This window comes from Callithrix jacchus, chromosome 4 (genome assembly GCF_049354715.1).
Source record: "Callithrix jacchus isolate 240 chromosome 4, calJac240_pri, whole genome shotgun sequence".
NCBI lineage: Eukaryota > Metazoa > Chordata > Mammalia > Primates > Cebidae > Callithrix > Callithrix jacchus.
In genome coordinates this window covers 110877613-111021791 of record NC_133505.1, presented here as the reverse complement: position 1 = coordinate 111021791, position 144179 = coordinate 110877613, and the positions used below count along the sequence as shown (strand labels likewise).

Sequence of the window (144179 nt, the reverse complement as noted above, 5' to 3'; positions counted from 1 at the left end):
AATTTTAGTTGTCAAATAAACCAATATGTAGATGGTGTGGCCATACCATTCCTTCAAGAAAAGGAGTATCATATCTTCTTTAGAAGGTTATTTCTATTTCCCTGAATTCAGTGATGTATCCTTACCCCAATATTTCCTTTGGGCCAAGCTACTTTAATCTTCCCCTAATCTTTTTCTCTGCAAGAGTTGGCAAACTATGCCCAGTGGACCAAATCTGGTTTGTGATCTGTTTTTAGACAGACCATAAACTGAGAATGCTTTTTTACATTTTAAAATAGTTGTTTAAAGGAATTTTAAAAGGATAATATGTGACAGACAAGACTATGTAGCCCACAAAGCCTGTTTAGTATCTGGCCTTTTACAGGAAAACTGCTGATCCCTATTCTAGGAATTAACTCAAAGCCCCTAATCATAGCATCTGCAGATGAAAAAATTTGTCTAGGCTTGACTCTTATTATTCCTTTAGAAGAAGTGTATTTTTCTGTATGTCACTAACCAGCAAATGATACTTTTGATCTAGGAAGATATTCTATAATGAACAAAACACAAATTTGAAGAACACATGGAGCATCAAAGAAGTTTGAGGACATCTGCATAGTCAGTTACATCATATCTAATCCATCGTAGAGGTAAATGAAGAGACCTATGCTAGTACCAGAAGATGTTTGCATCCACAATAATTATACCAGTTATGCAGCAAAATGAAGTGGGTATATGATCCTCCGCTACTTCGGCTTGCTTATTTGCCAGGCTCTTGTGCTTCTATTTACCATTTCTTCCCACTAGATTGGCAGCATTGTTAATTTCTGAGAAAGGATTCTCTAATGTTAAGAATCTTATCTACAGTATTCTTGGTTTGTTTCTACTAAGGAGACTGTCCTTTATCAAAAATATTTAGAAGGAGGGTGCAAAAGTTATCTTCTTGCCCTAAGTAATTTTATTCTTGAGTAGAAAAAACTTTCTCTATATATCATGCTTAGTTGTTCATTTCTCCCAACTGTGTTGGCACCCCTTTATCCATTTTGGATAAAAGTAAGACAAAAGTTTCTCTCAACGTATATGCACATGTACACACACACACACACACACACACACAAACAAACACAAACACACATTTGTAGTTTTCTCCCTAAAGCGGGTCCATATAAAGCCATTTTTTGGTCTTGAGAGTTTTTTTTAAATGTTAAGGGGAAATAACTAAGATCAGGGTAAGAATAATCATGTTAGTACTCATCAATTTTCTCTTTCCCAACTACCTCACTCTCATTCAGTTTTCTTTAGCATCTCTGGGTTAATGCAAAAGAATCGGTAGTGAATTAAGATATGTTTCCAAATGTCAAGATCATGAGGGCTCCAGAGGACGTAGGCCACAGGTGTAATCAATAGCATCTGTTCAATCCTGTTATGCCTGTGAGCACTGCAAATCTGTTAGCTCTTATCTGTCCACACCAGGATTACTGCTTAACATCATGATCTCCCTATTATTGACATGCAGTGAGTGCTTGTGGATTTGAATCAATTTAAATTGAATTAAATTCAGATCAAAGGGCAGGAAGACCTTACTCTGGATGCACTGTTGTGTGGACCTACTTGCCTACTTCTGCACTTGATAGTGCTGTTTCTAGTCCTTAAGTCTGAATGCCTTCCTTTTTCTGTTTTATTCAGCCTTAGCTTGTACCTAGTCCTTCCTTTTGTCCTCAGATTTGATTTCTCTTTTCCTTGAGTCTGATCCGGGATATCAGTTTTCGGATTTTATGAGCCTTATCATGCCTCTGCCTGAATTCTGTGGAGGCCAGATTGGCCTCTATAGTTGGCCTCTGAACCTTGTCTGTGCCTTGCTCAAGGTGTTACCAAAACACCAGGGGTTCAGTCTAGGTCCTGCTGCTCACCACACAGAAAATCAATGACTGAGACAGTAAGTATTGTCAGGGAAAAAGGCTTTAATGCAGTGCTGCAGCCAGGGAGATGGAAGGTCAGTCTCAAATCCATCTATCTGACCAATTAAAATTACGGGTTTATATAGCAGGGAAGAAATGTAACAATGTGCTGGAAAACAGGAAGTAGGAAGGGGTAAGGAAACAATGAGGAGTCTGGCATCTCATTGTCTAGTTGCTGTGATCTGGTCAGTTTCAGTTCTCCAGTACTTTTTGAGAGCTCTGGGGGTCCTGAGGAAGTAACTCAGATAAAACAAGTGTAACTTTCAAGCTTTAAGATTAGAAAGGTCAATTTCCATGTTTATTTAAAATAATTTTCAGTGGGTCTATTGGGTGGATTGCACAGACACTCCTGATGCACAGTAACAGATTGTATGAGCAAACTATGCACAGTGGAGTGGTGATAAGACAGGTGAGGGCACTTGCATCACTGTCCATGGTCCTGAATTTGCTGAACCACTGCAGTGGTGTTGTCTTCTGTGATCTGCCTACACTCCATTCATCTTGTTTTTTAGGCTGGTTCATATTCCTGGCCTCTGAGTTCTACTGTGCCACACGTTGGACAAGAGCACTATGTTAAGTTGCAAAGCACTTCAGGAAGATACTATGTGAAGACATTGAAATAGTGAACTAGGCCTGCATCTGCTACCTGAGTTATTTTGATTTGACCAAAATTTGCTTAGAATCAAGGACCAGGCCTGGCGCGGTGGCTCAAGCCTGTAATCCCAGCACTCTGGGAGGCCGAGGCGGGTAGATCACGAGGTCAACAGATCGAGACCATCCTGGTCAACATGGTGAAACCCCGTCTCTACTAAAAATTACAAAGTATTAGCTGGGCACCGTGGCACGTGCCTGTAATCCCAGCTACTCAGGAGGCTGCAGCAGGAGAATTGCCTGAACCCAGGCAATTCTCCTGCGGAGGTTGCGGTGGGCCGAGATCGCGCTATTGCACTCCAGCCTGGGTAACAAGAGCGAAACTCCGTCTCAAAAAAAAAAAAAAAAAAGAAAGAATCAAGGACCATAAATTGAAAGAAAATTTTAAGTGTGGACACAACTTTCAAGTCTTTTTTCCAAGTTTTATTGTCTGATCCTCTCTATTATTATTATTATTATCGAGATGGAGTCTTGCTCCATTGCCCAGGCTGGAGTGCAGTGGTGCGATCTCAGCTTACTGCAACCTCCGCCTTCTGGGTTCAAGCCATTCTCCTGCCTAAGACTCCCAACTAGCTGGGACTACAGGCGTGCACCACTATGCCTGGCTAACTTTTTGTAATTTAGTAGAGATGGGTTTTCAGCACGTTGGCCCGGATGGTCTTGAACTCCTGACCTCGTGATCCCCCCGCCTCGGCCTCCCAAAGTGCTGGGTTTACAGGTGTGAGACACCGCACCCGGCCTGATCCTCTCTATTTTATTCAACTCTTTATTTGTCAATGCACCCTGATAACTTTATCTATATGAGTATCATTGTAACTCTTTGCCCAGGAATTTTATATTTTTGAATTGTTACAGGGACAGAGAAAACCTTAGGAGACTTGGATTTTAAATAAGTTTGCCACAGATGATTGAAAAACCCTGACAAATAAGCCTGTTATTAATGGAAGCGGACTTTTCTTCTTTTCTCTCTCTCTCTCATATATATATAATTGCATTTTAGGTTCTGGGGTACATGTAAAGAACATACAGGATCGTTGCATAGGTACATACATGGCAATGTGGTTTGCTGACTCCATCCCCATCACCTATATCTGGCATTTCTCCCCATGTTGTCCCTCCCCTAGTCCCCCCACCACAGACCGCAGTGTGTGATGCTCCCCTCCCTGTGTCCATGTGTTCTCATCAACACCCGCCTATGAGTGAGAACATGCGGTACTTGATTCTCTGTTTCTGTGTCAGTTTACTGAGAATGATGGTTACCAGTTTCATCCATGTCCCTACAAAGGACACAAACTCATCATTTTTTATGGCTGCATAGTATTCCATGGTGTATATGTGCCACATTTTCCCTGTCCAGTCTATTGTCGATGGGCATTTGGGTTGGTTCCAAGTCTCTGTTATTGTAAACAGTGCTGCAATGAACATACGTGTGCATGTGTCCTTATAATAGAACAATTTATAATCCTTTGGGTATATACCCAGTAATGGGATTGCTGGGTCAAATGGAATTTCTGTTTCTAGGTCCTTGAGGAATCGCCACACTGTCTTCCATAATGGTTGAACTAATTTACACTCCCCCCAACAGTGTCAAAGTGTTCCTATTTCTCCACATCCTCTCCAGCATCTATTGTCTCCAGATTTTTTAATCATTGCCATTCTAACGGGCATGAGATGGTATCTCAATGTAGTTTGGTCCTGAATGGTTTTACCTAGGTTTTCTTCTAAGGTTTTTATGGTTAGGTCTTATGTTTAAGTCTTTAATCCATCTGGAGTTAATTTTAGTGTAAGGTGTCAGGAAGGGGTCCAGTTTCTGCTTTCTGCACACGGCTAGCCAGTTTTCCAAACACCGTTTATTAAACAGGAAATCTTTTCCCCATTGCTTGTTTCTGTGAGGTTTGTCAAAGATCAGATGGTTGTAGATGTGTGATGTTGCCTCTGAGGCCTCTGTTTTATTCCATTGGTCTATATCTCTGTTTTGGTACCAGTATCATGCTGTTTTTATTACTGTAGCCTTGTAGTATAGTTTGAAGTCAGGTAACGTGATGCCTCCAGCTTTGTTCTTTTTGCTTAGAATTGACTTGGCTATGGGGCTCTCTTTTGGTTCCATATGAAGTTTAAGGTGGTTTTTTCCAGTTCTGTGATGAAGATCATTGGTAGCTTGATGGGAATAGTGTTGAATCTGTAAATTGCTTTAGGCAGTATGGCCGTTTTCACGATATTGAATCTTCCTAACCATGAGCATGGAAGCTTTTTCATCTGTTTGTGTCCTCTCTTATTTCATGGAGCAGTGCTTTGTAGCACTCCTTGAAGAGGTCGTTTACGTCCTTTGTTAGTTGTATTCCTAGGTATTTTATTCTCTTTGTAGCAATTGTGAATGGCAGTTCATTCTTGATTTGGCTCTCTTTAAGTCTGTTATTGGTGTATAGGAATGCTTGTGATTTTTGCACATTGATTTTGTATCCCGAGACTTTGCTGAAGTTGCTTATCAGTTTAAGGAGATTTAGGGCTGAGATGATAGGGTCTTCTAAATATACAATCATGTTGTCTGCAAATAGAGACAATTTGACTTCCCTCTTTCCTAATTGAATACACTTTATTTCTTTTATTACCTGATTGCTCTGGCTAGAACTTCCAATACTATATTGAATAGGAGTGGTGAGAGAGGGCATACTTGTCTAGTGCCAGATTTCAAAGGGAATGCTTCCAGTTTTTGCCCATTCAGTATGATATTGGCTGTGGGTTTCTCGTAAATAGCTATTATTATTTTGAGATAAGTTCTGTTGATACCTAGTTTATTGAGAGGTTTTAGCATAAAGGGCTGTTGAATTTTGTCAAAGGCCTTCTTTGCATCTATAGAGATAATCATGTAGGTTTTGTTTTTGGTTCTGTTTATGTGGTGAATTACATTTATAGACTCACGTATGTTGAACCAGCCTTGCATCCCCAGGATGAAGCCTACTTGATCGTGATGGATAAGCTTTTTGATGTGCTGTTGCAATCTGTTTGCCAGTATTTTATTGAAGATTTTTGCATCTATGTTCATCATGGATATTGGCCTGAAGTTTTCTTTTTTTGTTGTTGAGTCTCTGCCAGGTTTTGGTATCAGGATGATGTTGGCCTCATAAAAAGATTTGGGGAAGATTCCCTCTTTTTGGATTGTTTGGAATAGTTTCAGAAGGAGTGGTACCAGCTCCTCTGTATGTCTGGTAGAATTCGGCTGTGAACCTATCTGGACCTGGGCTTTTTTTGGTTGGTAAGCTATTAATTGCTGCCTCAACTTCAGCCCTTGTTATTAGTGTATTTAGGGTTTTGACGTCTTCCTGGTTTAGGCTTGGGAGGGTGTGAGTGTCCAGAAATTTATCCATTTCTTCCAGGTTTACTGGTTTACATGCATAGAGTTATTTGTAGCAATCTCTGATGCATTTAAGGTTAATGCATCAGAGTATTTAAGGTTAATATTGTTATGTGTGAATTTGTAGCAATCTCTGTAGCAACCTCTGATGCATTTAACGTTAATGCATCAGAGCATTTAAGGTTAATATTATTATGTGTGAATTTGATCCTGCCATTTTGATGCTAGCTGGTTTTTTTGCCCATTAGTTGACTCAGTTTCTTCATTGTATTGATGGTCTTTACCATTTGGTATGTTTTTGGAGTGGCTGGTACTTGTTGTTCCTTTCTATGTTTAGTGCTTCTTTCATGAGCTCTTGTAAAGCAGGGCTGGTGGTGATGAAATCTCTGAGCAATTGCTTGTTCATAAAGGATTTTATTTCTCCTTCACTTTGAAGCTTAGTTTGGCTGGGTATGAAATTCTAGGTTGAAAGTTCTTTTCTTTAAGGATGTTGAGTATTGACCCCCACTCTCTTCTGGCTTGTAGGGTTTCTGCTGAAAGAATTGCTGAGTCTGATGGGCTTCCCTTTGTGAGTAACCCGACCTTTCTCTCTGGCTGCCCTTAGCATTTTTTCCTTCATTTCACCCCTGGTGAATCTGATGATTATGTGCCTTGGGGTTGCTCTTCTCGAGGAGTATCTTTGTGGTGTTCTCTGTATTTCCTGGACTTGAATGTTTGTCTGCCTTCCTAGGTTGGGGAAATTCTCCTGGATCATATCCTGAAGAGTGTTTTCCAGCTTGGATTTATTCTCTCCGTCACATTCAGGTACACTTACCAAATGTAGATTAGGTCTTTTCACATAATCCCATATTTCTTGGAGACTTTGTTCATTTCTTTTTACTCTTTTTTCTCTAATCTTGCCTTCTTGTTTTATTTCATTGTGTTGATCTTCGGTCTCTGATATCCTTTCTTCTGCTTGATTGATTTGGCTATTGAAATTTGGGTATGCTTTGTGAAGTTCTTGTGTTGTGTTTTTCAGTTCCATCATTTCATTTATATTCCTCTCTAAGCTGTTTATTCTTGTTAGCATTTTGTCAAACCTGTTTTTAAAGTTCTTAATTTCTTTGCATTGGGTTAGAACATGATCTTTTAGCTCAGAGAAGTTTGTTATTACCCACCTTCTGAAGCCTGTTTCTGTCAATTCATCAGACTAATTCTCTATCTAGCCTTGTTCCTTTGCTGGTGAGGAGTTGTGATCCCTTGGAGGAGGAGAGGCATTCTGGTTTTGGGTATTTTCATCCTTTTTGTGCTGGTTTCTACCCTTCTTTGTGGATTTATCTACCTTTGTGTTTGTTGACTTTCAGTTGGGGTCTCTGAGTGGATGTCCTTTTTGCTGCTGATGAAGTTTTTTCTTTCTGTTTCTTAGTTTTCCTCCTAACAATCAGGCTTCCCTGCTGTAGGACTACTGGAGGTACACTCCAGACCCTGCTTGCTGGGGGATCACCTGCAGTGGCTGCAGAACAGTAAGGGTTGCTGCCAGTTTCTTCTTCTGTTATCTTTGTCCCAGAAGGATACCCACCAGATGTCAGCCTGAGCTCTCCTTTAAGAGGTAACTCTTTGGATGTACGGGGGTCATGGAGCTACTTGAGCAGACAGTCTGTCCCTTATAGGAGTTCAAGTGCTGAGCTGTGAATTCCATTGTTCTGTTCAGAGCTGCCGGGCAGGTTTGTTTAAGTCTGCTGCAGTGGAACTCATAACCACCTTCTTTTCCCAGGTGCTCTGTCCTGGGAAGGTGGGGCTTTATTCATGAGCTCCTGTCATTCTGCTGCCTTTTTTCAGAGATGCCCTGCCCAGCGAAGAGGTAACCTAGTTACAGTCTGCCAGCAGAGGCGTTGCTGAGCTGCCATGGGCTCTTCCCAGCTGCTGTGTGAACTTCTTTGCTGTTTTGTTTATAGGGGTATAGTTAGAACTGCCTCGGTAATGGCGGATTGCCTCAATAATGGTGGACTGCCTCAGTAGTGGTGGACTGCCTCGGTAATGGCAGATGCCCTTCCTCCCACAGAGCTGGACCATCCGTGGTCCAGCTGTGCTTGCTGTGAAACTCTCAATCCAGAGCATTTCAGATTGTTTGTCTTTGTGGGGGTGGGACCAGCCAAGCCAGATCACTTGGCTCCCTGTTTCATCCCCCTTTTTTCCAGTTGAATGGGTGACTGTCAGGCGTTCCAGTGTCCAGTTGAAACGGCACCCTGATTTGTGTGAGTTTTTGTGTGGAGACCTGCTACACTGGCTGAAACAACCACACTGGAGACTCGTGGCACTTTTCCACCGGGAATCTCCTAGTCTGTGGGCAGTAAAAATTCGTTTGGAAATGCGGTGATCACTCACCCTCTGCGTTTTTGTTGGGAACTGCAATCCAGAGCTGTTCCTATTTGGCCATCTTGGATCCTCTCCCTCTCCGTCTCTCTTTTTAAGACAGAGTTTCTTGTGGCCCATGATGGAATGCAAAGGCAAGGTCTTGGCTCACTGCAACCCCCGCCTCCTGGTTCAAGTAATTCTCCTGCCTCAGCCTCCCAAGTAGCTGGGATTACAGGCACCCACCATCATGCCTGGCTAATTTTTTTGAACTTTAAGTAGAGATAAGGTTTTACCATGTTGGCCAGGGTGGTCTTGAATTCCTGACCTCAGGTGATTCACCCACCTTGTCCTCCCAGAGTGCTGAGATTACAGGTGTAAGTCAATCTCAGCTCATTGCAGCCTCTGCCTCTTGGGTTCAAGTGATTCTCCTGCCTCAGCCTCTCAAGTAGCTGGGACTACAAGGCTGCATTACCATGCCAGGCTAGTTTTGTATTTTTAGTAGAGATGAGGTTTCACTATTTTGGCCAGTCTAGTCTCAAACTCCTGGCCTCAAGTGATCCACCAACCTTGGCTTCCCAAAGTTCTGGGATTACAAGCATGAGCCACCATGCCCAGCTGGAAGGGGATTTTAAAGAGTAATTAGCATTTTTGAGAATGGTGAATGGATCAGAATCTAAAGATTCATAAAATATCTTCTTTATCATCAGAAAAAGCTGATTACAAAGAGTAAGAAGTACATGAATAGAGAAAGAGAAGTTTTTCTTTTGGACAAATAAGGTCGGCCATAAATTGATAACCATTGAAGCTGAGTTATGGATATTTGTGGCTTCTTCATATATATTTTCTCTATTTTTGTGTATGTTTGGAAAACTTCATAATAAAAAAATATAAGAAGTTGTTTTAAATAGTTAAAACAGGATGGGTGTGATAGCTCACGCCTATAATCCCAGCAATTTGAGAGGCCAAGGCTGGTGGATCATTTGAGGCCAGGAGTTGGAGACCATGGTGGCCAACACAGTGAAACCTCATCTCTACTAAAACTGCAAAACTTAGCAGGGTGTGGTGGCATGCACCTGTAATCCTAGCTACTTGGGAGGCTGAGGCACAAGAATCTCTTGAACCCAGGAGGTGAAGGTTACAGTGAACAGAGATAGCGTCATTGCACTCTATCCTGGGCAACACAGTGAGACTCTGTCTCAAAAAAAAAAAGAAAAAGAAAAAGAAAAGTTGGAAACAAAAGACTTACAAATAAAATTACACTGTATTAATATAATGAAATACCATATATACATTAAAGTTACTTCTAGGCCGTTGCGTGTAAACATGCTTGTTATATATGCTTGTGTCATAGTAAGATAGTTATTAAGGGCATAGAAATCCTTATCTAGTCTAAATCAAATTCTGCTTTTCTACCGCTCGAGACTGGTTTTTTGTTTTTGTTCTTTTTTGCATGTGTCTGTGTGTGTGCTCCAAATACATACACAATTTTTATTTAGAAATAAAGTTTTCCATCTTCATAAAGGGAAAAGAGGGGGACAGACCAAGAACATAAACTGTTGTCGACCCAACTGACCAGGTTGTTTGTTTTTCAATTGGCAAGAGTAATAATACAACTTGTGATTAAAACATATACAGAAACACAGAGATGGATTACACATAAAAATACACAGAAGAGTAAAGTATAAAGAGCTGTATGTGACCTTAACTTTTCTTCATTCACTATAATGTACTTCTTCAGAGATAACACCATGGCAGACTAAATATTTTCAGCTGAATGAAATTAAGAAAACTGTAGAAGCAAGAAGTTTACTCTGATTTTTTCCCACCTTTCTACTGTGAAGCAGATCACAAAATAAGTCTCTGAGCTACCTTCACTGAAAGTAGGTCACAACACCCTTATGGACTGGGAACCGTGGCTCACACCTGTAATCCCAACACTTTTAGAGGCCGAGGCTGGTGGATCACTTGAGTCAGGAATTCGAGACCAACCTGGGCAACATGGCAAAACCTCATCTCTACTAAAAGTATAAAACACCTAGCTGGGCATTGTGGCACGTGCCTCTAGTTCCAGCTAATGGAGAGTGGCTAAGGCAAGAGGATCACCTGAACCTTGAGAGGCTGCGGCTGCAGTGAGTGTGACTGTGCCACTGCACTGGGCAACAGAGTGAGACCCTGTCTCAAAAAAAAAAATAGACAGAAAAATAAAAATAACACCCTCCTTCCCGCAGGTCCTGCCCTATACCCAGAAGCCAATATGAACCAGAACAAATTGACCTTGCTAATTTCCCTCCAGTATATTACCATTAGATCATGCCCTTTTGTCCTCTAGTCATACTTCTGCCTGACCATAGAAATACAGTTTTCCTTGAGTCTCTGGGTCTTAATTTTAGAAGGTTCCCATATCACATTAGACTTAAATACATTTGTTCTACTTTTTTTTTGTTAGCCTGTCTTTTGTTATAGGGGTGTTTGCCATGAACCTTGCAATAAGTATGGAACAGATATTACTTTTCTTCCCTATAGTGGGTATTATCCTTATAGACTTTAAAAAAGATTAACATTGTTGTATAAATTTATAAATATATGGTTCCATGATCATATATATGCTGTCATATAATGTTTTTCTGCCAATTTCAACCTAATGTCTTTGGGAAATAGCAGTTGTTATTAAATAGGAATTTACTCCTCTATTTAAAATACCTATTTCATTTTAGGACTAAATCTGTTGTCTCATTATTCTAATGACAAGCATCTGAGTCTTCCTTGTGTAGAGAACAAAACAAAAAATGCAATTTTAAAGACAAAAGAAAATACATGTCTTGTTACCACAGTCTGTGTAGGTAAACAATTTGATTGCCTGAAGCTATAAAACTTTAGGAAGTAGTAATTTTGCAATACTTCTCTACTCTTTGCAGAGCCATGGTACAGAGCCTCTGGTCCTATAATTACAGCCTCACATGCAGAGTCAGGTAGCTTTGTTTTGGGTCATTCATATGCTCATGCCTGCCTATCAGTTAACTATTATTTTTATTGAGTAAAAAATTATTGCAATTATAGCAACATAAGCACTGGCAGGGACACAAACAGTCACCTGATTTGATCAAGAAGGATGATAGCACAAAACCACTCCATTGACATGTTAATGTCTTAAAACATTTCCTGCTTCCTTAAAACCTGTATTTTATGTAGGTACCATCATCTCAAACATCACTGGGACAGATCAGCTGACTGTATTATAAGACATTGATTTTTAAATACTTTATATTAGACAGAACTTCTGTGTGTATAAATTTTATAAAACCTGGGCAACTTTTCCTGAGGTGTTGAGTAGCCTTCTACCAATAAGAGTTGCTACTAAGGCAATATCTTGGAATATTTTGTACTTAAAATCATTTGTGTCTCAGCTATACATAGATCAAATTTCCAGAATCAAATCTGCAGTGAGAATTCCATAAGAGGCAATGTGCTATGTAAAGGGGCGGGTGGTTATAGTAGAGAGGAGAGCGTAGTGAGTTAGGTATTAAGAATTCTAGTTTTAGTCCTGCAATAATTACTTGTGTAATTTTGGATAGCTTTATCAATCTGCTTAGATCTAATTTTCATCTGTTTAATGGAATTATTTCCTGTTCTCTCTTCAATGATGTTTTTATTCCCTGTTGAAATATTTATTGAATATTCAATACAATGAGGATAAAGAGATAGCAAGACTCTACCTCAAAGAAATCACTTAGTGGTGGAGACAGAGTAAAATAACCTAATATATGGTGATTGAGCTGTAATCTATGTGTGCAGAATTGTTACAGGGTCCTTAGGGTGTTGTTTTGCCAGCTGGAAACTTCTGTGGCTGGTGGCACCTTTTCCCGAATATGAGCTTGTTACACCCACTTGACCTGGCAAGCTACACTCAGCTTGTTCTCCCGGCCTGGATTACACACCTGCAAAGGGTGAGCCAGGTACAGAAGAGCAAGGGGTGCATGAGCAAGCGAGCATGGAGTCTGGTTACTGCATACAGCCAGGCGTCCCAGCTGTGGCGGGGTGGGCAGCTTCAGGCACCAGCATAGGCACCAGCTCCCTGTGAGGCTGCAGCTGGACCAGGTGTACCACAAGTTGCTTCCACTGTGAGCACCGGGCAGTGCAGTGGTGCCCAGAAGCTTGCAGATGCCAGGAACCTCGGAACCCCAAAAAGAATGTCACAGCCCTTGCTGGGGGAGCCCCTAGGTCTGGAATCACCAAAGGGTCACAGCTCTTTTCTCCTTCTCTCTTCTCTCCTTCTCTTCCCACACAACGTAGTGAGTGGGGGTGGCGTGGGAGAGCATGTTTCAGCCCTGTTTGTGTTACAGCTCTTCAGTCCTGCCATTCAGCAGGTTTTGAGTTCTTGTCCCCTGTCCAGGAAGAATGAGGTACGTGGACAACTGGAGGGTGAGCAAGGTGAAGAGGTGTTATATTGAGCCACAGTACAGCTCTCAGGAGACCCCAAGTGGGTAGCTCCTTTTGGCAGGCAGGCAGATCATCCCAGTGTCTGTGCAGCCCTCAGTGGAGAGGAGACCTGGGGTTGGTAGCTCCTATCTGCAGGCAGGTTGTTCCATCATCTGCCTGAGTTTGGCTGAGTCCAGAGTTTTTATGGTCTTCAGAGAGGAGGAAGTGCATGCTGATTAGTCCCTGGGCAGCCATGGGCAGGCCTGGTAAAAGCACCATAAGTTCTCACTCTGGTCTGTGGAACTGGCAGCCTGGCCTCCAGGCTTCAGGCCATCCCTGGCTTGAAGGTGGGGTTTCACTGGGATTCACACCTGGCTCCTGCTGCCCTTCATGGTGCCCAGGCTGTTTGTGCTTAGGGGAACCTGCAGGCCTGTGCTGAGCTGCCCTCAGCCCTACCTTGGCCTCCCTCTTGTGCTTGTTGGTGCCCAAAATCTGAGGGGCTCTGAGGCAGCAGGGGCTGGTGTGTCAGTGCTGCCCCAAGTGCAGCTCACCCAGCCGGGTAGTGACAGCACCCGGGCTCAGCCATAACCTTGTTCCAAAATTGGAGCAGGCAGCAGGAGCAGGCACTTTGGAGCCTGCAGGGGCAGTAGGTTTCTCAGGGCCCCATGACACCTAGGTCCACAGCTGCAGTTGGGTGGCTGCAGCTGCGCCCAGGAGCATGGGGCTCTGGCTCCACCAACTCAGAAGAGGGAGGGTCTCCCATCTGTTTCCAGATCCTGCTGGCTCCATAAAGCATACAGCTCCATAAAGTGTGCAGCCCTGGCCGCGCTTTCCCCACTAGCGGTAGTCGGAATCTTTGCAGCAGCACTCCAAATGGGCCTCTGCTGACAGAATAGGCTATACCCCCAACTCATCCAGGGGTAGCATGAGTTGAGTCTTGAAGAAAGAGTAGTTGTGCACATATATGAGGGTACAGGGACATTCGAGGGAGAGGCAATAATAGCACATACATAGATGTGGTGTGTGAGAGAGCATTATAAATGTAGAGAACATGTATTTTTTCATTATGAGAATGACGGGTTCATATAGTAAAATATCGGAAGAAGATGAAGCTGAAAGAAGAGTGGATCAAAATCATGTTGCGTGCCATTCCAGTCATCTGAATTCTATTCTTAACGTGATGAAGGCCTTTACTGACAAAGTAGGAGAACAATAAGATGAAATATTAGAAAGACATCTGTGTGATAGCAGTGTGGAAGATTGATTGCAGAGGATGAGGCCTGGCTCAGGGGAGTGAAGTAGGATACAATAGCAATTAACCAGGGAGAAAATGATGAAGGCCCAATTATGATCATAGCAATGGGGATGGAGATTTAAAAAATAGATAAAATAAATGCTTAGGGAGGTCAATGGAAGCAAGAGAACTGTGAGACCTATTGTATGTAAGGGTGAACAATTCAATGATGATGCCATGATTTCTAGTTTACGCATTTGGATGGATGTAGATAAAGACTGAGATAAGAAATACAGATAGAGTAGCAAAAATAACAAAATGAACATTTGTTATTTTTGTGGCTATCTGGCATCTGAACTCCCTCCTCTTTTTGTTTTTGTTTGTTTTTGGCTTGCTCTCCATAATATAAGTCTTAGGTATGCTCAGAGTTCATTTCCCACTATAGAAACTAAAAAGACAGTCTCACTTTCCTGAAAAGCAGTGATATAAAGAATTGGTTCTCTAATCCCTTCTTGTGGGGGCAGTAGCAGTGGTAGCAGTTCTGCTATAGCAGCCAGGGTTGCTGTCAGCAGGTAATAGCTGTTAGCTGCCTTGTGGTTGGGGTAGCTGGCATTCATCATCAGGCCCATCAGACACTTGCTTTGGAGTAATCCTCATTGTAACCCTAGCCACTGTCCAAATTCCCTGGGACATGCCTGGTCATCCTGCCTGGCTCTCTAGGCTTCCTCATGACTCTTCTTCAGCTTAAGTCAGTTAGAGCGCATTTCCATTGCAGGCAATGAGGTCTTTAACAGATACTAGAAAACTTGGAGGGTAAAATGGTATGGGGCTGTGGAGAAAATATTTTTATGTTTCTGCACAATGAGGGAACAACAAATATCACTGAAACTTGGTTCTAACAAGCTTGGAAAGTAATTTATGTGTAATTAAATAGTGAGAGAATTCCATGGATGGCACAGTAGAAGGTCCTCACCAGATGCTGGTATCTTGATGTTGGACTTTCCAGCCTTCAGAACTATGAGAAGTACATTTCTTTTGTTTGTAAATCACCCAGTCTGTAGTATTCTGTTATAGCAACACAAAGTGGACTAAACTGAGATTAAGAATTTGGAGTGGTAATAAACTAGAAGAAATGGGATCAAAGTTGTGCTAAGAAAAAAGTTGTATTGTTTGAGGACTGATAGTTGGGGAGAAACAGGGGAAAAGAACTGGGAGTTCAACAGCAGGAGAATACACATCTTCAAGGACAGGTTCTAATCCAGGAACCAGAAAATTCGACTATGAACACTTTTCCCCTTAAACCTCATTTATACCAATTTGTGCTCTTGCACTTGCCAGTTACTATGTTACGTTTTGAAGACACAGCAGTGAACAAAAATAAACAAATGTCCTGCTCTCAAAGATCATATATTTGAGTGGGAGGTGACAGATATACAACTGTATGTGTCAAGTAGAGGTAAATATAATTGCAAAAAGTAAAACATGATGAGGAATCCAGAAAATGACATAATCTCAGCACTTTCAGAGGTGGAGGTGGGCAGATTACGAGGTCAGGGTATCAAAACCATCCTGACAAATGTGGAGAAACCCCATCTCTACTAAAAATACAAAAAAAAAATTAGCTGCCCTTGTTTGTGGCTCACAGACCAGCCAGAGATATAAGCGGAATTTAAACACAAATTGGGACTCTCCTGCATTGGCTCATCCTTTCCAGAATATCCCTACTAACTTTCTAGCAGCTGAGCGTGTCTATAATCTGTTTTCTGGTTCTTCAAGCTGGTAAGGAAGTGATTTTCCACTTCAGTTTTAGCTCTCTTATGCCAACTGAGATCTGCTTCAGTTCCTTCAAGAGCAGGAAACTCACTTTTTGATCTCCTCTTCCAAATGTTGACTCCCTTTCCATTTCTCATTTCTGCCTGGTTTATTCCCTTTCTAGTGCTTTTACGTAGCTTTTTTTGTCTTGTTTTGTTTTTTTGAGACAAAGTTTCTCTCTTGTTGCCCAGGCTGGAGTGCAATGGCACAATCCCGGCTCGGCTCACTGCAACCTCCACTTCCCTGGTTCAAATGATTCTCCTGCCTCAGCCTCCCGAGTAGGTGGGATTACTGGCACACACCACAACACCCAGCTAATTTTTGTATTTTTAGTAGAGACAGGGTTTCACCATGTTGGCCAGGATGGTCTTGAACTCCTGAGCTCATGATCCACCTGCCTTGGCCTCCCAAACTGCTGAGATTACAGGTGTGAGTCACTGCACCCAGCCTTTTATTTATTTGTTTATTTTTGAGATAGAGTTTTTCTCTGTTGCCAGTCTGGAGTGCACTTGTTCCATCTCAGCTCACTGCAATCTCCGCTTCCCGGGTTCAAGCGATTCTCCTGCCTCAGCCTCCCAAGTAGCTGGGACTACAGTAGCGTGCCACCACACCCAGCTAATTTTTGTATTTTTAGTAGAGATGGGGTTTCACCATGTAGGCTAGGATGGTCTCAATCTCCTGAATTTGTGATCCACTCGCCTGAGCCTCCCAAAATGCTATGATTACAGATGTGAGCCTCTGTACCCAGCCAGCTCTTTCTATATACATTTTCCAGAGTTTTTTGTAGGAATGTTGGTTTGGTGGGAGCTAGAGAGCCAAGTTCCTTACTCGGTTTTGGCTCCTCAGTTCATCACTATAGATACTCCCTTGCACCTATTTTGAACTTCTTTGCCTGTCTCTTCCCTCATAATTCTCACTAGCAATACCTGAGGCTTGATTAAATACAACTTTCCACTGCTCTGAAATTACACCCAAGCAGCTGAAATTTGGCTGAATAAAAATATAACCCTGACTGGTCTCACATTAAATGCATGTCCTAAGAGAACTAGTATACTTCCTGTTGATTCCTGCTCTTATTCTCCTAAGTAACTGTCTTCATACTGTCTTCTGTTTCTACTAATCCCCATATATGTTTACCATGCTCCACTTTCAGCTTGCTATTAATTTAATGATATAACAGAAGTAATAAGAAGAGAACATTTGCTTGTTCCCACTATCACATCTACTATCTGCTGTTTAGTGTGTTCCACTTTCAGCTTGCTATTTATTCAATGATAAAATAGAAGTAATAAGAAGAGGTTATTTGCATGTTCCAAAAATCACATCTACTAACCGTCTGCTCCTCTACTGATGAATTTTGCACCCCTCCCTCCTGTTACATGTGGTATCTGTTCATGTTCCTAACTGAGGATTCTCTTAAACACTGGGCTCCACCCTCACTTCCCTATTCACAAATAACTGTCCTCTCTTTCTGGTATTATCCATTTTCCCCTCCAAATTTATTATTTCTCTCAGTATACAAACATGTTACAATATTGTCCAACTTAAAAAAAAAACCTACCTGCCACCACCCCCTCCCCGCATTGAGCCTACCTGCTATCCTCATTTCTCTAGTCCCTTGTATAATAAAACTAATTGGGTTGGGCACAGCTGCTTTTGCCTATAATCCAGCACTTTGGGAGGCCACAGCAGGCAGATTGTTTGGGACCAGGAGCTTGAGAACAGCCTGCAACATGGTGAAACCCCGTGTCTACAAAAGATACAAAAATTACCTGGGCATGGTGGTACCTCCCTGTAGTCTCAGCTACTTGGGAGGCTGAGGTAGGAGGACCACATAAACAAGGGGAGGTTGTGTCTGCTGTGAGCTGAGATCATGCCACTGCACTCCAGCCTGGGCAACAGAGGAGACCCTGTCTCAAGTAAAATAAAATAAAACTAATTGTGAAATAATTATTTTTCTGTTTGTCACCACTTCACCTCTAACCCTCCCTATCTTTTTTTTTTAAGTCATTAGGCAATACATTTTTAAAAATTAATTAATTTATTCTTTTGAGATGAAGTTTCACTCTTGTTGCCCAGGCTAGAGTGCAATGGTATGATCTCAGCTCACTGCAAACTCCACTTCCTGGGTTCAAGCAATTCTCCTGCCTCAGCCTCCCAAGTAGCTGGGATTACAGGTGCCTGCCACCATATCCAGCTAATTTTTGTATTTTTAGTAGAGATGGGGTTTCACCATTTTGACCAGGCTGGTCTTGAACTCCTGACCTCAGGTGATCCACCTGCTTTGGCCTCCCAAAGTGCTGGGATTACAGGCATTAGCCATCGTGCCTGGCCCCAGCAATTCATTTATATAAGTTCACAATTCAGAAGCTAAAAGAGTGTACACAGTGTTTCTGTCTCTGAAGCAACTCGTATTTCAACACAGAGGCAACGGTCAGTCAGCAGCTGTGCAAACATATACAAGCAAATATGTAGTCTTATCCTCATTTTCTTTTTTCTTTTTCTTTTTTTTTGGGGGCCGGTGAGGGGAGATGGAGTCGTGCTCTGTCACCTAGGCTGAAGTGCAGTGGCATGATATCAGCTCACTGCAACCTCTGTCTCCCTGCTTCAAGTAATTCTCCTGACTCAGCCTCCCAACTAGCTGGGATTACAGGTGTGTGCCACCATCCCTGGCTAATTTTTTTATTTTAGTAGAGACGGGGTTTCACTGTGTTGCCCAGGCTGGTCTCGAACTCCTGAGCTCAGGCAATCCACTTGCCTTGGCCTCCCAAAGTGCTAAGATTACAGGTGTGAGCTACGATGCCCAGCCCTTATTCTCTTATAATATTAACATATTCTAAATTCTCTTCTGCACCTTGATTTTTTTCTCACTTAAAAATCCATCCTACTTACCCGGCAGGGGAGATATCATGATCATGAAGGTGGTTTTCCCAGGGCAAGACTTACACATTGCACTCCGGATGTGCTGACCCCTGGGATTTCCCCAAATGTGGGAAACTCGACCGCATAATTTGTGGTAGTGAGGGACTGTGTTTTGTGCTTTCCACTGATCTTTAAAAAAAAATCCATCTTGTAGATTATTTTGTATCAGTGGAGAGTTCTACGTCATACAACGAAGTAGCTTCCTCATTGTTTTTATGACACATGGAAGCATATTATGTATCACCATGTGACTAGTTATAGTACATTTGAGTAGCTAAAATTATGTTATTTATTTTTCTTTTTCTGTTTTCTCTGCTAGAATGTAAACCCATGAGGACAGAGATATTGTCTGTTTTTTTTTTTTTTTTTCTTTTTTGAAACAAGGCCTCAGTCTGTCACCTAGGCTGGAGTGCAGTGGCATGATCATGGCTCACTGCAGCTTATACCTCTTAGGCTCAAGTGATTCTTTTGCCTCAGCCTACCAACTAGCTGGGACAAGAAGTGTGTGCCACCATGCCTGGCTAATTTTTTAATATTTTTTTTGTAGAAATGGGGTTTTGCCATGTTTCCTAGGGTGGTCTGGAACTCCTGGGCTTAAGTGATTTGCCTGCCTCAGCCTCCCAAAGTGCTGGGATTATAGGCATTAGCCACCATGCCTGGCCATCTGTCTTGTTTAATGCTATATTCTCAATAACTAGAACAGTGCCTGGAATGAAATACGCAATAAGTATGTGTTCAGCAAATAAAAATGTACATGTCTTAACTGTTTTTGTGGTATCTTTTTGTCTCTTTCCCATCTGCACTGCCAACTCTGATTTGTTCTTTCCTGATACAAAGAGATTTGTATCAGAATCTCTTTCAGCCTGAAACAGAGGCTCTGCACCTGTTTCATCTGTTGACTACATGATGAAATAAAGATTTGGAGTAATAAAGAGGAGTCAAAAGGATGAAATCCCACTTCTTTTAGTCTCACAGTCTGATGATATCTTCCAAAAATATTTAAAGTTATAATCAATATGAGTATAAAAAGCTGTTCAGAAATAGAATAACCATGCAGTTGCCCTAAGCCCATGTGCCAGCCTAGTAGCACTTCTCTGAGCATCAGTGTAAGCAGTACATGGCTTTGTGGTCCCTCAGTGAGCCTTTCCCACCCTCAGTGTTCCTGAGCATATTTCCTTCCAGAAACAGGGTGGTCAGGGTCGTAGAATCCTCTAACAGAAAGCTCTTCCAAGCAGCAGTAGATCTGAGCATAGGATTGCAGTTGATTATGATTCCTGCTGTTTCACAGGCATTTGATCTAAAGCATTCACTTCTGCATTCGTCTGCCCTCCTGTCCCCATCCGCACCTAAACTCTCCCCACAATGATTCAGGAAGTGTAATGGGATCTATTGTGTTGAAATTCAGGGAGAGAAAAACTAAAGATTCTGTATAGATTATTTAGGAAGATGAGAGAAAAATCACTTCTCTTTAGTGCTCAACCAAGAAAGTACCATGAAGCATCAAAGCTTTGCAAATTTTACTTATAAATCTGTGTAATTGCATTCCCATGTATACTTGTTATATGTAGTTGCAGAGAAAAGAGATCCAACTATCTCTGTTGTCTTTCTACATGGATTTGCGTAAGAAGATGACCCCTGGCTTTGTAAATGCTATAGGCATGTTAAGTCATAGGTGAAACTTTAAAGAGTTTCACCTGTGAAAAGATGCACAATTCGAGACTGTGTTTGTCACCATGAAATACATGTCACCAAAATGTTGAAATGTCAGGGTTAAACTTGAAGTGTGGAAATAGGGAGCAGGCTGAGGAACAGAAGTCAATGATTAATTATGGTAGAGCTGAGATTAAATAAGGACTTTGGAATAGTGAGATGTATTTTGCTGAAATAAAGCTGCTAAGGAAATTTCTTTCTTTTTTTTTTTTTCCGTAACCTGAAATTCACCAACGTCAAAACTCAGAGTGAGGAGGCTCATCAGTCTTGACCTTGTCTGAAATGGCCAATTTGGGTCAAGACAGTTGTGTGGAAGCACAGCCTCCGATGGTGGCTATTGTGGAGGACGTAGGAAACAGCAGCTTCTGTTATATCCACTTATTTTTTCCTAAAAGCAACAATTGCTTTTAGGAATTGAGACTTCCTTGGAGTATGTTAGTCCTAAAATGAAGGATACAGGAGATAAATGCAAGGCTGGAAGGACAAATAAAAGAAGCAAAAAGTATTAGCAGATGATTTCAAAATGATAGATGTCAAGGCTGTGCCTGGACAATATGTCAAGGCTTGGTGCAATAGCTTATGCCTGTGATCCCAGCACTTTGGGGAGCCAAGGCGGGAGGATCACTTGAGGCCAGGAGTTTGAGACCAGCCTTCACAGCACAGTAAGACCCTCGTCTCTAAACAAGAAAAAAAAATGGAAAATTAGCTGGGTGTGAGAGCCAATGTCAGTAATCCTAGATGCTCGAGAGACTGAGGCAGGAGGATTGCTTGAGTCCAGCCTCAGTCTCTCGAGCAGCTAGGATACAGTGAGCTATGTGGTGCCACGACACTCCAGCCTGGGTGACAGAATGAGTCTTGTCTTAAAAAAAAAAAGGTTGTGCTAAATATGGATGTTATTTTCTAGACACAGACTTTTAGAGTTGGATAAATATATGCATATCCACTGCCCTAGCCAAATTATTTTACACGTCTAGGCTCTCACCTTTTGGGAAACTGCATCTCTCATGCATATGTTTCCTAAGAGAGGAGCTTATTTAAACAGTTTGATCTTGCACTATGGTTTAAGAATGGGTAATGAAGAAAAGATGCACAATTCGAGACTGTGTTTGTCACCATGAAATACAAAATGAAATAAGGGAAATAAGACAGATGCTGTTATTATTCCTATTTTTCAAATGACAAAAATGGAAGCTTCCAGGGGTTAAGGAAGTTTTTCCAAGGTACAAGGTTAGTAGGGGCAGAACCAGCAATTCTAATCAAAGCTGTTTTCCTCTGAAACCAAAAGGGCTCAATAAACTGGCAATTGTTATAAGACTGAAAAGGTTAATTGAAAACAGACAGTGCCAGACTTTGAATGGCATTCTTAGGAGCTTAGATTTTTTTTTTTTTTTTTTTGAGCGGGAATCATACTCTTTTGCCCAAGATGGAGTGCAGTGGCGTTATCTCAGCTCACTGCAACCTCCATCTCGAACTCCTTACCTCGTGATCACCTCCTTGGCCTCCCAAAGTGCTGGGATTATAGGCATGAGCCACTGAGCCCAGCCAGAAGCTTAGATTTTTAAATGATGGAGAAAGGGGACAGCTGCAGAGATTCTGAGGTGGGAAATGAAATGTTTTAAGTTGTTCTATAGGAAGATAACTCTGAAAGAGACCAGAGAGTTGTGATGGTATTCCCTGCTCTTGGCATTCATGAGCCATCTTACTATATTAATAAATTCCTTATTTAACATAAGCTAGCTGAAATTGCATTTGTCAGTTAAAGCTGAAAAAAAATCTTATTAATACATCTCATTTTGCAGAGGAGGAAATGTAAAACCAGAAAGTATAAATGAAACACGGTTTTTTAGGTGTCAAGGTCAGCACTGGACTGTCCATGTCCTCAAAAGTGAACAAATCAATTCTCCATTGGCAATTGAAAGTGAAGATTTTATGCAAAAATTTAATGCAAAAAAATTAATTCCATACTAATAGATGTGGAAAACCAGTACTCAGATAGATGACAGATGCATTTATTAAATGAATCTAGTATAGAACCATCCCAGGCTTCAGACCAGCTTGGACAAAGCTCCTCATAATTCTGCTACCTAATGATTTGGAGTTAGAAACAAACATAGCATGCTCACATAAACAGTGAAATACACAATAACACGTGTTCATCAATAAGTCTACTGCACCAAAGTGGAGGAAAAACAGAATCAAACTAATTTCAATGCCTATAACCTAGCTTTATGAGAAATGGGTGACTTGAAGAACAAGACTCTGTCTCAAAAAACAAACAAAAAGCAAAAACAAAACAAAACCAAAAAAAAAACTACCTTACTCCCGTCCCTAACTTTGGAGTCATCTTTAACTCTAACCCATTTATCCGACTGATCATCTAGATTCCAGATTCTGCAGCCTGCCAATCAACAGTATCCTCACATACATCTTTTGTTTTCACCCCCACCTTAATACAGTGTCTTGTATCCACTCGCTAATATAATTGCAGTAGCCTCTTAACTCATCCAGCTGTTGCCACTCTCTCCCACTACCACCTAATTATTTTGCTCCTCACTGCTTATAGAACTGGCTTCAAGCTGCTAAGCATGTCATTCAAGGCTAACTGAAATCTGACTAATACGTTAGCCTTAATTCCTCAATTACCCATAAGCCTTAGCTAAATCAGCTATTAATGCTCAACAAGTATCAGCTGTTATTATTTGTTGTTAATCAGATTGTCCTGCTTGTTTCTGTACCTCATGTGTAAATGTGACCTCTTTCAGGCATGAAATCTCCCTGATTCTACTCCCTCACCTGCACTGAAGTGATGATTCTTTTTCTCACTTCCTCAGGGGTTTTGATATAGCTTGAAGGGGTCTCCAGAGTTTGCAGTGTATTATTGTCATATTTGTACCTGTCTTAATTCTCTTCTTAGAAGTTGAACTCTTAGAGCATAAGAAAAAAGTCTTTATTCTGGGGGTGCATATGTGGGTTTTTATTCTTTAGTGTCCATCTACCTTGCATTTTGCACATAAACGTATGTGTTGAATTTGAAACTAAGTTACTGATGGAATGAACTCACTAACACCTTTTATCTAATCCAAACGGAATGTTCAAAGAAGGCAACATTTTACTGAAATGAAAAAAAACTCAACACAAATTAAAATAATTAATTTTAAATACACAAGTTAAATAATTTCTTTCTTTCTTTCTATCTTTCTTTCGTTTTCCTTCTTTCTTTTGGCTCAAGTGATTCTCCTGTGCTCAGCCTCCTGAGTTACTGAGATCACAGGTATGTGCCACTGTGCCTGAATAATTTTTGTATTTTTAGTAGAGACAGGGTTTTACCATGTTGGCCAGGCTGGTCTCAAACAATTGACTTCAAGTGATCTTCCTGCCTCAGCCTCCCAAAGTGTTGGGACTATAGGCGTGAGCCACCTTGCCTGGCTGATGCTGTTTTTCTTGACACTATATATATTTTTTCATAGGAAACATCTTTCATGCTACTCTCTGAAGTGATTACTAAAGTCACTGAACTTACTACAAAATTCAGAAAACACTTTCATAGGACTAATTACTGATTTCATTTCATTTATTATGAAAGTCACAGACTTCTACAAACGTTTTAACGGTTTAAAATGTTTAACTTCTCAGTATGAGTTGCATTTTGGATGTTGTCTATTGATATCCTAATGCCTCACTTTGGAAAACATAGCAATGCTTTTAATATTAGCATAAAACATGAAACTTGCAATAGGTATATGAAAATGTGAAACATCAAACTTATTTAGGCATGGTTAAAAGCTTCTACTTTATGCAATCACAATTTGCGAATTTTGATTCATAGAAATCCCCAAATTTACATTTCTCCTGGGAACAAATACTCTTTAAATCCTAACCTAAAAGGCATGTAGGCTTGCAATAATCAACTTCTGAGAAAGTTCTAGTGGCTTGCAATTTATATCCGTGAGGACCAGCTGCTGCCGTTAGTATGCACTTCTTCCCATTGATGATATACAGGGAAGAAGATTGACATCTATCATTCTTTAAATACATAGAGTTAGATATGGATTTTTAATTTACTTGTCCTCAGTATTTGTAGTGTGTTTTCTCAGGACTCAAGAAAACAGAAAGAATATTTTAGCGCAGTTAGATTTCTCCAGTATGAAATCCCTTCTACATTTTAAGCAATATGTGAATTCTGCAAAAGTGAAGATCTTTCATTCTATCTTTGTATTATTTCATCATAGTCTCAGAGAAGAAACCTTTGCATTGATAGAATATGCACTTGTTAACTTGGCGTGTCATGAGAGACATTCGGTTGTCTTGAGACTATATCATATTTACTAAGTACTATAGCATGAACATCTTCAATTGGTAGGTTGTTTTTGAGTGATAGGAATTCTTTGTATGCAAATTCCTTATGAGATAGGTGTTTTCTGAATATTTTCTTTCCTAGAGAATTTACCTATTCATTTTTATAACGGTATATTTTTCTAAGAAGAAGTTTTTAAGACCAATATAAAGTTTTTGCTTTTATGCTTTTTTACTTTGTCCTGTAGGAAGTCTTTGACTTCTCCCAGGTCATGAAAATACTATTGTATATTTTCTTCTAGAAGCTTTGTAGTTGGCTCTTATGTTCAGATTTATGATCCTTTTTGAATTAATTTGTGTGTGATGTGATGTAGGAATTGAGGTGTTTTCTTCTCCCATATGAATATACAATTACTACAGTATCATTTTCATTCACTAGGTCTTCCAGTACAATGTTGTAGAAGTAATGAAAACAGATATTCTTGCCTATTCCTGGTTTTATAAGGAAAGCAATCAATGTTTTACCATAAATATAACACAGAGAGAGAGACAGGAGAGAGAGGGAGGGAGGGAGGGAGAGAGAGAGACAGAGAGACAGAGACAGAGAGAGATACTGAGATTCTGGTTCTCGGAAGAGTAAGAAACTTTTTTGCAGAAAGTTCTCAGCAACTTCTCCCCATTTCTCATTGGTCTGAATTCTGAACTATTGACTGTCAGTAGTGGCCTGGGATGAGATTACATCTGAGCTCCTTGCCCCTAGAGTCTGGATTAGAAATCAACATATGGGCAGTGCAGAAGTGTAGACACATGAATGAAACTAGGACTTACAAATATGTGTAAAGAGGGTTAGGGAAGAGGAGAGTTATTTTACAGAATATAAGAGGTTTTGCAATCATAACAGCAAAATGTGATATGTGAGTGTTATTTGGATTCTGATTCAAATAAACCAGTTGTTAAAAATGTCTAAGACAATTGGGAAAATTTGAAAATTCTCTGGATATCTGACAATACATATCATTACATCTTTTAAAATATTTTATGTGTAAGGCTGGGCATGATGGCTCATGCCTGTAATCCCAGCACTTTGGGAGGCTGAGGTGGGAGGATCACCTGAGGTCAGGAGTTCGAGACAAGCCTGACCAACATGAAGAAACCCCCGTCTCTACTAAAAATACAAAATTAGCCAGGTGTGGCGGTGCATGCCTGTGATCCCAGCTACTCGGGAGGCTGAGGCAGTAGAACTGCTTGAACCCAGGAGGTGGAGGTTGCAGTGAGCCGAGAGAGTGCCATTGTACTCCAGGGCAACAAGAGGGAAACTCCATATCAAAAAATTACCATGCCTGGCAAATTTTTTAATTTTTTTGTAGAGACAGTGTCTCACCATGTTGCTCAGGATGGTATTAAACTCCTGGACTCAAGCGATTCTCCTGCCTCAGCCTCCCAACGTGCTGGGGTTGTAGATGTGAGCTACTGTGCCTCACCTTGAGAATATTTTTTTATCACCCTTTCTCCTTTGCCTAGATACCTTCTATTTATCTTTTAATTCTTAGGTTAGTGTCTGCTTTTTTTGGAAATCCTTTCTAGAAGTTCTCAGTATTTCACGGAGTGGTTTTTCCAGCCTTCCAGAACACTTATATTTATTTATAATTGTATGTCCATAGGTATAATTATTTGAAAAACGTTATTAAAGAAACATTTCTATTCCCATGCTACAGGCAGTATGCTTGTGTTTGTTTACAAAACACAAGGAATTTAATAATACTTCTGTATAAATAAATATTTATCTATACATCTTTGTCTTTATTTCAGATTGCTTCTTTGGACTATATGCACAGAGGTGAAATGAATGGATCAAAAGGTACACAACAATTCTAATGGCTTTCAGTACATAGACAGATATGTTAATAGGTGATGAAATATTCTCTCCCAAAGAGCCCATTAATGAATCAGAGATAATCTGGGAAAGTTTTAGATGGTAATTTCAGTGCGGGTCTTTTTTTCATTTTTGGCTTTCTTTTGTTTCAGCATCTTAATCTGTTACTTAAATCTCTATGTGGAGAGGGAGCTTGTCAAATCTGCCCATGATATACAGCAAAGAAGATACCAGACACATGATTAATAGATGCAGGTTCCAACAATATCTTTTCAGGTTATACTAATGACCTCAGGCCGGGCACGGTGGTTCATGCCTGTAATCCCAGCGCTTTGGGAGGCTGAGGCAGGTGGATCACCAGAGGCCAGGAGTTTGAGACCAGCCTGGCCATTATGGTAAAACCCCTGTCTCTACTAAAAATACAAAAATTAACTGGGCATGGTGGCTGCACACTTGTAGTCCCAGCTACTTGAAGGCTGAGGCAGGAGAATTGCTTGAACCCGGGAGGTGGAGGTTGCAGTGGGGGTTGCAGTGAGTGGAGATCACAGTACTGCACTCCAGCCTGGGCAAGAAGCAAGACCCTACCTCAAAAAAAAAAAAGAAAAAGAAAAAGAAAAGAAAAATCTAATCAAGATGAAATCCAGCAGGACAAATGTCGGATCCTTCACTTTGATTAAGAAATTCTATAGCACTGGTACTGGATGAAAGTGTAGTTTAGTGAGACCTGTGTCTGCCTCTCGTTGCTAACTCCGAAGTCCCTTCTACTTGTCTAATGTATCCCCTGGCTTTCCCTGTTGCTATTTCCAGACCCACAGTCTGCTTTGTTTTTCTTCAATAGCTTCCTCTGTACACTCCATTTCTTGGAATTTTCATCCTACCCTCCCCTGGCTTTGGCCATGGTCTTCCTAGTTGCCACCTCAATTGACACTATTCTCAAGAAGGGCACTTGGACGAGTTGTATTTTTGTAACTGCAATATATGCGCTTTGAAAGAATGTGTATTCCCTCTTCATTAGCAGTGAAGTGAATGTTCACATATGCCCTTGGATGAGACTTGTAGTCGAAGTTTTCGAATCTTCTGTATCCTTAACTATTTTTTCCTGCTAGCTTTATTCTTTTCAGAGAGAAAGGTGTGAAAAATCTAGCACCATGGTGTGGAACTTGTAATTCTGTCAAGTGTAGCTTTATTTTTAGCCTATGTTTTTACGTATAGGTTCAGGACTATTATAAACTTTCTGGTGACTCTCTTTGATCCTAATAATGTTTTTTCATTTAAAATTTATTTTGCTGATATTAATATTGTTCATGATAGTTAATTTTATGTGTCAACATGGAGGGTGTTTTTGAAAGAGATGAACTTTTAAATTGGTTAACTTTGGTTAAAGCAGATTGCTGTCCATAATATAGGTGGGCTTCATCCAATCAGTTGAAGGCCTGAATAGAATAAAAAGCAAGAGGGAATTTTTCAGCAGACTGCCTCCAGACTTTCTTTGCCTTATTGGCTGCATTGGCCTTTGACTAGAACTGCACCAACAGGTTTCTTGGGTATTGAGCCTGCTGGTCCAAACTGCAGATTTTGGATTTGCCAGTTTCCATAGTCAGGTGAGCCAATTCCTGAGAGTAAATCTCTTCTCTCTATATATACACACATTCTATTGAGTCTGTTTCTCTAGAGAACCCTAATAAATATATTGTTATGTCACATTTATTTGGCTATATTTTCTATGGTATCTCTTTTTTCCATTTACTCTTAGAGATGGTGGTCCTGTAGAAACAGCAAATAGCTGTTTTGTTTGATCTTTTCGTATGTAAGAAATAAATCATATCAAATACAAATTAGGATCCAGGAGATTTTGAATCAGTGGTAAGAAGCTCACCTTACTGCAGTTCCAGTACAGTTTATAAAGCATAAAGACAAAGTACTTTGACCTTTTTCTTGATTGGCTGTTATGCATTAATTTTTTTAGGGCAACTATTTAAGCTGAATTGCCTATAGCTGACTGGCTTAGTTTCACCGAGTTATGCTGACAAGGATATAAACCTTACGTTTTGTGTTTATTATTACAGATGGTGTTTTGGGGAAATGAGGATGAGTTTTGGTTTGTGGTTTTACAAAGTTGGACTTGGGTATATCTAAGCTGTGGCTTCCATTTTCATTTTTCTTTAACACACTAAGACCTCTGTTTTTTAGAGTAAACATTGAGTTTACTCTGTTTATATTTTCTGTGACCATGGATATATTCAGATTTATTTTTACTGTTATTTTATGTTCTGTTATTTTATGAGTATTTTTCTTTGCTTCCCACCCACTTCCTGCCTTTTGTTGAACAGATTGTTTTCCTCTTCTCTTTTCAAATGGAGAAACTTAAAGCTTGGGAATCTTCAATAAAACCAATTTACAGGAAGAAAGAAATACCAGTTATAGAAAAGTTAAGGCCACAGAAGAATCTGGCTTTTTTTTTTTTAATGGAACTTATGATACAAAGTAACCTTTTAAAACTTCCATTTGATGTTTCTGGCGTTGGTGACAGGTGAGAATGTCTTCTATTCTTTAGCTAATAATAATCTATAAGAAGCTATTTAGCTGTTTTGGTGTTCTCCTGGAAACCACAAGGCACATATAGCTATTTAACTTAGTTAATTACATTAATCATACTTTAATGCAAATTTAAAATTGAGTTGCACCAGCCACATTTCAAGCACCCAATAACTACATTTGGTTAGTGGATGCTATTTTGGACATTGCAGATTATGGAACACTTCTATCATTGTAGAAACTTCTATTGGACAGGAGGTGATAAGCTGATAGCGGTACTGTAGCTTTGTACTTTTGAAGCAGAGCTATTTGGGAGACTGCATCATATTGCAGAATGTAGAACTGACAATCTACATCAGTATTCCATGATGTTCTTACAGTATCTTCTGCTCCTGTGGTGAACAGTGACCAGCATGAGGTGCAATGCCCACCATAGAGGCTGCTGGGGCTCCTGCCTCTGTCCACAAACTCCAGGCTTGGTCCTCGCAGGACGTTGGAGGTAATTTATATAGAGCAACAGCCTAGAGAGCAATGGTGATAACAGCAGCTGAGAGGCCAACTTCTGTACAGTCGATATCCTGAATTTTTGAAAACTATAGAGAGGCCAAGCAAGACTGGAGCATTTTTAGTTGGAGCCAGGTTGCAAAGGGTTGGGCCTGGCCTAGACTGGTCCATAACATCTGGTATTCCTCCCTCCCTCCCTTCCTCCCTTCTTCTCTCTTTCTCTTTCTCTCTTTCTTTCCTTCTGTCTCTCTCTCTCTTTTTTTTTTTTTTTTTCTGGACAGGGTCTTGTTCTGTCACCCAGGCTGGAGTGCAATGGCAGGATCTTGACTCACTGCAGCCTCCACCTCTTGGGTTCAAGTGATTCTCCTAAGCCTCCTGAGTAGCTGGGATTATGGAGGCACACCACCATGCCTGGTTAATTTTTGAATTTCTTTTTTTTTTTTTTTTTTCAGTAGAGATGGGGTTTCACTATGTTGGACAGGCTGGTCTCGAACTCCTGACCTCAAGAGATTTGCCTACCTAGGGCTCACAAAGTGCTGAGATTAGAGGCATAAGCCACAGCACCCAGCCTCTGGTATTCTTTTGAAGCTTTGACCTCTACCACCTTGTTGCCAGACTGGTTTAGGTATTATCTGATTAGGTAAGATTACAGAGGTCTTTCCTAAGCCTGTGGCACCACTGGCACAAACGGTCACTAGACAGAACTTATTTAGGATGGCATTGGTAGGGAACACACATGCCAACCACCATCTGCCCCTTCATATCCTGAATGGGTAGGTGAGTCTCTCTTTCTCTTGGCCGGCCAACATACATCATCAAGGTACATATGCCCATTCATTACAGAAACAGCTTTGCCTCTTTGAGGGAAGAGAAGCTGAAAAAAAAAAACCCTTTTGCTTCTCTCTCACTCCAGCATCATCTTGGCACTGGTAATATATCTAAGATATTCATAGTCAGTGGTGTTAGCCAGACTCATATTTACCCCTTCGATTGGGTTTTTTCAAGTTTCAACTTCTGTTGTTTCAAGTGTTTAACTTCTGTGCAGAGCTTACGAATATGATTTTCGCCACTGAGTTCCTTTCATTTCTTCCACACTGTAGGTATCCAAGGTTTTTGTGACTTGGGAAGTCAAATCCTTTGGATTTCTCACTAGGCCCTGTCATCACATTGACACTTTAGAATTCTAGCAAATAAATGAAAAAAATTTTCAGGTTGTCATCATTCATATCTTCCCCAAAGTTTTAACTTTGTGCCAGGTGCCTTGTTAAGTACAGTGATACAATACAGTGCAACATTAAATGGTGTCCCTGACCTCAAAGTTGCCCAGCAGGAAAGACAACTAATTAAGCTATTGTTAAGTTATTTACGATGAAGACAAAAGCATATGGTGCCTTTGCGTCTGTTTGATTTTATTACTCTTTAAATTTGACATACGAAAATACCATTCTGAAAAAGTTCATGTTCCTGGAACAGATGCACTAAACAGTACTGTTAACGTCGTGACGGATTCAAGAACAATAGTGACAATTCCAATCTGCTTTATAGGGCAGTTACAGAATTGGAGGAAGCTGCTCCAGTACAACTTTGGAGGGGAGGAGGAGCAGGGCCTGAAAACATCTTTCCAAGGACTTAGGAGTACGTCCAGTCGCCGCGAGGCTTCCCGCGCACTCAGCCCCCCGCCGGAGTTGGCGTGGCGGGGCGCCCCTAGCGTGACTCCGCCCAGGGCGCTCGGTTCCACTAACTGGAAACTACAGTTCCCAGAAGGCCGCGCGAGCCCGGGCGGGACGCGGCGGAGGTGTAGGCAAGAAAGGCGCGAGTGGAGGCGGCGGTGGGTGTCCACTCGGTGGTCGGTCTGGCAGCAGCCAGGCCCCCGGACGCAGGACGTGGACCAGGCAGCCCTCGCAGCTCAGTGCTCTGGCCAGGGCAAGCCAGTGCCTCTGCCCGCTGGACAGGCCCAGGCGAAATGTAGGGCGCTGGGCGCGGAGGCCGCCGGTGCGGCGGGGGGATCGCAGAGGGCGCACCGAGGATGGAGAGAGCGATGGAACAACTCAACCGTCTCACGCGCTCGCTGCGCCGCGCGCGCACTGTGGAGTTGCCCGAGGGTGAGCTGCTTCGCGGGGCCGGGCTGGCCTCGGAGCGGGGAGGGGGCGGCCAGTGGGGCAGGAGCTCTGGTCGCGTCTAGGTCGGGTGGAAAAACTAACCTAAAGCTGAGAAAACGCCCACTTTTACTTTCCAGAGCTGAGGGGCGGCCCCGGGCCCCGGGCCCCGGACTCCCCTGGCCCCACCCCCACAGGTGGGAGTTTGAGGGAGGAAACTGGGTGGCGCAGGTTCCGCTGCTGGGAGGAGCGAGACAAAGATCTCTCTCGTCTGTCCATTAGGGAGGGTCTTGGCAAAGGAGCAGGAATACCAGCCCGAGGCCCGAGACCTGGAGTCAGAAAACATCACAGTTGCGGACCGTTTCACAGTCGCTGGGGATAGAGATGCCCTAAAGATAGTGTTTACTTTAAGCTGCATCAGGGGTCCAGGTGGGCTTTTATTTTAGTTATTTTTTAAAATATTGGGCACTGCCTTGTTTTGATAACAGGCAGACAAAGGGTTGTCACACATCAAACAGGTACTCTTAAAGTTCTGTGTGCGCAAACACAATACATTTTTCTTTGATATGCATGCCTGCCTTCATTCTTCATTTATTCGTCAGACTGGTATTGAGTAAGCTAGCTGGGAACTAGGACGCATCTGCAAAGAGGAATAAGGCATGGTCCCTGAGGTCCAGGACTTTTAGTTCAGCGTACCAGGGTTCCTTCAGGACAGGCAAAACTCTACTAATAACAGAGGAGAGAAAATAAGCACTTTTGTTTGCAGTGTCGTGAATTCGGACGTTTTATTGGTGATGGGAGTTGGCAGTGCTGCTTCTAAGAAGCTTTTGGCTCTTTATGCCCAAGTGAGAGAAGGGTTGGGAGGAGGTTATGGCTGGTGAATAGCTTTTTTCTTAATTGTAGGAGTTTATCTTGTTTTCTAAAAAATCCCTTTGAATTGCTGCTGGGTGGTTTGTAGGATAGGGAAGGAGACTTTGGCACACAGTCATGAAAGAAATGTGGGGTTGGGTATTTTGGCGATAATTTTCTTTCCTTTCTTTTATAGAGATGAGGTCTCACCATGTTCCCCAGGACGGTCTTGAACTCCTGGGCTCAAGCAATCTGCACCCTGCTCCCCACAAAGTGTTGGGATTACAGACATGAGCCACTGCCCCTGGCCTAGGGATAATCTTGAAAAAATGTTCTCTAGTCCCTATTTAGAATTCAGATTTTAGTAACTAGATTATAGCTTCAACTTTTTCTGTATTTTCTTTCCAACGTCTACCTTTGATTCCGTTTCTTAAGTGCTGCTCTTACTTTCTGGAGTCACATTATTGGTATATAGGTTGATGAAGACTGCGTGTATAATTTATATTGTCTAGTTTGAATCCCCACATTTTTTACATAAATGTGATTTAGAAGACTTTGATAATGTTACTTGGCTTTAAAAGTAATATATTTCACTGTAGAAAATTTGGAAAATAAAAATAGAAAAATCTGTCATTCCACCACCCAGTTATAAACAATGTTGTTATTGTTATTTCTTTCTCTTTCTCTCCCTAACAAGTTAAGATCATATTGCATATAGTCTTTTATTTTGTGTTTAGAAAACATCCCAAATGTTTTTTTAAGTGCTTCAACAGACTTAATGAGTGTAGGATTTCATAGGATGCATGTAAGAAATGTTGAATCTAAATACTGTTTTTAAACTGATTTTATGAGAAACAGCTTTGTATTTAAGACATTGTTTGCCCCTAAATACTTCCTCAGGGTTAATTCTTAGAAGAACAATATCTACAATGCATTGCTAAGGCTCTACATATCAGTTTCTCAACTTACACTTAGGAAAGTTCCACCAGCAGTCTAAGAGTGCCCAGAAACCAGAGTATTATAGGTAAAAGCAAAACTTTTCCACATACAGGCAAAGATGGCATCTTGTTTGCATTTGCTTTTCTTTGATTATAATGAATTTGCTCATTTTGTTTCTTGATTTTAATTTACCTTTGTAAGTTCTGATGAGTCTTTTTGAATTCTCTGAGCTTGGTTCTTTCGAGTATATCATATATATATATATAAATGAAAATACAGATTTCCTACTGTTACAAACACGTTTTGTGCTTACATTTTAAGGGCTGAATGGAAACTCTGAAATCTCTATAAGTTTAGAAAATAATCAGTTTTTTTTCTTTGCTTTGTTAGAATTCGATAATCAATAATCATCTAATTACAACAGACTACTAAGCTTGTAAACTTCTTTTTTTTTTTTTTATTGAGATGGAGTTTCGCTCTTGTTACCCAGGCTGGAGTGCAATGGCGGGATCCTTGTACTTTACAATTAACTTTGTTGCGAAGGTTGAAACCATAAATGTTTGATTAAACTGAGTTGGATACTATGTTTCCTGAGATAATGAAAACTTGAGTATTACCCTAAGTAATGGAGTGCAGGTAGTTGAGTCATCCTAGGCTGGCCTAACACAGGAATATTCTTGAGGAAAAAAAGAGGTGAAGAGTAAGAAATTACTTTAGGGATATGGATTATTACTAGAGTTTAAAAGGTTGAGGTTGGGTGCAGTGGCTCACGCCTGTAATCCCAGCACTTTGGGAGGCCGAGGTGGGTGGATCACGAGGTCAAGAGATCGAGACCATCCTGGTCAAATGGTGAAACCCCGTCTCTACTAAAAAAAATACAAAAAATTAGCTGGGCACGGTGGTGCATGCCTGTAATCCCAGCTACTCAGGAGGCTGAGGCAGGAGAATTGCCTGAACCCAGAAGGTGGAGGTTGCGGTGAGCCAAGATAGCACCATTGCACTCCGGCCTGGGTAACAAGAGCAAAACTCCGTCTCAAAAAAAAAAAAAAAAAAAGTTTAAACTACAATATGGTGAATGCAGTTTGTTTAATAAAATAATGAAATTTGAACCCATTTTAGCATATGTGATCAGAATAATTGTGTTTAAAAAAATTACTCCCATCTGATGGTTTGAAGAGAAATTGCATATAATTAAATACTCTGAGCACTTTTTCTTTTGGAATAGTTTGGTTTTGAAACTGTAGTGATGAAAATGGGCCAACATGTCTAATAAAGTGAGATATTAAACTTTTCTTGTCACCCTGGAGACTTTAATTATATACCTAATATTGAAGGTGTCTTCAAGAGTAAAGAAGGAAGTATCTGGTAACAAATATTATTCTGTCCTTTCTTAGCATAGTCTTTCTTGGATAGTCTTCTAGCACCACAGTTGGGGTTAGATTTATTTCTTCATACTTACCGGTTAATGTATGTGACCTACTTTTTTTTTTTTTTTTTTTTTTTTAGGTTAGATGTGACTTAAATAAGATGTAAATCTAAATTTTATCTGAAAAATAAAAATCTTACAAATAAAATCAACATGAAGCTTATTATGCTGTCTAATGCTCACTTAAAATTGTGCACTATCTTGATTTAAAGTTTATCTTGATTTAAGTGTAAACCCACAAGTAACTTTTTTATGACTTTATTATGGAATGACTTAATGGAAATTCTCATGGTTTAGAAGTTCAATATTTATTGGGACATAAATTTTATGCATGATAAAGAATGTTGTCATGTCAAGGGAGGCTTGGTGTAGTATTTTCGACTCCTGATGGTGACTCATTGGTAGTTTCTAGGAGCAATTAGAGGGTCGCAGTCAGCATTTAAAAAGAGAAAACAAGAGGATAAAAGAGAGTCTGTTTTACATATTAAGAATATTATTATATTGTGGACCTTATAGTTAGACGGTATATTCTGGGTACCCTGTAGGATATATTATTTGTGGAGGCTCTGGAATCAGCCACTTAATGCCACCATTACACAGCTTGTTACTTAACTAGTACTTCTGTTTCCTCATTTGTTAAATGAGGTTAGTAGTACTTCTTAAGTGATTTTGAGGAGAAAAGCAATGATATATGTACCATTTTTAGAAAAGTGCCTTTAAGATAATGGTTCTTGGCCGGGCGCCGTGGCTCACGCCTATAATCCTAGCACTTTGGGAGGCCGAGGTGGGTGGATCACAAGGTCAAGAGATCAAGACCATCCTGGTCAACAAGGTGAAACCCCGTCTCTACTAAAAATATAAAAATTAGCTGGGCATGGTGGTGTGCACCTGTAGTCCCAGCTACTCAGGAGGCTGAGTCAGGAGAATTCTTGAACCCAGAAGGCGGAGGTTGCGGTGAACCGAGATTTGCGCCATTGCACTCCAGTCTGGGTAACAAGAGCAAAACTCTGCCTCAAAAAAAAAAAAAAAAAAAATAGACTGAAGAACTATCATAGTTTGGGGGAGACTATAAGAAACATAACTAAAGGCAATATGGTATCCTGAATTGGATCCTAAAAAGGACATTAGTGGGAAAACTGGTAAAATTTAAACAAAGTCTGTAGTATAGTTAATAGTATATGCAAATATTAATTTCTTATTTTTGACACCTGTACAAAATGTACTGTACAAGATGCTAACGTTAGGAAAAGGTGGGTGAAGGGTACATGGGCGGAACTCTGTGCTATCCATGCAAGTTTTCTGTAAGTTTAAAATTACTTTTAAAAATATTTTTTTAAAACAAGGAGAACCTGTCATAGAATAAGAGTCTTAAGAGACAAATCAACCATATGTAATATGTAGCCCTTGTCTGGATAGTGATTAAAAAAAAAAAAACTGTAAAAGGAAATTTTTGAGATGAAGACGAAGTGTATATGGACTCAGTATTTTATTTCAGAATAATACAAAATTACTGTTAATTGTATTGGCTCTAGTAATGGTATTATAATTGTGTTTGAAAAACAATTCATGTGTTTAGAAATATAAACTGAGCTGTTTATAGGGCAATGGAGAAGAGTTATTACCAATCCTGCACGTATTTTACCATTAGTGAGTGTAGACATGAAAAGCAATTTAGTCCTTGTCAAAATTCAAGGATTATGGACATGTGCCACCACACCTGGCTGATTTTTGTATTTTTAGTAGAGATGGGGTTTCGGCATGTTGGTCAGGCTCGTCTCGAACTCCTGACCTCAGGTGATCCACCCACCTCTGCCTCCCAAAGCACTGGGATTATAGGCATAAGCCACTGTGCCTGCTGTTCTTCAGTCTTTCTTTGTGTTTAATGGCCCTGAGAACTTTTAAAGAGGATCTGTCAGGTGTTTTGTGGAATTCCCCTTAATTTGAGCTTCTCTGATATTTTCTCATGATTGGACTGTAAGTTATGCATTTTTGGCAAGAACAGTAGTCTAACCCTTATCTGCAGCTTTGCTTTCTATCAGTTGCTGGAGGCATAGCATAATATTTTGAGAGAGAGGGAGAGAGACCACAATACACATAACTTTTATTAGAGTGTATTGCCATAGTTGTCGTATTTTATTATTGGTTATTGTTGTTAATCTCTTACTGTGCCCAATTTATAAATTAAACTTTATCATATAGGGAAAAGAATAGTATACATAGGGTTTGGTACTCTCCACAGTTTTAGGCATTGATTCAGGGTCTTGGAATGTATCCTCTGCAGATAAGGGGGGACTGCTGTACTACAAAAGTGATGTGCCCTTCTCAGTGGATCATACCAGGAGCTATATGATATTGATGTATATTATTTCTGGTGATATTACCCTTTGTCAGTTGATTAAGATAGTGTCTGCTGGGTTCTTTAATATAAATTTTCTTTTTCCTTTGTAATTCATCAATATTTTTGAGAGGTACTTGATACTATGTAAATATCCTGTTTCTCCTCAAACTTTAGGTTAAACAGCATCAGCATTAACATGTAAAGGGCTAAGTGGGGGCTATCAGGGTTTTGTCTCTAAATAATTTATTAAAAAACAGAAACCTCCAAAATACATTGAATTGATAAATGACCCTTAGTAATATATAAAAATCAATTGAAAACACTAGCTGAAATGTACATAAGTATAATACGACATCATAGACATTGATTTTTAACCTTTTCTTTTGGGTCATGTTTTTGTGAATTTATCTCCCTTAGTCTGTTTTCTGCTGATACAGCAATACAACAGACTGGATAATTTGTAAAGAAAACACATTTATTTCTCACAGTTCTGGAGGCTGGGAAGTCCAAGAGCATGACACCAGCATCGAGTAAGGGTCATCTCATGGTGAAAGTCAGAAGGGTAAGAAAGGAAGACAGAGAGGAAGGGCTAAAGGAAAGGGGATTGAACTTCCATGATAACTAAGCCACACTTGCATTAACAGCATTAATCCATTAATGAAAGAGGAGCCCTCATGTCTCAATTACCTCCCCAAAGCCTCACTTCTTCACACCATCATAATAGCAACCAAATTTCCAACACATGAACTTTTGGTGACACATTCAAACCTTAGCAGATATGAATAAAAATGGTGGGAGTAAAGTGGTAAGTACAATGAAGACTTCGGTGCTCTTTCATAAAAGCTTCTAAACTAATTTATTTTGTAATAATATTGACAAGAAGCCAGTGTTATGTATATTTAAGGTTTTAAAATTATTTTAGCATATATATAATATCTATGTATATTTACAGTTCCCCCAAACTACATGTAAGTATGACAAAACATGATGCCTGTAAACACCTCTTTGGAAGTAAAAGAAATTTCAGTTGTTAAAGCTACAGGAATGTTTTTGGATGATGATGTGTGGGCTACCATACTATGCTTAGAGAATTGTTTTTTGATGGTTAATTGGACAAAACCTTCTGAAGAATCAGTCTATAACTTTCCTTTTACATGCAGAAGCTAAGCTCTTTTGTGATAATATAAAGGGATAAGCAGTAGAGGGGATGAAAGATTCTTCACTATCATAAATTTTGAATTACCTCTGGTATTCTGCATTATTCTTTCCTCTTCCTTCCTCTCCTTTTTGCTTTTTGTGTAGAGTTAGGAAAATTCTAAACTAATCTTAAATATCACCCCTTGGACAAAGTAGGGGATAAATGAACTCTTTTTTTTTTTTTTTTACTCAGATAATGAAACTGCTGTTTATACATTAATGCCAATGGTTATGGCTGATCAACACAGGTGAGTGCTTATTTCATAAATTTATGCTTTTTAAATGTGTACCTGCATGCATGCACGTGCACGTGTACGTGCGTGCACATGTGCGCGGGTGCAAACACACACACACACACACACACACACAGAGTTTTGACATAGATGTTGTTTTGTCCTGGGGCAAGTTATTTAATTTTTCTTTTGTAATTTTGTGTGTGTGAAATAGGGAATAAGATTTTCCAAGATCCATGTGAGCTGTAAAATTTTATGGTGAGAGATTTTCTTAATGAATATTCAGATATTTGGTTGGTCACTGACATAGAAAAACACATTGTGATGATTTCTTTCAGAGGTCACTGCTGATCTTATAGCAAAAGATGAGGGCTGATGGACAGCTTATTTCCCTGTTGTGCTATGTACTTTGATGTTTCTTTTATTGATGTAGTGTTGACACTCTTTTACAGGGTCTATAAGAAGTACAGTTATTTGGCTTTGTGATACACTTACAGCTCTGCTGTGGCTAGCCATTGGATAGTTTGATATAAGAAGAAGAATGTGAAAAGAAACTATTTTGAAACAAGTTAAATTTTTTTTTTCTTTTAAATTTCTTATCTGGTATAATTAAAAAATGTTTTTGTCTGATTTTATTTGGCCAAAATTAATATAGCTGGGCTCAGCTTTTGGCAAGGGGAACAGCCAGGCCTACACCCTCTGTTTCTCAATCTAAGGAGAGCTAAAGCCAACTTACTCTGTTGTGTATCCTGAGCAGGTAACATAGGATGATCCAGTGGCAGATGAGGAAACCTTCAGCACCCTTGTAGGCCAAGGGGTTTGGTTTTTGGATGATAATGTGCTAGCTAACATACTGAGAATAGTGCAGTATTTTGTGGTGGGTGTGGGACAAAATCTGAAGAATCAATAAGAGTACTTAAAGAGCTGTTAACTTGATTTATTATGTTTTTGAAAGCTTTTTTTACACAATGATTTCTTTTTTTATTTTGGCATAGGTCTGTTTCTGAACTACTATCAAATTCAAAATTTGATGTCAATTATGCATTTGGACGTGTGAAAAGAAGCTTGCTTCACATTGCAGCAAAGTAAGATGAAAGATATTTTGAGTTAAACTCTGGTCTAGAGCAAGGAACAGTAAGCTTTGAATCAGCGTTGTCACACAATATTTGTGGGGAGAGATGGGCACAGACAGCTGAGTAGTTCCTTATACTCTTTTAGGGTGTGGTGTGCTGTTTGTTCTCTAGATAAACTGCTAACTTTGGGATTGTATGTAAGTCTCATGTCCCTCTTGTCTTAGCGTGTTTTATACTGGATCAGAGTAGGTTAGGCATGGAGACTGTCTTTCCTGAATGTACTCAATGGTGCAGTTCACCAAGATTTTCTTTGTTTTTTTTTTTTTTTCTCTGTCGCCGAGGCTGGAGTGCAATGGCGTGATCTCAGCTTACTACACCCTCTGCCTCCTGGGTTCAAGCAACTCTCCTGCCTCAACCTCCCAAGTAGCTGGGTCTACAGGCATGTGCCACCATGCCCAGCTAGTATTTTGTGTTTTTAGTAGAGATGGAGTTTAGCATATTAGTCAGGCTGGTCTTAATCTCCTGACCTCGTGATCTGCCCGCCTCAGCCTCCCGAAGTGCTGGGATTACAGGTGTGAGCCACCACACCCGGCCCAAAATTTTCTTTTCATCCCACCAATATGAGATTTGTGTATGCTGTCTGCAGATGAAGTCACTGGCCTTATATTTTTTACATAGGTAGAATGATTTTATTTACAGTCTTCTAGTGTGTAATCAATCAGTTAACTAATTGGTATCTGTCTTCTTCAGAATTTAGGTAGGTGTGTAGAAATCAGTTGCCCATGAATAATTTGGCTTTGAAAGGCCAGAAAGTTGAAAGTACCGTATGGTTTTTTTGAAGTATTTGAGTTTCTCAAATACTTTTTAATTTTCATAGTAGAATGAACTCTACTTTTGAAAGTAGGGAATGTTTACCATTTGTGTCAGAAGTTAAATCAAATTATAGGTAAAAAAGTACCTTAAAAATAATGTATTTAAGGCCATGCACAGGGGTTCACATATGTAATTTCAACACTTTTGGGGGACAAAGTGGGCAAATAACTCAAGGTCAGAAGTTCGAGACCAGCCTGGCCAACATGATGAAACCACATCTCTACTAAAAATACAAAAGTTAGCCGAGTGTTGTGGCACGCACCTGTAATCGCAGTTATTTGGGAGGCTGAGGCAGGAGAATTGCTTGAACTCAGGAGGACAGAGCAAGACTCCATCTCAAAAAAAAAAAAAAAAGAAAGAAAAAGTTTTATAAGGCTAGGCATGGCAGCTGGCATGGCAGCTCACACCTGTAATCTCAGTACTTTGGGAGGCTGAGGTAGGCAGATCATTTGAGTTCAGGAGTTTGAGATCAGCCTGGGCAACACAATGAGGCCTCTTCCCTATAGAAAAAAGAAATTACCGAAGTGTGGTGGTTTATGCCTGTAGTCGCAGCTACTTGTGTGACTCTTATTTTTCTACATGACGGAACAGACTGAATTTAGCTAGGTAGGCACAGATGTTGGCTTTTGGGAAAGAGTTCAAAATCTTTGTAGCAATATTAATGTTAAAATATTAAGTCAAGTACAGTGGTACAAGTCCCAGCTTCCGAGGAGGCTAACTTAGCCTTAAAGGCAGGAGGATTGCTTGAGGCCAGGAGTTAGAGGCTGGAGTGTGTTATGATAATGCCTATGAATAACTACTACATTCCAGCCTGGGCAACATAGCAAGACTCCTTCTCTTAAAAACATGGCCAGGTACAATGGCTTATTCCTGTAATCCCAGCACTTTGGGAGGCTGAGGCAGGCAGATGACTTGAGGTCAGGAGATCGAGACTAGCCTGGCCAAAATGGCAAGACCTCGTCTACTAAAACTACAGAAATTGGCTGAGCATGGTGGCACACACCTGTAATTTCAGTTACTTGGGTGGGAGGATTGCTTGAGCCCAGTAGGTCAAGGCTGCAGTGAACCGTGATGGTGTCAGTGTACTCCAGAGTGGACAGCAGAGTGAGACCCTGTCTCAAAAACAACAACAAAAAAAATGTATTTAATAGAATATTTTGTTTTTTAATTAAACTATATCAAATATGGCTGTACATTGGATGTATCTTAACTGTCTTTTAATGTTGTTGTAGTTGTGGATCAGTGGAATGCTTGGTTTTGCTGTTAAAGAAAGGAGCAAATCCTAACTATCAAGATATTTCAGGCTGTACACCCCTTCATTTGGCAGCAAGAAATGGGTAACTATTTAGTTTTCTTAAGTGGCTGAAGTTGTATTATCAGTTATTCAATGCAGTTTGCCTTGGTTTGATGATTCCTCCTATACCCCCAATATTTACCTTGAGAAAAACTACAATAATGATGTGCATATTTTATTTTCTATAATTTTTTTTGTCTCTCAAAGATATTGATGAGATTGTTCTTCTTTATAGTGGATCTTGAGTCATTGTATTGAATTTTTAAAAAGCTATCATATTTAGTAATTCATTAGATTGCTCACTAATTTCTTCTTGAAAATTAGTATGTGGAAATTCATTATTACTTGTATTACAGTGACATTGTATTTTCTGAAAAGCATAATTTTCATCTCTTTTTTAGTGTGCTTTTTTTCCTGCTAATCTTTTGTCACTCCTAACTCCATGGCTCACTTTGCAAATTGCTTGTTTAGATAATTTTATTAATGGAATTATACACAGACTTAATACATTGTACACAGTTTATTTGTAATTATTTGTGGATGAACTGTACCAGAGTAATCTTCCTAGATAGTAGGGCAGCTTACTCCTTTTAGTGCTATCATTAGTTTTTATTTGGTCTGACAAATCAGACTAAAATGATTGGAATTATATTTAAAAGGAAAACAAGTAGTTTTTGATTCAGGACTTGAAGAACTGATGTTTTATAAACCCTTTCAAACAGATACTTCTCTATGGAGTACGGGCCTGTAATCCCAGCATTTTGGGTGGATTACAGGCGGGTGGATCACCCGAGGTCAGTAGTTTAAGACCAACCTGACCAAAATGGCAAACCCTGTCTCTACTAAACATACAAAAATTAGCCAGGCATCGTGGCGCATGCCTGTAAGCTTAGCTACTTGGGAGGCTGAGGTGTGAAAATTGCTTGAGCCTGGGAGGCTGAGGCATGAGAATTGCTTGAGTGCCTGGGAGACCGAGCTTGCAGTGAGTGGAGATTGTGCCATTGCATTCCAGCCTGGATGACAGAAGAAACTCTGTCTGAAAACGAAAACAACAAAAACCAAAAAAAACGTCTCTATGGATACGGTGTACAAGTGCACTGTGTCTTTTTTTCTATTACTCTTGAAGATATTTTTGTTTCCCATTCAGAACTATGCTTCTAGATACTTGTATTAGCTGCCTAATAAGATGGATATGGAGCTAAAATTGTCCATTACATCAATCTGAGGCCAAATTTTTGCATGTAAAGATTAAAATAGAACAACAACAACAAAAAAGGCAAATATAATAGTGCCTAGGTTGGAGAGGGGAAAGGCATATTTCTTTGACCTTATCTGATCTGCCCCATTTCCTGATTTAGCATGTGAGCCAGGTTAATTGTCCACTGTTCTCATAGGTAACAATGTGTTGAATAAACAGTTATTTTTATAATTAGCCATGTTAGGTATCTTGTAGTGTGTTACACCCGAGGTCATAGAGTAAATCATTCATTCCCTTGCTGAATTGATCTCAGGTCTAAGTACATTATCCCAAGTGTTGATAGGGTAGTGACAAAGGTCTTGAAAAGGTTACATGTAGGAAAATATCTTAGTACTCTGTTTCAACAACTGTTAATGAAAAGAGAGATTAGCGCAGAGCAGGGATTAAAAACTCTGCTGTCATTTCAGTAGGCAACTTAGTCATAAAACCAGTGTGAGACTTGAAAGACAGGATGTTCTTGATCTGCTAAAAAGAATTTTCATGTACTGTTTTTCAGAAATGAATAAAGTGGCACAGAGAAAGTAAATAGTTTTGATCACTATTTCTGTCAACAGTAATTGAAGACCATTATATTTTAAAGGTGAAGAAATATGGCAGATTCACATAGCCATTCAGCAAGAAGAAAAGGAATAAAAAGAATCCTTGAGCCTCTCTTTACTTTGCATGCTTTTCTATTTCTATAAAGATTACTCTTGACATTTAATACTTAAATATTTTGGTTTTTATTATTTATTTAGTGGAAGCCTTGTACAACTTAGAGGTGCTCAGTGTTTGCTAAGTGACTTGAGTACTTCCTGTAGTGGCTGATGTTTTCAGAAATAGCTTTTTACTATAATTTCTTTATGAGTTCACATTTATTCATACTGAAGTAGAAGTCATAGTAGAATCCTGCCCATTTTGCTGGTCTGTCTGTGTTTTGGGGCCAGCTTTTTGTTTTGTTCCCTCAGCTGTCATCAGATGGCTACTATATTTCTCTTGGCCTGCTTTAGCATTTTTCTCTTTGCCATTAGTGCTGTACTGGATTGTCCTCCTTTCTAAAAGAATCCCCCTTAAGCTTCAACAGAGCACTTAGGTGACTGGTCCCTGTGTCATTTGGGTTACCATAATTTCCCTATAATTGGTGCAATATCTGAGCAGAAATGTAGTTGCTTCCTTGTACAGGGTGATTCAGCATTGCTCATGCTTATGTGAGAATGTTAAAAAGAGAGGCTTTGAAATTGTTGTGTATTCTTAGTTGCATTTTGGTCAGATTTGAAAGAAGAATTTTTCTTTATTTTTTTAGGTGATTGTGAGCTCATAAAGGGTAGGGCCCATGTATTACATAATATTTTAGTTCCTGTTAGCAAAATAGCCGCTCATTTATTGGGTTGATTTGGCTTATTCAGATCTGGAAAGTAGTAATAATGGTTGTTCAATAAGAAAGATAGGATATATTTCTCTCTGATATTGCCCTGTGCCTTTTGAAATTCATTTTTGAAAGGGGAAGCATTATAGATTACTGCTTTTCTTCCACAACCCCTACCCTAAACACTTTTTTGGGTCTACTTCTCTGGCCCATTCCTAACTAACAATTTATTTTGGCATTATTGGCTTTAGGCCAGTGGTCCATGATAGGCATCTGAAAGGTTTTAGAAATCCACCCATGCTGGTATAGACACATGAACACACATTTAAACAGTGCATTTATTTTAATGGGACTATCTCATCTGTGGTCTTATGATTATTGAATATATATTTCTTAAGATTTTCCTAACAGTGTGTTAGACAAAGGAACTTTGTAAATGTTTGATTTTGAAAGTTTACCTGAGCTTTATTTTCCTCCATTTCTTTGATTATAATGCTAATTTTAAATGACATACAACTTCATTACAAGTACAAAAATCAAAGCAAGAAAAGTAACTTGCCAGTTCTTTTTTCTTAAAAGTTGTATTCAATCAATGAGAATTTTACCTATTGACTTATAATATTGAATATTAATAATCAAAAGTTTTATTGAGAGCTATGAGCATGGCTATGCTTAGTACTGAGTTGATTAAAGAAATATGATATAATCCATGGATGGCATGAAAATGTTTATGATCTAGTCGAATAAATAGTAATATGTATATATAAAATATACTCTATATATACCAATATATACCATATGCTGTGTATAGCATACGATTTAGATTAGTGCAAAAGTAATGGCGGTTTTTGCCATTGAAAGTAACGGCAAAAACTGCCATTACTTTTGCATCAACCTCTTATTATATTACTACTATATTTCTTACATCATATCATATGTATACAATACACATGTATTATATATACACTATATTGTATATATTACTATTTACTCACTGGTCTATTTGCCAGTGAACTGTACACTTAAAAATGGTTATGATGGCAAATTTTAGATGTATTTTACCACAATACAAATAATGGAAAAAATAATGAGTCTATGCATCACCCTTTTCACCCCCAGTAAGCAGAGGGATTCCTAGACATGCATTTTATTGAAATTCTGATTACGTTTTTGTAACATTTTTGTGTTATCTTTTAAATATTTTGCTGTCAAGAATGTAGGATATAATGTTGAGACATCATTTTTCTCTATCCATTTCCCTTCCATTAGTCTTATATTTTGTTATATTTCTAATGACTATTACTATTTCATAAACTTAGCCAATACTAGAAATTTTTCTGCAGTTCGAATGATGATTTGTCCCAGTGATATGAAAACCTGATTGTGACATTGTTTTATACTGTTATCTCTGAGTCACAGAAGCAGTTTTGTATTTTATATCAAATAGTGTTTGTTTAAATATTGCAGATATGGTGTGATATTACAGATAAAGATAGGTTTTGATGTCATCAGCTGTTATTGATTGTAGTTACCATTTCAGTAAATTAATTGTTGTTTGAATATTTTTTTAGTAACAGTGATCCATGACTGTCTTTTCTTTTCAGGCAGAAGAAATGTATGAGTAAATTATTAGAATATAGCGCTGATGTCAACATTTGTAATAACGAAGGCCTTACAGCAGTAAGTGCTATCAGTGTTATTTGATATTTTAAAAGTACATTTTAGAAAATGATATTGAATGGGACAGTAAGGCAAAATGTAGTACAAGCGTTTCTGCAAGTTACTTTTTTTTTGAGACAGAGTCTTGCTCTTTCACTCAGGCTGGAGTGTGGTGGTGTAATCTCAGCTCACTTCAGTCTCCGCCTTCTGGTTCAAGCAATTCTTATGCCTCCGCCATCCAAGTAGCTGGGATTACAGGTGTGTGCCACCATGCCCAGATAATTTTTATATTTTTAGTAGAGATGGGGTTTCATCATGTTGGCCAGGCTGGTTTCTAATTTCTGGCCTCGAGAGATCACCTGTCCCACCCTCCAAAAGTGCTGGGATTATATATGAGCCACCACTCTTGGCCTGCAAGTTTAGTGGTTAAGAAGGTACAGAATGATTTGAGATAAAGTTTTAAGCTATATTAAAAAAACAGGTGTTAGCTAAATTAAGGCAAGTTATGGCTCACCATATTTCTCTTTTCTCCTTTTTAAGTTTATGACTTTCATTTATTTTGAAACTTATTTTCCTAGCCTTTGTCACTGACTTACAGGGACTTCTTAGGAGCATCTCTGCTGAGGTGTGTTATGTGTTCATTATTGGAGAGCTGTTTTTCATTACGTTCTTTTAAGTACTTTTAATATGTTTATTGTAGAATTAGATGGTTAGTCAGAAAGGAAGAAAAAGATAACAAAGGGAATGAACACTCCCTGTATGCCTTGCACTCTGTGAGATAATCACAGTTTTTAAAAAAAACTTTGTACTTTTAGTAGAGACAGGGTTTCACCATGTTGGCCAGGCTGGTCTTGAACTCCTGACCTCAGGTGATCCACTTGCCAGCCTCCCCAGAGTGCTGGGATTACAGGCATGAGCCACCGCGCCTGGCCTAAAAAAACCTTTTTTTAGAGACAGGGTCCCACAATCACTGAGGCTGCAGTGTAGTGGTATGTTCATAGCTCACTGCAACCTCAAACTCTTGGGCACAAGAAATTATTTGGCATCGTCTTTCCAAGTAGCTGGGACTATAGGCGTGTATCACTACACCTGGTTAGTATATTTTATGATTTTTTGTAGCAGTGGGGTCTTGCTTTGATGCCCAGGCTACTCTTGAACTCCTGGCCTCAAGCAATTCTTTTGCTTCTGCCTTCCAAAGATATAATCATTGTTAACATTTTATCCTGTTATTAGACTTACATTTGATATAAAGTAGTGTTTGCCATTTTGCCATATCACTTTCTTTGCAAAAATAGGTTTATATATTTTTTATTCACGTGGAGGTGGTATGCGATACTGCTGAAGAGATTGTTGAAATCCTAGAGTTTTAACCAAATTGTCATTATTTAATAGAGCATTATTAATTTTAGAAGTAGAGATAACATAGAATTATGTGACTATTGAGCAGTTGTTTTGAAATCATGGCAGAAGATGTTAAGTTTTATTTATTAAATTATACATTCCTTTGAATACTATTTATATTTTAAATCTTTTAATTTGTGAATAAAGAATAATATTGAGTATTTACTTACCATGCTGGTTTTCAAGGCCTTTATGATAAAAAATTTGGGGGTGAGGCATAGAAAAACAACTTTCCTAAGATTTTGAATGGCTTATTATAGAATAAACTCAATCATGATGATTATATGGCATCTTACAATTCCTGTAAAAATTCAGATTTTGTTATATATTAGTAATATAATACCATCTATTCTGTAAGGAAAGTCTGTATTCTGAATATCGATAGGATGCGTAGTGACATGGTAGGTGCAACAGAGGCTTATGAAACCCTAGAAATGACATAGATCTTTCCTTAGGACACTAACCAGTTTAGGCATGATAAGGTGTTCAGTGTTAATATAATCTCCTTTAATTGCATATGTTTTTAATCTGTTAATTTCTTCCCTTCCCTCCTGTACTTAAGGGAGGTGGAATAGAAAATTTGTAAAAATAAAATTTTTATTTAACAAAATTATTCATGTATGTATTTAAAGAATCAAATATTCTACATGGCTTGTAGAAAACAGTCTCTTGGCCTTCCTCCCCAACCTCCCAACTTCCCACTCCCTAAACAACTTCTCTCAGCTATTTTAATGGATTTAAAAATGTTATCGCTGTATATCTAAATAGCATGCTAAATGTTACTTCTTGGTTTTTTTGGTTGTAGGCATCATCTATTGACTTTCTGGAAGATGAGATTATTGTTCTCTTTTTCAACTCCTCCTCCCATCCTGTTGTGTATAAGCACATTTCCCTTGAATCCTTTAAATAAAATCACTGTAATTTTAGTTAGGTCATTTTTGGTGTGTGTTTTTATTTTTTTGACTACGTGAAAACTATTTATAGTTAAGCCAAATAGTTGGCTATAGTTGCTTTCTTTTCTTGTATAACATTTTATTTTCCCTGTAGTTAATGATTGACTTTTTAAAAAAATTTGAGATAATTGTAAATTCACATGCAGTTCTAAGAAATAATACAGAGAGATCCCCTGCACTTTTTGCCTAGTTTCCTCTGTAAAATTTTGCAGAACTGTATTATAATATTACAATAAGGACATGGACATTGGTACAATCCATCTTACTGAGATTTCCTCAGTTTTATTTTATTTTTTTGAGACAGAGTCTCGCTCTGTTGCCCAGGCTGGAGTGCAATGGCACTGTCTCGGCTCACTGCAACCTCCACCTCCTGGGTTCAAGTGATTCTCCTGCCTCAGCCTCCTGAGTAGCTGGGACCACAGGCGTGCACCACCATGCTTGGCTGATTTTTGTATTTTTAGAGGTGGGGTTTCACCGTGTTGGCCAGGCTGGTCTCGAGCTCCTGACCTTGGGTGATCCGCCTGCCTTGGCCTCCCAAAATGCTGGGATTACAGGTGTGAGCCACTGCATCTGGCCTTCCTCAGTTTTAATTGTATGTGTATGTATGTTTATGTATATTAAGTTCTATTCAGTTGTATTACCTGTGTAGGTTACCTATCTAGTTTTATTACCTGTGTACATGGTAGGTTTTTGCCACCATAGTCAATATTCTGAACATTTCTAACACCAAAAGATAGGTGTCGTTGCCCTTTTGCAACCATACCTTTCCCTTTGTCCTTCACATCCCATGGCTAACTCATGACAGCCATTAATTTGTTCTCCATTAGTCATTTCAAGAACGATACAGAGATGGAATTATATTGTATGGAACCTTTGGGTATTGGCTTTTTTTGTTCGTCATATTCCCTGAAGACTTATCTAGGTTATACTTATCAATAGTTTGCTCCTTTATAATGCTGAGTAGTATTCCATCCAGTAGTGGATGTACCACCATTTGTTTAACTATTCACCTATTGAAAGACATCTGGATCACTTCTGGTTTGGGGCTATTATGAGTAAAGCTGTTAGAAACGTTAGGGTACACATTTTTTTGTGTGAACATAAGTTTTTGTTTTTTCTGGGATACATGTCCAAGAATGCAGTTGTTTTCCATAGTGGCTATACTAATTCATGTTCTCACCAACAGTGTATGAGGGTTCCTGTTTCTTGACATCCTTGCCAGCATTTGTTATTGCCTGTCTTTTGGATATAAACCATTTTAACAGGGGTGAGATGATACCTCATTGTAGTTTCGATTTGCATTTCTTCGATGATCACGGATGTTGAGCCCCTTTTTATATACCTGTTTTCCATTTGTATATATTCTTTTTTTTATTTGAATGCAAATAACTCTGGGCATGGATATATCTTCTTTTGAGAAGTTTCTAAGATCTTTTGTTCATTTTTTAATTGAATGATTTTTTTTCTTTTTTCTTTTTTTTACTATACAGTTGTTTGAGCTCCTTATATATTCTAGTTATTAATCCCTTGTCAGATGGATAGTTTGCAAGTATCTTCCACCATTCTGTAGGTTCTTTACTTTGTTGATTGTTTCCTTTCCTGTGCAGAAGTTTTTTAACTTGAAGTGATCCTGTTTTTGTTTTTGCTTTGGTTACTTTTGCTTTTAGTCAAAAGCAAATTCACTCAAGGGATATTACTCAAGAAAGCTTTGCTCAGACCAATTCCTGGAGAGTTTCCCCAGGATTTATTTTAGTGTCTTATTTTACTAGTTTCATGTCTTCGATTTACATTTTTAATTCATTTTTATTTGATTTTTATATATGGCAAGAGATATAGGGGTCTAGTTTCATTCTTTTGTGTATGGATATCCAGTTTTCCCAGCACCATTTATTGAAGATACTGTCCCTACCCTCAGTGTGTATTCTTGGCACCTGTGTAGAAAATGAGTTCATTGTAGATGTGTGGATTTATTTCTGGATTCTGTGTTCTGTTCCAGTGGTCTGTATGTCTGTTTTTATACCAGTATCATGTTGTTTTAGTTACTGTAGCTCTGCAGTGTACTTTGAAGTCAGGTAATGATATTCTTCCAGTTTTCATCTTTTTGCTCAAGATGACTTTTGCTATTCTAGATCTTTTGTGATTCCATATAAACTTTAGAATTATCTTTTCTATTTCTGTGAAGAATATCATTGGTATTTTGATAGAGATTACATTGAATCTATAGATTGCTTTGAGTAGTATGGATGGTTTGACAATATTGATTTTTTCAAACCTTAAACATGGAATGTCTTTTCATTTTGTGTGTGTGTACTTCTTCCGTTTTTTGCATCAGTGTTTTATAGTTTTCTTTGTAGAGATCTTTCACTTCTTTGGTTAAGTTGGTTCCTAGGAATTTAATTTGTAGCTGTCATACATGGGATTACTTTCTTCTTTTTCAGGTAGTTTGCTGCTGCCATAGGAATGCCACTGATTTTTGTATGTTGATTTCATATCTTGCGACCTATCTATTTACCAGTTCTAATAGTTTCTTGGTGGAGTGTAGGTTTTTCCAAATACAAGATCTTATCATCTACAGATAAGAATAATTTGACATCTTTCTAGTTTGAATGTCCTTTTTTTCTTTCTTTTGTCTGATTACTCTAGGACTTCCAGTATTTAATAATGGTGTTAACAGGGTCTTTTGAAGAGCAAAATTTAATTTTGAAGCCAAATTGATCAGTTTTTTGCATTATGGATCATGCTTTTGGTATCAGGAACTCTTTATCTAGTCCTTGATTCTGTAGATTTTCTCCTTTTTTTTAAAAAAGTTTCATAGTTTTGTGTTTTACATTTAAGTCTATGATCTCTTTTGAGTTAATATTTGCATAAGATATGAGGCTTAGGTCAAGGTTTTTTTTTTTTGCCTGTGAATGTCCAGTACTAGCCCTGCTTATTGAAAAGGTTGTCCTACCTGCATGAATTTGGTTTTGCATATGTCTCAAAAATCAGTTGGGCATATTTGTGTGGACCCACTTCTGGACTTTATATTCATTCCACTGATCTATGTGTCTCTGCTAATCTCTCTGCTAATACCACACTGTCTCTATTACTGTAGCTGTAAGTTTTAATACCAAGTAGAATAAATAATTCCTCTCACTTTATTTTTCTTTGTCAAGATTGTGTTAGCTATTCTGGTTCCTTTGCCTTTCCATATAAATTTTAGAATAAACTTGTCCATGTCTACAAAAGAACCTTGCTGGGATTTTGATTGGAGTTGCTTTAAACTGGTAGATCAATTTGGGCAGACTTGTTTTTACTGTGTTGATTGAGTCTTCCTATCCATAAACACAGTATTATCTCCACACTTACTTAGGTCTTTGATTTCTTTGATTAGAATTTTATACAGCACAGTGTGGGGCTTTTGTGCATGTTTTGGTAAGCATATAACTATTTCATTTCTTTGGCATAATTGTAAATGACGTATTTTTAATTTGAGTTTATGCATGTTTGGATAGAAACGCAATTGGTTTTTGTATGTCAATTATGTATCTTGCAATCTTGCTGAACTCACTTATTAGTTCTAGGGGATTTTGGGGAAATTGCTTGGGATTTTCTTCATAGACAGTCAGGTTTTCTGCACGTAGAGACAGTTTTATTTATTTATTTATTATTTTGACACAGAGTCTCACTCTGTTACCCAGGCTGGAGTGCAGTGGTGCCATCTAGGCTAACTGCAACTTGCGTCTCCTGGGTTCAAGTGATTCTCCTGCTTCAGCCACCTGAGTACCTGGGATTATAGGTGTATGCCACCATGCCCAGCTGATTTTTGTATTTTTAATAGAGATGGCATTACACCATGTTGGCCAGGCTGGTCCTGTACTCCCGACCTCAGGTCATCCACCCGCATTGGCTTCCCAAAGTGCTGGGATTATAGGCATGAGCCACCGTGCCAGGCTTTTATTTTTTTTCCAGTTTGTATGTCTTTTATATCTGTTTCTTGCCTTACTGCATCTTTATTAATGTTTTCTTGTAACTTACTAATTTATTACCAAAGTCTCTTTCAGCTTTGTAAATATCCTCTTAATATGTAGTCAGTACCTTTCATGTCCTTGATTATGTCTTGGAGGAGTCTCTTAAGGAGACTTTTGTGCTCTCTTGGCTGGATTGGTTGGACCTAGGTCTGGCCACACAGTTGTTTGGAACGTCTCCTCATCATCATCCTGGGCATTCCTTTGCTTTTTTTCTTGTTTTGGGTTCTTTGTTATGTGGGTCTCATATCTGTCTTTTCTGATAACTGTTCTACCACTTTGATGGAGCTCAACTCGGACAGTTTCCTGAGAAAAAGGGTGCATAGGATATGTGTTGCCACCTTGCATCTTTGAATATGACTTGAGTCTTTGAGTCTGTCTGATTATGCAATTGACAGGTTAGCTGACAATCTAGATGAGACATCATTTTTCCTTAGAATTTTGAAAGCATTGCTTTGTTGTCTTCTAGCTTTGTTTTGAAGTTTAGTACTATTTTGATTGTCGATTCTTTATATGAAACCTGTTTTGATTTTTCTCTCTAGAAACTTATAGAATCTACTTTGTCCTTAGTGTTCTGAAATCCTATGATTATTATGTCTTGTTTTGGATTTATTTTGTCCATTTGTCTGTATAATAGTATTGAGACCCTATCAACCTGGAATTTCATGTAATAGGAACTTATGAGAAATATTCATAATTATTACTTTCGTGATTTCCTTTTCTGACTTTCTCTGTTTTATTTTTTCCCCTAACCTCTATTATTTGAATATTAGACCTATTCACACCAACCCTTTACTTTTCCTACTTTTTCTCATTTCTTCATTTATCTTTGTACTTTGGGGGAGACTTCCTCAAAGGAAGTCTCTAAATCTTCTTATGAGTTTGCATCTCTCTGTCATAGTATTAATTTCCAAGAGTTTTTTTTTCCCTTGTCTCTTTCAAAAAATAGTATTCTGATCTCATTTCAGGGATGCAATCAGTATGTTCTCTCTCTGACAGTATTAAATATAGTTTTTTCTTGAATATTCATGGTTCTTTTTTCCCCCTACCTTTTGCTTTAAAAAAATTGTATTTTTCAAATTTGATGGATTTATCAAATGTTTGATGGGAATGGAAAAAGCTATTTGAAGGCTGTCAGCAGGAGTGAGGTTTGTTCATTAGGAGCTTCAGTGTAGGGTGACCTCCTTGGGCATTTGCCTCTTGGACTTTTTCAGTATTGATTTCTTTAGGCATTTACTCTTGAGTTGGTCAGATGTCTCAGAGAAGACTCTTCCAACTGCCTGGAAGATGTTAACAGCCTGGGTGCTGGTTAGAGAAGACTGCTTTGTAAAATCAATATTCAGTGTTTAAACTTGCACTAATCTCCCCTTTTTAGTGTGGTATTCTTGGTTCAGTGTGCCTGGTGTCTCTTACCTAGAGACTGTTTTCAAGCCTCTTGCATTCTATCTGATTGAGGAGGGGCTGTTAGTGGTCTTGCACAGTTGGGGAGGGATAGAGATATGAGGCTCTAAATCTTATTAAATAAACTTTCAACCTCTTTTCAAGGGGTGCATGGTACTTACTATTGATTCTTGATCCTTTTGGGAGTCTTATGATCTGAATCACATTTTTGAGGGGTTTGTCTAATACTGGGGTAGCATTCTGACAAGTCAACAAATGTAATCTGACAAGATAAAAACATCATATATTTTCTTTGCTTCCGAAACTTGCTGTTCTCTTCTTTGTATCTTTATGGATCTTTATGGATTCTTGAAGGAAGTACTCTTTCCTGTTATTTCAGTGAGGTTTAGGGAAGAAGAGGCTGATGCATATATTAAACTTGCCATTTTAAAACAAGGATTTCATGATTTTCTTTTTAAAGAAAAAAAAAATCTTGTGAAAAATTCGTAGATAGCATAGTCCAAAGTTTTAACATTGATTATCTTTGAGTGGTAGACTTATAGGTGTTTTATGCATATTTTTATCCTCCTTTTTTTTATTGATGTAAGATACATGTGTTACTTGTAAAATACAGGAAGTAAGGAATATAGCATTGCTATGTCAACCACTTTTTCACTTATGTTTGATTCTGAGAAAGGAAAAATATCTAACACCTTTTCTCCAGAGATAAGCTATGCATAGAGTCCAGGATTATCTAAGAAGCAGAGTATTTGATGACTGTGAGCTGGGCATACTTATTATTTTGAACCATTGTGAGTTATTTTAAAACAATTTTTCTTTTTTTTGAGGCAGGGTCTCACTCTGTCACCCAGGTAGGAGTGCAGTGGCATAATCGTAGCTCATTACAGCCTCAAACTTGTGGGTTCAAGGGATCCTCCCACCATAGCCTCCCAAGAAGCTAGGACCATAGGTGTATGCTACAATGCCCAGCTAATTTAAAAAAATTTTTTGTAGAGACAGGTCTCGCCACATTGACCAGGCTGATCTTGAACTCTTTGCTTCAAGCAATTCTCCTGCCTCAACTTCCTGAAGTGCTGGGATTACAAACATTAGTCACCACTTCCAGCCCCACTGAGTTCTTGATTTTGAAATATGTAGTAGTGTAATCTGCATCTTGATACAGAAATTTTCCTCATGTAAAACCTAGTTTCAGCTACTTGAGCGACTGAGGCAGGAGGATCACTGGAGCCCAGGAATTTGAGGCCAACCTAAACAATATAGCAAGACCCCAACTCTAGAAAAACCCAAACCCATAAATTTAAAGAAATTTTAAAAAGGGAAAAATTACATGGACTTAAATTACCTTTAGATTTGCATGAGAAAATCATGCTCAGCTGAGAAATAACATTATTTATCTGCTGTTTTTGTATAAAACACTCTTACACAAATGTTAAGTAATGAAATGGCTTCACAGATACACTGGCTGGCTGTGAATGGGCGGACAGAACTACTCCATGACCTTGTGCAGCATGTCAGTGATGTTGATGTTGAGGATGCCATGGGGCAGACAGCACTACATGTTGCCTGCCAGAACGGTCACAAGACGGTAAGTTCAGCCATGAGGACTTTAAGCTGCATGTGTTAGTTTTTAAAATTGAATTCGTGAAAAGCTTTTTACTGTGCATATTTGGGAACATGAAACATTATAGCAAAATCTTATTTTCTGCATTATATGGACTTTTTATTTTTTGAGACAGTGTCTCACTTTATTGCCCTGGAGCACAGCAGTGGGATCCTAGCTCACTGCAGCCTTAAACTCCTGGGCTCAAGTAGTCCTTACACCTCAGCCTCCCGAGGTGTAAGGACTGGGAGGTTGCTTACACCCAGTGGTTCACGCTGGGATTACATGCGTGAACCACTGCACCTGGCCTGTATGGACGTCTGATTAATATATTCTATTATTAATATATACTTCTGATAATGGGTAGAGGAAATAGAAAATAGTGCTTTTGGGCTGGGAGCAGTGGCTCACACCTGTAATCCCAGCACTTTGGGAGGCTGAGGCGTGTGAATTGCTTGAGCTCAGGAGTTCAGCTTGGGCAACATGGCAAAATCCCATCTACTAAAAATACAAAAAATTTAGGTGGATATGGTAGCATGTGCCAGTAGTCCCAGCTATTCCAGAGGCTGAAGTGGGAGAATTGCTTGAGCTCAGGAGTCAGTGGTTGCAGTGAGCTGAGATTGTGCCAATATACTCCAGTCTGGGTGACAGAGTAAGATCCTGTCTCAAAAAAAAAAAATCCTTCAAAATATTTATAATTTGCATTTTGATTTTATTTTTGATTCATATGTTTTAATAGCTGAATATACTAAAATTTTAAGTGTATATTCACATTTAATTTTAATATTTATAATGTTTATTACTGTTCTCAGTTTTGGCAAATAAAACTTCATATTTTATTTTATCTTTTGCCCTTAAGCCTCAATTTTGGGGTTTAGATAGTGAGGAAAGTGAGCAGTGACACTGGTTGAATAGTATGAGTCAGATTATCCTATTTTTCTACTTTGACTGTATATGGTACAAGTAGCAGTTCTTTCCTTTCCTTTTCTGTGTTTTTCTTTGCTTTTCTTTCTTTTTTTTTTTTTTGAGATGGAACATTGCTCTGTCACCCAGGCTAGAGTGCAGTGGCACGATCTCAGCTTACCACAACCTCTGCCTCCTGGGTTCAAGTGATTCTTGTGCCCCAGCCTCCTAAGTAGCTGGGATTACAGGTGTGTGCCACCACACCCAGCTAATTTTTGTATTTTTAGTAGAGATGGGATTTTGCCATGTTGGCCAGGCTGGTCTTGAACTCCTAGCTTCAAGCAACTGCCTGCCTCGGTCTCCCAAAATGCTGGGATTACAGGTGTGAGCTACCATGCTTGGCTATTTTCTTTCTTACTCTAGGTTTCTAAAATCATGCATTTGTTTTATGAGAATGCTTTCCTTTTATTCCTGTGTCCAGACATTTGGCTTTTAAAATTGCTATTTCTCTCTTAGTAGGAGACTTTACTGCCTTATATAAAGATTGAGAGTTTAAGATTTTAGATTGAATTTCTGCTTTGCTATAATTTTCTACCCTGTTTATATTTTTCAGGTTTTTTTTTTTTTGACATTTAACATTATTGGTAATAGAATGTACAGGTGTGTGCCAGTAGTCTCAGCTACTTGGGAGGCTGAGGTGGAGAGGATCCCTTTAGCCCAGAAGTTGCAGGTTGTAGTATGCTGTGCTGGTTGGATGTCCATACTAAGTTTGGCATTGTTGTATCCAAGCGAGTTAGAAGGAAAGCGCCACGCTCTGAGTTCCAAATTAAGAGTCCTTTATTAATTAGCTGGTGACTGAGAGATGAGAGTTGGCTAACGCTCAGAATTCTCTCAGCCGGAGGAAGGGGCTTGATTTCCTTTATACCTTGATTTAGGTAGGGGAGGGAGAGCTTAGCTGAAGCAGAATTTTACAGAAGGGAACAAGCAAGTTAGATAAGGAAGCTGGTAACGAGGGGGCAGGAGATTCCCAGGATTGTTGGTTGCCAAGGGTATTTCCATACAATCATCAAGGGGGGGTAGCAGAGGGAACTTTTCCTTGATTTTTACAATCAATCACCAAGGAGGGTGTTCACAATGGCAGATAGACTTGCCAAGCAGAATGTGGTTACAGGTACTGTGAACAGTGTGAACCACTCCTTTTTTTTTTTTTTTTTTGGAGATGGAGGTTCGCTGTTGTTACCCAGACTGGAGTGCAATGGCAGGATCTCGGCTCACCACAACCTCCGCCTTCTGGGTACAAGCAATTCTCCTGCCTCAGCCTCCCAAGTAGCTGGGACTACAGGCGCATGCCACCATGCCCAGCTAATTTTTGTACTTTTTAGTAGAGACGGGGTTTCCCCATGTTGACCAAGATGGTCTCGATCTCTTGACCTCGTGATCCACCTGCCTCAGCCTCCCAAAGTGCTGGGATTATAGGCGTGAGCCACCTCGCCCGGCCAGTGTGAACCACTCTTAATGGTTCAAAGCTTGGAGTGCAGCTTGACCCAGTAATATACCTGAGGGGGCCAAGGCAGGGAGGGAGAAGCCAAGCGGGAGCCTACCGCCAAGATGGAGTCAGTTAGGCTAACACAGCCTAGGTTATTACATTCCCCACTTGTGTTTTTGGAGAGTCAAAGCATTGACTCTTCCATTACAACAAGGGGATTATAGTGGCTTTTGAGATACCTAAGTTTGACAGAATTTATGCACTGCCTTATGAAAGCAAGGAGCCGGTTTAGTATACAGGGCCCAAAGATTAAGCCTCATAGGAGGAGAAGACGAACTGGAGCCCATTAAGTTTAATAAAGCTTAATAACTTTAATAGCCCAGTTATTAAAGTAGTTAGCCATGAGCTCCAGTTAAACATCTTTTGGTATCATGGGGTGTTCTTCTCCCACTCCTGTTGGCATTTATCTAAATTTTCTTGAACTCTTTTAAGAATGTCTTTTATGAGTCCAGATTGGTTAGCATAAAAACAACAGCTTTTTCCCAAAGCAGCACATAAACCTCCTTGAGAGAGGAACAGTAAATCTAAGCCTCGTCAGAGCAAATTCAGCTAGGGATTTGACCTTGGTATGTAACATATTTATGGCTGACTGGAGATTTCTTAAATCAGCATCTACTTAATGAGATAGGGACATTAGTCCAGTTTTTCCTGGACAAGAGCAGCAGTGTCGATAGCTGCTGACCCAGCTATGCTAAGGCCAGCCAGAAGGGCACAAGGGGTGGGACAGCTTGGCGGATCCTGGAATGCAGTTCAGGGGGAGTGATGAGGAGTTGTCCTTCTGGTCCGCTGTACACGTAGACCTGGGGAAGCACGTGGACAAACACACACAGGACAGGTCCAGGTTCAGTCCCACTGATGCAGTAGGTGAGGCCTGAGGTGCAGGTCAGCCAAGTACTGTTCGGTGCATGGTAGGAGACTGAGGGGTTTAGGGAAGTAAGTAGAGACTCTTTACATGTAGCCTGAAAAGGAGAAGCAGACAGTTTATACCCCTTGCTAATTATGCAGGTGGTGTTTCCTGCCACATCCCCTAGTGTAAGGGAATGGGGGGAGTGTCCTTTCCAAGCAGGATTGAGTCCTTCTTTGGGGAACTTTTGACATACACCAGGTCACTGGGATGAAAAATGTGGCAGGGCCTGCTTTGGTCAGGAACTGGATTAGGGTGTGCTCCCTGGCTGAGTGACTGGATGATATCTTGAACCTGTTGGAGAGACTGTAGGTACTGTAACGAGTTGGCTTGGTCTGTTTCTGCTAGATGGATATTTTTAGCTTAGGCAAGATAGGGGGAGCCCTCCCATACATGATTTCAAAAGGAGAGAACCCCGCCTTGTAAGGGGTGTATCTGACTCTAAGAATGGCTAAAGGAAGGAGGTTTGTCCAACCCTCACTGATCTCCAAGATAAATTTTGTAAGAGTACTTTTAAAGGTTCTATTCATGTGAATATGGTGACCTCTCAGGAGAAGGCACTGCTAGGTTCCCTGAGTAGAGGTGAACCAGACCAGGTCAGAAACAGAGCACGTCAAGAACCTCATGCTGGTCCGTTTGTGGGATTATACCAGTGAATTGCCACTGTACCTCATCTCTTAAAAAAAAAAAAAGAGAATGTAATTTATTTTCTTGCTGACCATAATAATAACAAAACCAACAGAAAACAAAGTCAGTACCATTAACTACAAGGATACAAAGTTTGTTTATTTATTTTTTGTTATAGACTTTCTGAGTCTTATCTCTTGTTAGGAGAATTTCTAGTGGAATCTGGATTTTTATCTCTTCAAACACTTTTTCCTTAATCTTGTTTCAGAATGTATAATCACAGTTCACAGAATATTGGACTTCTTCAAGACAGGTTGACATTGTCTTATGTTTAATAGGTTGTTGGAAAAATGGAGGGATATATGATCCTTTTTCTGTTTCGTGGAATTTTTTCTGAATACCAGTGTTCATGTGCACTTTTTGTCTTTTATCATCTGAAAACTAATGCAGTATTTTCAACTATATTCTTTTAATTGGTTTTTGCTACTTAGAGTCAACATTATTAAATTTAAAAAATATTCTATGTGGGAAATAAAAGATCTGAAATGTCCTAATCTTGAGTGCTTCAGGTTTTTAAGGCACTATTGCATTTTAGAGAATGAGTCTAGCTGATAGCTCTGAGGTCTGAAAAGCACCTACTTTAACATAAACACCCTCTGCTATAACAGATGAGCAGAGTGTCATTTTGTAAGACTTGCACACCCTATCTGGTGCCCAGGAACTTGGATAGGAAAAATACTGGGATTCAGATAGAAAAAGATCTATAAAAGCTAATTTTAGCTGCTTTGAACTAGTATAGAAGCAAGAATTACTAAGAAAACCTTGTTCAAAACATGTGCATTACAGGCTGCATTAAAACTTTAGAATTGCCTTCTGAAGTTATTGAAAATTAGGTGGTATAATATACTCCATATGGTTTACATCTTAAAGCAAGTGTGGTAAAGGAATGGAGAATTCCTCATAGTCAGATGCCTTTGAACAATTGTATTCTCAGAAGATTTATAGGGAGCCTGACTTCATTGTGGTGATGAGTTTCACAGAATGAGGTTTTGCAGGCAGAGTACAGGAGAAAGGGTACAAAAAGTCATGTTGATTTGTGGTTGATTATAATTGCCAATGGGATTCATTCTGTCATAGTTGGTCAGTTATAGTTATCTGCAATGATCATATGCAGGTAAAGGGAACGCTTAGCACTGATTATTTTTTGAATCCGTGTTATCTATAATGATCATATAAAGGTAAAGGGAATGCTTAGCACTGATTATTTTCTGAATCATTGTTATCTACAATGATCATATAAAGGTAAAGGGAATGCTTAGCACTAATTATTTTCTGAATCATTGTATGTATTTACTCCTTTTTCAATTAGTACAAGAGGGAATCTTGAAAACTTAGTCTATTTCTTTGCCTTCTTGGCTGCATTATAGTTCTAAAAATCTGTGTTCATAGTTGTGCTAATACTGCCTGTTTCAGAATTGCTCATACATTTCTAGGACACATTCACATCTCAGTGTATAAGCATATTGTTTTATCTTGAGTTGCATGTGATTTACTGGGCTATGAAATATGATGTTATTATAGGATAGGGATTACTGATTTTTTAGAAACCCTTGTATATCTTTCCATAAGTTGAACACTTAGCGTGTTATGCTTTGTCAGGTATCCTAATGACTCAGTGGCAAGTCAGAATGGCCTTTCTGTTGTCTCAGAGTAGCAACTTCTTGCATAAATTCATCAAAAAGGCTTCAGAACTCATGTCCATGTAGATATATACCAATGCATGTAGGATTCAAGATTTTATTTTTAAGCTTAGGAGTTGACATAATTCTAATTATATATATTTTATAGAATACGATAGAAAACTTTAAATGGGAAAGAAACTCCATTAAAAAATAAACCACATCAGCTCTTTTCAAAGAGGCATGGATGATAAATCCTTTGAAATTTGCCTTCTAATCTCATTTTAGAGTAAATCTGAGGAGTGCATGAAAACATTTTGAGCAACTAGCTAAGTGCCCTGAAGCTTTGTAGAATATGTAATGAAATGCTATATTCTTGCTTCAATGACAAGAAGTGCTTTTTCAAATTTATATTACATTTTTTAAGGATAAAAGATTCGGAAGAAAGATTCATTTTTTGTCATAACTAAGAAATTGAGTAATCTTAATTATTATTTCACATAGATATGAAATATCTATATGCATTAGAGGTAAAGATAATAAAGGTCTCATTTTCCTCTTGTTGGAAGGAAGTGGTTTGGGCAGTTGAAGAGTGAACTCTGTTTTTTGTCATTGTAGCATAGTAGCACCATTATTTTAAACTACTTCTATTCCTATTTAATAATGATGAGATGAAGGAAATCACAACTTCTTAATAATTTTATTTTTATATAACTTTTCTTAGATCAACTGTTTAACTCCATTCTTAGCTGTATAATATCAGAATACTGGTGTGTCTTCGGATACTAATTTCAAAAAATCATTTCAGAGTTTGGTTATTCAACTGGAGATGATATAATTTTACTGGTGATATTATTAAGAAAATGTGAATCCTTTGGAAGGCATTTAACAACAGTAATAACTACTGGCTGCTATTATGATTGTTATTAATATGCATGATGTGATTCTTTAAAGGTACACAGATTACTATCTGGACCTTTTATTCATTTATGCTCATACAAGAAGCTGGGCCCAATGTGTTGTTTGAGTTTTAATTTCAGTTTTAGAAAGTTGAGTAAAACCTAACACTGTTTTCTGTAGGTATAACTTATTAACACTTTTTGGATCATAAATTAAACCTAGTTTTTGGTAACTTTTTCTATAAGATTTATGAATGTGTTGAATTGCCAGAAATGATCGATTACAGTCTTCTTGTAATAACATGGATTTAGGAACTCTAGAGAACTGTCAAATGGTTCAGTCTAAATTTCTGTAAGTTAGATTACATGGCAGGATTAGTTAGGGACTAATCTGTAATTTATTTACAAATAAATTTCATTTTTATCAGAATAAACCTTATTTTCTTAAGTTTATGTAACTAAATACAAAGCTTCACAAACAATATAAAATGATAGTTGAACTCTTAGTATTAGACTATCTTAGAACTGACTGCATTTTTTTGCTAAAATCATAGACTTATTAAGGCACAGTGCTCAGCTACATTCAGTCAGCTCTCTTGGTATGTTTAGCCAGCTTCCAAGTTTTTCATCCAGTTACTGAACAGCCATGCAAACTTAATTGAAAACGTTTTCCAGACATTAATTAGATTCAGCCTTGAGCCACAAAGGTAGGTAGACTAACATTTCAGAGTATATTTCTAGGTTTGGAGTAATTTTATTTATTCTAATGCTAGAATTCTCCTTTAATCACTTCTAAGAAGTTGAAGAATATAGTAGAAAGTTCTCTTACCACTGTTACTTTTATAACACAACTAGACAATAATGATTTTTGATAGATACTATGTAATAGTTCAAAGTTCTCTGTAGGTGAAGGTGGACAGGTTTCTAGAGACCTGTGTAAATCAGTCACTGATTAATGAGTTGGGAGTTTTTGTTAGTGTATAAGTTATGTGTGCATTGCCATAACTCATGTCATCAGAATTATTTTTAATGAAAAAATTAAGGACACTTTTTTTGTTGTTTGTTCTCCTTTTAGCTAGTGATAATACCACAACTTTGATTTTTACTTAGAGTTTTATTATTGAATATCTATTCCTTTTTACTTTGATCAGTGTTTTGAGAGTTGACATTGATAAAGTAGGGCTGCCTTGGATTTCTTGCTTTGTAATTTATCAGTGTATTGGGTACAGGTGGTCTTGGTTAGTCACTGCTTTCAATTAAATGACTTGAGATTGACCTACACATTAGGTTTGTATGTTCATTTTCCACTCAGGATATTGTTTTATCACTTGAAAGGTTATGAAGTCTGTTGAAATATGTTGTTTCTTCTTGAGGATGTCTTGAGGGCCATATGAAAATACCCTATGTTTTTCTTTTTCGGTTCCTGTGCAACAGTTTCTTATTTTGTAAGGTGGAGGGAGAAACCCCATTCTAGATAATCAGTGACTAGGAGAACAGTTTTTTTTTTGGTAGGGAGTGGAGGGGCAGAGTTGGGCAGGGAATTTGCAATTTTAAATTTTTTTAAAAGTGTCTTTTGTCAATCCAGTTTTAGACATATAAAATGATTTCAGTTCAGTGTAGCTCTTAAAATTATATTAACTCAAAAAATACATAGGTAATCAGCTGTCAGTCACATATTTATATTGGCATGCTTTACAGGTTTACATTTAGTAAAGTGTAAACTAACTGTGCTAAATTTTAGCAAGTAAATGAGAAGCCATAACATTTTTAAAGTAGAAGTTATGACCATCATTTTAAATCACAATTGTTGTGCTTTTTATGGACTTCATGGCTTACAGATCAGTGCACCGTTTTCACAAAATTATTTGTGTGGGGATTTTTAGGGGCAAGAAATTTGCTAAAATAAATTGAATCCAAATCCTAGAAAATTCTGGTTTATTTTTCTGGATAGCACTGATCACCATCTAGTACATTACACATTTTGTTTATTTACATCTTGTCACTTTATCTTCCTTTTCCACTATAAATTTCATAAAGGCAGGGATTTGTGTCTGTTTTGTTCATTGTTGTAACTCAAGTATCTAGAGTAGTTTATAGCACATAATTTAGAGCAGTGGTCCCTAATGTTTTTGGCACTGGGGACTAGTTTCGTGGAAGACAATTTTTTCATAGTGGGAAGTTGTGGGGATAGTTTCAGGATGAAACTCTTCCACCCCAGATCATCAGGCATTAGTTAGATTCTCACAAGGAACTTGCAGCCTAGATCCCTTTCACGTGCAGCTCACAATAGAGTTCGTGTTCCTCTGAGAATCAAATGTTGCTGCTTATCCAACAGGAGGCAGAGCGCAGACAATGATGCTCATTTTCCTGCCACTCACCTCCCTCTGTGTGACCCAGTTCCTAACAGCCCTTGGGTTGGGGACCCCTGATTTAAGGTAGTGCATAACACATTATCTAGAGGTGGGCATAGCACATATTAGATATAGATTTTTGTTGAAAGGTGGAAGAAACTGGTGGAGGGTGTCCAGATTCTTGGCATTTTGAACAAAGAATTGGGCAAAACACATAAAGAAAGATCAAAGCAACAAAAGCAGAGATTTATTGAAAATAAAAGTACATTCCACAGCGTGGGAGTGGGCCTGAGCAAGCTGCTCAAGGGTCTGGATACAGAATCTTCTGGGGTCCAAATACCCCCTACAGGTTTCTGTTTGGCCACTAGGTGTTCATCTCAGCCACTAGTTGTTCACCTCGGCCACTAGGTGTTCACCTCATGTAAATGAAGTTGTGGCCCTGCAATCAATCAGATGCTGAATGAAAGTTACAAAGATTGCACCCCTGTGCAAACATCTGATTGGTTATGGGAAGCAACCAATCAGAGGCTAAAGTGAAGTTACAAAGTTGTACTTCTGTGCAATCTAAGACTTGGCCCTCAGCCAATCTGTATTCTGTATTGTTGATATTTGCAACCAATCAGGGGCTGAAATGAAATTACAAGATTACACTTCTATTGTAAACATCTGATTGTAAATTCCAGTTGTTAAGACCAGGCAGTAAATACCTATCGGTTGCCTTTTGCAACCAATCAGTGGTACTTTCCATTTCCCCTCTGCCTCGAAAATGAGGTGGGGGTTTGAAAAGGGAGTAGTCTCTGGTCCTTTTGTTACTTAGGTGTGGAAAGTTAGGATTTTCCTTTCAATTTTTTTCTAGGAAGTCCGCACGAAATGGCCTTCAGTTTCCTGCCTCCAGACCCTGTTCTCCTGCCTCAAAACCACTCAAATGCAGTATCATTTTGATCAATATTTTCTGCCATTTTCTTTGCATTTCTGAATTTTTTGTTTGCCACTTTTTTCCTTTTATATCTTTAAGTATATTGATAGTGCTGATTCTTGCAAAAGGTTGTATCTGATTTCTTTGTATCTATTGATGAAAATCTCTCCTTTTGAGAATCCTTATGATTTTAAAAGTTTAATCCAGAATTTATTCTCTTGAATTATGTTGTGCCTTATGTTTTGATACAGTTTAAAACTCTCAGGTAGTGTTGTTTATTCAAGTGCTTTTATGTATTTATTTTAACTTAATAAATGCTCAGGGTACATTTTCTTCTACCTAAGTTTTAACCTTTGGACACACATGAGCAGTTTTTACATAGTGGAAAACATTTATTATTTTGTAGCACTTCAGAAGAGTATACGTGGAGTCTTGAAACTCTGTTGTTAAATTCCAGTTGTTAAGACCAGGCAGTAAATACCTTATTCCAAAGTTCTATATAGCTATTTATCATTCACAATATATCAATATTATACATGTCTATTGTCAGCGAGAATATGATTTGTTATTGTGGTTATACCTTTTGCTTTACCATTGAAATATTGTTACTGTGGATTATCTGAGAACAAGAGTCCATTTTGCACACTAGTTTATGTCCAATTAGACAGTAATAAGGAACTCAGGAGGGCTCACCTTCTGAACATGGCTCAGTAGAAACAGCCAGAATAGTAATAGGGTAGGTTGGATAAGCGTTACAGCTTCTTTCCCCCAGCCTAACACCAAGCAGATCTTTCTTATTCTTTTTACTACGAACCACTGTGCAGTCCGCTAATTGTTGAGGTGAGTACATCTTAGGTTCCTTCTGTACTTGAATTATCTTTACTTGCTGTCCTCAGAGAAATGACTGGAGAGTTTTTTTTAAACCGTAATTAAGGTTGTCTGTGACTTTCTAGCAGCTTTTCTTATTATGTCATTTAATCAATATTGACTGAATTCTGCATTGTCCTTTCCCTTCTTGTTTTAGAGCTTTTACAAAAAGAAAACAGCAAGCAAACATCTTTTTTTTAAGTCACAAAGATAAATGACTGCACTCATATCAGTGCTGCAAGGCAATTTTTTATTCTTTCAAATTCCTTTATACATTTTTATCCTTATTCTAAGGGAAGTAGGTTTTTTTCTGTTTTTTGGTTTTTGTTTTTTATTAGGGTGATGGGAGGAACATTTAATCTACAAGCGCATTATTGAAAACTTGAAAAAATACATTTGTTTTAATAGGTACATATTTTGAGGATCTTAATTGGGCTAATTCTGTTAAAATAGAACAGTAGAAAGATTTATGAATGGAAAATAAAATGCTGGAACAAGTAATTTCCAGTTTTTTTTTTTTGGAGACACAGTCTCACTCCGTTGCCCGGGCTGGAGTGCAGTGGTGCAATCTTGGCTCACTGCAACCTCTGCCTCCCAAATTCAAGCAATTCTCCTACTGCAGCCTCGCAAGTAGCTGAGATTACAGGCGCCCACCACGGCCAGCTAATTTTTGTATTTTTAGTAGAGACAAAGTTTCACCATGTTGGCCAAGCTGGTCTGGAACTCTTGACCTCAGGTGATCCACCCACCTTGGCCTCTCAAAGTGCTGGGATTACAGGTGTGAGCTACCACATCTGGTCTCCGATTTTTTAATCAAGTGTTTTCTCTCTTAAAAAAATTAATTTCTTTGTAGGATATATTAAAAGTGGTGGCAAAAACCACAATTACTTTTTCACAATTCAGGCTATGACAGTTTATATTGTAAATAATGCTTTTTTTCTATGATTTCTTTGAAGTTTGTCTCATCATTTTGTTGAGAATAGTAGAGGAATATGTTAGTCTAATGGCTAAATTGTTTTTATATTGTAAGCTCTACAGTATAAATAGAAATACAGAAACACTATAAAAAGTATATGGTTAAAAAATACCATTACTTTTTTTTGGAGACAGAGTCTTACTGTGTCTCCCAGGCTGGAGTACAGTGGTGCAATTGCAGCTCACTACAACCTGTGCCTCTGGGGTTCAAGTGATTCTCCCGCCTCAGCCTCCTGAGTAGCGGGGATTATAGACGTGCACCACCACGCCTGGCTAATTTTTGTATTTGTAGTAGAGACGTGGTTTTACCATGTTGGCCAGGCTGGTGTTGAACTTCTGATCTCAAGTTATCTGCCCACCTTGGCCTCCCAAAGTGCTGTGATTACAGGTGTGAGTCACTGCACTTGGCCCACTTTTTTTTATTGTTTATTTTTTTTTGGAGACAGAGTTTCACTCTGTTCACCAGGCAAGGGTGTAATGGTGCGATCATAGCTCACTGTAACCTTGAACTCCTTGGCTCAAGTGATTTTTCTGCCTCAGCCTCCCAAGTAGCTAGGACTACAAGCACACACCACCATGTGTAGCTAATTTTTAACAAATTTCTAACTTTCTTTTGTAGAGATAGTAGCCTTACTATGTTGCCCAGACTGATCTTAAACTCCTGGCCTCCAGCAGTCCTCCTACTTTGGCCTCCCAAAGCCCTGGGATTACAGGCATAAAAATAGCATTGTTTTAAAACTATACACAAATAGCCATCTAGGCACTTAAGCTTGACTCTGTAATAGTTATTTAGTAGGGAGTTACTAGATTACCTGTGATTAATGTAGTTTATGAAGATATGCCAGATTATCTGTAATACTATAGTAATTTGAATTCACAAGAATTATAATGCCTATTTTTTGATAAATGGAATAGTGATTCTAAACATGGACTTAGGCTTTTTTTTTTATTGAGACAGAGTCTCACTCTGTTGCCCAGACTAGAGTGCAGTGGCATGATCTCAGCTCACTACAACCTGCACCTCCTCAGTTCAAGTGATTCTCCTGCCTCAGCCTCCCAAGTAGCTGGGATTACAGGCACGTTCTAACATGCCCAGCTAATTTTTGTAATTTTAGTAGCAGCGGGGTTTCACCATGTTGGCGAGGATGGTCTCGATCTCTTGACCTTGTGATCCACCTGCCTTGGCCTCTCAAAGTTCTGGGAATACAGGCATGAGCCACTGTGCCTGGCTGGCCTTAGGCTTTAATCCCTGCTTCACTGTTTATTTATATGTTGGGGTACAAATTGCATGATCTCTTTGACACTCAGTTTCCTGCTTATAAAAGTGAAGAGAATATCACCTTCCTCACAAGGTGCATTAAATGAAATGGTAAATGCTTATTAGCACACTGTTTGGGTGTATATTAGTGTTATTTATGTTATTGTATCATTGCATAGTTTTAACAGTATAATTTAGTCACAGACAGCCTTAATCACAGTTTTAAAAAAACTCTCCAGTCATTTCTCTGAGGACAGCAAGTAAAGATAATTCAAATGCAGAAGGAACCTAAGATGTGCTCACCTCAACAACTAGCAGACTGCAAAGTGGTGAGTAATAAAAAGTGTCTGTTAATGTCCTTTGCCCACTTTTAATGGGCTTATTGTTTTTTGTAAATTTAAGTTTCTTGTACATGATGGATATTAGACTTTTGTTAGATGCATAGTTTGTAAAAATTTTCTCTTGTTCAGTAGGTTTCCTGTTTATTCTGATGATAGTTTTTTTTTGCTTTTGTTGCAATTGCTTTTGGTGTCTTTGTCAGGAAATCTTTGCCCATGCCTAAGTCCTGAATGGTATTGCCTACATTGTTTCTTTGAGATGGATTCTCCCTCTGTTGCCAGGCTGGAGTGCAGTGGCGCGATCTCGGCTCATTGAAACCTCTGACTACCTGGTTCAAACAATTCTCCAGCTTCAGCCTCCTGAATAGCTGGGATTACAGGCATGCACCACCACACCCAGCAAATTTTATTTTTAGTAGAGACGGGGTTTCACCATGTTGGCCAGGATGGTCTTCATCTCCTGACCTCATGATCCACTCGCCTTGCCTCCGAAAGTGTTCTGATTACAGGTGTGAGCCACCGCACCCCGCCTACATTTAAGTCTTTAATCCATCTTGAGTTAATTTTTGTGTATGGTGTAAGGAAGGGGTTCAGTTTCAGTTGTTTGCCTACAGCTAGCCAGTTATTCCAAGAATAGGGAATCCTTTCCCCATTGATTTTTTTCGTCAGGTTTGTGGAAGATCAGATAATTTTCAGGGTCTGATCTTATTTGTGGGTTTTCTATTCTGTTTCATTGGTCTATGTGTCTGTTTTTGTATCAGTACCATGCTGTTTGCTCACTATATCTCTGTAGTATAGTTTTAAGTTGGGTAGCATGATGCCTCCAGCTTTTCTTTCTGCTTAGGATTGCCTTGTCCATTTCGGCTCTTTTTTTGGTTCTATATGAGTTTTAAAATAGTTTTTTCTCGTTCTGTGAAGAATGTCAATTGTAGATTAATAGGAATAGCGTTGAATCTATATAAATTGCTTTGGGCAGTATAGCCATTTTATTGATATTTATTCTTCCTGTCCATGAGCATGGGATGTTTTTCCATTTGTCTGTGTGATCTCTGATATTTTTGATCAGTGGTTTTGTAGTACTCCTTGTAGAGACCTTTTACCTCCCTAGTTAGTTGTATACCTAGGTATTTTATTCCTTTTGTGGCAGTTGTGAATGGGAGTTCATTCCTGACTTGTCTCTTGGCTTGACTTTTGGTGTATAGGAATGCTAATGATTTTGGCATGTTAATTTTGTATCCTGAGACTTTATTGATTTTTTTTATTGGCTTAAGAAGCTTTTGGGCTGAGACTGGGGATTTTCTAAATATAGTGTTATGTCATCTGCAAACAGGGTTAGTTTGATTTCTTTTCTTCCTATTTGTTTATCCTTTTGTTTCTTTCTCTTGCCTGATTGCCTTAGTCAGAACATCCAATACTACATTGAATATGAGTGGTGAGAGAAAGCATCCTTGTCTTATGCTGGTTTTCAAGGGTAATGCTTCCAGCTTTTGCTCATTCAGTATGATATTGGCTGTGGGTTTGTTATCGATAGTTCTTATTATTTTGAAATATGTTCCTTCAATACCTAGTTTATTGAGAGGTTTTTTTTTTTTAAACACAAATGGATGTTGAATTTTTATCAAAAGTCTTTTCTGCATTTATTGAGTTAGTTGTGGCTTTTGTCTTTAGTTCTGCTTATGTGCTGAATCACATTTATTGGTTTGTGTATGTTGAACCGACCTTGCATCCTGGGGTTGAAGCCTACTTGATTGTGGTATATAAGCTTTTTGATGTGCGGCTGGATTCTGCTTGCCAGTATTTTGTTAGGGATTTTTGCATCAATTTCATCAAGGATATTGGTTTGACATTTTCTTTTTTTGCTGTATTTGTGACAGGGTTTGGTATCAGGATAATGTTGGCCTCATGGAATGAGTTAGGGGATAGTTTCTCCTTCTCAATTTTTTAGAATACTTCATATGGGAATGGTAGCAGCTTTTCATTGTACATCTGGTGGAATTCAGCTGTGAATTCATCTGGTCCTCGACTTTTTTTGGTTGGTAGACTTATTTTCTATAATTTCTATAACAGTAGTGAACACTGTTGCTACTCTCCATCTCATTTCTATTTTGGGACCTTACAGACACAGCTTTTAGGTCAGTAATCAGAGGAAAGCCATGATTAGAAGGCCCACATAGACCCTCTCTTATAAAATAGTGACCTAAATACTTGTTTTTCTTATATTCAAAAGCTGTACTTGACTACTTGTTTTCAGTTTAAAGGAATTACATAGCTAATAATATAGTTTTATATAACACTGCTGTTATTACATAGATTATAGAATTCATATTGGGATGGAAGTAAATTTAGGAATGTGAATACTATTTTTAAAAAGTATTTTATTCGTGTTAAAATCTTCTAATAAGATTACTAGTCCCTTAAACCAACCATCCTCTTTGTCAAATCATGATCAGCAGAGGCAACTTTCAACTTTTTAAACTTTTCCTTTGGTACATATTTCCAAATAATAAGCTTCCATGGCTCTTTCTCAGTTTATGACTTGTAAATGTTAATCATTTCTTATTATCGTAAATGATGATTTATAAGTTTTGATTAGATAACATTGGTTATATATATAGTTAAGAAAGTATTATTTACTGCTCAGTCAAGTAGTGAACTGTAATATTCTTCTTCAAGGATGACTATTTTTCTTGAAGTTAATAATTGACTTTGCTCAGTTTTCTTTGTACGAATCAGCAATTCTTCATCTATATGCTCCTATATCCTCTTCTTTTACAAAGACAGATTTATTAGTTTCTTAGTTCCAGGTTTTTTCTCCTCTGTATTAATTTGTTTTCATGCTACTATGAAAGAACTACCTGAATCTGGATAACTTAAGAAGAAAAGAGTTTTAACTGACTCACAGTTGTGCAGGCTTAACAGGAAGCAAGACCGGAGGCCTCAGAAAACTTAAAATCATGGTGAAAGTTGAAGGGGGTGCAAGCAGCTTCTTCACATGTCAGCAGGAGAGAGAGAGAGTGTGTGGGAGGGGGAAGTGCCACACACTTTTAAACCATCAGTTCTCATGAGAGCAGCAAGGGGGAAATCTGCCCCCTTGATCCAGTCACCTACCACCAGGTCCCTCCTCCAGTTCAACAGGATATTTGGGCAGGGACACAAATCCAAAACATATCACCCTCTAAATCTGGAAATAATCTTACTGTCTCTCCCATGTTTGAATCTCCATATTCTAGATTCCATGTCTTCTATTTTGGTTTATTCTCTTGCTTTGTAGGAGGATATACTTCAGTAGCTTCTTGAGAAAAGGTGCATTGAAGGTAATTTTTAACATCTTATAAAATAGTTAAGCATGTTTTTTATTTATAACCATATATTTGAATAATAGAATTCTGGCTATAGAATTCTGCATATAGAGTAATTTATCTTACAATTTTGAAGGCTTTTCACATTTTAGATTTCTGTGTTGCTGTTGAAAAGTTTAGTGCCCACCTAATTTCTGTTTATCTCTGGAATCTTTTATCCCTGATGTTATAAAATTTCACTTTGACTTACCTTGTTGAAGATTTTTTAATTTAATAGACTGTATACTTGTTGAGCCTTTTAAACCTGGCACCTCATGTCCTTCAGTTCTGGGAACTTTTTTGGTATTATTTCTTGGTTATTCCCCTTTGGTCCCTCACTCCCTTCCTTTTCTTTATTCTCAATTTCTGCAGTATATCTCCCTTGATTAACAAATTTTCTCATCTTTCTTATTTTCTACTTTTTGTAATTGTATTCTACTTTGTAGAATTCCTGAACATTTTCTTTTTAAACTTCTGTTGAATTTTTATTTATTCCATTGTATTTTTTATTTTCCATTCTTTGAATATTTTCTACCCAACATCTTTTTCTCATTCCATAGTATAATTTCTTTTCTGTTTGAGATTATCAGTTACTTTTCTAATTTTTGTTGTTTTCTTTAGTTCCCTTGATTGTCTTTGTTATTCTGAGTTTCATTTTTCTGTTTGTTGTAATTTTTGTTTTTCAGGTTAGAGGCCTGCTTCAGTTGTATTTTAAATATTGTCTGTTCATTCTTGTGTAATGGTGAGGCACTCAAATGCTGACTGGAAACCTTATGTACATGGGTTGAGTTGTTTGTTGACTACTTGGTTTGATTGTACACCAAGGTTTCTCAGTCTCAACACGGTTGATATTTAGGATCTGATAATTCTTTGTTGCGGGGGCTGTCAGCTGCATTTTAGGATGTTTAGCTGCATCTCTGACCTCTACCCACTAGCTGCCAATAGCATTCTCCCTTCCCCAGTCATAAAAATAATGTTGCCTCATGTCCCCAGGGGGAAAATTTAGCCTTTGTTGGGGACTACTACCCTAGACCCATTGTCCTGAATTGGGCTATTTCTTTATTTTTTATTTTTATTTCTTTTTAGAGATAGGGTTTTGCTTTACAGATAGGGTCTTGCATGCACCACCATGCCTGGCTAATTTTAAGCTTTTGTTGTAGAAATGGAATTTCTTTAAATTGCGCAGGCTGGTCTTGAACTCCTGGCCTCAAATGATCTTTCCACCTTGGTTTTCCAAAGTCTTAGAATTATAGGCATGAGCCACCATGCCTGGCCGAAGTGAGCTGTTTCACTGGGGACTTTCTAATGTCAGTATCTTTAAGATTCTTTTCTTATGCTAGAGGAAGCTTCTAATTCCTTCTACTTGAGATTTTTAGCCTACCTGCTGGATTTCCGGGAACCTGGTAGAAAATGGAGGCTGAAGGTTTTCACTTAATTAGTTGTTTTTACCATGGCTTCTCATCTTTTGCTCTACCTGTGTTTCTTGTCTACCAGTCTAGAGCCTCCCTGTTTACTTTGTGCAGAGAATAAACTTCCCATCTTCCAAGAGAGTATAAAGAGCGATAGTAACTAACTGGATGGGATGGGAAGAAAGGTCCTAGAGGAGGGTCTGTTTCTTTTATTTGGCTTTCAACTATTCCTTCTGTTTTTAGCTCTACATAACTATCTATTTTCCAAGATACCTGGTACTTCCAATTCCTCTGTTCCTTTTTTTCCCCTTAATGTGTGTGTTTCGTAGTAAGAATTTAGTTGCTTATTCCATTTAGTTGGAATTCCATTTGTGGCCATTAGACTTCAGCTTTCTTTGATCTGCTAAGTCAGTTACTATTTCTCCATTTGCTTGCTGTCTTTCCAAAACTTACTGACTTATCTAGTATGCTGTTGTTTTCTTTCTTGTTCTTCTTCTTTGGGTATTTCGTCTTATTATTTTACAGATATTGTACTTTGTTTAAAAGCAGCAATAAAGATGAAGAGATGTGTTCGATCCAGAAGTAACTAACAGTCTAATTTCAAACTATTTTATTTTATTTTTAGACATGGGGTCTTGCTCTGTTGCCCAGGCTGGGGTGCAGTGGTGTAATATAGTTCATAGTAGCCTTAAACTCCTGGGCTCAAATGATCCTCCTGCCTTAGCCTCCTGAGCAGCTAGGCCTACTACCGTGATGTGCTACCATGACTAGTTAATTTTTTAAAAATTTTTGTAGAAATGGGGTTTCACTATATAGACTAAACTGGTCTCAAACTACTGGTCTCAAGCCACCTATTGCCTTCTCAGGTTTTATGTTTTTACATTTTCTTCCTTTTAGCAGAAAATACTCAATGAGGATTTTAGGAATAAAACCATAAAAGTGTTTTTAAAAGGTTTTCAACTGATCCTTAGTCATCGGATGTGTATTTTTAAGATTTTATGTTAGTGTACTCTCTCTTAGTATGAGTTAAATGATTGGAAGAGTAGAGCTTAGGGGAGTAAGTATTTATTAATGTCAATCAGTGAAATTGAACCTGTATATCCTACTGTTAATAGCAGGAGGGCATTTTAGCTTTTTAAAATGTTGTACTTTAATAATTATGCTCTTGACTTTGGGAAAGTTATTACTCTGGTGCTTATTTTTTGTTTTAGAGGTGAAAAATTTGGTATTTAAAGCAATTTAAATTCATATCTCTAAAGCAATAGGGTCTAATTCACTAGACACATGTGGCTGTTTAGATTCAAATTAGCTGTAATTAAATACAATTAAAATTTTAGTTCCTTAGCTGTACTTAGCCACATTTCAAGTACTTGGTAGCCACATGTGACTACTGACTACTTATGATACAGTGCTGCTCTAAAGACTTCCAGATTAACACAGTTTCTGTTACATTGATAATTCCACATATATTGTGTTGTGCCTGAGAAACTTAGAGAGCTTACAGAAAGTTGAGTTTGCCCAGCTGTAATAATTGTCACGTGCCCACTCAGTTCCTATGTAGAGCTTCAAGTTGTGGGAAGAACTTTCCTTATAAGGATTAAAATTGTGGTAATTGTATCTTTTGTTTGACTCTTCTGGCTTTACTTTTAATTATTTTTTTCCCCTCAGACAGTGCAATGCTTGCTAGACAGTGGTGCTGATATTAACAGGCCAAATGTATCAGGAGCCACTCCATTGTACTTTGCTTGCAGGTATGATATTTTATATTTCCAGATGCTCCTATTAAAGAATGTTGTATATATACTCTATTTCCAGACACATACATTTCTTTGTATTTTCTAAAACTCACTTGTTGTCCCACAAATACTGTGCTGTCTTTTAAGATGAAGTATACTCTTTCTTTTAAAATAAAGTATTATGGTTCTATTACTTAACTATATGAGGAAAAGTATTTTCTGTTATATTTAATTGCCATTGCTTTCATGTTATATGTGAGAGCTTTTGGTTTGCTTGATTACTTCAATTTTAGACTAACTACTTATTAACAAAAGGCAAATCAGTAATCTGGTAATTCCCATAGTTTACTGTGTTGTGTAACCAGGTCATTTCCAGTGGGATAAGCTGTTGGAATGTATCTTCTTCCAGAGCCATGTCTTTTCTTTCTCTGTATCTATAACCAAAAAAAAAAAAAAAATCTTGAGTCATTCTTGTTAGTATTGTTATGCATGATGTTATTTTTGTATTTCCATATTGGTTCAGTTTCTTGACGTGTACATTTTGTTCGCTTATTCATTCATGTAATCAGCAGATGTTTAATTAGCACTAACTGTGTCATGAATTGTTGTAGGTGTTATAATACAGTAATAAACTCTAGTCCCTAAGGAGCTAACAGTATAATTATACACATACAGTCACACACCAACACCCACACACATACATAAAAATAGGTACACACATATATATTATATATTATGTAAATGTAGTTTGCAATTAGGAGCAGTTCACAGAACAGTGTAGTGATTCCTCTTTTTGATTTAAATTATATGAATTGTAATATTTATTTAGGCTTTTATATTCAGATATAGAGCTCTCCAGAAAACTCCTGTCTTCTTTTTTCCTGTTTTTTATTATTTTATTGGAGGTTGGTTTTAGGTTGAAAGATCTGCTTTTTTCTTGTTTAGTTTCTTGTTGGGGTCTCTGATGTTCCTTTGATGAGACTGATTCAGATCATCTATTTAACAACCTTGTATTAGAATTCAGGGGCTTTTGGATTTCTAGACTTCCAGATCTTATCCAATACCAGCCATTTTCTTACATTGTATTTATGATTTGGTCGCTTGGCTAGATAACCTGTTCTTTCCATAGTGTCCTGAATTTATGAATAATATCGTCACTTGATTCCCTGAAATCATATTCTATCTTGAAGGGTTATCTTTAGATCAGACCTTTCTTTGAAGCTCCAGATTTGAATGTCCATCTGTCTGATTTACATCATCACTTAGAAATACCACAGAATCTCAGATATAAACATGTCAAAATAGAGCTTCAGATTTTCCTCATCAAACCTTTCCTCCAGTTTTTTCTCATCTTAATCAGTAGAACCCTTATCTTCTCAGTTGTTTAAATTAAAAATGATTAGATTATTATTTTTTAATTTTTCTGTCAACTTGGAATTTATTAGTAAAGTTCTGTAAATTACGCCTTCAAAATATGTTTGGAATCTCAACTTCTAACTCAACCGAAACCACCTTAAAGTTGTTACCTTTTGCCTGGAGTACTGCAGTAGTCTCTTCACTGGACTCCCTGATTCCTATGTTGTTTTCATCTAAAATCTTTCCTCAGCAGTCAAAGTGATCTTAAAAGAAAAAAAAAAAAAGAATCAGCTCTTGTCGCTTTGTATTTAAGCCCTGTATGTAAACTTTTCAGTGCCTCTTTGTTGCATTTCAAATATATTCAGGTTCTACCTTGGCCTATGAGACTTCCATGATTTCACTCTTGTTTAGCTCACTGTATTTTAAGCACATTGATTCTCTTTGAGTTCCTTAAGTGCAACCAACTTAGCAGGCTTTTCTACTTGGTCTTTGTTTTGCCTGAAATCTTCTTCCCTAGGCTTTTTATAGGGCTGACTGCTTCTTATTCATGTTATTGCTTAATTAAGTTACTTTTTAGTGAACAATCTAGGAACGCCTTTCCCCAAGTTTTTGATTGCAGTGTCACAGTCATTTCCTTCATAGCACTTCCTGTTTTGTAGTTGTTTATTTACTTGTTTATAGTCTGTCTTCCCTACAAGCCTGAAAACTCGATGAAAGCAGGAACTGTATTTATTTTGTTTACCACTTTATGTCAAAGTGTGGTACAGTGTTTTGCAATTATATGCTTAGTAGATGTTTTTGAATGAATGAATCACTCTGAAAAATATCTTATAAAAAATGCCATTTATAATAGTTGAAAGAATAGAGGTATATTAGTGTTGTGCAGAACTGGGATATTCCTATAATAGTTAGTCTGAGCTTAGGGATATGGCAAAAGGATTTTTAAGAAATATTCTCTCCTAACATTCCCATCACTTAGCTTCAGTTTAGCAAATATTAGATCTTTTTGAATAAAAATGCTTAAGCAAGTCTGTGATGAAATGTGAAACCAAAAAACAAATTCATTGTTGTAGAATAATAATAGATATGGAACGTGGTTCTTCTGCAGGAACACTTTTAATTTTACCTGTGATATCTTGATATAGGTATAAATTAAATATAAACTATTCCCAATGTGTTGTTTCTGATAAACTAAAGGAAAAGGAATATATAAAATAGAACAAGTTAACCCCCAAGACAAATTATAGGGCTCTAAGATAAAGGTTAAATGGAATATATGGTTTTTATTTGTTGAGAAGTATTATTAGATATAATCTATTATGTCATATTTAAGTGTCAACTACTGAAACTGTTTTCTTTGTATTTGAATTTTGCAATTAAATTTAGAATGGTATTAAGATACAAGGGAAAGAACCTAGGTTGTGGAGGCAGATTCAAATCCCTGCCTCCAAAGCTACACAACATTAGTCAAAATTCTTTGACTCCTGAAGCTTTGTGAAATGGAAGTTGATATCTGCCTTGTGAGATTATTGTGATGATTAAATGCGATGGCTTCTGTAAAGCATGCTGCAGGATATTCAACTTAGTAGTTGATAGGTGCTCACTAAGCTCTGACACACTTCTTTCACTCATAAAATCATATTGTCTTCATGTAATTTAGTTGCTCTACAGGGTTTTCTTTCTAAGAAATGATTCTTCTTCTGGCTCAATTTCAGCTCATTGCAACCTCTGCTTCCGAGGTTCAAGCAATTCTTCTGCCTCAAGCCTCCTGAGTAGCTGGGAGTACAGGTGTCCACTGCCACACCCAGCTAATTTTTGTATTTTAGTAGAGACAGGGTTTCGCCATGTTGGCCAGGCTGGTCTCGAACTCCTGACCTCAGGTGATCTGCCTGCCTTGGCCTCCCAAGGTGCTGGGATTACAGGCATGGGCCACCGCACCTGGCCCTGAGCACTGTCTTATAATGTAGTGCTCCTGTGAGTCATTTTCAGATGGATTTTGACCTAAAGTTATGATAGAAAGGGTTTTCCAGCCACTTTTCTTGTCTGAATACTCCGGGCAGGACATTATAACTCATTTAAACTATATACCTCATGCTTTCTGTTGTAAAAAATATAGGCACACATTGATTTATTTTCCCTCTGCCATCTTTACACACCTTTGTTTTCAGGTCTTTTATATAATTGCTACCAATATTTCAAATCCTGAAATTACTAGATTGGCTTTATATTCAATCCTGATGTTCCCAATTCCCTCAACTGGGTTCTTCAAATGAAGGTTGGGATGTATAATGGTTTTCAGGTATTTTCTGTACCTGTAGATAACTTTTGTTCTATTAGGAAAAGTAAGATTAGTTGGAATTGTATAGATACAGAAAATTAGTGAGACATTAGTGGAGCTTTAGAGGTCTCTAGTAGAGTCAGAAAGGGCTAAGATTCAGAATGTGGATTTGTAACTACTGTGAAGCAATTCCTTTCAATTAGAATATTCCAAATCAAAGTAGCCACGTAAAAGAGTTCTTAGACTTAAAATTGTAAACTTTTCACATAGGAAGGGACCTTTAGAAAATATGATCTCTTTGTTTTGTAAGGCATTCCCAATAATAAATATTTGAACTGCCTGTACTATTTATATTTTGGCCAAATTCTCAAATTTATAATGATGAAAGAGTCTAAAGTTAGGAGGCTGAAAGTTTTTGAGAAACTAGTTCTAAGTGCTTTAGAAGTCACCACAGGTTTCTTATTAAATTTTTGTCAACTTTTTAGTTTTCATAAAATACATAGGCATTTTCTTGAGGAGAGTATTATCTCAATTAATATTAAAAAATTGAGACTGTCTCAAAAATATTAACTCCATTTATAAAGAATGATTATCTGTTGAGTAATTTTTACAGTTATTTAAACTGAAAAATCTTTTATGCAACACTCTGAGCAGTTGGAAAGAGGATTGCTAATTGAATTACAGATGAGACACTTGAGTCCCTGTGTTGTTTCTAACAATATTATTAGCTGTTGTTTATTGTTTTAAAATCTATTTTAAAACTTATTCTTATGTTTAAATTATTACTTTTTAGAGACAGGGTCTTGTTCTGCCACCCAGGCTGGAGTGCAGTGGCATGTTCATAACTCACTGCAACCTCCAACTCTGGGGGTCAAGCAATTCTCTCATCTCAGCCTCCCAAGTAGCTGGGAGTATAGATATGCACCACCACACTCAGCTAATTAAAAAATTTTTATGTTTAATAAAGTCAAGGTATGTTGTCCAAGTGGCTTTTCAACTCCTGGCCTCAAGTGATCCTCCTGCCTCAGCCTCCCAAAGTGCTGGGATTACAGATATGAGCCGTGGCACCTGGCTCTTAATCCGTTTTTTGAAATGAAATGTCAACTGATCATAAATGAGATTTCTGTGTAGTTTTAGAAATTACTCTGGCTTTCTAAAAATGTTATGTTAGTATTTCTTTTTCTTCATGCTGATTATCCTTTTTTGCTATGTATGGTACTGAGTTATTTTGAGGCTTTTTTATTTACCTTGTGTATTTAACATTGTCCTGTCCTGCTTATACATGGTGATCTTGTCTGTTCATCCTGTCTGATCCCCATTGCATTGTTCTCATAGCACATATTCTCCTGTGTCTGATACCATAGTTTTTTGAGTACCAGATTATTTGCTTTTAGAGGGCATAAAACATAGAGGGCAATCTCTATGTTTATTTATCTTGCTAGAGCAGCATGATATGGACGAAGGATTTTGGAGTCAGACTGGTGCTGTGAGATATAGCACAATTTCTCTTCAAAGAGCCTGCTTAACCTTTTATTCTTTAATTTCCAGTACCCCCACTTTTTCTTCTCCTTTTCTTCATTCTGACTTTACTACATGCCCATACATGCCACAACACTGGTGGTGTTATCAACGCCAGCTCACATTCCTTTTCTTATTTTTTAAAAAAAATTAGCTCTCTAGTTCACCACAGACGACCCCTTCCTTCTCCCCTCTCCCCCATCACATGTCCTTATCTAAAAAAGTTTAAATGTTTAGCCAATCAACTCTAGTTTAAATTATACAGTCCAACCCTAGCCAGTATGAAAAAGACACAGAGACAAAAGTCATGTTAAAAATAAAAACTTCTACTCTCCTTTGTTCAAAGTACTATCATGACAACCAGCCAATACAAGAGACACCCTTCTATACAAAAGTAAATTTACTTTGCTAAAAAATCCTTTGTCTGAGTGCTCATTTTTCCTTATGACTCCAAGCATTATTTCTAATAGGTGCAGATTTAAATTCTGCTCTGCCGTGTAACTGTTCATCTTGAGCAACTTCGTTAAACTCTTGAGCCATGGTTTTCTCAATTGAAAAATTGAGTGAATACTCTTAAAGGAAAAACCTTAGAAAAGTTAAATTTAAAGTTTATTTAAATGATAAACCGTGAATCATTCAGAATCAGAAGGAGTTGAAAGAGCTCTTTCCAGCAGTGTGTAAGTAATGAGCTTTTATAAGCTGAATATGGAAGCAAAGTAGAGAAATCACCTGAATAGCTACCCTTATGTATGTATTTGCCTTATTTGGGCATGATGTGATGAGGCATTTGCCTGATTTGGTTGTGGTGTGACACATTGCCTGTCTGATTGGCTGAAACCTACTCTTTGTGGCCAAATATATACTTCCAAGTTAGATTGCAGTTTGTAACAGAGGAACTCAAAAGCATAGTGACAATCTCAGGCTAATGGCCTCCTGTTTGCTTAATTTAATGATGCTTATTAACAATGTCAGTATTAAGTCAGACTTTGGACAGAGCATAATGCTTGTTACCTAGTATTTCCTAAATAAACTGTGTTTCAGGTCTCTTGTTATTTTCTATAGTGCAGTGTTGTCTTTAATACTTATTTGTCAAGTGAATAGTGTAAGTTAAAGCCTGTAATATAATTCATTGAATGTATTGAGTACATGTTATAAGACAACTGCAATGCTTGGTGCTATGGAACAAATCTGCTGTCAAGAAATTTACAATTTAATTGGAAAAAATTGGACACATGGTTATTAAAGAACTGTAAAAGAGATATCGTTAAAATTGAACACAGCAGTTTTATAAAATGGATTCCTCAGAACCTTGGCTACTAGCAGAAGTATCACTATATCCCTGAATAAATTAAGCTCAAGTTAGTTGCTTTTCACTTGGCTTCTATTTTTAGGCATGTTAAAGAATGGAACAGTGTAAATTATAAAATAATAACCATTAGCTATGGTTTATAACACCTTGACCAACACTTTCAGCTTAATGACAAGTGATGCTTGATGAGGACTTCTTGCTTGATACTAGTAAAGCTGATTATTGTTGCTTTCAGAGGGATTGCTGATTTACTTACTTTTTTGATTTTTCTAAAATAAATTAGATATTATTCTTAAGTTCTGTCTTATTGGTATTAAGGAAGATAATCAGCATAATAATAAAGTATCAAGAGAGTGATATACGTATAATAACTGTTGTAGGGTTTCCTGGCACTAGATTCATAGTAGGATACTAATTAAGTTTCTTTTTTAAAAAACTTTAATTCCAGTTGGCTATAAATTATTCTTCATATAGTGCCATTTTGTGAAAGAGAATGGATGGTGTTTTGTTTTTTCTCAGGCATGGTAAATGTCTGAGAAATATGTGTAGTCTTTTTCTTTGTGAAGTGACATGACTCTTTAGGTAGTGTCATTGTGGAAAGTGTATTGATCTAGAAGCCCAGGTGCCTGAGTTGTAGTTTCACCTGTGCTTTGATTACTTGCTTTTCTCACCTACAAAGTACTTTTTGGATTCATGCTCTTTCAAACTGTACAACTTATTTAGGCCTGGCTTTTGTTTTCTTTTCTTTCCTTTTCTTGCTTTTCTTCTTCCTCCCTCCCTCCCTTTCTTTCTTCTTTCTTTTCTCTTTTCTTTTTCTTTCTTTTCTCCTTTCCTTCCCCTTCCTCTTCCCTTCCCTTTTTCCTTTTCTTTTCTTTCTTGGGGTTTCGCTCTTGTTACCCAGGCTGGAATGCAGTGGTGCCATCTTGGCTCACTGCAACCTCCGCCTCCAAGGTTCAAGTGATTCTCCTGCCTTAGCCTTGAAGGTATCTGGGATTACAGGTGCCTGGCACCATGCCCAGCTAATTTTTGTATTTTTAATAAAAACTCCTGACTTCAGGTGATCCACCCACCTCGGCCTCCCAAAGTGCTGGGATTATGGGCATGAGCCATGGCGCCCGATGCTGGGCATTTCCTAAGAATCAGCCTTTAGTATTAATCTCCCTGGATTCTAAGCTTATTTTTTATTGCCTTTATCTAGGATCAGATGAGCTCATTGAATAAGAGACTGGTAGAAATCAGTGGCTACTACCCCCTAAGTATCTTGGTCTTATCTCAGAGTGATAGTTACCAATTCTGTTTCTACAAGAAAGAGAGCAATCAGGGAATGAGGCATGTGGATAGGAGAGTTCATTCTAGGACAGAGTGAATACCTATCTGCAGAAGCCAGACTGAGTGCGTTGATAAAATGAAGGTGGAGAGTTAGATAGTATTTTTGAGTAGTAACCCTGCCTCATATTCCCCTTTCCCCCAAATCTTTAAAGTTTTACTTTTCTCCTTCCTTCCTTTTAATTTTTTTTTTTACATATACCATAAAATGTACTTGTTTTGACTCTTGAGGTTCTTTTGGATTTAGAAGCCTAGAGACTTGGATGCTTGTGGTAGGAAGAAGGTCAGCCTAGAGTTGCAAATGGTCAAGCTAAGGTGGAGAAAGGGATTAGGAAGTGAGTGTAAGAAAAACATAAAGCAGAAGCCTGAGTAGTAGTTACTTATCCCCGAAATATTATGACTTATTTTAGGAAATGTGACACAAATTCAGTTCTAAAATGTAATAGGTCACTTTTTGGTCTACATAGTGAAAGCATGGCGCTTAACACTGAGAAAAGTATTTTTCTGTGTTTCACATCCTCCTGTCTTAATTTTTAAAATTGTTACTCTTCCATTGACTCATATTATCTATCCTCAATTTATAAAGACTTTAAAAAGATTGTATTTTTAACTTTTTATTTCTACACAGTCATGGTCAGAGAGATACAGCACAGATTCTGTTGTTACGAGGAGCCAAATATCTGCCAGATAAAAATGGAGTAACTCCTCTGGATTTATGTGTACAGGTATGCTTTTAATTTATATTCTGAGCTCCTTATCTCTTTAATAGAAACTGAGAGTGGTAAAATTACTATTTTTCAATGAAGGGGTAGGTGCAAAGTTTTTTATTGTGTGAAAAGTATGACCTTTAAAAGGGATTGTTTTTAAACCTGACTAACTTTAAGTCTTGTTTTTAGGGTGGATATGGAGAGACTTGTGAAGTATTAATTCAATATCACCCTAGGCTTTTTCAGACTATTATTCAAATGACACAAAATGAAGACCTCCGAGAAAACATGGTAATGTGTTTGTGTTGGTAGCTTGTAGATGCTAAGCTTTATTCATGCTTAGCATATATGACGTTTTACAATCGTGCCTAGCTTAGTAATTTTCCTTATTGTCATAAATATTTTAGTGATTAGATTATCTGCATTATAGGATAAGGGTATATTAGATAATAATTAATATGTTTTTTGCTAATATTTGGTCATATAAATCTTCTGCTCTCTGGGTCTTTGGTCTCTCCTTAAGATAACTAGAATAGGCTGGGCGTGGTATCTCAGGCCTATAATTCCAGCACTTTGGGAGGCCAAGGTGGGTGGATCTCTTGAGCCCAGGAGTTTGAGACCAGCATGGGCAACAAAGACCCATTTGCTACAGAAAAAAAATAAAAATTAGCTAAGTGTGGTGGTACATGTCTGTAGTCCGAGCTACTTGGGAGGGTGAGCTGGGAGGAGGGATTGAGCCCAGAGGCTGAGCCTGCAGTGAGCCAAGATCATGCTACTGCCCTCTACACTCCAGCCTGGGTGACACAATGATGTTCTCTGTCTTTTAAAAAAAGAATATTCCATGGCAAGAGGAAAATAATTTATGGAGGAATATCGTTATGATTGGTAGTCACTAGTTTACTGAGCTATGTATTTGTGATAGTTTTAGTCTTAGAAAAATTGCAGAGTTTAAACTTCTCTTTTATTTTAGAAGTTTAGAATGAAATTTCCAAAACTATACTTGATGATTTTTAAATTTTATCTGTATTTATTATTGTTTTGTAACTGGGTGATTTTCAACAAAGATTTTATTATATATTATTATATCTCTATATTAGCTTTTAATTTATGCAAGGCAAAATAACTAAAGGACTTGATTTTGACTAATTGGCTTTAAGATACTTACTGAATTAATAGGTTCTTAATTGTTTGATAAGATTTAATGGATTACTATGCAATCACAGTTTTTTATTTGTAAAAAAACTTAGTTACGGCAAGTTCTGGAGCATTTGTCTCAGCAAAGTGAAAGCCAGTACCTAAAGATTCTAACAAGCCTTGCTGAAGTTGCTACAACAAATGGTCATAAACTGCTTAGGTAAGTGTTTCTGAATAGGAGGAAATCAATAGGTAGCACCTCCTGTTGGCTTCACCTCCTGAGTAGTTTATTCTGCGGGATGCCTTTTGTCAGTGATACCATGTTATCAAAATTTGCTGACTTCTGGTTTGTTTTGTTTGAAAGGACCAGGGTAATCAACTATTGCTAAAGAGATTTTAGTGTCTCTAAAGAGACGAAAAATAGAGCATACTTCAGTGAATTTGAGCCTATGTGTCTAGAATGATTACTTAACTATACATGTAAGTAAATGTACATGAAGAAGAATCAAGAAAGTTCAGAAATCTTGACTGCTGATTAATAAAATAAAAATAAAATTAGGTATAAACTACTGTTTAACCTTTCATTATACCCTCATGACTCCTTATAAAATTTTTTCTCTGAACTGACCCCCTCATTTAAGTTCTTTCTTCTTTCTGAAAGATCCTGTGGTTTTAATGGCTCATCACTAAGTTCATAGAGTTAATGCCTTATATTACTTGACTTTATATATGAAGTGTTTTCTTACAGATACACTTCTGTCTATGTGGCTGGCTACTCCAATTAGGAATAAGTAGCCATTGAGAAATGATTATTGTCTTATTATATCTTAGCCTACAAATTTGACCTTTGGATGCTTTCCCCTTTGTATTATTCATTTTACTAATTACTTCCACTCTTAATGGATTGACATGTCCTGATCTTATCCCACCTCTGTAGTTGCAACTGAAATTTCTTCCTCCCAACACCATGCTACTTCTTTAAATCAGCTATATTATTAAATTTATTATTTTAGCCATTTGTTTCCATCTTCTTTGGGACGTTTCATGTATGTCAAATTGGAATCACGTTTTGTACTATTTACTTAAAAGAACCTTTGCTAGGTTCCTTATACTTCATGATTCCAAGATCACCTTCTTCTGTTCTTTTAACCATTTAGTCTTTTTCAGCAATTCTACTCAATATACCATTTGTTCAGTTAAAAAATTATTCTATTTCTACCTTTGAGACTACTTATAGACTTTGTCTATAACAGTCATTGAATTCCAGCTTTCCATAATGCTCCCACTTAGTTATTCCCAGTAATTTATATATTTCATGGAACCCTTGTATGATTCAGATATGCTCATTAAAAGTATGGGCTTTGGAGTCAGCCAGACTCAGGCTTAAATCCAGATATTGTCATTTACTGTATGACTTTATCAACTAACTTTCTGGAGTTTCCCTTCAACATCCACGCATCCATCTAATACTTTTTTTTTTAGAGATGGAGTCTCACTCTGTTGGCCAGGCTGGAGTGCAGTGATGCAAACTTGGCTCACTGCAACCTCCACCTCCCAGGTGCAAGTGATTCTCCTGCCTCAGCCTTCCAAGTAGCTGGGATTACAGGTATACACCACCATGCCTTGCTAATTTTTTAAATTTGTAATAGAAATGGTGTTTCACCATGTTACCCAGGCTGGTCTCGAACTCCTAAACTCAGGCAATCCACCCGCCTCAGCCTCCTAAAGTGTTAGGATTACAGGCGTGAGCCACTGCGCCCAACCAAATGCACATTTTTGCGGGCCTACCATCCATTAGACCATCTGTGGGGCCTACCATCCATTTAGACCATCTGTGAGTTGATCATGAATAAAACAGACAAGATCTCTGTGTTGAAATTACATTCTAGTCAGGATTTTATTCCATTTTGTTGGAAACTGGTAATAAAAATCTTAATGAGTTGTGAGAATGAAATAAGATAATGCTGTAAAATGCAAAGCAGACGGTCCAGTATATAGTAGAGGTGACAATGGTTATTATTTTAAGTTCCCCTGTAATACCATCTAGCCTGCTTTCCTACATTAGAAAACTTGTTTTTTCTTCTTAAATATTTGTCATGTTGTTTATACTTCGGCAGTAATCAGAAAGCATTTATGTTTTTATGTATCTAGGAAAGTTTACTTTCATCACTTATTAAGCAGGTACTAAGCTAAGGAACATTCAAATATATTATTTCATTTAAACCTTACAGTAACTTTATAATGTAGATGTGATCTCCATTTTATGTATAACAAAATTGAAGTTAAATGATTTGCCAAGCTAATAATAAACCTGGATTTGTATCATCAGTAGTAAATAGCAGATTCTAGGTTCTAAGATAGCTTCTAAAAATGATGGGGACTGTGGGGTGGTTAGTGGGACAGGAGAAACAGGGTAGGAAAAAGGAATCTGTGGTCAAAACAGTAGTAGTTTTTTTTTTTTTGTTTGTTTGTTTTTGAGTCAGAGTCTCGCACTGTTGCCTAGGATGTAGTGCATTGGCGTGATCTTGGCTCATTGTGATCTCTGCCTCCTGGGTTCTAGCAATTTCCTGCCTCAGCCTTCTGAGTAGCTGGGACTACAGGCCTGTGCCACCATGCCCAGCTGATTTTTTTGTAGTTTTATTTGAGATGGGGTTTCACCATGTTGGCATCTTGATCCCCTGACTTTGTGATCCACCCACCTCAGTCTCCCAAAGTGTTGGGATTATAGGCGTGAGCCACTGTGCCTGGCCAACAATAGTAGTTTTTAAAAAATTGCTGGCCAGGTGTGGTGGCTCATGCCTGTAATCCCAGCACTTTGGGAGGCTGAGGAGGGAGGATCACGAGGTCAGGAGATCGAGACCATCCTGACCAACATGGTGAAACCCCATCTCTACTAACAGTATAAAAATTAGCTGGTTGTGATGGCACATGCCTGTAATCCCAGCTACTCGAGAGGCTGAGGCAGGAGAATTACTTGAACCAGGGAGTTGGAGGTTGCAGTGAGCCGAGATTGGGCCACTGCAAAATGAGACTCCATCTCAAAAAACAAACAAACAAAAAATTACTCTGCTTAACTGTATTGTCTCACCACTTACAATGCTATGTTCTAAATGCTTTATAGAATCTGTTTGTTTAGAATCAATTTGTTTGACCATTTTTAGCCTGTAAGTATCTCATTGTTGGGATTGTAGTGAGTATTGGTTATTAGTTAGAATTTATTGTACTGTTAAAAAGGTTATGTCTTAAGATGATTTCAAATACAGATTGTTTCCCCTTGCTGATTTATGTTTAATGATATTTTGTAGAGTATCTCACTTTTGTTCATTTATTTGTGAATCATTTTATGTTTATTAACCCACTATGTGAAGTAATTTTGACCTTTGTTTTAACAGAAGTTTTCATTAAGAAAGTAACTGATTCAAATATATGTTAATTAGTGACAATTAAGGTATTATCCAGCATACTTCTTGAAAAATTGGTAGCCTATTATCTAACTGATTTCAGGGATATTTGCTAAAGATGATAAACATTACTGAGACTTTTGCATGTAATGTTATATTTATGTTGAAATGAAAGATTTATCTTTCTGTATATTTATGATTGAAAGTAAATGTAGTTAATGATATGGAAATGAACACAAAAGTCATAGCAATATGCTAAGTAAGACACTAAGGAGATACCCATATAAACCAAAGGTGAGGATTTTACAGTGATAGGGGTTTGAGTTAGGAAATTAATTTTTCAACTTTTCTGTTAAAACATGTTAACTTTGGAACAAATGATCATTTTATGATCAACTGGAGAAGGGTATATGGGGTTTAGATTTTATAGTCTTTTTATATAATACAAAAGAGACACTTCACTGGTTGAAAAGTGAGGAAATGATCTCTTTTACAGCAGTGATTCAGCTTGGAAGAAGTTTTAATTGAGTAAAGTAATATAAAATTGTTAGGACTATATTTATAATTAATAATATCAGATTCTATGGTTTAAGAAAATACTTTTAACCTTAAAGTAAGATTAACTCCTGATATATTTCCTAGATCAGATATTTAAAACGAATGTTTGTATATGTGGTAATTTTGCAGAAGAAAATCAAATTCACACCTCTCTTAGAGAATTTGAGAGTCATTGTAGTTAACATTTCCAAAAGCTGAAACACTGTAAAAGAAGGAGATGGTTACAACCAAACTACATTTTTATTTTGTTAGTTCCATATGATATACAATTAGAATCACTATTTCATGCAGACAGATATGTAAAAATCAGTGCAAGCTAAATTAATCACTCTATACACATTTGATTCAAAATTACTGAAGCAAAAAAGGCATTGCTAATGTGTTATAGCTATATGGACAGCAATAGCTATTGATAATTTGTGAACACTGGTAGCTGACAGCTAATTTTTATTGACTTTTAAAACAACTTCATGAGTCTTATAATGATAAAATAGTATGAATATTAAAGTGAAAATTTGATTCATGTCACCAGGATTGAAAATGCCCTCTAAGTTGACATTTATCAAACAAATACTTTAAAGTAGACATTTGCCGTTAGCATCTTACTATTTTTTTAATATTAATACCTATAAATATAATAAAGGAAGATTTCAATGAACTGGGTAAAATATATGAGAAGAGACAGTAAGCTTTTGATAATTAAATTTTAAAAAAGGGCAGAAGCTTCTGCCATTCTGCCCAGAAGTTTATGCAACTCTTTACTTTGCTCCAACATTTGTTATATAAGATAACTGATGTTAGAGATATCAAAATAAAACCACCATCAACCAACAGAAAAAAAATTCAATATAAATTTAGCCTAACTCCTACAGTTTTTCTGTGGAAAGGTAATGATTGGTATTCATGATGATGACCAATCCCAAGTTGCTGTGGGATTCTTAGGGCTTTCTGATTAGTAAAAATGAGTTTATGTTACATTTAATATGATTTAGTGTTAATTAATTTTAGTCTTTTCTTTTTTCATGGTACCGGTATATTTCCTATCTATGTGTAGAGTCTTACTTAAGACAGCCCATTATATAGAGAACAAACCTAATATAGACAGCAACTTTAAAATTATTTAATTTGTGAATGTTCTATATGTGAACAATTGGTTACTATTCTGGGGTAGGAAGGGGATATGGGATTAGGGATACAGTGGCAGACAGTTCAGTTTAGCCTGTTTGTTAAAACAGTTGTGGGTTGGCCTAAGAATATGATGGTTTATACCATTGCTTCTCTGTGAAATATAATCAGAGTTCTAAAGAATAAATTTAATTTACAAATATACTTTTGAAAGTAAAAGTTTAGGGGTTGCCTTGAAGTTGTTGCCACAAGAAACCAACTATTCTAAAGGAGTGATTTTCTTCATATTTTAAGTTTTAATCATTGGTTATATTTTGGGTGCTTAAAAAATAGTAATTCATTTATATACAATTCAAATAATGTAACTTCTTGTTAAACCATTCTATCTCCTATCATGATAGGAAAAGAATTTTACTCCAGTTATATTATAATATGAAACAGATGGTCAGTGGGATGAAAATGTTTTAAAATAAGCATTTTAAGATGTAATTTGTTTTACTTCATCTAATCTCATATTTTAATTTTTATTTTCAGCCTATCTAGCAATTATGATGCTCAAATGAAGAGCCTTTTAAGAATTGTGAGAATATTTTGTCACGTCTTTCGAATTGGTCCATCCTCCCCCAGTAATGGAATTGATATGGGCTACAATGGGAATAAAACTCCAAGAAGCCAGGTGTTCAAGGTGAGAAAAGTAGATGACATTATTAGGAAGACATACGTAAAAGAGACGAATTTGACAAAGCATGCATTCATTAATCAGGAACCTCATGAACAGGATGTAAGTTTGGTTTATAGCCATATCACTTTTAAAATTAGGCATACCTTTCTCTTCTCTTTCTAATAACAGCAAGTTGGTGAGCTTTCTGTACTTTTCTTACAAGTAAATTTTTTTATTTCATTAGTGTTTTATTCTAAGGGTAGAGATATTTAATGTTTAAACTTAATTTTATTTAGTTATAGGTTTTTAATATAATATGCAGCTGGCATGCTTTTGAAAGAAATGTATTTCTTATCAGGAAGGAAATAAATGCAGTTTTAATTTAGATTTTAATATGATATGTGTGTTAGGTATGTGTCTGTGTATGTGTTTTTAAAGTAAAGTTACTTTCATTTACTGGGTTTACTAACAGTTAATTTCTGAGATCACTGCGAGGAAGAATTGTTGAGACATTTAAAAAATATATTTTGTATTGCTTCAGCTGCCTTTCTATATAAGCACATATGGATTAAATCCTTGGAAGAATGAATTCATGTAAAACCAAGGGAGTGTTGCTACTCATGTTAAATTATAATTTTATCAAGTAAGCAAAATGAATATGACTATAATTGCTTTTGTTACTGTTTCTGGGTGACATTTTAAAATAACAGATTTTAGAAAAATGTGTAATTTAATAACTTCATGTTTTTTATTAATTCATGTGTTTATTTTTGAAACGGAGCCTTACTCTGTTGCTTAGGCTGGAGTGCAGTGGCACAATCATGGTTCACTGCAGCCTCAACCTCCCTGGGCTCAGGCGATGCTCCCACCTCAACCTCCTGAGTAGCTGGGACTATAGGTGCATGCCACCATATCTGGCTAATTTTGATATTTTTTGGTAGAGATGGGGTTTTGCCATGTTTCTCAGGCTGGTCTCGAACTCCTGGGCTCAAGCAGTCTGCCTGCCTCTGCCTCCCAAAGTGCTGGGATTACAGGTGTGAGCTACTGCACCCAACCAACTTATATTTCTTTAAACAATGATTTGAGTATAAAATACAGGTTATTTATCAAAAAAATTATATAAATGTTTTTATGTGCCACTTCCTTGAAAACTAGTTAGGATTGACAGCTTTGCTGTCTGTAAAATTCAAAGCTAGATTAATGTTCTATACTAAATTATTCATTTCTTATGTGGAGAATTTTTGCAGAAAGGTAAAAATAAGCAGTTTGCAAGAACTTTGACCCTATAGATTAATACTTTACGGTAGTCTTTTAGAAAAGTATGTATAAATGTCTATCCATCTGTTTTATTATCTTTAAAAAAATTAGTCTAGGCAGGAAAGTTTTTAGCCATATCTGTATGCCTGTGTGTGTACATGTGTGTGCATTTTTTGTTTTCTTTTTTGTTTTTCTTATTGTGCCACCTCCTGGAAGAATGAAGTTATGCATTCTTGCAATTCTTGTGGCTTTTCACATACCACTTCCTTGAACTTAGGAGTGACAACTTACTGTCTGTAAAATTTTGATCTACATTATTGACCTACTTTTTTTGTCAGTACTGTTTTAAGCGAGTTTTACTGCTCAAACATTCATATCACACAAAGTTGTTTTTAATATGTTCTGGCATGGCTCACTCTGATAGTGATGGAATCTACCCGCGATTTGACTTTGACTCATCCTTTCTACTGACCTGTAATGATGAATATAAAATTGAATCAGGCATAGAAGTGGTCACCATTATTCAAATTGAGTTAGATTATATTCAATTTTGTCTGATGTTTTTGGTTAAAATTTGAATCTGCTATTAGCTAATATCAGACAGTATATATTAAGTAGCCTCTCTATAGGTGTTTAATCCTTGGTTTGAATGTAGTTTTCTACCTACACAGTCAATACAGACATGACAGAGTAGAAGAGGTTATCTCTGTTTTTCCTTTTTAGCTTATGTTTAAAAAATAGAACCCAGACTTTATGTTTTGTCATATATCTATGATATGTAATATGTAAATACTTTTAGTATCTTTGTTTCATTTTTTTAAGGTAGTACTTTCTACAGCATTCACAACTACAATTTCTTCTCATCACTTATTTTCTCTTAAATTTTGAACTTTCATTTTGGTAAAACACTTTAATTGCAAAGCTCAGCTAGTTTTTGAACACATTAATAAGTTTTAACTCAAAGAATTTACTAGTCTCTTTTCATCCAGTTTTATGAATTAAACACGGAATATTTGGGGATTGGCAAAATGATCTGCCCTTCCATTTACAAGGATAAAAATAGAAACTATACATTGTCATCCATGTGAATCAGGTCTCCTGTTCATTGTGGGGTGACTCAAGTTGTAAAAATCTTTACTATTTACTGAGTTGCTGTGATGTTAGACTGGAAATACCATTTTAATTCTTACCAGATTTTGTGTGAGGTAGCAATTGATCCCTAATTTCCATTTCATTAACAAGGTACTCTAATGCTACTTTATTGTTCAAATTAACTAATGGGTTTTCCATTAAGAATGAGTGGGTTTATAGGCCATATGTTTTTAGTAGGTGAAATTGTTTAACATCCTGTTACTAGTTTTCTGATTTATTTTAGAAGTTCTTTAAGTTAGTTTTAACACATAGCCATTCTTTGAGCATTAAGAGATTTTTATCTAGTGCCTTGGGAACTTTGGAGCATTTGAAGAAGGTCATTTTTATTTTCGAAACACAGTGAACATGGGGAAGACAATTTAGGCTTCCTGAGTTCTTGCTGTGTTCTTTTTTTGTGAATAGTAGGCTGTGACTATTAATGGTTACATAGACTTACAATTTGGAAAATTTGGTAACCAAGAAAGATTGTGAAACTTTTAACTGTAAGATCTTATCTTGTGGGTTGTGGCATTTGACATTATCACAAGTTAAGAATAGTCAGACTAACAGGTTATCAAGGTACTCTTAATGAACATAAGTTAGTAATACGATTCTGCCAGATTTATTCCTCATTTCAGCACCTTGAAATTTTAAAAATATTTCAGTAAGTTTGAGATTGTATATTATTGTTTCAAAATATGACTTAGAATGCTTATAAATCATTTATGATTGTCATATCATTGTACAATATAATTCTTTGGTAATGATCACTCAATAATAATGAATGGAGCAGTATTTTCTCAGTACCAAGAAACCCACTAATATTTTCAGTAGTAATTGACTCATTGTTCAGTAACAATTGGTATGTATGGTATTTCTTATTTAATGTATTTTATTATTTATGAATATAGAAAGCATTATAGATATAGTATGGCAATGGTTTATTTTTAATTTTAAAACGTATTTGAATCCTTTTTGTTGGTGGCTGCTACCACAGTTAGAAATTAAAGCTGTTTTCCTAGTATTCTTTTTTGTGATTGAAGAATGAATTTTCTGAATAGATCTTCAAATAGAAAACCCTAGGTAAACTCACCTCAAGGTTGGGATTTAGTTTTAGTGCATATATGATTAAAGAAATAAAAGTTGAGAAAAGAGAGAAAATTAAAGAAAGGCCCAATGTGGCTTACTACTTATTTTTTTTTTCTCATTCTTCTAATTGTTTGTTGTGTTCCTTTATTTAAAACTCTGGCTTTTTGAAACCTTTATTGTCATTTTTACATGTACCATGTTTTTTTTCCTTGGTGTTATTTCTGCACCACTCAAAATTTGCCTTTCATTTTTTACACATTGTCAGTATTTGAAAATAGGATTGCTGTTGGTTGAGACTCTGCTCATCTGCATGATCAGCTGTGTCATTTCTTGCCTTAGGCCTCACCTCCTTTCAGTGTGTTGATTTTCTGGGTTTTATCTTTTCTCATTTAGAGGCCAATTATTCTTTTTTCTTTTTGTTTCAAGCAGTTTTATATCACCACCTGTTCTTTCCATTTCAGAAATTCATTTTCTGATATAAGTTTTGCTGACATAAGTTCTTTTCATCTTCTACAGCAGGTTCAGTGTTTTGCTCATAAAGAGAAACTATAGTTTCATGGATCGTGATTAGAATTTGCAGTGAAGGTATCTGTCAGTATTTATGGCAGCTGGTACTTCTTCCCCTCCTTTAAGCAGTTCAGGGACCCCAAATCTGTCAGCCCTTGTGAGTTTGGAAGAACCTGTATTGTGGCTGAGAGGGATGCTTACTTCAACTTCAAAGGAGGGTATAATTTCTTTTAAAAAAGGAAACATTGTACTTACCTGCCTGCCTAGTGCATATTACTGATTGAGTGAGTGAACTATGTTTTTGTTGATTATAGTAGTGGTGGTTTTGTTTGTTTTGTTGTGTTTTTTGCCTTTTGGTTTAATGTGTAAATGAAGGCCTGGGTGATTTAATTATTTGCAAATTTAGTAAGTAAAATATTTTCAAAAAGGGAATGTTACAGAAATCTGAAGAAAGGCTAAAAATGACAGGGAAGGTATTTGTTAGATAATGGTTATTCAAACATTTTCTAAGGTTCCAAATATGGTTTTATAATCTCCTTCCGTAGTGGTCTTTAAAAGAAAGATTATTTCTTTCCTTGAAATATTTTAAAGGTGAGTCTTTCTGTAGCACATGGTCTAGTTTGTAGCATTCTGTAATCATAAGATTCAAAAAATGAGATTAACTTTTATATTTATTTGCAGAAAGATATCTCATCATCTCAATAAGAATATTTAAAATAGTGTAGGATAATGGGATTGTTTAACCACAATATCACTTGTAAACTATTAATCTTTATTTGGTATTAAAAATATCCTAGCAGGTCTTTTATTTTGGCGGGGGTCAGGGGGCGGTGTAGACAGTGTCACACTCTTTGGCCCAGGCTGAAGTGTAGTGGCACGATCACGATCACGGCTCACTGTAGCTTTGACGCCTGAGACTCAAGCAGTCCTCCCACTTCAACCTCCCAAGTAACTGGGACTACAAGTGTGTGCCACTGTACCCAGCTAGAATAATAATAATAGGAAATAGCTTATTCTATCTCTTTTTCTTTTAAAGCTGTTAATCTTTACTTGGAATTAAGAATTTGCTACTCAGTATTTTTTTTTTTTGGAGATGGAGTCTCACCCTGTCACCCAGGCTGGAGTGCAGTGGTGTGATCTTGGCTCACTGCAGCCTCCGCCTCCCTGGCTCGAGTAATTCTCCTGCCTTAGCCTCCCAAATAGCTGGAATTATAGGTGTATGCCACCACACCTGGCTAACTTTTTGTATTTTAGTAGAAATGGGATTTCACCATGTTGGCCAGCCTGGTCTCGAACTCCTGACCTCAAGTGATCTACCCACCTCAGCCTCCCAACTGCTGGGATTACAGGCATGAACCACCACCCGCAATCTGCTAGTCAGTATTTTAATAGAAGTTTGGTAATTGTATTTCTTGTTTTAAAAAAAACCCTAGTTATTAGAGATGGATTGTGTGTGTATATACACAAATTTGCCACATTTTGTAATTTCTTGTCAAACATTGTCAAAATTCTAGGAATTAAATGTAAAGAAAGGAGTACAGTAAACTAACATGTTCATTAGTTTCTTTAGGGATTCTCTTTCTTTTTTTTTTTCTTTGAGACAGAGTCTCACGGTGTCTCCAGGCTAGAGTGCAGTGGCTCAGCTCACTGTAACCTTCGTCTCCCGGGTTCAAGCGATTCCCCTGCCTTAGACTTTTCAGTAGCTGGGACTGTGGCTACTCCTGAGTAGCCACACCACCATGCCTGGCTAATTTATTTTTTATTTATTTTTTTATTTTAGTGGAGACAGGGTTTCACCATGTTGGCCACGATGGTCTTAATCTTCTAACATCATGATCTGCCTGGTTCAGCCTCCCAAAGTGCTGGGTTTACAGGCCTGAACCACTGCGCCTGGCCAGGATTCTCATTTTTTAACTGAAAAAAGACATTTGTTTTATTGAAAGTTGTTGACACTGATTATATTAATACAGAAAATATTAAGAGTGATTATATATATATTTAGGATTCTCAGTTTTTAATTGAAAAAAGTCTTATTTGTTTAATTGAAAGTTGTTGACATTGATCATATTAATACAGTAAATGTTAAGAATGATTATGTATAATGGTAATGTGTGCTTTTAAAACTAAACGTTTGAAAATTAAAAGAAGAAAGATTGCTTGTGAATTTTTTGTTAGATTTAGTTTTTTCTTATTATTCCAAGGAACACATACATACAAACTAAATTATTGCCATAAATGAAGAAATTGTCATTTATATAGCATTCATGTAATTTTGTTACTTACCTTTAGGTATTACCATCACGTTAACTTGGGAAGATAGAAATAACTAGAGTAAATTTTCTCTTTTATAATATTTGTCTAGGTAGGAGGGTGTGTGTGTGTGTGTGCGCGTGTTTTATCCTGTAGTTTAAGGATGATGTTTAAAACACACTTTTGTTTCAGCCGCTGGAATTGCTTTGGCACTCATTAGATGAATGGCTAGTTTTAATAGCTACAGAATTGATGAAAAACAAAAGAGACTCAACAGAGATCACTTCTATTTTACTGAAACAAAAAGGCCAAGATCAAGATGCTGCTTCTATTCCTCCATTTGAACCTCCAGGACCTGGGAGCTATGAAAATCTGTCCACTGGCACAAGGGAATCTAAACCAGATGCTCTTGCAGGGAAACAGGAAGCCAGTGCAGATTGTCAGGATGTTATTTCTATGACAGCTAACCGGCTAAGTGCTGTCATTCAAGCTTTTTACATGTGCTGTTCTTGTCAGATGCCTCCAGGGTAAGAAAGTTTGGCTTATTTTTTTTTTTGTCTCTGATAGATAATGAAAAGCAGTGAGATTTTTGTAATTTCAGAAACAAATAATAATTTGTTGACTTAAAGTTCTATTTTCTTCTCCTTTTTAGATATACTAATCTAGATCTAGTAGGGAATATTTAAATTTTAAATAAGTGATATATATTATTGATTTATATCACAAGAATTATGAATGTCATCTTGTATAGAATCTCTTATCTATGTATTCAAAATGTGTGGAGCAGAAATGCACCAAATTTCAAGATTTTAAAAATCACTTTTTGATATAGTCTACTGATGAGAAGTTAGAATCATTTTACAAATTGGCTAGGCATGCTTCAGTTTTCTAAACTTAGAAAGAAGATCCAAACCCAGATTCTTTTTGGTTTAGAAGCCAGTCCAATTCAATATATATTTAGCAAATTTACTATATTATGTCACAAACTTTAGCCTGTGTATTCTGATGGATTTTTACCCCCGACAGAATGACTTCACCTCGTTTCATTGAATTTGTCTGCAAACATGATGAAGTTTTAAAATGCTTTGTTAATAGGTAAGCTTTCTGGGGTTTGTGGACTACCCTGGTAGCCTTTTCTCTTTTTACCTACAGTTTCTTCTAAACAGAAAAAAATGTTATTTCTCTTACTATTCAAAATATAGTCCATTACAAATGAAACTTTAATAAATGTGGATTATTATGTTTTTCTTTTGTTTCAATATTAGTGTATCTGAATTTGCATTTCACTTAATGTTACTTATTCTTCCTGTCCATTTAAACAAAATACATTTTTCTTTTAGAAATCCCAAAATTATATTTGACCACTTTCACTTTCTCCTTGAATGTCCTGAGTTGATGTCAAGATTCATGCATATCATAAAAGCACAGGTAGAAATTTTTCTTCATCTTTTTTTTCTATCTAATGAAATTAATTTATAAAATTCTAATATTTAGTGGAATAATTATTACACTTCAGAAATTCTGTTGTAAGAGGAATGATTGCATGTTACTTTACTATGAGGAGTAAGTTTTTTCAAGAAATATGTATTGAATGCCTACTATGTGCAGAGGTCTGTACAAAAACAGCAGAACACATTGCCACATTTCCTGAAAGGAGTTTAATGAAACTCCTTAGTCTTATAAGGCTGATTGTTTTCTTGAAAAATGATTTTAACCCCAAATACACTTGGGAAATTACATAACATATGCCCTTTGGAAATCTGTAAATCACATTGGCAGCATGTTAAAAGGCTTTGAGAAGCCCTTTAGTAAAAATAGTAATTTAGCTTTGTTAATCCTCCAAAATTATTTGACCTGACCACCTTTCTCCTTCTAGATTTGTACCTGTTCATTCCATATATCTCATGTTATGTAAAGGTAGCTGGAGGGGAAAACTTGGTTTGCTCCTTACCAGCGATGTGAACTTTGGGCATATTTCCTAACATCCTTGAAGCCTTGTTTGCTTCATCTACAAAATAGAGATAATGACAGCAGCCTCATAAAACTATTGTCAAGAATGACTGTGATATATGCTCAATAAATGGTAGTTGTTTTGGAGATAGAAAACTTACTCCTTTTCTCCAAGAGGGTTCTAATTCAGTCTAGCTGTAGATATAATAAACATATCTATAAAATAGTAGCTACAATATTACCTGGTTCTTTAGGAGTTTAAGGGAGGAAGAACTGGCTCTAGCATCTGTAGTTGGGAAATTTCAGAGAAGGCAGATTTTTAATTACCTTGAGAAAGCTTGAAAAAATATGCAACATTTTGATGGGAATAAACAAGGAGGGAGAACATTCTAGCCAACATGTGGGCTGGGGCATGTAAACAGAAAGTATATAAAACTGCAGTAGTTGCAGCAGAAATTTTGTGTAGATAGGAGCAATATAGAGTTCTGGAAAGGTAGATCGGGGTCATTTACCTGATGGTGAGCCTTGATTTCCAGATTGAAGAATTTTCTTTGTTTACTCAATTGTTAGGAGCCACTGATACACGTGCTTTAGAAGAATGGCATAATTCTGACAAAATTTTAGAAAATAATTTGCCAGATATGTAGGATAGACTATAGGCAATGGTTTGGTTAGTAGTCATAATAAATACCATACATGGTTTTTAATGTCTTTAGGGACATTTATCTTTTCAAAAGTTAAGCTGTGAACTAATTTTTATAAAATTATGCACAACTGTATAGAGGGATCTTTTGACATCTTTAATAAAGATAATGTACAAGAGAAGGCAGTAGTAATAACTTTCACTGAATGCTAATTTTAGGTCAGGTACTATATATTTGCTTCCATGAATTATTTTCTTAACTGTCATGTAAGATGGCTATTCTTTTTATCTAAGCTGAAGTGGGTTAAGTAACTTAAGTCATTCAGCTACTAAATAGGAGAACCAGAATTTAAAAGTCTGTCTGGTTCTCAAGTTCAATTTCTTTCTCTCTCTCTCTTTTTTTTGAGATGGGGTCTTGCTCTGTTGCCCAGGCTGGAATGCAGTGGTACTATCTTGGCTCACTGCAACCTCCATCTTCAAGGTTCAGGTGATTCTCCTGCCTCAGCCTCCTGAGCAGCTGGGACTGCAGGCGTGCACCAACACACCGAGCTAATTTTTGTATTTTTAGTAGAGACAGTGTTTCACCATGTTAGCCAGTCTGGTCTTGAACTCCTTGGCCTCCCAAAGTAGTGGGATTACAGGTGTGAGCCACTGCGCCTGGCCTTTTTTTTTTGAGACAGGGTCTCACCTGTCACTCAGGCTGGAGTGCAGTGGTATGATCTCAACTAACTGTAACCTCTGCCTCCTGACTGAAGCAGTCGTCCCAGATCAGCCTTTAAAGTAGCTGGGACTACAGGTGCACATCACCACACCTGGCTAATTTTTGTATTTTTTTGTAGAGACGGTATTTTGCCATGTTGCCCAGTCTGGCCTTGAACTCCTGAGCTCAAGTGATCCACCCGCCTTAGCCTTCCAAAGTGTTAGAATTATGGGCATAAGCCAAATTCACACCTGGCCAAATTCAATTTGTTAACCTACAGTATATGATACTGTTCTGGGCAAATGAGAGAACAGGTGAAAGATTTTAGTTTTTGAGAGATAATCTACTGTTTTAGGTTAGTGTAAAAGTAATTGTGGTTTTTGGCAATTACTTTTAATTGCCAAATTAAAATTGTCAAATTAATTAAAATGGCAAAACCTGCAATTACTTTTGCACCAACGTAATACTGTGTCTACTTTTTACTTTCTGTTCCTTCTCCCCTTCCTGAACAATTTAGTCAAAAAGCATCTGTATTAGGTATCCACCTTGTTGACCCAGAGAGGTGGGTTTTGTGCCTGACCACAGTGAGGAGGGTGTCTACAGGTGTAGTGGTGGCCTAATGTGGGGTTTTGGAGTTTGGGTGTGATAAGAAGGGTGTCCGAGTAGAAGAGGTTCCCACTGTGAGTTATGTGGGCTAGAGTGGCATAAGGATGTCCATGTTGGGGTTGGTGGCAGCTGATCAGTGCTGTCTGATGGAGCCCAAGTGGGGTGGAGAGCATCTATACAGTAGAAGGGCCATTTCAGTGACTGGAGATCGGTTACATATCAAGGGAGTGGGGTTGCAGATCAAATAAGCAGGTATGAGAGTCTAACTTCATTTGGGATTGTAGGTTGATCAAATAAGCAACTGTGAGATTCTGACTTCTCATTGTTGGCGAAAGGAGTTACAAAATGGAGGAAACTAGAGTATTTGGAGTTACCAGTTTGAATTTAGTTTTAAATCTACATAGATACATGTAGCAAACCTGGCACCTAGCTCTTTGTCTCTCAATGCCATTCTCAATGAACCAGGGCTCCTTGGAGAAATGGCCAATTCCAGAACTAGATCAGGGAAAGTATAAAATAAGCCTGAAACGTTGTGTGAGAAAGTAAGGAAGCATTCAACAAATGGTGGGTTTATGTTAACGTGACTCAGAGGACAGCTTGAATGGACTAGAATTTGAACATGAAAATAAATAGTGATAGCAACATAGTTATAAATAGGAACCTATGAATCTGTACTGAAAAAAATTAATGAATAAACGGAAAGTTTGGTGAAGGGTGGAATGTTTACACAGTCTCAAGTTATCTTGCAACAGAATAATTACAAAGAGAAAAAAGGGGTCTTCTAGTAGAGAAGTTTGGCAGCGATGAAAATAGACATAGGAATGTACCAGCTGATAGGATGCTCTGAGGACGCCATGGCATCACTTCTGTGATATTCCTGCCAAGGATGCACACCTTAAATCTAATCATGAGAAGTCATCAGACTAAATACAGTTGAGGGACTTTGCACAAAATTAACAGACCTGCAGTCTTTAAAACTATCAAGGTTATGAAAATTAAGTAAACATTGAAGCAATGTACCAGAGTGAAGGATACAGGACAAAACAAAGGCAGTTCATGAATCATTTTGCAATAAAAGGACATTATTGGAAAATTAGCAAGACTTGAAATGTGGTCTAAGGATTACATGTGGTAATGTTATCAGAGTTAATTTCTTGTTTTGATATCTGGTTATGGAGGAGAATTCCCTTATTGACAACTTACTCTCACATCAGAGGGAAAAAAAAGTACTTTGTATTTGGAAGTTATCTGGAACTTGGAGATTGTCCTTCTCTAGAAAGTTAAAAAGAACAACTACCTCTGCTAAGGGATTGACTTCTGTTAGTGGTTTTCAGGTGGCCAGTGGTTAGAGGGAGAAATACTTTGTTTTGCTGTTCAAATGCTATTAAGAGGAGCCTCTCTATATATAATCAGTTCTGTTTTGTGAATTATTTGGGGAATGCAGGTACTCTAGAAAGTTTACATACAAAAATGTGTCATTTGGCTGTGTAGGGGTGTGTGTGTGTGTGTGTGTGTGTGTGTGTGTGTGTGTTTTGATGTTAGAGATATTGTATTAGCTTTTGAAGGTAGCAGTTTGTACCTTTTAATGGTCTACTTGAGTTGCTTGAAAATGTTTCCATTTGTTTTTATTTTTTGGTTCACATTTCATAAAGGACATAGTTCAATATCTTATACTGGGCAGTAAGTTTTCTTTTAAGTAGTTATTGACAATAATTTTAACATTGTTGCGAATGACAGTAAGAACAATATCTATTTATTGAGTGTTCTTGGTATTGAGTATTAGAGCATTAGTATAAATGCTTTTAGTGTATTTTTCTGTTTGGTAAAATGGGGACAAAAGTCCCTTTTTCTCATAGCATTGTGAGGGTTGTATGTGGTAATGCATTGTGAAGTGCTTCGAAAAGTACGTGGCTTGTAGGTGCTTAAAAATGTTTGCTAATTTATGATTACAGTTATGATTATTATAATGATCTTTATTTGCATTATTGAATTCTTACAGTTAGCTCTTGAAGTAGTATTCTTTTCTGTTTTACAGAAGAGAAAACTAAAATTCTGTGAGGATTAGTAATTTCCTTAAGATAAGTACTTAAGTGACAGAATATTTCAAACCGTGTTTATCTGACTTCAAAGCCCATATGCTTCTGTGTAATGTTTTTTCTCTCCTTCTATACCAAACTTTTAGAAATAATTAGTATTAGAATTTCAAGTACTTTATATTCCAGTTGTTAAATAAAAATGAAATATTTAATTTCTATGCACAGTAGTGCATATAACATGTAACAAGTGCTTTATTAAAAATGTGGAAGACTGCTAAGAATATGGACAAAATTACACATTTAACTTTAAAAAGGTAGCATTTACTCTTTTCTTACTGAAAGAGCAAATATTAAAAGGCAGAAGTTTATCTCTCAATCATATTAATGTTTTTATTAAGAATTAATAACAAGTGATATTTGAATCTTTTAAAGCAAACTATTTAGTTTAACTCAGATGAAGAAGTTTATTGGTGTCCTAAAAGCTACCTGGAAGGTAACTTTTTTGTGGTGTTAGATGGTATTCATCATATTTATCCCCTGAAGCTCTTAGCTTTTGTGATGGTATTGCGCCACCTTAGATCTCCTTTGACTTTTCTTGTCTGTAACATTTGTAAGCAAATTCTCAGTTGTGACTTGTGATCATAAACTTGTTCTTGGTGTTTGTTCTCTGTATATTTCATCTCTTAAACCTTATCCTGTCTCCAACTTTTCTTTGTTCATGGCTTTACTTCCAGTGTCTCAGCTGCAGCGCTGTTCAGTATCTCTTTCTAAATCCCTAATACTTACATCCCACAATATCTTAAAACTCATGATACATAAAACCTTACTCATTATATCTCCACCAGTACCTTCTAGGAGTGAGGGGATAGGTTGTGAGGAAAGGGATTTTCACCTTTAAGTTACTTCTGTTAATAAGTTCTATCTGCAGAGATCCTTCCTTCCTTTTTTTGTTTTTGTAGAGATGGGGTCTCACTTTGTCACTCAGGCTGGAGTGACAAAACGAGTGCGCTACAATTATAGCTCACTGCAGCCTTGAGCTCCTGGGTTCAAGGGTCCTTTCACCTCAGCCTCCCAAGTAGCTAGGACTACAGGTGCGTACCACCATGCCTGGCTAATTTAAAAAAAAATTTTTTTTTTTTTTTGGGTAGACACAGGCTCTCACTGTTGCCCAGGCTGGTCTCAAACTCCCGGGCTCAAGCAATCCTCCTGCCTCAGCCTCCCAAAGTGTTGGGAATACAGGCATATGAGCCACCATACCTGACCTCTTCTCTTACTTTTAATACTGATTCAAAGGAGTAGTATCTCTCAGATTCACTTCATTGTTCCTCTTCATTGCTGCTGTGACCAGGACTTCTGTAGCTCATGCTTCACTGTTTAGAACTTGATATTCTATACATATTACATTATTCTATGTTAGTCTCATCTGTTTAACTGTATTAAACAGTTTTTAGCAAGTTCATGGAGACTTTTACTGCTCATATGTTACATGCAGTGTTGGTACCTACTAGGTAGTCTACACTTCCTGATGAATCAAAAATTATAGATCACTTAAAATTTGCTTACCTGGTAGATGAACAAAAGGGAGAGACTTCTTTTGCTATTCAAGAGATCTTATTCTTTAATTTTTAGGGTAGAGAATGAGAAGGGATAACAAATTCCATTTCAGTTTCTATATATATTCTAAAGGATAGAAATAAGAATAAAGTTAGGAGTAAGAGGCTGGGCGTGGTGGCTCATGCCTGTAATCCCAGCACTTTGGAAGGCTAAGGTGGGTGGATCACCTGAGATCAGGAGTTTGAAACCAGCCTGGCCAACATAGTGAAACCTCATCTTTACTAAAAATACAAAAATTAGTCGGGTGTGATGGTGCGTGCCTGTAATCTCAGCTACTCAGGAGGCTGAGGCAGGAGAATCAGTTGAACTCAGGTGGCAGAAGTTGCAGTGAGTGGAGATCATTCCAGCCTGGGCAACAGAATGAGACTTCATCTCAAAACAACAATAACAAACTGAAAAAAGAATAAAATTCGGCGTAAGAGATTATTTTCATGAAAAATTAAATGGAACATGCAATGTGATTTTTCTGGGTGTGAAAATTCATTGTAATAGGCTTGGATTTAAAAGAAATTGAGAATGTGTTCAACTATGTATCTGATATTAAGTTCTTAGACATAACCAAATTTATCAAGTCTTTTATATTGAAAATGAAGGAATTAAAAAAATATATTCTCTATGTAGTCAAACTATTTCAGCTATGATCTGCCTTTTCGTGAATAGTTATTGAAATGTTAAAACATCTAGTAATTTCTTATTGTATATAAAGATATAAGAATGATTATTTGTAGAAAAGGCATTTAGCATGCTAGCAAAATCTGGTAATTAGATGACTGATATACTGCTAATATATTTTACTCTTATTTTTTGAGCTAGCCTTTTAAAGATCGCTGTGAATGGTTTTACGAACATTTGCATTCAGGCCAACCAGATTCAGACATGGTGCACAGGCCAGTGAATGAAAATGATATTCTGCTGGTTCATAGAGGTATGTTTAACAAAGAAATGGATACATGTGTGAAGCACAAAGTGCTTGTTATTGTAAATTTTAATATGTAAAATTAACCAATGCTACATATTTAGATTCTATTTTTAGGAGTAGCTGTGAAGTTGTGTCAAAAGCAAACTGTGCAAAGCTAAAACAAGGGATTGCTGTACGGTTCCATGGAGAAGAAGGCATGGTGGGTACAAAGGAAGACGATGTAGAAATCACTGTATATGAAGAAAGATTGAAATGCCCTTTGAATAAAGTTTGATATTTAGTTGATAAAGGAAGAAAACTAAATTTTGTTATTTAGAAAAACATTCCTTATATAACATATTTATGTTGATGCTGAATTTTATTTTCTTGAATTTAGGGTCAAGGTGTTGTGCGTGAGTGGTTTGATATTCTGTCCAATGAGATAGTCAATCCTGATTATGCATTGTTTACCCAGTCAGCTGATGGTAAGTTGTACGGTCTAGATGACTTTTTCTGCAACTTATCGCATTTTTCATACTCTTTCAGTACACTTTATCTTTGATTTGCACAGTAGACCTGTGAGCTAGGCAGGATGCTCTTATTTTATAGATGAGAAAACCAAAATTCAGAGTTTTTATCTGCATTCACAGAGTTAATAAATGGTAGAATCATAAGTGGAACTTGACTCTTGGCCCCAAGGAGGTTTCTTATCAGTCCTTTGTAAAATAAAACTAAATTTGTTCAATTTAAGTATTGTTCTTTAGTCTACTTTTTTGAGGTCAATTTTTTTTCATAGATTCATGGTGCTTTTAGATGGACTTAAATAAAAGTCCCTATTTGGAAAAATAAAAATTTGCTAACCCTATTTGAGTTTCCAAGTTTTAAAATATATTGGTTTTAGGAAAACCAAAGCCTAGAAATCATGATGTAAAATTTCAGCTCTTAATCTATTTATGTATACTAACTATTTTCAGTCATTTAAAGAGATCAAGACCTGGCTACTACAAAGCTCTTATTTAACCATGTCATACAGATAATTAACTCTCTTTGTTGAAATGGTGCTTGTGACCTAGAGTTGTAATTTGATATTGTAAACTAAATGGAATTAGTTATCACCTCATTTGTCTGAGGCATATTTGAGAACTCTCTAATTTAATAAAGACATATTCCAAGTAAGGTGGGATTTCAGTTTTCAAATGCTTTGTACAGTTGCTTGTTTTTCCTAAAAATCTTTCCTTTGCCCAATGTTTACATTCTTTTATAAGGAGAGAATACTTCATTAATTGTAGCTTCTGATTGCTTCCAACCAAATTAGCAGTAAATCCCCATTTGATAAGAAGGAGGATTTTAGGGGAGGCAAGTGAGAGTGGGCCGCAATAGAGCTAGGCAGCTGCAGGCATTCATCCCTGTGATGGGCTTCTTGGATACACCTTTGAGTATTTGAAATCACCTAGGAACATGGTACTGCCTGCTTTAACTTGGTAACCTTTGATTCTTTGCTCTGAGGTAAATTTGGTGTCTTTGTGAATGAAAAGTTCAGTGAAGCCTTGAGTTTAATTATTTAGGCCTAATCTTTGAAAATAGATCTAGCATTATATTTTAGACTTACTTCTTCTCTTTATATCCTTTATTCTAAGTCGATTTAGTTCAGTATCTCAAAAACAGATTTGGTGTGGAATCATTAGTTGAAGTACTTCCTTAATGTAACAGATTTATAACAGAGCAAATGTTGAAGTACATAGACCCATAAAGATTTGTTTGTTTGTTTGAAACAGATTCTCGCTCTGTCACCCAGGGTGGAGGGCAGTGGCCTGATCTTGGCTCACTGCAGCCTTGACCTCCCAGGCTCAAGTGACTCTCCCACCTCAGTCTCCTGAGTAGCTGGGATGGCTGAGGTGGGAGGATCACTTGAGCTGGGAGAGCTGCCACAGCGCCCGGCTAGTTTTTGTATTTTGTAATTTCTGTGTGTGTGTGTGTGTGTGTGTGTGTATTTTTCTGAGACCATGAACAGAATTGGGAGGGTCATAGCTATGTATTTTTTTGAATTTAAAATTTGACGTAAACTTTTAATTCTATTTAAACTAATTTTCAAGTTAAAAACTGTTACTCCTTTTCTGAAGATTTTCTCGTTTCCTTTTTTTTAAAATTCTCCTTATCTATACTTTTAAGAATCCAGATTTTTCAGAAAGTAATTAGAGAAAAAATTAAACACAGAGCCAGGGGAGGAAAATAGAGTCATCAGAAATTTTTGTTGGTCCATAGCCCTAATCATTCCTTATTTTTCAGGTAAAAAATATTTGTGATTATTCTCAGAATATTATATTTTTGGGATTATGATTATATTTGTCTTTGAAGTTTGCCTTTATCTCACAAAGCTTTGCTTTGAATTTTAATATCGGGTGTTGCTTTATGACAGGGAATTATTCTCCAGAGGTCCTTAACAGTGAATGATGAGACTCACATGACTTACTGAAGTTATTCCCATAGATTTCAAAATTTGTACCTTATATCTAAATAAACTAGTCAGCAGTTTAACCTTGTGTTAACGCTGAGAAATCAAAGACCAATGAAACACAGAGTGAATTATTGTCAAAATATATATGTTCAATGACTAAGCATTTCACTTTCCAATACGTTTCTACCTTTTATTTTTCTTTGATGCTATTTCATTAGGTTTATCAGTTATTCTTTCTTTTAGCCCAGGCATTTACAATAGTAGTATGTGGATAAGCTCATGACATGTTTGTTGAATGAATTTGTAATATGAATTAGTGGCCATCACAGAAAAGTACGAAAAATAGGAACAGAGTTATTTAAAGTTGAGGTTTTGGCATTAGGTTTTAACATTTAACTAGTATTAGTTTTTTGTTTTTGAGAATTTTTTTTTACTGTGATAAACTCCACATAAAATTTGCCATTTATATTATTTGAAAGTATACAATCAGTGGCATTTAAGAAGATTAATGATGTTGTGTAACCATTGGCCACTATCTATTTTCAGAGCTTTTTCATCATCCCAGGCAGAACTTCCATACCCGTTAAGCAATATCTCCCATTTCCCCTTTCTTCAGCCTTAGGTAACTACTAATCTACTTTACATATCTATAAATTTCCCTATTCTAGATAATTTATAAAAGTGGATTGATATTCCATTGCACTAGATTTTCAATAATTGATAACTATTGCCTTTGCCATTTTTACTTTCACCTCAGAGGTAATTGTTTAAACTTAATTGTTTGCCATTAGGAAGACTTGGTTACCTTGTTGACTGGGGTGTTTTTCTAATCATTGTGAACAGGCATCAAGTTCATTGACTAGGTCTGTCACTTAAGAACAGTTGTAAATTTAAATTTTTTAGTTACTCTCATAGTGTTCTACTCTTAAAGAAGCAGAAACTAGCAAATACTCACTGCACTGGCATATACAGATGAATGGGATAATGTCTGTCCTAGTGAACAGCCTATTGCCATACTGCCTAGGAAATTGTGTTTATATGCACGCATGTGCGTGTGTGTGTGTGTGTGTGCGCGTACGCACGTGTGCATATGATTTTTGCTGTATTATTTCCAGGGTGTGGAAATAATGACCTTCCAACTAATTTCAGTCAAAAGTACTCTAACGTTGTCTCTCTGCCATAGACTTATTGTGATAAATATGTATGAATTAATGATTATCATCTGTACTTACAGTTCTGCTTACCACCTTTTATATATTCCACAAAGAACATTTCTCTGGAAGTTTATACATAATGAAACCTTAGCTTTGCTGAAGTTGTATGTTAATTAGTTTATCTGCATTGAAATAATCTTTCTTCTGCCTATAGATTCTTAATAATATTTTGTATTTATTTCAATAGGAACAACTTTTCAGCCTAATAGCAACTCTTATGTAAATCCTGATCACTTGAACTATTTTCGTTTTGCTGGGCAGATCTTGGGATTAGCTTTGAACCACAGGCAGCTGGTCAATATTTACTTCACACGATCCTTCTACAAGCACATTCTTGGTATGGCTCTAGTATTATTGATGCAGACATTTATTTATATTGTTTTTCTTTCAGATTGAGGAAAACTAGATAAGCAGTGGCATTTTGGATGAGATAATTTTTATTTTGATTGGAGGCCATCTGTATATATAAAGCATTGGAGTTGGAGGGAGAAAAAAAATGACCTACCTTTTTTTTTTTCCAAACACTTTTAGCTAAGTTTTTTTTTTTTACATTTTAGTGTGTATATGTTTATGCTAAGAATATATTCCAATATGAGTATACTTAAGATAGTTGGCACTTTTGAAGTTTATAATAACTTCCTGAATAGCTATTTCAAAGAAAGATTACATTGTAATAATGTGAAAGAAACACAGGCTTAATTTAACAGACTTCAAATTCAGGAATCCATTTAAAACATGCTGTGAATAGGATTATATTATATTTTGCAGTTTTTCAGAGTATCTGTAGAGGGCAGTATACTACCGTTAAATAGAGAAGGGAGGCAGAAACACTTAGTCTATAACTACTGTATGTTTGCATTTTGTAGGTATTCCTGTAAATTACCAAGATGTGGCATCCATTGATCCAGAATATGCCAAAAATTTGCAGTGGATTTTAGATAATGATATAAGTGATCTGGGTCTAGAACTAACTTTTTCTGTTGAGACTGATGTGTTTGGAGCAATGGAAGAGGTGCCTTTGAAACCTGGAGGTGGGAGTATTCTTGTGACACAGAATAACAAAGTAAGTACTTAAGTTTTTGCCTTAACCATTGTTTGTAACTTGGCCCTGATAGTTTGCTAGTTACTCTAAGTTCTTCTGGCATTTGTAGAAAAACTTTTACTGTTATAATTTAATAACAGATAAAACATTTAAGTTAACAAAACCATCAAATATTAAATTTTGATTTAGAAAGGATTATTTTGTTAATTGTGCTAGCAATGCTGAGGTGGTTCCTAAAAAAGTCTAGAGCATTTCAGCTGATAGTATAAATTAGGCCTAGGCATTTTGAGAAATCTGATTAGAAATATAAACTTAATTTATAATTTTGAACTGTTGAAACTTAAATTACTTGCTAAACTTGTTAGAGGGCCTATGTAAACCAGTCTCCACGTGGGGGAGTCACTTATTCCCAAATTTTATTAAAAGGCTTTGGTGATTATAAAGTGAAACCAAATAGATGAAAATACCTTTAATTTAAAAAGCAGTATGTTACATAAATAAATGCAAGTAATATAGGCAAATGTATACATATTAGTTCCACATTTGAAATTTAATGCTCTTAAATTAGTTAGATGTGGCCTCTTTTGCTCATATCTTCAGTTCTAGTTTTTAGAACTGAAGCTATAGGGGTTTAAATGTTAGCGTCACTTTTATAATACTAGTCATAAAGTTCATCCAGCCTGGGAGGAAAGACAAAAGAAGATAGTAGAGTGGGGCAGGATATCAGGGAATGAATGAAGTGGTGTGGAAGTTAAATTATAGAGGTGAAGCATTAAGTGGTCAGGTAGGAGTAAGGATGGGAAGAAGGAAATGTTCTGGGCTTACAAGAAGGCACAGAGGTGACACAGAACATGATGTGTTTGGGAAACCACAGATCAGAGTTGTGGAGCTTAGCTTAGGTTGCAAAGTAAACAAATAGAAAAGGATGATGTGGGGAAGGGAGAAAGTGGCCAAATTCTGAAAGACTTTGCATACACAATTAGTAATTCGAAAATTATTCTGAAGTCTATAGGGATGATTGCAGATGTTAAAGAGAGAAGTGATATGATCAAATTTCAGTTAAAAAAAACCCCCAAGAAACAACTGAATCAGCTTGGAGTGTGAAGAATGGGTTGAAATGGGGCAGTACTGGAGTCAGAGCAACTGAGAGGAGGCTGTGGCATTTTGGTTTGGGGAAGCATGCATGAGGAATTAAGGCAGTGGCAGTGACGATGGAGAAAATGGGATAGCTTTTAAGCTTGTGAGGATAATAGAATTTATAGAACTTGGTAATCAATTGGGAAGATGTGAAAGAGGAAGAACTCAAGGGTGACTGCCACTTTTGTGGATTGGGTGACCCAATGACTGATAGTGTTGCCCTCCTACTCTTCATCAACCTCATTATCATTAGTTCTGTTTTCTAGTGATAGTAATTACTACTTATTGAGTACTTTGTGTGTTTCATGTGTCTGAACTATGTTCTTTGTGTTTCTCATTTCCTGTAACAGCCTCTTGAGATAGTTGTTTCTCTTTATTCAGTGTAGAAATGGCCTTAATATTAAAAAATTTTGATATTAGGTTTTTATAATGTGCTACGCACTGTTTGACATGACTTATGGGTATTGTGTTTAACTCTGTGAGGTGGAGATACCTCTTTCAACAGGCGAGGAAACAGAAGCATATAGGAGCTAAATAGCTTTCTCCATGCAGTCTGTACATTTCAAGACTGCTTGTGCAGAGGCCATCCTAATCTTCTCTGTATCATTCCAATTTTAGTATATGTGCTGCCAAGGTGAGCACTCAAGCCTGCTTGTAACTACAACACTACATTTCTTTAGAAGTTAAATAAATGCCCAGGGACACAAAACTTGTAACTGATGTTTTCTTTTTTTAAATGGACATCCATTAGAGTAACTGCTAGGCTTCTCATTTACTAAGGCAGTGAAAATGAACAAAGTAGCAAATACAAATTTAGTATGTTTTATCAATTTCATTTTAATATGGTTTTATTGCTAGTTTTATATGGTTAAGTTTTTATGGCTAGCTTTGCTTGATTTATTTAACATACATATTTAATGCACATACAAACACAAAACACACTTTTATCCATAGATTATTGACTTAAAGTAGATTCTTTATATGTATCTTTACAAAAGTATACAGGGGCTGGATGCAGTGGCTCATTTCTGTAATCCCAGCACTTTGGGAGGCCAAGGCAGGTGGATCGTGAGGTCAAGAGATTGAGACCATCCTGGCCAACCAACATGATGAAACCCTGTCTCTACTGAAAATATAAAAATTGGCTAGGCATGGTGCTGTCTGCCTGTAGTCCCAGCTACTTGGGAGGCTGATGCAGGAGATTTGCTTGAAGCCAGGAGGCGGAGGTTGCAGTGAGCGGAGATCATGCCATTGCATTCAAGTCTGGCGACAAAGCAAGACTCTGTCTCAAAAAAAAAGAAAGAAAAAAGTATAGAGTTTGAGCATCCATAATTCAGAGTGCCCCAGAGTCGGAAACTTTTTGAGTACTGACGTGAAACCATAAGTGGTAAGTTTCTGATCTCCTCTGACCAGTGGGCACTCAGAATACAAGCATACAACATATAGTTGATTCAGTATCCCCAAAGGAAAGAAAACCCTTCCAGCCCCCTTCTGCTGCATGTACATATTTTTTTTACACACCAAGATTCCCTCAAAATGAAGTGAAAATGGAAAGGAACTGTGACTTTTCAGTAGTCTAGTTGCAGTAATTTAAGAAAAGATACGTTAAATTTTTAAAGATTTATGGCAATAGAGCATCTCCTGATCACAAAACAGTGGAGAAATTCATTGATGAATTTGCCAAGGTCATTGCTAATGAAAATCTGATGCCAGAACAATCTGTATTGTTAAAACATCACTGTTTTGTTGCTGTTGCCTCAGAAACACACTGACAACAGCTGATAAGACATTTCTTTCATTTGGACCTTGGGGAACCTGATGTGAAGACACATCTGATTGTATGTCTTGGGGTTGATCTTTTTGTGGAGTATCTTATTGGGGTTCTCTGCATTTCCTGAATTTGAATCTTGACCTGTCCTGATAATTTGGGGGAGTTCTCCTATATGATATCCTAAAGTATGTTTTCCAACTTGATTCCATTCTACCCGGCTCTTTAAGATACCCCGATCAGTCATAGGTTTGGTCTCTTTATAGGATTCCATATTTCTTGGAGGTTTTATTCATTCCTTTTTGTTCTTTTTATCTATTTTTGTCTGCCTGTCTTATTTTGGAAAGATAGTCTTCAGTCTCTGAGGTTTTACCCTCCGCTTGGTCTATTCTGCTATTGATACTTGTGATTGCATCCTGAAGTTCTCCTGTTTTTCACCTGCTTTGTTTTTTTACCTCTATCAGGTCTGTTACGTTCCTCTCTAAGCTGACCTTTGTGGCTATCAGCTCTTGTATTGCTTTATCATGATTCTTAGCTTCATATTGCATTGGGTTACAACATGCTCCTTTAGCTCAATTAAGTTTATTACCTACCTTTCAAAGCCTATTTCTGTCAGTTCAGCCATCTCAGCATCAGACCAGTTATGTGCTTTTGTTGGAGAGGTGTTGCAGTCATTTTGAGAGGAGGCTTTTTGAGTTTTCAGCATTTTTGTGTTGTTTCTTTCTCATCTTTTTGGGCTTATCTACCTTTGATCTTTTTTTTTTTTTTTAATTTTTTATTGGATTATAGGTTTTGGGGTACATGAGCAGAGCATGCAAGACAGTTGCGTAGGTACACACATGGCAGTGTGCTTTGCTTTTCTTCTCCCCTTCACCCACATTTGGCATTTCTCCCCAGGCTATCCCTCCCCACCTCCCCCTCCCACTGGCCCTCCCCTTTTCCCCCCAATAGACCCCAGTGTTTAGTACTCCCCTTTCTGTGTCCATGTGTTCTCATTTTTACCTTTGATCTTTGAGGTAGCTGACCTCTGAAGTTTTTGTGCGGTCTTTTTGTTGATATCGTTGTTTTTTCTTCATTTGTTTTTCCTTTAGTAGTCTGGCCACTCTACTGTAGGGCTGCTGTGGTTTGCCGGGTGTTCTCTTCAGACCCCAGTTGGCTTGGTTTCTCCCATACCTGGAGGTATCAGCAGTGAATGCCATGAAAGAGCAAAGATGGCAGGCAGGTCCTTCCTCTGGAGGCTCTGTCCTATGGGGTGCTTACCTGTTGTTGGCCTGCCCGCACCTATAAGAGGTGGCTGGAGACTGCTTGTTGGGAGATCTCAACCAGTCACCTGCCAAAAGAAGCAGTCTGACTGCTTTTTGGTGGAGCACGTGTGCTGCTTTGAGGGGGACCCTTCCTTGCTGGACTGCCTGTATTCTCCAAAGCCAGCAGGCTGGAGCAGGCTGGAGAACCGCCGATATGGCGGTCACCCCTTATCCTTGGAGCTCGGTCCCAGTGAGATAGCAAAGCTCTGTTCTACACAACATGAATGATTGGCGTATTACTGGGTAAAAGTACTGGTATGCTTAGTAAAATTTGTATTGTCATGATGATATTAATTTGTTTTATTCTGTTTGAAGGTATACTGTCTAGTGAGGCAGGGAAATGTCTTAGAAAGAGTTTGACTTAGATTTATCTGTTAAACACAGTTATCTTTTAACTGTTTGAAAAACTCTTACATTACTGAAAAATTAAGAAGGGTTTTGATAGCTAGATTTCATTATTTTATTGAAAAATACCTTTCTGCCTGTGGATGCCGCTGAAGAAGCATTGTTAAAGTCTCTCTTCTCCCCATAGTCATGTCTAAGTCAGAGTCTCCAGAAGAGACTGAACCGCTGAGAAAGCTGTTTATTGGAGGGTTGAGCTTTGAAACAACTGATGAGAGCCTGAGTAGCCATTTTGAGCAATAGGGAAGGCTCACAGGCTGTGTGTTAATGAGAGATCCAAACACCAAGCACTCCAGGGGCTTTGGGTTCCTCGTGTATGCTACTGTGGAGGAGGTGGATGCAGCCATGAATACAAGGACACACAACATGGATGGAAGAGTTGTGGAACCAAAGAGAGCTGTCTCAAGAGAAGACTCTCGAAGACCAGGTGTCCCCTTAACTGTGAAAAAAATATTTGTTGGTGGCATTAAAGAAGACACTAAAGAATATCACCTAAGAGAATATTTTGAACAGTATGGAAAAATTAAAGTGGTTGAAGTTATGACTGACAGAGGCAGTGGCAAGAAAAGGGGCTTTGCCTTTGTAACCTTTGACGACCATGACTCCGTGGATAAGGCTGTCATTCAGAAAGACCATACTGTGAATGGCCACAACTGTGAAGTTAGGAAAGCCCTGTCAGAGCAAGAGCTGGCGAGTGCTTCATCCAGCCAGAGGCTGAAGTGGTTCTGGAAACTTTGGTGGTGGTCGTGGAGGTGGTTTCAATGGGAATGACAACTTTGGTCATGGAGGAAACTTCAGTGGTCATGGTGGCTTTGGTGGCAGCCATGGTGGTGGTGGATAATGGTGGCAGTGGGGATGGCTATAATGGATTTGGTAATGATGGAAGCAACTTTGGAAGTGGTGGAAGCTACAGTGATTTTGGCAGTTACAACAATCAGTCTTCAGAGTTTGGACCCATGAAAGGAGGAGACTTTGGAGGCAGAAACTATGGCCCCTATGGTGGTGATGGCCAATACTTTGCCAAACCATGAAACCAAGGTCACTGTGGCGGTTCCAGTAGCACAGTAGCTATGGCAGTGGCAGAAGATTCTAATTAGGAAACAAAGCTTAGCAGGAGAGGAGAGCCAGAGGTTACAACAGATGCCTACCTGCTACAAAGAAGACATGATTTAGTCAAATACTCATGTGTATTGGCAAAAAACTCGAGGACTGTATTTGTGACTAATTGTATAACAGGTTATTTTAGTTTCTGCTCTGTGGAAAGTGTAAAGCATTCCAACAAAGGGTTTTAATGTAGATTTTTTTTTTTGCACCCATGCTGTTGATTGCTAAATGTAATAGTCTGATCGTGACACTGAATAAATGTTTTTGTTTTTTTTTTAACGTGCTGTGTAAAGTTAGCCTACTCTGAAGCCATCTTGGTAAATTTCCCCAACAGTGTGAAGTTAGAATTCCTTCAGGGTGATGCCAGGTTCTATTTGGAATTTATATACAACCTGCTTGCATAGAGAAGCCATTGTCTTCAGAAACCTTGGTGTAGTTAAACTGATAGTTACTGTTGTGACCTGAAGTTCACCATTAAAAGGGATTACCCAAGCAAAATCGTGGAATTATTGGTTATAAAAATGATTGTTGGCACATCCTATGTAATATATCTAAATTGAATAATGGTACCAGATAAAATTATAGATGGTAATGAAGCTTGTGTATTATCCATTATTGTGTGTGATCAATAAACTATTTAATTATCTTGAAAAACAAAAAAGAAAAATAATTTAGTTTAACTGCCATCCACATTTAAATTACTTAATTAGCATGAAGACTGGAATGTGAAGGAGCTGATTTTCACAAACTGGTTTCAACAACTGTGAGTTACTGCAATGCATGTGGAAATAATAAATATTAAAAGAAAGAGAAGAACAAGTATGATGAAAGAGCGTATTTGTAAAAATTAATTTAAAAATAGAAAGGAAATAATAGTAATTAGTAAAAAGAATACTATTCTGATAGCTACGGAATACAATTAAAATAGGTAACATTTACATTAGCAATTCACAAATCTTTTATTTTCACGCTTCATGATTGTTAAAGTCTTCAACAGAGATTATTGAGTCGCACTTTAAGATTGTAAGGCTGGCTGGGCCTGGTGGCTCACGCCTATAATCCCAGCACTTTGGGAGGCTGAGGCTGGACGAGGTCAAGAGATCAAGACCATCCTGGTCGACAAGATGAAACCCCGTTTCTACTAAAAATACAAAAATTAGCTGGGCATGGTGGTGCGCACCTGTAGTCCCACCTACTCGGTAGCTTAGGCAGGAGAATTGCTTGAACCCAGGAGGCGGAGGTTGCGGTGAGCTGAGATCGGCCATTGCACTCCAGTCTGGGTAACAACAGCGAAACTCTGTCTCAAAAAAAAAAAGATTGTAAAGCCAGAACCTCTTGGAAAAAAGTCAGTTTTAGGGAAGAATAGGGTCTTTTCTGGCATCTTAAAAAACATAGGTGTATAATTATATGAATGGGGCAGAAAATTTTTAGTACATCCAGTCAACAGTTTTAGTGAGAGTAGACAAACAAAAATATAATCATGTGCTAATGCAGACACTTCTGTAATCACTATAAAATGGTTTATACATGTTATTTCTTGGGCTGGACTCTGGAAATTTAGTGTATGTTTCTGTTTGACTGTTGAGCACACATTTCTGTCTCCCTCTCTGTAATAACTACCTGTATGTAACTTGTAACTGATTAATTCCTGTACAGTGGAGAAAAACTTGCATCTTTGGTTGGTGGAAAGTAGGATTTGGGGTGAGGAGTAGATTGATAGCAGAGGCGGTAGCTTTCCTTGTGTTAAATTGTACAAGGAGCCACACAGGGTTTTGAGGAATCTACCCTGACAGGTCTGTAGCTCTGAGAGCTATGGAGAATTCATAGCTAGCAGTCATGTAGAACTTGCTGGCTCAGTGCCTTTTTTGGTCTTTTTTTTCCCTGTTTTTTTGTTTGTTTTTGTTGTTGTTTGTTTTTGTTTTTGAACAGAGCATCAGATTAGTGCCAAAAAAGAACAAAGGAAGAGGGCTAAAACAGACTTCTTCCCTGTTGGAATATTAATTCCTAGTAGGTGGGAGCTATATACCTGCTATAGCATATTGCTTTTAACTTACAAAGTTTCACTTACAATTAACTAAAAAATATATAAATGATAACATCTGATAGTTTATATATGTATACACACAGATACTTTTTCTCTCTGTATATAATTCATTTTGTTCTAAGCCGAAATACATTTTTTAAATTACCAGTTCATTTTTTTTTTTCTGTAAGAGACAGGGTCTTGCCCTGTTGCTAAGGCTAGAGTATGGTGGCATGGTCATAATTCACTGTATACTCGAACTCCTGGGGTCAAGCAATGCTTCCACGTCAGCCTCCCCTAGTAACTAGGAGTACAGGCATGGTCACCATGCCCTGCTTATTTATTACCTGTTAAATTTTAAGTAACAATATTTTCTGAGATTATGATGTATTTCAAAATACAATGGGTAAACATAGCTTAACTTAGAATTGAATTGGCTATGCTACAAACAGTCATTTTATTAAGTTCTAAGGATGTGTTAAGTGAATTTGATGATTGTATGCATTCATTCATCACATACTTTATGAATACTTACAAAGTGGCAGTCACTTTTTAAGAGTTTCCGTGTATATATATATTGGTAAAACAGAGCCCCTGTCTACAGAGAGATTACATTCTAATGAGACATTTCAGTGAGAATGACCTAGAAGTATAAACATACTGGGGCCTGGACAAGCTTGTGTTTCAGGAATAGCCAGAAAGCTAGTGAAACTAGAATTGAGTGAATGAATGAGCTAGGTAGAGAATGGAAAGAAATGAGATCAGAAGCAGGGCAGGGCCAGATCGTTGAGGGTCTTAGAGACTAGGAAAGGAATTTGGATTTTACTCCAGATGTCATGAGAAGTCATTATAGGGTTTTGAGCAAGGGAGTTGCCTGATCTGAGTTATTTACATATACACACACATACATATATTTCTTTGTGTGTATATACATACATATTTTTAAAAATCACTCTGACCAAGGTGTGGAGAAGCAGAAGTACAGGGACAAAAATGGAAACGGACACCAGATGTTGCAGTAATCCAGATGGGAAGTGATGATGGCTTGAACCAGCATGCTGAAATGAAGGATTGAGGATATTTTTTTAAAGGTAGATCTGATAGCAAGCATCAGCTGAAATAGAGTGTGAGAGAAATCATGGATGATTTATTCTCTAGAATTTTTGCCTAAACAGCTTAGTGAATGGTGGCTTGTTGGTTTGCTGAGATGTATGAGTATTGGTGTCAATTTTGTTTTAAACCTTTACATCTTAAATAAATAATTATATTAACATTATCTTAAGTATGTAAGATATTTTTAAAAAGTCATTATGAAAACTTCTTTTTCAATAGGCGGAGTACGTCCAGCTTGTTACTGAACTTCGAATGACAAGAGCCATTCAGCCTCAGATCAATGCTTTTTTACAGGGCTTTCATATGTTCATTCCACCTTCCCTCATACAGCTTTTTGATGAATATGAATTGGTAAGGAAAAACATCAGTTCTTATGTCATTACACAACACAAAACTCTAGTTGATATAATTCAGAAATAATTGTGGAGTACTATAATGAATGAAAAAAATGTATAAATGAGACAAAATGGTTGAATGCTCATTTTTAGAGATTTGTATAAGATTTATGGATGTGCTTCTCTTAAGTTTAATAACCAGATTAACAACTTCTTAATGTGAAATGATTGAGGTGGTGGCGAACAAAAATGTAATATATTTCTGTTGCTTCTGTATGGGAGATATTGAAGGCCAGTCTTCCTATATGCAGTATTCTATATTATTTCTGAATTCTTTATTTGACCACATGATGTAAAAGATGCTGATACTAACTTCTTTAAACTTCTAAAAAGAATTAAGAAGGTTTTCCTTATTGTATAGTATTATCTTCTTCAGTTTCTTATATTGCCATATATATAATTTTATAATTCTTCATTTCAAACCTATAGAGTTCATCATTTTTGCTGTCCTCTAGTCCCTAATGAATGTTTGGTTTTGCTACTTTAATTTGCCTTTCTTATACTATGATCCAACAGGATTTCTAATTTTATATGATTTATGTCTGCATTTTCTCCATTTTCTTTTTCTTTCTTTTTTGGTAATTTGGAGAATTATTTTGAAACTCTTTGAGTTATCTAAATCTTAATAAAGCACAGTATCTTAAATAGAATATAGCTGCTTTCTTATCTAAAAAATTATAATTTGGAATAGTAAGTTCCAGGTCCATGGAAATGTTTTCTTTGGATTTTATTGTCAGAAAATTAGTTTTACCCTATGCCTTTCATTTTAGTAAATGGATATAGATACCGATATATTCTGTTAATTTTATATATGTATCAGTATTTTTAATGTATCACTCATGGTATATCTTAGTATAGTAGTGCTAGGCTGCAAACTAATGTTCCCTGACCCCAGATCCCATCAGTGTTGCCAGTCTGCTTCTTGGTGGCATGAGAAATCAGAGGGACTTGGCTTTTGAACTTTTTGTGTGACTTTGTGTCTTTCATAGGGGAGGGCTGTGCTACACTGAGAAAGGAACCTTTTAAAAAATTTGGTGTAAACATCTAAGCTAGATGTGCATCTGAGTTAAAGGATTCAGGTTAAAGTCTAGAGTTTTAGTGAGGAGGAGGTATCAAGTAGCTCCACTGTCTTGAATGGAAGTATAGTCATCCATTGTAGACTGTTCTTCCATACTGTGCTGCTTGTGAATTTATCCATGACAGAACCAGAATGTAAAAATATTGAGTCGTGCAATACTAAGTAAGCTGAAGGCTATGAATACTTACGTGATTTAGTTTCTAACTATTAGTATGAGTTATATACACAGTTCCAACAGAAGAATTCAATTTTTTTTTGTATTTAAAAAAATTGACTAGGACTTAAAACATTTTTGTTTTATGTACTTTTTATTCTGGAATTCTGATTTCATCTATTTGTTTTTGGTCAGTTTAATAACTTTTTTGCTCAGTTGTTAGATGGGATAATAAAGATCCTTTCTTCAAAAAAATTATAACAAGTAATGTGATATTCATAAAGTGCTTCAAATTTCTTAAGAGAATATAATATTAGTCATTTTTATTCATAATTACGAATAATGAAAGCATACTTAATATTATTAAAAGCTTATCTTCAGCCTAGAAGGGAAAAGGATTAAACTCATGAATTATTAGACATGCATAAAGCCTATCCCACTCCCTTTTCGCAGATCTGTATCAGAGTCCTGCCAGAGAACAGAATTTCCCCAGATGGTTCAAATATTGAAACTTTAACAAAGGGGCTATTATAGAGATACGGACAGTGTTAAGAATAAGCAAGGTCTAGTGAGACATCCACAGACTGGCAACAGGGAAAGCCTTTATCATCCCTAGGACTGAAGAGACAGGTAGAGGAATTCCTGTGAGGAGCTCTGTGGGAGCTTCACCCACCAAGGAGGGGCCACCCGGCAGTAGCCATGCTTGAGGAGCTGAAGCTACTGCAAAGAGGTGCCGAAGCAGTGAGGGAGCATAGAATACCCTCACCTCCAGACTAACTGCCTAACTGCCTAACTGCCTGTGTTTCCCAGGCTCTAAACCCAACCCGAAATCAGCAGGCAAGAGGGCCAGCAGGAAAAGGCAGCCAGTCCGAAAGTGCAGAGGAAGGTAGAGAATGTATTTGGGGTGGTCAATGGAGACTAATGACCATCTAGGAAGAGGATTCTGTAGTACTCTGACTAGGAGGACTAAAACACACCCTATACTAGCAGTTGTAAAAGTTTTTGGTCTTCAGACCCCTTACAATTAAAAAGTTTTCATTTATGTGGGTTATATCAGTGAATATTTACTATACTTGAAATTAAAACAGAAATGTAAAATATTTTATTCACATGAAATAATCCATTATATATGAACATGGATAACATTTGAAAAACTAAAATTGCACTTTCCAGAACAAAACAAAAATAGTGGGAAGACTGGTACTGTTTTACATTTTTGCAAATTTCTTTAATGTCTAGCTTAATAGAAGACAAATGGGCCCTCATAACTGCTTTTGTGTTCAATGTGTTGTGATATGTTGTTTGGTTGGAAGATATGAAGAAAATCCAACCTCATACAGATAAGCTGGAAAAGGGAGAACCTCATGGACCCACTGAATAGATCTCAGAAACACTCAAGAGTTCTCAGTTGTTGCCTTATATAAATCTTATTCAAGGTACAAGATCAGGTATATGTTATGAGTAGTTACTCATATAGAAGACATGATTTTGAGTCCTGGGGTAGCTACGTCCCTGAAATAACAAATCCTGATGTTCTGGCTTATCAGTGTAAATGTAGTCCAATCATTGCTTCCCCTGACTGTGTAAACATATCTAACTGTGAAATATGGACTGATTCAGAGAGGTGGACAAGCTCTTTTCATGTCCTCTTTTCCCTTGGAAAACAAAAAGGTAAATACATTGGCATCCTTAATTTCATTTTTACTTATATGATTGAGATTTTGTGCCTTTGTTTGATGATCTTCCTAGAAAAAACAAACCTATCAAGTCATTAGGAAAATTGCTTTTTTTTTTTTTTTTTGACTGGAGAAAATTGATTTTAAAAGATCCAAATTATTCTGGAATAGAATTCCTAAAAGGCCTAAATCTTTTTTACAAATGGTAACTATTTTTGTATTACCTTCTTTTTCCTCATGATAAGGATTTCTTGATGATTTTCTTCTTGTTTAGTCAAGTATGTATTCAGGTCTTTGTTGTCACTTTCATGTTGATAATACTGTCTCCTTACAGAAGTTAACAACTTGGCTAAGAATTGTAAAAATATAAAGTAAACCAAAGATGATGTTCATAAAACTTTTGCACGTATAAACTGTTGTTGCATATGTTTGCATATAAACATGTTTTAATGAAATTATATCAATGTGGAAACATCTCCACATCTTATAAAATTTGATATTATTAGCATCAATGATTCTCTCTCATGTAATGCTTGTTATTGATGACATGCAGGAACTGTCACAAAAATATATCAGTTTTACTTGGGATTAGTTTTTAATTAAGGCAAATTTACCATTAAAATGTAATAACTTTTTTCCCCAAAGAAGATTATTGAAATATTTTTTCTTCCCCCAAGGAGCTACTACTTTCTGGTATGCCAGAAATTGATGTGAGTGATTGGATAAAAAATACAGAATACACAAGTGGCTATGAAAGAGAAGATCCAGTTATTCAGGTAAAATTTCTCTAGAGTTTAGAATGAAGTTAAGTTTTGCCATTTAATTTTGTAAGCTTTTCAGCACTATTGGATGAAAACTTACATTAATTAACAAAGTAAAGTGCTTCCTTAAATTATTCTTGTGGGAATAGTGCATATGAATGCTTTGCATGAAATCATTTTTGATAAACACGTTTCATAGAATAAAATGTGCTTTATGAATATTACATATTTATTTGGTATTGAGAAATCTACAATTGCTGTGAAATATGAGCTAAGGGTTTTTTGTTGTTGTTGTTAGTGGTTCTGGGAAGTTGTGGAAGACATTACTCAAGAGGAGAGAGTTCTTCTCTTGCAGTTTGTTACTGGCAGGTAAGAAGTATTTTTATGATAATATGGAAATAATTTAATGTATTCTGTTTTTTAATGGCTTAGAAATGACTAAAATGAGGAATTATTACTCTGAATTTTCAGTAACTTAGCACTCTTTCCACTGTTTTAGGTATTATAGAAAGATTTATTTTAGTATTAAAGATAAGACATTTATAGTAGTGATAAATTATGTTTATTTAATATATTAAAAAGCACCTCCAATCAGGACTATCAGAATATTGTACTTTATAATTTGGAAATCTTTTTGCTGTGTATGTAGGTCAATGATAGTAGCCAAATTTTTAACATCTGTGTATTACTGGTTTGGTTTAATAGTAAGACAATTCAGTTTATCCTGGATAACTCATATATGTACTCTATATTACCCATACCCAATAATTTTTCTGTAATTCATAGTAAACTTTAAAGTGTCAAGATTCATGGCCTAAAAAATAATTTGTGGTACCACATTTCTTTGAAAAGTCCACTTTTAGAAGCAGTTAAATATATAGATATTAGATAACTAGATGATTTGAAAACTAGGTGATTTAACCATCTTTTAGCTTATATTTCTGAAAGATGTAAAAAAAATTGATTTTCACTTTTGATAACAGAATTTTGTCTTCTGTTTGTGAAAATGTAATTCACTTTTTTCATTATAAATGTACATATTTCTCCTAGGAAAGTTAGAAAACAGAAAATTAGAATAAGAAAAACCATAGCCCATCAGTAATAACCACTATACACAATTTTGATGTGTTTGCTTCTATATTTTTTCTGCATATTTAAAAACCATAATTGTGGATATATATATATATATATATATATATATATATATATAAAATACACATATATATATAATTCTCTAAAAGTGTATTTTTAAATTTTTAAAGTAGTGTTTAATCATTGTACAAAATTTGGAAAATGGAGAAAATAGAAGAAAATAAAAATCCCGTTAAGTGATCCCACTATTCAGAGATAACTACAATTAGTATCTTGTGTTTTTTTAAAAGGCTTTTTACTGTATAATTAGAAAAATAGTTGCAGTCACACTATAGATATAATTTTAAAGAATAAATAAATAGGCTGGGCATGGTGGCTCATGACTGTAATCGTAACATTTTGAGAGGCCGAGGCGGGCAGATCACTTAGGTTCAGGAGTTTGAGACCAGCCTGGGTAACATGGTGAAACCCCATCTCTACAAAAAAATACAAAAATTAGCCGGGCGTGGTGGTGCATGCCTGTGGTCCCAGTTACTCGGGAGACTGAGGTGGGAGGATTACTTGAGCCTGGGAGGTGGAGGTTGCAGTGAGTTGAGATTGTGCCATGGCACTCCAGCCTGGGTGATAGAGTGAGACCCCATCTCAAAAAAAAAATAAATAAATAAAACAACTAATAACAGGTATGGGCTAAATATATTTAAAAAAAAACATATTATTTTGTTTTTTTGCCTCTGAATGCCAAGAAATACTCAGAGCCTTGAATAACTTAATAAAAGGGATGAAAAAATAATTATATTTTCTATGTAAGAAGGTTGACAATTTGACAGTTCACATAGGAGAGAAATAAAATCACCTCCAATCTGTATTCCTAAAAATAATCACTGATAACATTTTTATTATTTTTAGAAATTTATATTTTGTTATATTTAGAAATTTACATATATAATTTTTACTTTAAAAACCATTGTTATGACTTTTTGAATTTAGCAATATATTATTAAAATTGTTCTAGTAATTTTTAATGGCTGTCTAGTTTTCTTTTTAGGGGCTTCCTTTAATTGATCCTTTATTGCTAAATTTTCCTATTTATGAATAATGCTCTACAAATAAGGAATTCTTGTGCTTCTATCCTTGAGGGGCAGTCTGTTATAGAGGATAAATTCTTAGAAGGGAAATTTTTGTATATGAGAATATGTAAATTGTTATAATCTTGATACGTATTCATTTATCTTCTAGAAGAAGGGTATTGATATCAGTAGAGAATGAGAGAACTTACTCCTTTATCAGCACAGGGTATAGTCATTTTTATTTTCATATAATTTCTTGTATATAATTTTTGTGTGTGTGGTATAAATTACCTTTATTCTTCGGTATTCCACAATTATTTAAAAAAAATTCAGTTTTAAATGTTCTTTATATATTAGGGGTATTAACTCTGCAAATAGTTTTCTTCATTTATCAAAGTTAAATATACGGATTTCCGTGTGTTTTAAATTTATAACTTGAAAGTTTTAAATTACCATATTCCCAAGTTGATTATCATTATTTTCTTTGTGGTTTTTGTAAATCCTTCCCTACTCCTAAGATTTTATATATAAGTTTATATAAATTTCTTAATGTAAGTTTTTATAATTTCTGTTTTTACATTTCAATTTTTAAGCCCTCTGGACTTTATTTTGGTTTATGTTGTGAAGTATTTTTTCCTAAATGGTTTATACTTCAACACCACTTAGTGAATTATTATCTTTTCCCCATGATTTGGTCAGTATGAGTCTTTAAGATGCAGAAATCAGTTATTTCAAATTTTTTAGTACTAAGTTGTTTCTTAGGTCGCTGCTCCTATAGTGTAAAAAAAAAAAAACGCTAGAATTTACAGTAATACACAAGGCTTTTCCATTTTAACTAGAACAGTCATTGTTAGCAATGCTGAGGTCATCAAGTGTGGCAGATCCACTTGAATAGAGGTAGAAGATGTGGGTGTAGAGTAGAAGCCAAGGAAGCTGCGGGAAACCACAGACCTAGCTCCACCCTCAGAGTGAAGAATCCACTCTTCAACATTGAGTCTAATTAGAGTCCTGTATTTTGAGTTCAGACTGAGAAAGTTTTAAGCTTTTAAAAATCTTAACTTTTACCTTGAACTCCCAGTCATTAGTATAGATACAGTACTTGTTCAAAACCAAAAATGTAAATTTTTTTCTTTTTTAATTTTTGGAACATTCTGATTTTGTATTTGTTTATATTTTAGATATTGAAGTATCTTTCTACAGGTCTGTAGTATAATTTAGTGCAATCTTACTGAAAAATCAAATGTGTTCCAATTGTTGAACCAACAATTAATATAAAAGTGATTTTTTAATATTTTTATTAGTATTGACAATATTTTGTTGCTCTATAAGACCATCTTAAATGTTTTACTATTTTATTATCCCTTAAGAATCAGACTTGATTATTTCTTTTTTCTTATTCTTTTTTTTTTTTTCGAGAAAGAGTCTTGCTCTGTCACCCAGGCTGAAATGCTGTGGCACAATCTTGGCTCACTGCAACCTCCGCCCTGCAGGTTCAAGCGATTCTCCTGCCTCAACCCTCTCGAGTAGCTGGGATTACAGGCCCCTACCACTATGCCTGGCTAATTTTTGTATTTTTAGTAGAGACAGGGTTTACCATGTTAGCCAGGCTGGTCTCTATCTACTTACTGATCTCAAGTGATCCACCAGCCTCGGCCTCCCAAAGTGCTGGGATTACAGGCATGAGCCACCACACTCACCCCATTTCTTTTTAAATGCAATAGAAGTATGCCATTTTTGTTGACTGTAATTTTATACTGTATAATCTAAGTGTCATAATATTCAACCAGACTGTTTATTAATTTTTCTCATACATACTTATACCTTATAAATTATGATCTTAATATGATAAGATCTGATTATATAAGTATAGGGCCAACTGTATTTATTCGTAGTGCAGGAAAAGAAGAGTAAGGTTTCAGGAATGGGTCATGAATATCAGCTTATAGAATAATTTTAATTAAGATGTTAAAACTAGAGGATCTTCTGAATTTTTTAACTTACCTTTCAAAATTTCCTTGTGTGAAGGACATTAGATTGATCATACTAATATTGAAATACTGTGCTATAATTTGTATAAAATCAATGTCAACATTTATTTTCTCATCTTGTCTTGATAAAATAGTTAAATTTAATTTGAAATTCTGTATCTTAGGAAATTCAGAACAGCTTGATTTTTATCCCTTTTCATGTTTGGTTACCTTGTTAATTTTTTAGGCAAAAGTTAAATATATAAATGAATTAATGTTAAATTTTATTTTAACTTACAAAGTAATATAGCGAGGTCTTCTTTATAAAATTCTCTTGCTGTAAGTAGGAATTGTTTATGCATTAGTGTCTTATAAGCAAGATTCAGGCATACTTTTAATATTGACTTGGTTTACTAAGGTAAGTTCAGGAATTTCATCTGTAAACCAAACCAGATGACGTCCCAGATAGAAGAGAAGATTGCTGTTTTTAGGGATGCTTTATATTGGATTGTTAAATGATTTTTTTCCCTGTGGATGTATACATATCATCAGTGATTTCAAATAGACAATGTTGGTGCATTTTTTCAACTGTTGGGGTGTGTGTGTGTATGGTGTGTGTATGTGTGTGTGTGGGGGGTTTACATTTGTGAAAATGCATATCATAAAATATTTAAACAGTTTTTAAGTGTACACTTTTGTGGAATTAAGTGCATTTGCATTAATGTGTGACTATCACCACCATCCATCTCCTGCATTTTTCATCTTTCCAAACTGAAACTCTGTACTCATTAAACACCAACTCTCCATCCTCCTTTCCACCCCACTGTCTCTGACAACCACTGTTCTACTTTTAAGTCTTTACGAATTCGACTGCTCTTAAGAACTTCATCTAAGTGGAATCATACAATATTTGCCCTTTTGTGATTGCTTTATTTTACTTAGCATAAGTTCTTCAAGCTTCATCCATTTTGTAGCACAGGTCAAAATTTTCTTCCTTTTTAAGGCTAAATAATACTCCCTTGTATATATACACCACACTTTGCTTATTCAGTCATCTGTTGATGGACACCTGGGTTGCTTCTATCATTTGGCTATTGTGAATAATGCTGCTGTGAACATGGATGCGCAGATACTTCTTTGAGTCCATGCTTTCAGTTCTTTTGGATATATACCCAGAAATGGAATTGCCTGATCATATGGTAATTCTGTATTGTAATTTTGTTAATTTTATTGAGGAACTGGCATACTCTTCACAGAGGCAGAAAAGCCTCTGGAAATTTCATTTTTACATTCCCAGCAGCAGTTTCTTTACATCCTTGCCAATACTTATGATTTTCTGTCTTTTTTTTACTATTTATTTTTTTCCAATAGTCATCTTAATGAGTGTGAAGTTTTGATTTTCATTTCCCTAGTAAATAGTGATGTGAGCATCTTTTCATGTGCTTATTGGGCATTTGTGCATCTTTTTTTAAAGAAATGTCTATTTCAATTCTTTGCCCACTTTTAATCAGGCTGGGTTTTTTTGTTTTGTTTTGTTTTGTTTTGTTTTCTTTTTCTGTGGGAATTCTTTATATATTCTGGTATCAATTTGGTGTCATATTCAATAAATTGTTGCCAAATCTGCTGTTATGAAGCTTTTCCCTTATATTTTCTTCTAAGAATTTTACAGTCTTATCTCTTACATGTAGGTCTTCAATCCATTTTGAGTTAGTTTTTAAGTAACTTAGTATAAAGTAAGGGTCCAACTTCATTTTTGTTGTGAATATCCAGTTTTCCCAACACACTTCATTGCAAAGACTGTCTTTTCCCCTTTGAATGTTGTTGGCAGTCTAGTTGAAAATCATTTCCTATGTATGTGAGGGGTTATTTCTGGCCTCTATTCTATTGGTTGGTATGTCTCTTTTCTTGGCAGTATCACACTGTTTTGATTACCACAGCTTTGTAATCAGTTTTGAAATCAGGATATGTGAGTCTGCCACCTTTGTTCTTTTTTTCAAGACTTTAGGCTAGTCGAGGTTCACCTTTTTTTTTTTAAGTGAACTAAACTCTGCTTTATGTTATAAATCATTTATTTTTTAGAAAATACTTTAAGTCTTCAGATCTTTGCAAGTATGTTTTTAGTAATCTATACACTAAATGTTATTTTGTCATTATTCTAATTTATCCTAAAAGCACTACAGCACTTCATTTAAAAAGCAATAGAATTTTTATTTTATATTATTTTGAGATGGAGTTTCGCTCTTGTTACCCAGGCTGGAGTGCAATGGCACGATCTCGGCTCACCGCAACCTCCGCCTCCTGGGTTCAGGCAATTCTCCTGCCTCAGCCTCCTGAGTAGCTGGGATTACAGGCACGCACCACCATGCCCAGCTAATTTTTTGTATTTTTTTAGTAGAGGCGGGGTTTCACCATGTTGATCGGGATGGTCTCGATCTCTTGACCTCGTGATCCACCCGCCTCGCCCTCCCAAAGTGCTGGGATTACAGGCTTGAGCCACCGCGCCTGGCCTAGAATTTTTTAATTTCAGTTTAATCATGATACATACACAAGCTAACTTTAGAAGAAATATTAATTTTCTTTTTGATGTATATAGTACTTGAGAAGTTGTCATTACATCCTCTACAGCCATATACCCAAGATTAATTTTCTTTTTCTTTTTTTGAGACGGAGTTTCACTCGTTACCCAGGCTGGAGTGCAATGGCGTGATCTCGACTCACTGCAACCTCCACCTTCTGGGTTCAGGCAATTCTCCAGCCTCAGCTTCCTGAGTAGCTGGGATTACAGGCATGTGCCACCATGCCCAGCTAATTTTTTGTATTTTTAGTAGAGACGGGGTTTCACCATGTTGACCAGGATGGTCTCGATCTCTTGACCTTGTGATCCACCCGTCTTGGCCTCCCAAAGTGCTGGGATTACAGGCGTGAGCCATAATTTTCTACTGATGTGTTAGGCATTATATGATAGCCTTCCTGTGGCCTCATTATGTTAGTTGATGTTTGAAATATATATTTGATATTCTTTATATCAAAGAGGAACATAAAGAATTTTCAGTTTTTTCACTATGCAAAACAAAATAAAACAAAAATCCCTTAGGGCCTAGATATTTTTCACAAATAAGAAAATCATTTGGATTACATGTCAGAGCATTTATTGCCCAAATTAATCAATCAAATATTAATCTATTCAGCAAACACTTAATGAATGTCTACTCCAGGCATTTTGCTAGCCCCAGGGATATAGATGTAAATATAACATGTTTGGGCTCTCAAATCAGCCCCATTTCAATAGAGAGATACATGAAAGCAAACAGTTGTGAATGTAGCATGCTAAGTGCAATATTGATGTATGTGCTGTGTCCACTTGCAAGCATAGTACAGCTTATGGAAATGTGGAGGGGTGTCTCCATGAAAGCTTACTGACTCATCACAAAGGAACTTACAGTAATGAGTTGGAGTTTTGTAGACTAAAAAATGTCATGTTGTCATTGTCCTAAAGTTGGATATATTCCTACCGTAACTTAGACCTTGAAATTTATCTGTCCCAGATATCTTTCTTTCATGATTACAATGTATTAAGATATAAACTCTTAGTTCCAGGGTCCCACATGGAGGGTTTGCTAATATCATGGGTGGAAGTGGATTACAGAACTTTACAATTGCTGCTGTACCATATACTCCAAATCTTTTACCAACTTCAAGCACATGGTATGTTGAATTTGTTTATTTAAATGCATTACAAATGTTTTGATTAATTTTGAATGATCAGAGGTCTAACTATTGCTGTATTGAGAGGAAAACCTCAGCTGTGATCTCTCTCCAGGATTTTGGCGTCACCGATAAGTAATTATGTAGTTTTTTTGGGCCCCTATTTTTGGTAGGTAAAATGGTTGTGGAAACCCTAACGTCCTATACAATTTAATTGACTATAGTTCAAGTATCACTAAAGTTACACTGTCATAAGTAGCACTCAGTTACACACCATCATTTCAAATGAAATTGCCCTATTGCTTATTTATTTTAAGCTGAAAGGAACTTACTTTCTTCCACTGCATTTGCATGCTGAAAGAAACTGCAATGCAGCAGATTTTTTCTTCTTTTTAAATACTACTTTAGGGTTTTTCAATTTGAATGCAAATTTGAGAGGTTGGTTTTATGTTAATTATGAGTAGTGTTTTCACTGCTAGACAAAACAATGAGAAATTTTATAGATTTCCTGTTTAATGGTGGTGTATTTTTCTTTTAAAGCATCAACATGCTCAAGTTACCTGAATACCCAAGTAAAGAAATACTCAAGGACAGACTTCTTGTGGCACTACATTGTGGCAGCTATGGTTATACAATGGCATAATGAAATCTGGAAAACTCATCTGACTGCTGATGCACAATTCAGAATGGCAGAAGTAATTTGGGAAAATGTGATGGAAAAGCAGCCTAAATGCAACCCATAGGCAGGGCTGATGCTTCAGATTTATAAAGGATCATTAGGTTTTCTGTTTCTCTCTCTCTCTTCCCTTTTATGTTTTCTCTGTTTGTGATACAATTAGAAAATACACAATCAGAGTAGACTTTATTTTTTATAATGCTAATTGAAAGTAGTAGAGACTCTTCTTTTTCATAATTAATTTTATCCAAGATTGTATTAAGGCAAAATCTTATTCTGCATTCTACTTCTGCTCTGTAACTGTCTTGTTAAAAGGGTGTTTTCTCCTAATTTTCTGATAGATGAGTTCATCCAGCTGGTATGTTCTTTTGCATGTAAAGTGCCATTTATATTTTAGAAAGCTATTGTATAGAATGGATTAATTTAGATTGTGTATAAAGCCACAAATATGTATTTTCCCACAGTGTATTCTATATTACAATGATTTTTTTAGCATTTTAATATTTTAATATATATTGTAAAATTTAGACTGATGTACTAGCAGCTGATGAAATGACATCTAATTTATATATTAAAGCTTACAGCATATTGTATGAATTATTTGCATCTTTCAGTGGCCAGTTTTCCATATATATATATATATTTGGGTCTCAATGTTTTCCTTATGCCTCATTTTAATTTATAATGAAGGTAAAATTAAAATGTATTTTGCCACATTTATTTTCATTACTTTTATCTGTGAGCTCTGACACATCTGGAGAAGTAATATGATGTGCAGATTACAATTTAAATGTTAATTTTTTTTACTTCTTAAATTTGCTTTTGTCATTAAAATGTCAAGTTCAAGTGATATGTGCCTAATACTGAGTTTTGGATTTTTTAATTTTTGGGTGGTTTAATCAGTTTACTTTTGAAAAGACGTACTTGAATAGTTACAGCGTATGTTTGAACAGGAAGTAGGAACATGCACACATGAAGAAATGCCATCGAAAGGATTTGTAATGTTTAGCATCTTCCCTTGTAAACTAAAAATAGATTATTCAATGACATTATTGTTTGTAGAATGACATACACAGATTTTCTCATGAGCAGTCATTATGTTTGTCAGTAATGTTTGAGAGATATGTAAGTTGAAAGTTTTGCTAAATTATAAAGCTTCTTTAATACATTGGTTTTAGTTATCTTGTTCCTCTTGTCTTTTCTAAATGTTAACAAAATATATCTTAACAGATTACATGAAATTTAGGAATTATTTAGAAATTACCATTAGCTCTAAAATTAAGATTCAGATGCTTTATTTATAGTAACTGAAGCCAATAATGTATAAAGTTTTCATTTTTAAAAATTTAATTGTAAGTCACTGCCATGTTAGTTTTCAAATAGATAACTACCTTTAATATTATATTGCTAATAATAATACTAAAGTTTACAGGTATCTGTTTCTCACCATACAATACATTGGCTTTTTCATATTAGTTATTTTACAAGTAGTTGCATAAGAGAGATAGATAATAAAATATTAAATAGCTGAGTGTGATGGCTTCTGTCTGTTCAATCTCAGCATTTTGAGAGGTTGAGGTGGGAGAATTGCTTAAGCCTGGAAGTTCAAGACTCGCCTAGACAACCTACGAAGATCCCATCTCTACAAAACATAAAAATAAGCTGGGCATGGTGGCATGTGCCTCTGGTGGGAAGGCTAGGTGTGAGATCGCTTGAGCCCAGGAGGTCGAGGCTGTAATGAGCCATCATTGTGCAACTGCACTCCAACCTGTGAGACTTTGTCCCAAAAAGAAAAAAAAATTAAATATGATATTTTAACCATGAATTAGAATATTTTAAAATATAGATTTAGTTATTTCAGGTTTTATTTTTTCACATTTTAAAAATAAGAGTACTGTTAATATAAAGAGATTTTACAAAGATTAAAAATACTATTTAGAGGCAGCATCTTTTTAATTTACTTCATTCCCACAATTTCTTCTATATGTAGATGGATATGTTGAATGCAAGGTAGTATTAAAAAATGATTAGAAAGATTTTATTTTCCTTTGGGTAAAAGAAGATTATGTTAATAGGAAAATGATTCAATTCTTAAAATGTAGTTTCATATAAAGAAGAAGACAAAATACTCGAAAGGAATAAAAATAGAAAGCAAGGGAATGTATTGCAGGAAGCTGATTAATGAAATTATCTGGGCAGAGTAGATGAAGTTATTTCAATAGTTTGAGGGGATAGTGACCACATAGTTAATAAAATCCATTTTCTAGTTAACCCAAAAGCAAAATGTAGTAGAAGGAAATCCCAGCTTGTAAACAATCTGCTGAACGCAGCCTCTACTATTGAGGCAGTCTTTTGGATATGGGGGAAATGCAGACTTTAAAAGATAGGTCACAAGTTGGAGGCCCAGGGAGGATTCCTACTTATTTGTTTGTCACACTAATTCTAAAATTTTGAATGAGTTATCAACATTTTACAAAACCTGAAGATTTCATGCAGAAGTCAGTAGTTTTGGGTTCTTGTGAGCAATGAGACAATATTGGGCACATGGGTGCATATTCCTACAAAGCATTATTAGTACTCTGGAATTGAGTAAATGCTGCTGCTTTGAATAACTGAATGTGCTCTCTAGTTTGCTATTTCCTTTCTTTCTTGTTTTTTTTCTGAGACAGAGTCTCACTCTGTCACCCAGGCTGGAGTGTAGTGGCATAATCTTGGCTCACTGCAACCTCCACCTCCTGGATTCAAGCGATTCTTGCTCTTAGCCTCATGAGTAGTTGGGATTATAGGAGTGTGCCACCACCCCTGGCTAAATTTTGTATTTTTAGTAGAGATGGGGTTTCATCTTGTTGGTCAGGCTAGTCTTGAACCCTAGGGACCTCAAGGGATCCCCCCACCTCAGCCTGCCAAAGTGCTGGCATTGCGCCACCACACCCAACCAGTTTGCCATTTTCTTAGCCCAGTGTGCTTCCCTAACTTATGTTATCTTCCTGGCCATTGAAAACACTGGAGTCTGCTTTAAAGAATCTATGTTGATCAGAAATGTTCCCTTGGAATGTAAATTGGTACAGATTCTTTGGAAGGCAATTGGTAGCACCACAGATTTTTTAAATGTACACATAATCTCTGACCCAAAAATCCTATGAATTTATATCTTAGGGATCCACTTGTTCATGTACATAAGGATATTTGTATAGTAATATTCACTGAAGCCTTGTTCATCATAGAGAAAAACTGAGAATAACTTCTGACTAATAATGTGTTAACAACCATAGAACAGAATACTAATAAGTATGTACAAAGGATGCAATGGATTAATACATACCAATATATAAATGTTTCTCAGGTATATAAATGAAATAAGGTATATAACAGAAAGACTAATGCAAAATAAATATATATGGGATTATGTGCAAGAAAAATGTATGGGAAGGTGAATAAGACTATTGCTATATCTCGGAATGAGTTTGTAGTGGGATGGACATTTTCACTTCATAACTTTTTTCCCTGTTTCTCTAAATTATATGCCTGCTATTTTCTGTATTATATATGTGTGTGTGTGTGTGTGTGTGTGTATGTGTGTATGTATATATAAACGTTCACTATCTTTAATCAAAAAAGGAAGTATCAATAGGTTTTTTGAATCTATAAAGTGCTGTAACAGTAACAGTGATAAACAGTATTTTTATAATCATAAAACTTACAATTTTAGGTTTAAAACAAGTCTAATTAAACTCTTTTTAAACAGTTAAAAAAAAGGAATGCTCTCTTGGCCACAAGGTCATTTCCACATTGCCTGATAATTAGCACTGTTTTTAGCTCTCTATAATTCTGCCAATTAAAGATTTATGAACACTTCTCTCTCTCAACTTTTTTAAATAACAAAAGAGGTACTTAACTGATATGGGAACATCTGGAAAGCATAGATTAGTGTACTAACTGGTAAAAAGCAATAAATTATAATTCTAACCCCACAATTGTGTTATATTTGCTTCTATAGCAATGCATTTTTTACACAGTTGAGTTCATAAAGGACACTTAGTATCTTATTTTCTTAGCATTTTGTTTTAAACATTTAAAAATTAAAAAGTTTTAATTAAAAATTTTTAATTAAAAACATGCTTTTTCTAGAGATGGAGGTCTCCCTATATGTTGCCCAGGCTGTATTCAAACTCCTGGGCACAAGCGATCCCTCCACATCAGCCTTCCTAGTGGCTGGGACTGCAGCTGAATGCTACTGCACCTGGCTTGTTTGTAAACATTTTGTGGAATGGTAGTATAATATTCTGTTGTATGGATGCATCATAATTTATTTGACTATGTCTCTAAAATTAACATTTAGATTTCTAATATTGTTGCTTTTATAAATAACAGGAGTGATCATATTGCCTGGGTTATTTGTTGAAATGTCCATCAATTGCTCTGGGGTCATAAAATTACTGCTTGAAGGCTCAAGAAAGGGGTGTTGGAAGAAGGAACACTTTGTTAGGTAGGATAGCAGCACCGTTAGGCCTGAGTGCCCTACCAGGGTTTAGGTTAGAAAGGGAGCCAAAGCTGCAGGATGAAAGTCAGTTATTTTAATCATTGCCAACCTCCAGTCTCTTACCAAAGAATGGGGAGGAAACTCATCTTCTGTATGACACAAGCCCCATTCACAGGACTCAGCACTTGAGCATTTGCTGTTACAATATATTGTACAGTTAGCTATGTCAAAGATCATTTATGCTCCTGTGAGTTGAACTAGGAGCTTAGCCTTCATTTATAATTTTTTCAAAAATTAGATTTATAAGCTTTTGGGGTACAGCACTTTTGTCAATTGGAGAGTGTCTAATAGCTGTCTTTATCAATAGGTGCTTAGCTAATAATGAAATTTTGAGGCCAGGCACAGTGGGGCTCACGCCTGTAATCCTGGCATTTTGGAAGACCAAGGCAGGAGAATTACTGAAGTCCAGGAGTTCAAGACCAGTCTGGGCAACATAATGAGACCCCTGTCTCTATTAAAAGAAAATAATACAAATTGGTTATTTTCTCCCCAATTTTAGGTATATCAGTGTGTGTGAGTAGTCAAGGTTTTTTCATGTGAAACATGTTTCTCTGGTCTCCTGCACTTCCACAGTTCTTGGGCAACAAAATTCACTTTTAAGGTTAACAATAGCAACAGAAATCTCCATTTTACAGTTTGGTTTAAGCTATTTTAATGTGAGCAGATTTCTGTTAGAAGGTATCTGGTGAAAGTCTTAGGTACTGAGTTATTGTAACTTGCCTACTGGTCTGGTGTTAATTGGCACACACTTCTTCAATTTATAATTAGTCCCTTCATTTTACAGACAAGAAAATTGGAGACTCAGAGAGGTGGTGACTTGTGCAAGGTTTTTGGGATACTTGTTAACCAAACAGAATTTAAAACTTAGATTTTCTGATTCTTAGTCCGCTAGGGTTTCTGTTATTCCATGCTGTCTTTTTATGACATAACTACATTATAAAAAGACTTTAGAGAAACACCTGCAGCCTATTAATAGTCATGTATGACAAGCCTGCTGAGAAACTATAACTTAATAAGCTGATACTTAAGAGTGATTAATAGACTGTATTTCTTCTCTCTTACTGTGCCACAACAAGCTACGGTGGGTATTTTATCATCTCAAAATGAGAAAGAACAGATGTATTGTCAGATCATAGATCATGGGTAGTCATTAACTTTTATTATCTTTATAAAAATGTTCAATTTCAAGCATAGTTGGTGCTTCAAAATATAATGTGCATCTGATGTTGCAAAACCATTAAACTACAAACTGAGAATCTAATGACTATTACTATATGTAGTATTTGTGTGAATGAATCGAGTCTAGTTGACTGAAATGGAGGAAAGTGGTGCTGAGTGGGGTGCTGGATACATAGTTAGTGCAGGAAACTTTTCAAATCAACAAATTCCATTTAATGCCTCCCATGTACTTAACCCTAGTTTAGGGACTGTGACCCAGTCTCTAACCCTTAAAGGAAATAAAATTCACCTGGGTAGATGAAACGTATATTTGAAAGAGTTTTAAAACTGTGCAGTATAGCAAATGTTTAAATGTAAAAACCAGCTACAGAAACATTGGTGCGGGGAAAGAAGAGCTTGATGTAAACTCTGTGTCCAGTGCAGCTTGAGATATCTGGCATAAATGAATTACCACCTTATTCTCTAGATTTAGAGACAAATAAGTTGATCAGCCTATTGATGGAACAAATAACTGAAAAGGATAAACAATGATAACCATAGTAAAATAAGGCCAATGTGTGGCAGCCATTCGTTAAATTGTTCTCAAATTTTTCATTGGTGAATTATTAGCTTTCTGAGTTCTAGATTCCGGTCATTCCTCGAGAATTCGCTATCCTGGTAGTTTTCATGATTTGGAGACTTTCGTGTTCATATTGCAATCATATTTGGAGCTGGCTGTACATTTTTCTTCGAAAATTGGTAAAATCTTATTTTTTGAAAGAAGCTTATTGCAGGAGTGGGGAGGAGTAATTAAAATGGTGTGTGTACAGTATTCCTTTATATATTTCTCTTTTCCTAATATCTAGGAATAGAGAAAAAATAAATTGGTATTCAGATTCCAAGGTTCTGTATACAGTGGCCTAGTTTACATCTTCGCTTGGATGTGTTTTTAGGAATCTCGGACTTTAAATATGTCCAGAGAGGAGCTTTTGTTTCCTTGTGGTCAGCTGCCATCTGCCCCCCTCCCATCTTAGTATGTCCTGTCTCAGCAAATGGGTACCACTTAATTGCTCTAGCCAAAAACTGAGACGACATCTCTTTCTCTCATCTAGTATGACTAACCCATCACCAAGTCTTGTTGAACTTACCTGTCCAGTATATATTTTAAATTAGTCAACCGTTATTGCCCTCGTCCAAGCCACCCACCTTCAGTTCCTCAGACTGCAACAGTCTAACACAAAAGAGGGCAGTAGAGCACCCTGGCTAAAAGCACAGACTGAAGGGGCTAGACTGCCTGGATTTGAACTTTGGCTTTGACTCTATTAGCTGTAGTCAAGGGCTCAGCTGAGCTGCGAGAGAGAGGAGCCGTCAGGTGTTAGAGCAGCCAATTAAAACAAGCCACAAATGCAAGAGTTAAAGCTTAAATCACTGTGATGGTATAAGCAAGAGGCTAAAAGTGGAGAAGGCACCGACTTCCTATTCCATTTCCCCCAAGGAACTGTGCACTGCTTGAGGATTAGGTAGATGAGTTCAGACTTAGGGTCATCTCATTGCTGAAGGAGCCCCTGCAGTTTTATGGACTCTGGGGTTGGGGATAGTGAGTGAGAAGTTGGGCAAGAGGGTGAAGGGGGAGAGCTGGGAGTTGAAAACTACTGGGGACTGAGTCAAAGTGGGAGAACATGTTTTCAAGATCCCCCCTCCCATTTTTTTGAGACGGAGACTTGCTCTGTTGCCCAGGCTGAAGTGCAGTGGTGCCATCTTGGCTCACTGCAATCTCCGCCTCCTGGGTGCAAGTGTTTCTCCTGCTTCAGCCTCTTGAGTAGCTGGGATTACAGGCGTGTGCCACCACACCCAGCTACTTTTTCATTTTTAGTAAAGACGTGGTTTCACCATGTTGGCCAGGTTGGTCTCGAACTTCTGACCTCAGGTGATCTACCACCTCGGCCTCCTAAAGTGCTGGGATTACAGGCATGAGCCACTGCACCTGGCCCAAGGTTTCCCCTTCTTATCCCCCATAAGGAGGCTTTTACAGAAGCACCTGAAGAAGATCTTTGCCCAAGGTCTCAGATAAAGAGACTTAGGAATGAAGGTGCCTGGGCTAGGAATGCAAATATAGGTGTATAAGAGCGTGGCTGCCCAGGAATTTCTGAGTTTAACATCAGCTCCTTCCAAAGACTGCAGTGCATTTGCCGTGCACCAAGTCCAAATCCGCAGGTTCCACAGGGCCCACTGCAGAACTTGAATATTCACAGATTGTGGTATCCTTGAGGATCCTGGAACCAATTCCCCACAGATACTGAGTGTAATAGAATACTATCCAGTAATAAAAAGATATAGGCAACAGCATAAAAGAACCTCAAAAGCAAGGCACAAAAGATGACGATTTAGAAAAGACAAAATCACTGGAACAAAAATCGGGTCAGTTGTCATCAGGGCCTCAAGATGAGGGGAATAAGTACTTTAACTGCAAAAGGACACAGGGGACTTTTTAGAATGATGAAAATATTCTGTATCTTGATTGTAGTAATGGTCACATGGCTGTGTGCATTTGTAAAAAGACATCAAACTAAACTATAAAAGGTAAAGATTATTTCTGTAAATTATACTTCAAGCAAAAAAAGAAAAAAAAAAATAGAAAACTCTATCTACTCAATTAACAGAAAAAGCCTGCAAGTTTCAGAGGTATACAGGGGCAAAATGTGAGCCATAAGCTAGAAAAGGAAGTCTGTAACATCTATCTGACAGGATTTCTGTGCATAAAATATTAACACCTTGTTAACAAAATTGTTAAGAAATGAGACCTACCCACATATAATCAATTGATTTTAAACATGTTGATTACCTCCCAAAGTTTCCTGCTGTCTCTTTGTTATTACTTTTTTGTGTGTGTGGTAAGAACACTTATCCTAGGTTCTACCCTCTTGCCAGATATAAGTATACACAGGATACTGTTAGCTATGGATACTACACTGTCTGGTAGATCTCCAGAACTTTATCTTGCATAACTGAAACTTTGTACCTTTTGACCATGACTTCCACACATACCCCTCACCCCTGTGGTTAGTGCTTTTTTTGTCCTATGTCAGAAATCTTTTTAAAAAAACATTTAGTCATGAAGATGTTTTCTAATATTATCTTCTAAAACCTTTATTGTTTTGGTTTTCTCATTTAGATCTATAATCCACCTGGAATAGGTATTTATATCTTTTGTGAGGTAGGAGCGTGTTTCCTGCCTATTGATTGATCGATCTGTCATCTTATTTAGTGTCCACCTGCGCATGGGTCTGTTTCTATTGTGCTGCATAGGTTAATTGGCCTTGTACAGTGTCTTAATTACTAGAGCCACGTAAGTCTAGATATCTAGCAGTGCAAATACTCTTGTCTTCTTTTTCTTGGGATCTTCTTGACTTTTTGTGTTTCCATAGAAATTTTAGAGTCAGCTTGCAGAATTCACAAATGATCCTGTTTTACAGTGAGACTTAACAAAGCATTTAACAAACAGCCAATTCAAGTTATTCCATAAAAGAGGGGCTGTAGAAAAGTGCTGACTCATTTTATGAGACTAGGCTAATTCTGATTCAAATTCCAATGAGGATAATTTTAAAAGACTACATGCTAATTATTCTTATGGATATGCTTACAAAAATTCTAGTGAAATATTGGCTAATTGAATCCAACAATGATGAATTAGGTTTGATTTCAGAAGTATGCAATGGTTCAGCATTGGAAAATCAATATAGTCTGTTATTAATATATTTTTGGAATAAGGGAGAAAAATCATATGATTACATCAATTGCTGTAGAAATAAACACTTGACAAAACTTCAACCCCTCTTAATAAAGCTATAATAAAATTCAAATAATAAAATTCAAAATGTAAAAGTATTTCCTTGGTTTTATAAAGACAATATATCACAAATTCTTCAGCAAATATCATGTTTATGGGGAAACTGCCCTTCTCATTTAGATTGTTACTAATTTACATCATACTGAAGGTTTGACCAATGCTATGATGTAAGAAGAAGAATTAAGCATTATAAGGACTGGGAACGAAGAGATGAAATTGAAATTCTTTGCAGATGTTATGATTTTATATATATAAGAAACATGTGGAATGAGCAGACTGTTAGAACTGTTGGGAGATAAGAATGATAGCATTCATCTTTATCAGCAGTAACCAAGCAGAAAATGTAATTGGAAATTAGATACTAGCTACAATAGGGGCTAAAGCTGTAAAGCAAGAAATAACCTCTCAAAGAATGCAAAAAAAAAAAAAATCTACAGATAAAACCTTGAAACTACTTAAAGGAATTGTGGCCTGAGAGTGGGGAAAAACATAAATAAGTCTTTAAAAGCACAAACCTTAGGGTGAAAATTGATTACTACAAAATTATGAGTTGTTTTTCTTACTTGAAGGATATCACAAAGTTAACAGAGGATGGCAGATTGGGAAAGATATCTATAATGTCTAAGTCCAATGAGGGGTTAACGTACAGAACATACAAACAAATCTTGCATAGCGACAAGAAAAGAAACTCAGCGGGCAAATGGACAAAGGAAGTGGCTAGGCATTTTATAGCAGGATAAGTCTGAATGGCTAAAAAGTATATGAAAAAATGCAAATCAAAAAAGAAGTTTAAAATAAAAATTAGATTCCATATCAGAATAGCAAATACAGTATTAGAAAATAGAAAATACCACATTTTAGTGAGGAGATAGCACAATGAGAAGTCTAGCTGTTTAGAGTGTTAACTGATAGGAACATTCTAAAAATAATTCTGAAAAAGTTTCGTGAAATTAAATATGTATGTACCTATGATCCAGCATCTCATGCTTCATATTTCAAATTTTAAACATGGGGACACTATTATTTGTATATTGAGGCCTTATTTATGGTAGACATTTAGATTGCCTCCTGTTTTTACTATTAAAACAATATTGCAGCCGGGTGCTGTGGCTCATGCCTGTAATCCCAGCACTTTGGGAGTCTGAGGTGGATGGATCACGAAGTCAGTAGTTCGAGACCAGCCTGGCCAATATGGTGAAGCCCCGTCTCTACTAAAAATACAAAAATTAGCCAGGTGTGGTGGTACTCGCCTGAAGTCCCAGCTACTTGGGAGGCTGAGGCAGGAGAATTGCTTGAACCTGGGAGGTAGAGGTTGCAGTGAGCCAAGATCATGCCACTGCACTCCAGCCTGGGCAACAGAGCGAGACTCCATCTGAAAAAAAGAAAAAATATATATTGCTGTGAATATTCTTATACATCTGTATACGTGCCAGAGTTTTTCTGGTGGAATTGCTGAGTCATGGTTAATGTACGTCACCAACTAACTTTAATAGATGATCCCAATTGTTTTCCAAAGTTTTGATACTCTCTAGCAGTGTCTAAGAGATGTGGTTTTGCTAAATTCTTGTCAGCACTTAAGGCTCTCAGATTTACAAAATTTTGCCAATACAGTTGGCATCTCTGTATATTTTAATTTTTATTTTCCCAATTACTAAAATGTTAAACAGCTTTTTTATAATTAACTGGCCATTTGTGCTTCATTCTATGAAGTGCTTTGTGCCAAAGAATAATCTTTATGATATCAATCCTTTAAAATCAGTTGAATTTTGTTTCGTGACCCAGAATGTGTTCAATATTTTTTTTTCCCCCTCTAGACAGAGTCTTGCTCTGTCACCTAGGCTGGAGTTCAGTGGCGTGATCTCAGCTCACTGCAATCTCTAGCTCCTGGTTCAAGCAATTCTCCGGCCTCAGCCTCCTGTGTAGCTGGGATTACAGATGTCTGCCACCATGCCTTGCTAATTTTCTATTTTGAGTAGAGACCAGTTTTCACCATGTTGGCCAGGCTGGCCTCAAACTCCTGACCTCATGATCCACCTGCCTTGGCCTCCCAAAGTGCTGGGATTATAAGCATGAACTACCACGCCTGGCCAAATGTATTCAATTTTCATAAATTACTGTTTCAGCTTAAAATACTTCTCCAGGCTTTGAAAAAAAGTTCTATATATGTCAACAGGTAGAACTTGTTAACTGTATGTTCAAATCTTCCATATCCTTTGATATTTTTCTGCTTGATTGAGTGAGCTATCAACCACTGAGGCGTGTTAGAATCTTCAGCTTTACTGGTATGTATATATTTTTGCTTGTAATTATTTTAAATTTTGCTTTATATAGCTTAAAGTTGTATTATTTAGAACTTAGTTTGGAATTTTTATATCTGGCTGGTGAATTTAATCTTTTTTCATTATTTAGTTTCATTGCCTTTTGCCTTAAAGTCTATTGTGTCTGATATTAATATAGTAATATCAGCTGGAATTCCAGAAGGACAGAATATGGAAATTTTGAGGAAACAATATTCAAAGAAATAATGGATGAATCTTCCAGATTGAATGACTCAAATCATCAGATTGACAAATCCTAAATTGCTAAAGAAAAAACATAGAGAAGCTGAGCAAGTAAAAAACATAAATTAAGATGTGGAAATAAATATAATGAAGTATTTTAAAAAGAAGCCTGTGACGTAAGAATAACAAATGGTTGAAATTAGAAGGATGAAAACATATACATATTTTAGAGAGAATTAGAAAAAAGTAACTATTGGGTACTAGGCTTGGCACCTGGGTGATGGAATTCCTGAAGGACAGAAATTGACTTTTGTAGATATTTGCACCTACCACTTTTTTCATATTTCACATATGCTTATGTCTCTGTTCTGCATTATGCAAAGCATTTTTATTTATCTTCCAGTTCATTAATTCTTTCTTAGACTGTATCTATTCTTTTAACTACCCTTTGAATTTTAAATGAAAATGATTTTTCCTTTCCAGAAGTTCTATTTGGTTCTTTTTTCCAGATACTTCTGTTTGTGTTTTATAGTCTCCTGTTCCTTATTCATGTTTTAAATTCTCAAGCAGGTGGTTTCTTGAAGTAATCCCAGGGAACAGCAGTAGGGGACTGGAGAAAGTAAAACAAGAAGAGAAAGCCAACATGAGTCTGCCTTAGGTATTGTCCACTATGGGCAAGTGGGGC

General features: G+C 36.8%; 1 protein-coding gene and 2 non-coding genes across 22 annotated transcripts; 2 read left to right on the top strand and 1 right to left on the bottom strand.

Annotated features, from left to right (window-relative positions):
• Nucleotides 1-18620: 18620 nt before the first annotated feature.
• On the top strand, nt 18621-18785 carry LOC118153416 (U1 spliceosomal RNA). The gene has a single exon (XR_004742645.2). It is a non-coding gene; the product is annotated as a U1 spliceosomal RNA (small nuclear RNA).
• A 12547-nt stretch (nt 18786-31332) lies between these two features.
• Nucleotides 31333-132298, top strand: HACE1 (HECT domain and ankyrin repeat containing E3 ubiquitin protein ligase 1). Of its 20 annotated transcripts, XM_035296399.3 has the most exons (26): nt 31333-31675; nt 31952-32098; nt 38612-38666; nt 39647-39736; nt 41830-41934; nt 46099-46174; nt 55369-55500; nt 75194-75276; nt 83677-83773; nt 83945-84046; nt 85003-85109; nt 90508-90658; nt 97061-97395; nt 97895-97963; nt 98209-98296; nt 105231-105342; nt 105438-105535; nt 105713-105800; nt 109172-109321; nt 109851-110047; nt 119097-119228; nt 122858-122956; nt 123240-123310; nt 125270-125326; nt 130659-130772; nt 131313-132298. In XM_035296399.3, the coding sequence occupies exons 1-26, from the start codon at nt 31600-31602 to the stop codon at nt 131413-131415; spliced, it is 2934 nt and encodes a 977-aa protein (XP_035152290.1). In that variant the 5' UTR covers nt 31333-31599; the 3' UTR covers nt 131416-132298. The 20 variants fall into 20 exon arrangements, with proteins under 20 accessions (XP_035152290.1, XP_035152294.1, XP_035152292.1 ...); XM_035296403.3 differs by lacking the exon at nt 31952-32098; XM_035296401.3 differs by lacking the exon at nt 39647-39736.
• On the bottom strand, nt 111696-111805 carry LOC118153307 (U6 spliceosomal RNA). The gene has a single exon (XR_004742560.1). It is a non-coding gene; the product is annotated as a U6 spliceosomal RNA (small nuclear RNA).
• Nucleotides 132299-144179: the final 11881 nt, after the last annotated feature.

Bases quoted from the DNA above. Each gene is read 5' to 3' on its own strand.
- HACE1 (XM_035296399.3), top strand. From the start codon at position 31,600: ATGGAGAGAGCGATGGAACAACTCAACCGTCTCACGCGCTCGCTGCGC. The intron at 75,277-83,676 runs GTATGATATTTT...ATTTCTACACAG, and splicing joins CCATTGTACTTTGCTTGCAG to TCATGGTCAGAGAGATACAG. The intron at 90,659-97,060 runs GTGAGAAAAGTA...CTTTTGTTTCAG, and splicing joins CAAGAAGCCAGGTGTTCAAG to CCGCTGGAATTGCTTTGGCA.